We start from the raw sequence: 137,775 nt of genomic DNA on the forward strand, positions 1-137,775 counted from the left end.
TTTTCTTTAGCGTGCTACATTAATGGGGTCACAGTTTCACCAAAAACCCGATGTCTGATTCACTCGAAACAGTGCCAAACACATGCAATTTGCCCTCTGCAACGTTGGGTGGTGCAAACCCCATGTTTCACAATAGCACACGTGCAGTGCAAGTCCCACACCTTTTAGTGCCTGAAAATCATAAATTGCACTCTGTCTTGGGGAAAGCAAAATAAGGGAAATTTACTCCACTCCAAAGAAACCATCCTTTTGTTTCTGTGAGCTTTCTCCTTGCAGCTCTTGAGTTGGGGCATTACATCTGCACTGTAGTGTAATACGTAGTTTTCTATTTCCCCAGAGTTCTTTCTTGTGAAGTTAGTGACCAGTAGATGGCACAATTTTTCCATAAAAAGCTGGGAATCCAAACCGCTGACTAGTTTGAAGGATTCAGCCAACTTGTATGTGATGGTCAGTTTTTCAGGCCACTGTATACAGGATAGCTATTCCAGTAGCTTTCTTAGAATAATTGCTGTGTGCTGCCATTACCCTGGACAAGTAAGAGGGTTGTGTTTGTGGCAGGAGGAGAAAACAAGATTGCTGCTGTTGATTTTTTAATTATTATTCTCTTTCACAGCACCACAGCTGGAGCTAGTGAATTACCTTTTTCTGGAGTTTGGACCACGGTGCCTGTTAACAAAACTTGGACGTATATCAAGCAGTGCTGTGCTCACTAAAGTGACTTAGTCTGTAAAAATGCTTAGCTGCCAAGGGTAGCAGGAGGGGACATCTCACAGTGTAGAACCTGATCTGGTCCCACAGCCACTGCTTCCCTTCTGCCGCCACGAAAAGATGGAGAAGGAGGTCTTGCTGGCATCATTCTGTCACCTGCAAGAGAAAAATGGTAAGCAGGACGCCAGGAGTGCCTGCTTTTCTCGCAGATGAAACAGGGCATCTCTATCTACAGATTGGCTTTTGAGAAAGTCTTACCTGCTGAGTGCATTTGGATGTTGGCCTCTCTCTGGTATCCAATGGAGCCCGAGGTCCACACTACTTATATATCTTCAATGATGATGTCATCTGGATGGAAGAGAATGAGAAGAGAATGAAAATGAGATTTTGCCACAGGCCTTTAGTCAAAGGGCGCTGTCTCCAAGATGTGGGGCTTACCTTCTTTCGGCTTCAGGCGGAAGCAAGCCAGGTCCGGCCAAACTACTATCATCTGCAGAGGAAAGAAAAATTGGGGTCAGATGGCAGCAAGAGAGCACAGAAGCAGCGCCAAATCAGGAAGGATGGGTCTCCCTCTGTCTTGGGCCCAATGCCTTGTTCCAGAGGACCTCCCTGGGCCCTGCAGCCTCCTGGGCAGAGGTGGAAGGGCAGCAGCAGCAAAGGGGGAAGGAAAAGCATCTGGCCTCATCCTGACCCCCAGAGACACACCCCGCATCATCTGCGCTAAAGATCACTTGGGGATGTGATCTTGGGGGCATGGAAGTAACCAAAGAAATGAATAGAAGAAGGCAAGGTACTTACTCTGAGGTTGGGGTATTTCCGGGCAATAGCCAGCAGCAAGGAAATGCTGCTGGCCGCTAGTTCTTGAGCCTCCCCACTTTCCCCCAGGGCGTATCCTCAGAGGTCCTGCAGGAGGAAAGAGCGTCTGAGAGTCAGGGGCCAGTCTGGGTCAAAGCGGCCCCCACTGCCCGCACCACGGAGTCCTTGGTACTTCTGGACCATGAGGGTTTGCCAGCTTTGGTCTTGGACCAAATTGGGGGACAAACAGTTTCTGTGCCCCAGAAATGGTGCAGTCCATTGGGTAAGGGGGACAACCCTAAAACCACCCCTGATGCCATCGGGACACTTACACTGAGAAGGTGGAGGAGAGTGCCAGGGTTGGGGGCTTCCATAAGGAGACTCCCGAGCAGGAGCCGGAAGTGCCTCTTCAGTTCCTGCGGGAAAAGAGAGAAGAGAGTTTGAATGCTGGGTTGGATTCAGCAAGTGTGTGACAAAGAAAAAGCAGTGAAGGGAAGTCAAAACAAAGGGCATACTTCTCTCTCCTCCTCCTCGGCCCCTTTTAGCATGGCCTCCAATGTCCTGTGCAGGATCGCACTGATCCTATCACAGCTGAATTTGGGCCTCATGGTGCTGCAGAGATGAGAGGGTTAGATTCTCCCTTGCCCCCTTCTCCCTCCCTCCTGCTCTTTCCCCGTGGAGTTCTACCCCCTACCCACAACCCCATCCACGCCAAAGATCCCACTCACCTTAACTGGAGGAGGGCCTCCAAGGCAAGGGTCAGGGGGCGATCCCTGAAGTGCTCCAAGGGCCCCAAGATGTCCTGGAAGAGAACAGAGGAGGAAAATCAGCTCCAATCCCAAACACCAGGCTTGGCTTTGCAGGGGAATGGCAACCCCATGCCCTAAGCCAGCAGGGTCCTCTCCGCAGATGCACAACCCCTTCCCCCCACACCACCCATCACTCACCAGAATTGCTTGGGCCGTCTCCTGCTTGGAGCACTTCAGGGATCGGAGCCCCCTGAGCTCAACTGTCTGGCAGCTCTGGATGACCCCCAGGACGTAGATCTGTTCATCCTCCAGCAGCTGAAATGCAAAAGTCAGGCTATCAGTTCCTCGTGAGGGGAGGGCTTCTCCGCATCTGAGAGTGCAGAGTGGGGGGCAAAGAGCGCGGGGGTGGGGAGGGCAGGTCTGAGGGATCATAGAATCCAGTCCCTGCTCTTGTTTTCTCCAATACTCACCCCTGGGGCTGGGATGCGGAACTGCAGCAAAACTGTAAACAGAAGGACATGGGAACAGGCGAGTCCTCTTTTGCATCCTTGGACTGGTTGCCCCCCATGCCCATTCCTGCCCTCCTCTGTCCAAAAAAGGAGGGCCACTTGCTCACCTGGCGCCACGGGCTGTTCTGGGTCTTGCTGGGGGGCCACCCTCTGGCAGTGCCTGATCAAGCGCCTTAAGCACCTGATCCTAGAAGAGATGAGCGGAAAGAGCGACTCAGACACCAGCAGCCCCAATTCTTGTGTGTGAGGAGCGGCGTCTGAAGAAAACAGTGAACCACTGCCAAATTGGCAGAACAGAAATACGTATGTAGAGCCTAATCGATCCTTGCTGGCCCATCATGACCAATTCCTTCCATCTCTCTGCAGTTCAGTGACCTGAAGGGTCATCATCAGAGCCTGAAAGAGGCAGCCCAGAGCATGAAGGGCTGGCAGAGAGAGAAAGGCGGTCCCAAGTGCTCTGGGTTCAAGAGCTACGGCCATGCCAGGACCCAGAGAGCCTGGTCCCCTCATTTGTTCAGTCAAGCAGTATATAAATTTCATGAAGCAAATGAAATGAATAGGGAGAGGGGAAAGCTTTGGGTCATCCATCAACATTGTTACCGGAAGTTTTGGAAAGGTTGGCGGGGGGTTTCCCCCTCCAGCAGGCACCATACCCCCCTCTGACTGTACCCGAAATCAACACCTTCACTTCTGCAGATGTCCCCACAAAACATATCCTGACACAGTCCTTTCCTTTTTCTATTCCAAAGGCTCCCATAAATAAGGGTAGAACATTTGCCCTAATGAAGCAAGAGATATCACAAAGGAAGACGGGTCCTTGTGGGATGTGAAACACAAGAGCAGTCAAGTACAACATTCCTAGAGTGAACATGTTTACACAAGGGGAGGAATGTTTGTCCAGCCAGCAGAATGTCCTGTTTCCTTCTGGGCTGGGACAGACTTTCTCTGCATGTGACTAGAGGTGGGTGTGGCCTCACCTGTGCAGATAATCACAAAAGCACAAGGCAGGGCAGCCATCTCTCTTTCACTACATGCATTGAAGAAGCAATATCTGCTTAGCCAAAGATGCCCTCTTGGCTCCAGCCAAGAGAAGACAAAGGGACTGTCTTCTTATGGAATAGTTTCCAAGTGTATGTTACTTTTCTAAGCTAAGTCTGCCTTCTGGGATCCGATTGTGAACAGAATGATATGTGAGTAAACCTTTTATGAGGGACATGGGTGGCGCTGTGGGTTAAACCACAGAGCCTAGGGCTTGCCAATCAGAAGGTTGGCGGTTCGAATCCCCACGACGGAGTGAGCTCCCGTTGCTTGGTCCCAGCCAACCTAGCAGGTCGAAAGCACGTCAAAGTGCAAGTAGATAAATAGGTACCACTCTGGCGGGAAGGTAAACGGCGTTTCCGTGCACTGCTCTGGTTCTTCAGAAGCAGCTTAGTCATGCTGGCCACATGACCTGGAAGCTGTATGCCGGCTCCCTCGGCCAATAAAGTGAGATGAGTGCCACAACCCCAGAGTCGGCCACAACTGGACCTAATGGTCAGGAGTCCCTTTACCAGAACAGTTATTATAGAGGCCTTAGCGAGCCTGAGCAAACACATCCACTGCAAGTTTAAAAGGGGGAATGTTACTCTGCTAAAATTGTAAACTTGTTAACACAAGTTGGAAAGGGTATTATCAGACAATATATCCTCCCCTGCATCCCTGAACATTCCCACACTTGTCACTGTGGCAAGCCCCCCCCCCCCCCGGACCTGGCCCCTCCTGAGTGGTGATGCTCTGTCAGAACTCAGAGGCACCTGCTGTTCCGCCTGCAGCTGGGCTGCATCTTCATTTCACATCCTTCCTGCAGCCCCATTCCCAAAGGCAGACCAGCCCCACGCCCTTCCAGGCAGGCTAGGCATCTCCATAGCGCAGGATTGGACCATCTTCTTGGCATGCAGGTCTTTCGTCCCGGGCGGCATCTCCGGGGGGGGGGGCTGGGAGATTGGGAATCTCCCCCCCTCTAAACCCTGGAGAGCTGCTGCCAGTCAGTGCAGTCAAGTTGAAGAAAGATAGTGAGCAGATGAGAGTGACCAGGATGATGAAGGGTCTGGAAACCAAGCCTTATGAGGAACGGTTGAGGCAGTTAGAAAACAAGCCTGATGCATATTATAGATATGGAAGTTAACATCAAACAGAACTGTGCATGTAAAAAAAGGAAAAGGAGGGAAACTCTTATTTTGCAAAAGGTTGACGATGGAGTCTTAGAGCTGACTCTTCCCCATCCTTTATTATTTATGGAGTGAATCTTGCAGTTGTTGTATAAGGGATTATTTTTTTGACTGGAATGTAATTGAAATTTGTAAGATTTTGGAACGCAGAAATAAAATAACCATCAATTCTAGCAAATGGGAGGCCGCCTAAATTATATAATTTTGTATTTGAACAATAGGTGTTTGTATTATAGTTTGGTATCGTTATAATGAGGCTATTATTGGACTGAAATTGAAAATTAATATAAAAATTATTATCGAGTATGTTAGTCCCTTTTATTGCTTTGCCAGTGCTCGCCATTTGCTAATCTGCATGCAAATCATATCCAATTGCTAATCATTCAATCAGTCATATTTTACTGGATTTTGTGTGAATTGCCATATATTCAATTTTCTATTTCCCCTTTTCTGTATACATTCTGTATTGTTTGTAATTCCATTTCATATCATCTCCATTTATCATTTCTATTAAGCTTTGTATAACAACAGAGCCCAGAGATTTGTTTCTCTGCAACCCCGCCCCCCTTTGGAGGCTGTAGGGGGGAGGGGCATCAAATTCCCCACAGATTGATGGGGGGGAACCCTGTGGATTTGTGCTTTTTATCAGATATGCAGAATGCTTTAATCCCAAACACTCTAGCCCAGGCATCCCCAAACTTGACCCTCCAGTTGTTTTGGGACTACAATTCCCATCATCCCTGACCACTGGTCCTGTTAGCTGGGGATGATGGGAGTTGTAGTCCCAAAACAGCTGGCGGGCCAAGTTTAGAGATGCCTGCTCTAGCCCTATGACTGGCTCTGCCACAATAAATCTATTTGTTTCTAAGGTGCCTGGTGGTTCTCTTTTTCTACGTTTGCTGCAGGGGGCTTAATAATATCACTACCCTTCTGCACTGTGTGAATTAAGCAGGGGCATGGATTTGCAAGCATTTGTAACTTCTGCCATGAGGATCCATGCTTCAGAACCACGTTTTTGGGCCACGGTATGTTCAGGAAGCCGTGGATCCGTGATTTTTGTGGTGCAGGCTGTGCCCCTGGCTATGATGTGTGATTTGATGGTGACTTTGGGCTGATCTATTGCAAAAATAATGAGGATCCGTGTTTTTTAACTATGTTTTTGCGCCATTGCAGTACCACAAAACAGTGGATGCATAGTTTTTTTTTGTTCTGCCTACAGAAAAATACGTGGTGCAGAGTATCATGGTGTTTTATTTTGTCACAATATAAAAATCATATGAATTCATGAGGATCCATGTTTTTGTGGTGCTGCAGCGCGGCTAAGTGTTGGATCCACGTTTTTCTTTTTCTTTTTTTAATATATTTTTTATGAACAAACCAATCAAATCATATTAATTCCAAATTACAAAGCCAAATTTTTAAATTTTTGTTGGGGGTACCCATGCTTCGAGCTCAGAAAGGGATCCAAACATCTCTCTTGCTGCTTTAATGTTAAGTTCTGTCCAAATAGTGTTCACAGTTCTATCCAAACTTCTCTTTATTGTTTTCCTCATCTTCTTGTTGTTGTCATATATTCCTTTCTTTGTGACCTCAGATAGTCTCCCCAAGCGGGTTGAAAACAAACGTTGTTATATCCTGTGTGGATTTTCCATTCCTCCAAGAGCCATATTCAAACAGACAGACGCCATTTCCACATGTCCATACAAAACATTCTTAAAGTCTGCCCGTATTCTTCGCAGGCCTGTCAGTCTCTCCTCAATCTTCTTAGGGGGTTCTGCCAGGTCAAACTCACATTTCAATATAATAACAAAACCATGGTGTTCTCCCCCTCGATCATAAATCCAGTAGCCAGGCCTGCTTACTAACAAGTCTCTTTTTATAACTGCGTCATTCCAAAGGTTCATTCCTTTCCAGATATTTCACAAGCCATGTCTTTGATTAGTAATTCATTTCCACCCAGTTCTTAATCAACCCGCTTGTAATCAATAATTGCAACGATTCTTCTTGTGGGGAGGGTTGTTAGGTAATCCCTGTTACGGAAAAATCTGGGTGCGAGGCTCCTCTGCCACCCAGCTCGTCGGACTCAGTCCGCAGGTCCCTGTGGAGGAAAATGAGCTCAGCCGGAGACAGGAGCAAGCTGCAGAAGATCCAAGTTTATTGTGCAACAGGTTCAAGGCGAGATTGAACAGCGAGAAAGGGGACATGAGTTTTTGAAACTTCCCTCCATGTCCCAGAATACAGTGCAAAATACATCATAGTTACATCATGAATACATTAAAGAGAGGTTGGGTTACACAGATTACATCATGAATATATTAAAGAGAGGTTGGGTTACACAGATTAACATATGGAGGAGGGAGGGGGGAATATGCAGAGCTGGAGATATGCGCAGATAAACGCTTCCTGAGTACTGTTGATGAGAGCACAATAGTCCAAGCTTGCAAAGTCTGCCACCTGGCATTGCCCGGAGGAAAGGTTGGGCAGAGTGATTTGACCGGATTAGGGTTTTCCTGAGTATGTGACACCTCGCTCGAGGGATTATGGAGGCAGAGCAGGTGTCATGGAGTCCTGAAGAAACTGAATCGATCAACACCAAAAGCAAGAAAATTTGAGCTGCGGTTGATTTTATATGAATTTTAGGGATCTTAGTCCGTTCCAGTCCATTTTTATATTGATAATTGAAGTCGGAAACAAAATAGATACATTGTTACAAGATTTGACACTTTTACGAGTTCACGAGTTTCGGTTCCATTGTTCTCCCAGCGGGGAGCTGTCAGCAGCTTGTCAAGAGGTTAAATGAGGCTTGCAGGAGCTCGCTGAGCTAGCTCTGCAAGGCGAATGCATGGTTCTGATTGGGTAGAACAGAGCCATTGTAGCGAATGGAGGATACAGTTTGATACGGTCTACCCACAGTAAAGATGGAGCGAGAAGGAGGCTTAAGAAAAGAGGCTTAAGAGTTTGGGCTTATTTCGCCCGTATAGAGAAAGGGGAAAGGCACTTTATTTATGGGGCTTGGGGTAGAGTGTGGTGCTTGTGTAACGGTGTGGGGGCTGAGGGGTCAAGGTAGGACTGGGTGCCCTTGAGGTCATCGCCTCGGACCCTCTGGTGACCGCCGGAAGGGTAAAGGAAGATATCCCCCCCTTCCGTATCATCACATAAGAGAAAAAAGAAAAGCCCCCCCCCATTCTGTCCCATTCCGACATACCGACCCTTTGATGTATCTTCTTCTTGATATATTTTCCTGTTAAATCCAACCGATTGCTCCACTTCACAGAGGTCACTTCAATTAGCAGTCTTAACTTTACAGTAGCAAAATGGAGGCAACTTAAGTTACAAAGGTACAAAATGTAAGTTTAAAAATGGTGCTTGAGCTCAGACGCACACATGTGGTCAGCTTGCAAGCCTGATGAGGAAAGACTGCCCAGGTAAGCAGGAAGTCGGTAGCATTCCAGCTTCCTGCCCAGGCAGACAAAAGAAGTGATCTCACAGAGTTCCCTCTAGCACATTCTACAAGAAAGCTCTATGGGTCTTGGTCTCTTCACATGCCCATCTGCCCAAGGAGGAATTGTTGGTTTGACTGCAGTGATGTCCTACAATTCCCCTGACTTACCAGTTTGCCACACAGTGGATTGGTAATGCTCCGTTAAATGAGGGGCTTGTGAGCCCATTGTCACAGACAGATCACTGAGGTTCAGACTCAACACAGCTACTTTATGCTGTAGGAATGGAGGACCTAGTTGGCTGAGGTGGCCTGTAATATTGAAAGCGATTGCTTACCTCTAACAATGGTACTAATAGGCCCAGTATTTAACCATTCTTCCCCCAAGACTCAATTTATCTCTAATGGAAACTTAGGTGTGACTGCAGGCAATAGAACTAAGTAATTTTGCTCCCGCCTCCAGGGCTATTTCCAAAATGTTGTGGGAAGGCACTGTTTTCAGCACCATGGGAGATTTCCTGCCTTGACCCTCATGGTTCCATCTTGTCTCCCAAGCTATTTAAAAGCTATATTAAGTGGCTGAGAGCTGTCATCAGCAGTTTGCGAATGGAGTAGCCTTTGACACCAGATACATGTGTTTTAAGGACCCATCCTATTCCCGTGACTATTTTGTTTCAATTATTTTTAATTCTGAATTTTAATTTTAAATTAGCACAGGTCACAAGAAATCTAGACACGCATGGACGGGAAGGATTGGGATGAAGGATACATCAGTTTAATTATTTTTTATATACCCTGTTCTCTTGAAAATCAATGCAAAAATATGTTTTTTTTTCTTATTAAAAAACCCCAACAACCACTGCTAACAGATAACAGAACTGCCTAGTTCAGTATGACTAAAGAGGCTGCTAATTTGTTATCTGTGCCTTCCAAGGTTGGTGGTAAAGCAGTTGGCACCAGCAGCTCTCCAAAGGGACTTTAGCATGTTGTGTTTTCCGCAAGTGAATTTGCAAGGATTAAAGGTTATTCTCTTCCTGATTGCAGTCAATTTAATCCCATTTTTGCTTTTGTTTTAAGAAACAGGAGCTTCTAGAAACAGGAACGTAAATCTTCCATTTATTCATAGGATTTGTAGCCTATTTTAGACCTCGGCCTTCCAGAATGGTTTACTTAAAATTAGGTTGAAAATACTAATAAAATAACAACAATCATACAAATAAGTGAAACAACCAGATAAAAAATGGAGTGGCAGAAAAGCCCAGTCATTGATAGATAACTAAATCTGAACAGCATGGGAGAATAAAAAGGTCTTCACTGGATGTCTGTGTCAAGCAAGCCTTCGAGTGCAAGGATGCTCCAGAGTTGGCGTGCAACCACCAAAAAGTTCCTGTCTGCATTTAGCACCTGCCGTATCTCTAAGGATGGAGGGGCCCTCAGAATGGCTCCTGAGGCAGAACTTAATATCCAGGTGAGTTCTTGTGAGAGAAGGCGGTCCTTAAGGCATTGTGATCTCAAGCCATGTAGGCTGGAATCCTATGCACACCAGGAAATAAGGTTTACATGTGAGCAGAAACCAGTTCTGCTTGTACTTTAAAAGTTCAGACCAGCATGCCATGAACTGGTATCTTTTAAGAGCAGGTTGCACAGCCCTCTGACTCCAGTAGGCAGGGCTTTGCGTATCAGACTTGTCCCCACAATGTGTTAGGAAGAAGCCTCTTCCCATTTCAGTTCTGGCTTGCTCTAAAGAACAGGAGTTTTAACGGAGCTCTGTCATTTTTTGACCAAATTTCCTTTCCCATCTCTCCTGGATGAGTCCGACAGGGCAAGAATAGAGTACTGTCTTCTCCCAACTGACCAGCACATCAAATGACACTGTACTGTTCTTTTGCAAATAACATCCGGAGGACCACTGCTTCCCCATCCCTGTGCTAGATAAAGGGATCAGAGAAGAGTTTGGTCAGATGGTGCTCTCGTCCATCTGGAGGAACCTGCCTTGCTGTTTCCCAGAAAAAGATACTTATCAGCAGGAAGTAATGAGGCTGAAAATAAACAATCCCTACGTGAGTGAAGAGGAGCAGGAGTTTGCTGTGATAGGAGATCTGCCTCCAGTTCTTTGGACTGTTCTGTTAATTGATAACTTTCCATTGCCTAGCCTGAGGCATGAGTGGATCTGACCAAGAAGGAGTTCCCTACGTCTCATGAGGAGCAGGACAGAGTTCGATATTGCTGTGAGTTATTTGCCAGCCACTCAGGATGAGATCACTAGGGTGGGCAGCATTTATTTTGAGGGAAGAGAGCATTTAATTTGGGAGAAGTCGAACAATCGAGCGATTGGGAGGGGGCATTTCTATACCTGGTTCAGGAGACCAGAGAGACAAAAACAATGGCCATCTCTGGTGCATTCGTATCATTTGCTTTCAAAGCATTTCTATGCAAAGAAAGGAACATGCAGCCCTGTGTGTGCATTGTCAAGGTGGAGAATCTCTTTTCTTTGAGGGTGATGTTTTGACTTTTTCAAGGGCCCCAACAGACTGCACCTTTACTCACCATGTTAAAAGAGGATCAAGCAAATTCATGGAGGAGTGACTAGCTACAATGGCTATAATCTACCTCCATAGGCAGAGGCAACAATGCTTCTGAATACCAGTGGCTGAAATCCTCAGAAGAGGAGAGTGAGCTTGTCCTCAGGTTCTGCTTTGTGGGCTTCCCATAGGTATCTGGTGGGCCACTGTGAAAACAGGATGTTGGACTAGATCGGCCTGATCCAGCAGGACTCTTTGTGTTGTTATGTTCCTACTCCTGGGCAGCGCAAGATATCGGCTTATGATTTTATTAGTGGGCCAATTCTTTTCCCAGCTCGGACCTTTTGCAGCCCATTCATGTCTGCACTCCAATTTATAATGAGTACAAGACCAGACAGAAGGATTGCTATGATCCTGAGACAGGAGGGTGCCGAGGGCTCCTTTGCTTCCAGACTGACTATGCATTGTCTTTGCCAGCAGTTCAACTTCAGGTAGCTGCAGAGTGCCGGAGAGATGGGAGAAGTCAGGATTTCACTTGGAGCTGGCGACAGAGGTTTGGAGAATCCAGCGTTAGAGCTCACGGTAACACCGCCACTGCTTGTTAGCTCTGCCCTTTGCACTTTCTCAAAAGAGGACCATGTTGTAGCTGTCATTGTTTATTAATTTATATGGCGCTTAATGCTAAAAAAGGCTTCTAAGCAGTAGAAAAACTGTACCTTTGTATGCCTAGACCAGAGAGAGCAAAGGCCACCTCTGGTGCATTAATATCAACTGCTGCTTTAAAAGCATTTATGAACAGGAAATATTTCCCTGTGCCCTTTGGCAGGAAGCAGACAGAAACCCGCAGGTGGCAGAGAACCCTTGGCCTTCTGAGATCAAGGAGGGCAATGATGCGCATGATACTTCTTTCCAGAGGTATGGAAACTATATCCTTTAATGACTCATTCTGCATACATAAACAGTTGTTAGACACTTTTATTTACATTGTGCAAATAAAAATAAAGCCACAACGAAGCTGAAAAATCCAGCCCAGCTTTAACCCCCAAATGTAAGAAGTGATCACAATAAAAGACCATATAAATCGTAGGATTTGAAAACAACCAGCAAATGCAGGATACCTTAAGGTTTGGACAGGTACTTACAGGAGGAGGTATCCCTTCTAGACTCCCCTAACAGCCTCAGAATTGGAGGGAAGGTGGTTATCCCAAGTCATACTGCTGCATCCCTGGTCCCTGCAGCAGTGACTTGAAGGGGCGTCAGGTAAGCATCCTCATCTGCCACTCCCCCTCACCTTTTAACAAGAATGAAGGGAGCCACACAGGTGCAGAAGCTCCTCCAGCCTCTTGCAGGACACCTGGGACTGCTGGAGCTACAAATGGCAGCCCCGTTCCCCCTCTTTCAGACATGTATCCAGGCTTATTCTCTTGGTGTGATTCTCTTCAGGATCCAGAATGCAGCAGCTGAGCCTTTCTCTAAAGCAAGGTGCTTTTGCAAGGCTCACGCCAAGATACTACGGAAGATCTTCTTGGGCATCCTGTGTGCAGGTGAGGCTATTATGCATACACACATCCTTGACACTTTTGTGGCACTGGAAGGAGTGGGGCGATACACCTAATAATTTGGTTTTTCTTCCCTTTTGGTAAACCTCTAGGCCACATGAGCCGATCATATATGACCCCTCTAAACGTCTCCACACCAATTGTGGATGGTGACATTGGGGGAGAGCATTCTGCTGAATAGTCTTGGGTGGGGGGGTGGGAAGAGGTGAGATTCTCTAATGGCTTTCCCCCCTTGGAATTATAGAGTTTGAAGGGACCCGAAGGGTTGTCTAATCCAACCCCCTGCAGTACAGGAACGGCAGCATTCTGAGCAATTTCAGCTCGTGTCATGCTGAATGCAACGTGATTGTTAAGTTCAAGCCGGTGTACGAAGGAAGCAACAGGTTAAGACAGGAAGGTGTAGGAAGTAAGCCCATTGCTTTCTTCACCAATATGAAAACAATGTTCCCTGGGGAAGACCAAAATTCCCCCGGTGTTTCAGGAGGAGCTTTTAAAAAAATCCAAATAAATTTTGGCTCAGATGGAACATTGGGAGGGATCTTTGATTGAGAGCAAAGTGATGAGCACTTGTAGGATATAGCTCCCCTACGAAGCCCTCTAAAAGAATTGTGCCTGGTGCCCATTGGGACTGGTAGGGCAGAAGACAGGGAGCCGAACAGTAGGTGGTGCAAGAGCCATTTCCCTCAAGACTTAATTCTGCATTTGTAACCATCTACCTTCCTGCTAGGGACTCAGGTGGCTCTGTGGTTTAGACCATTAGGGCTTGCTGATCGGAAGGTTGGCGGTTTGAATCCCCACGATGTGGTGAGCTCCGTTGCTCGGTCCCAGCTCCTGCCCACCTAGCAGTTTGAAAGCACGTCAAGTGCAAGTAGATGAATAGGTACCACTCTGGTGGGAAGGTAAACGGTGTTTCTGTGCACTGCTCTGGTTCACCAGAAGTGGCTTAGTCATGCTGGCCACATGACCCGGAAGCTGTCTGCGGACAAACGCCGGCTCCCTCAGCCAGTAAAGCGAGATGAGCTCCGCAACCCCAGAGTCGTCCGCGACTGGACATCAGGGGTACCTTTACCTTTTTTACCTTCCTGCTGAGTCCTACAAATGCAACACCAAGACTAGGAGGCTGGTTGTTAAGTAGGGAGGCAGGGGTTGGCAAAGGGCAGGCTGAGATTGATGGAGCCATGCCCACTTTGTCCTAATGGACCAAAGTCCACTGTCCAGAATTGCCCACAGCTGTTTGCTATTGAATGCGGCCTAAATACCGAATGAGGTGGGGCAACTTGCTAGATTTCAACATTGCAGTATCTTACCTCAGTGCAACAGCCTAGAGAGAATAATATCTTGACAACAACAGGGAGAAAGCGGAGCCCAGCCCTGCACTGTTGGCAAAGGATTTGACCCACAGGTGCATTTCCTGACCTTTTCATCTCTTCTCTCTAGGCTATGTGGCCTACTTCATTGCAGCCTGTTGGCTGGACTTTGACCGAGCCTTGGCTTTGGTCATTTTGACTGCCCTGGTGGTTTGTTTCATGATCTATAGCATGGTCAAGAAATTCTGGGGTTCCAAGATTTTCCAGATGTTCAGCCCTTTCCGAAAATGCTGCCGGAGCATCTGGCCATGGCTGAAATGGTGAGTTCGGGGCTTGCTGCGCAGATCTGAATAGGAGCGATTTAATCATTTAATGATTAAATAAATTAAAATTTTAAAAAATAGGAGCAATCTCCGCCCCATCCATCATGAAGACTGCAAGGGAAACTTTTGCATATATGCTCAGGATGGTGCACTTCTCAACATACTTAATCTGGCAGCAAACCCCACTGAACGAAATGGGACTTACCGTATTTTTCACCCTATAGGACACACTTTGTCCCCTCCAAAAATGAAGAGGAAATCTGTGTGTATCCTATGGGGCGAATACAGGCTTTCGCTGAAGCTTGGAGAGCGAGAGGGGTTGGTGCGCTTCAGGAGGCTATCTGCAGCGTGGGGAGCCCTGCGGGAGTTCCCTGAAGCAGAGTGCCCCTCGTGCCGGGCAGACATCCGCAGTGTGGGGAGCATTACGGGAGTTCCCGCAGGGCTCCCCATGCTGCAGATAGCAGCCTGCCGCCCGGCACGCAGGGCGCCCTGAAGCAGAGCGCCCCTCACGCCGGGCAGACATCCGCAGCGTGGGGAGCATTACGGGAGTTCCCGCAGGGCTCCCCACGCTGTGGATAGCAGCCTGCTGCCCGGCGCAAGGGGCGCTCTGCTTCAGGGCGCCCCGCGCACCGGGCAGACATCCCCACGCTGCAGATAGCCTGCCACCCAGCGTGCGGGGTGCCCTGAAGCAGAGCGCCCAGCGCGCTGGGCAGACATCGGCCAGCCCCACAAGCTCAGGGGACAGTGGGGAGGCGGAGCGCCGCCATACCACTGTTCTCCGACCTGCTTTTGGGGGGGGGAAATAAAGGGGGGGGGAAATTCCTTTATTTCCTCCCAAAAAAACTAGGCGCGTCCTATGGGACGGAGCACCCTATGGGACGAAAAATACGGTACCTCAAAGTAAACCTGTATAGAGTTGCGCTCTGTAAATGTACCGTATTTTTCGCTCTATAACACGCACCTGACCATAACACGCACGTAGTTTTTAGAGGAGAAAAATTTGTAGGCATGCCACCCGTAGGCATTTCCTCCATAACACGCACAGACATTTCCCCGTGCTTTCTAGGAGGAAAAAAGTGAGTGTTATGGTGCAAAAAATACGGTATCTTGCTGTAGACGGACAGCTCTGCCGTGATTTATTCCACACTGAAAATTATCATTTTTCTTAAAGGTACAGCTCATTTTTTCAGTCTTAAATACAGTTTTACACATTTTGCAGCATTTCTTTCTTTCTTTCTTTTGGTGGGGGGTAAACACTCATGAAAATTAATCAGCATTTTAGTGCAAATATCTTATAATGAACACATTTGTATGGGCAATGCTGACTAATGTACACATTTTTGCAAGCAATTTTGTCCAATATAATGCATTTTTGCATGTTGTTTTTTACAAATAGCTTCATTTTTATGCACACTTCCCCCTAAAATATATATTTCTGTGAACACCATTTGTTTGGAGAACTGCATTGCAAAATTCCAGTTAAGAGTAAATTTCAAAGGATGGTTGCGTTTTCGTTCATAGATTGTATGGGAAAGTACAAATTTGAAAGATTCAGCATCAGTTGCTTACTGAATCAAATCTATCCCCCATCCCTAAATTCAATGTTATACAATAAAATGGCAAAAAACCCAAACCCAATAGAAATGGCAGAGAACTTCAACCAAGTTCTGTTGGCAAGTGATGTGCCAGAAGAAAGAGCTCAAAAGACAACAGTTCAGTTCTATAACCCTTCAGTCCAGCAGGCCACGTGCTTGCTAGAATAAAACTATCTTAGCTAGACAGTGGAAGGGATTGAGGATGGGGGTGAATCCCATAATCATGTATGGACACAGTCTTGCATCCCAACCATCAGGATGTGAAGAACAGCCTCCCCAACAAATCTCATTTATTTAGCAAAGCCTGTCTGGGTGTATCTCTGCAATGGTGGTGATCTGCTTCCCTCCTAGGGTGCTGTGTGCAATCATTTTGATCGGCCTGGTAGTGTGGCTGGTTCTTGACATGTCCCAGAGGCGAGAGCAGTTGGTGTCCCTGGGTGGCTTCGCTGCGCTGGTGCTGGTGCTCTTTGTCTGCTCCAAACACCACGGAGCCGTAAGTAGCTGCATTTTCTTTGGCCTGGGGTCCTTAGATGATGTGATACACCTGCAACCCATAATTTCCCGCAGATGATTTGATACATCTGCAACCCACAATTTCCTGCCACCTTCCCAGTCTATAAAACCCACAATCCTATGTACCGTATTTTTCGCTCTATAAGACGCACCGGACCACAAGACGCACCTAGTTTTTGGAGGAGGAAAACAAGAAAAAAAATATTCTGAATCTCAGAAGCCAGAACAGCAAGAGGGATCGCTGCACAGTGAAAGCAGCAATCCCTCTTGCTGTTCTGGCTTCTGGGATAGCTGTGCAGCCTGCATTCGCTCCATAAGACGCACACACATTTCCCCTTACTTTTTAGGAGGGAAAAAGTGAGTCTTACAGAGCAAAAAATACGGTATCTATCCCTGGGAGTAATCTTCTCAGAGTTCAGTGGGGCTTAACTTGAGAATTAGCAGTCATAGAATTGGGCTGAGATTCTGCTAGAGCTCAGGTGCCAGATTTTAAATAAAACCTGCAGAGTGGTTGGGCAAGATAGAACTTCATAACGATAAAACAGTTACAGTGGGTTGTAGGCCTTGCTTGATGCCAGAAGTCCAGAACTGGAGCGTTCCAACAAATGGCAGTCCAGCATCTGTTTCTGAAGACACAGAATGAAGGACAGTTTATTTATGCCCTACCTTTCCAGGCAGCCTATGAGGCATCCCCTTCCCCATTTTAATCCGTGTGAGGTGGGACTGCCTGAGAGGTCATTCAGCAACCTTTATGGCTGAGTCAGAGTTTGGACATAGACCTCCCCAGTGTTAGCCTGACGCTCTAACCACTAGGCCACACTGGGTTACTCCATCTGCTCTGCTTTTTCCCTTTGGGGGCAACAGCTGACAAGTTCAAATGGCTCCCATTCAGTTGTTTTGCTCACTTAAGACCCTCTCTCACAGAATCCAATTGAAATATGCAGAATTTGAGCTGATTTTTTGGACTTTCCATAGCAACCACCCTATTCATGCTGGGGATCATTGTTGCCTCCTTCTCCAGTGAATTCAAGAAATCAATGTGCTTTGTTAATCCTGAGGCTAGCACTTCTGCAACCTGGGGCTATCATTGATTCTCACTGACATGTCCCTTGGTTTCTTTATTCACAAGATTCCCTCTTGTGCTGTGTTGCAGGTGTCATGGAGAGCTGTGTTCTGGGGGCTTGGCCTGCAGTTTATCCTTGGAGTGTTCATCATCCGGACAGAACCTGGATTTCAGGCCTTCCAGTGGCTTGGTACTCAGATTCAGGTGCAGAGCAGTGTTGTTGGAAATGACTACATCTAAGTGCATTCTTTGCACTCCCCGGCTCCCACATTCAGCCCCAATTGCAGATCCAGTAGCATCCTCTACCCCAGATCTTGGAGAGCAGCTGCTAGATGGAATAAACAGGACTGGTTTGGTTCAAGTTCAACCAATGTTCAGACTCAGTATTAGGTAGAGGTAGCCAATGTAGAGCCCCGTGAATATTGTTAGACTCTAAACTCCCATCCAGCTCAGCCAGCAAGGCCAATTGTCATGAACAATGGGACTTGCAGCCCAAGAACATTTAGAGGGCACCACATTGGCTACCCCTGGTGCAAGGCAGCTTCATGTGCCAAACATCCTAACACAGGAGAAAGACAGCAGCCCTTCCTGAGACAGGCGGGAGTGGCAGGTGTCTTGAAAATGTGAAATAAAGACCCAAGCAAATGGAAAAGGCAATGCAGGGTGTTCACGGTATATAAGAATGCATTCCATTAGGGGTATATCAAGCTGCTCCAACACCACCCTGGTCCACAGATAGTGAGCTAGCATGGCGGTTTGATTTCCCTCAATGGGGTTGAACAGAACTGGTTCAGATGGCGGGGAGCCACCTAACTTTGGTGGTGGCATCAGTGGCAGTGCAATGTCAATACAGCTCTCCTTCTCTTAATGCCACCACCTGTGAAGGGACTTCCTCTTCCCTTTCTCCCGCCACTGTCACCATAGATGGCCAAAGTAGCCAGAAGTCTTGCTCTCTGACTGTTGCCATCTTTCCTTGCTCCCAGCATGCCGGTTAGCCATAGTCTTGTATGCAGAAGGCCCCCAACATCTCCAGGTAGGACCAGGGAAGATCCAGTCTGAAACCCTGGATAGCTGTTGCCAACTCTCAACTAGATAATCTAATATAAGGGAGCTTCCTAATGGTGGTGGCAAGGGCTCTTTATGGGGGAAGTGGTGGGCTTGTTAAAAAAAGAGAGAGTCTCTGAGCAGCAGTGGGGGAAAGCTATCTATTGTGTGGTGACCAGGGTCATGAGCCCTGAATAAGACTTGCACGAGTAGCACCTCTGGCTTCACAACGATGCTTGAACTGTCCACTGTAACATCATATGTACATTTCAGGAAAGATGTTCCAAAATAAGCACTTAGGTCTCCGCCTTATCCAATGCAACTGAGTAAAGTCCTATGCATACTCATTCTCCTCAACATTCCCTCCGTTCCCTTATAGACATTCCTGAACTACACCACAGCTGGTTCCAGCTTCGTCTTTGGAGACAAATTGATCCAAGAGGCGTTTGCTTTTCAGGTTAGCTTAAGGGGCATGTTTGACCCTAATCTCTCTCTCTCTTTCTCTCTTTCGCCTTATCCTTCTCTGAGTCATCTTTACTATTGAGTCCTTGACACAAGAGGCTGGCTTTTCACTGCGTGGTTGGACTGGGATAAGACCCTTCTGAGCTGTGGGCTACAGTCTGGGCAATAGGCCTAGTGTCGTTATCTGCCATAGTGGCACAAAAAATGCCAGGGTCCATGGAGCCCATCTGTGGTTGACATCAGCATTCTTAATTTTGATTTCTTTTAAGAGCTATGTCCTTTGGAAAATTCATGCCAGGCCAGGTAGTTTTAGCTGCTGCCATCTTCCCTGTCTCCAATGCTTCTGGGTTCTGTTCTGATGTGCACTGCGCATGTTGGAGACATTGGGGAAAGTGAAGAGGGCAGCTAAAGCAGCTTCACTGAGTGCTACTCTTTTCAGCACCAGGGTGAGGAAATCCTGGGAGATGAGAGCTACTGTGCTTTCCCCACCAACACCTGTCCCTACTACTTTCTACCTCCTCTTACCCCGATAAGCTTGCAGGTGGCAGACACAGAAGCAACACTTAGGAGGCATCAGAGGGCACCTTGCCCATAACCTCCACAAAGCTGCTGCTGTCTTCCTGGAATTTGCACTCACAAATGCTCCCAAACAAGCCAAGTGGTGAGTTTCTGGCCATTGTGTTAACTCCACAGATGTCCAACCATGTTAAGTCTACTTCGCTTTGCCAGTGTGGGCCATTGGACTAGCTCACTGTGCCCAGGATTTCTATAACATTCTGCACCTTACAAGCTGCTCAGACCTTCTGTGCTGAACTTTATAATCAACCCCTATATATGCTGTGTTGTAGGTTGTCTAGAACTCCCTAAAGCCTGATGTTCACTGTTTGCTTTCTGCCTCCAGTCATTGCCCATCATTGTCTTCTTCAGCTGTGTGATGTCCATTCTCTACTACCTGGGAGTCATGCAGTTCATAATCCTGAAGGTAATGCTGAGCACAAGGCTCTGGGCAGTGGAGAGATGCTTTTGAGCCCCCACTGTGTAGCTGAGGAGGGTCAACCATTTCTCTCTACCATGCAACTTACGGTATTCTAAAAGATCATGAAAGATCTCCGAGCTCTGGAGAAAAACTCCCAAGATAAGTGTGTGTGAAGATTTTGGACGATGTGGGAAACCTAGGTAAGGCACTGCTGCCTGCTAGTGGGGAGGGAGGTCATGCCACAAGGATGGAGAAGCAGTTGCTCTTGCAGGGAAGATGAGGCAACCAACATGGCTGTGGTAGAGAGAAGGGGGCAGGAAGAGTGGTTGCTGTCACAAAGGGGAGGGTTTGTTGATGGAAAGTCAGTACTAGGACATGTGTGATGGAGGGGACGAGAAGCAGAGACCAACTATGCTATCTGCAAAAAAGGAAGGAATACAGGAAGCCTTATTATACTGAGTCAAATCCTTGGTCTACACAGCTCCATCTTGTCTACTGGCAGCAGCTCTCTGACATTTCAAGAGAGGGGTCTTTGGGCCCTATCTGGAGACACCAAAGGCTGAACCCAATAAGTTCTGCATTCGCTCATTGCTAAGCTTCATAGCTAAGGAATGGGTATGGGGAATGGCTGTGCTTGCAAGGTGAGCCAAACAAAAGCAAGAAGAAAATTCATAGCTACTGAAGATCTTCGTTGTCAAGTCTTGGGGCTCAGGTGGCCTCAGTGGCACAGAGTGCCTTCCATCAACTTTGGCTGCTGACCCAGCTACCCCTTATCTGGACAGGGATAGCCTAATTACCATTGTCTATGCTCTGGTAACCTCAAGGTTAGATTACTGCAATGCGTTATATGTAGGGTGGCCTCTGAAGACGGTTCGGAAACTTCAGTTAGTACAGAATTCAGCAGCCGGGTTTCTCACTGGGGCAAGACTTTGAGCATGTTACACCGATCCTGGTCCGACTGCATTGGCTACCAATTAGTTTCTGGGGCCCATTCAAAGTGCTGGTTTTAACCTATAAAGCCTTAAACAGCTCAGGACTGCAATACCTCAAAGACCGCCTCTTTCCATATGAACCCACCCGGACCCTGAGATCAACTTCTGAGGCCCTTCTTCATGTGCCTCCTCCATGAGAGGTCTGGAGGATGGCAACACGAGAACAGGCCTTTTCTGCAATGATTCCCCTTTTGGGGAATGCTCTCCCCAGAGAGGTTCAGCTGGCGCCTTCATTAGACACCTTTAGGAGCCAGGCAAAAATGTTCTGCTTTAACTAGATTGATCGACATCCAATGCCCTTTCAAAATGTGTTGGGGACGTGGTGGGTTATGGGGTTGTTCTTGTTTTGATTATGTATTCTGTATTTTTCTATCGTGATTTTATCCTGTGAATGGCCCTGAGACCTGCGGGTGTAGGGCAGCATACAAATTTAATAAATGACAATTAATAATAATAATACTAAGTCTCGCAGGCTGTGTGACAGGGCAGTAATGCCCTCTGACCGTCTCCTACTCCTTCCTGCAGTTGTCCTGGCTCCTGCAGATCACCATGGGCACAGCAGCCACGGAATCTCTGAGTGTGGTGGGGAACGTGTTTGTGGGAATGGTAAGCAGGGTTTCTCGTTTTTACCCCTGCCCCAGGCAAACCTTCATTATACACCTTTAGGAGCCAGGCAGTGGCGTAGCGTGGGGGGTGCATGGGGGGCTGGCCGCACCGGGCGCAACATCTGTGGGTTAGGGTTAGGGGGCGCAAATCCACGGGTTAGGGGGCGCAAATTACTTGCCTTGCCCCGGGTGCTGACAACCCACGCTACACCACTGGAGCCAGGGAAAAAACATTCCTCTCCAACCAGGATGATTAATGTCCTGTACCCTTTTAAATGTGTTTGTGGGAGGGGGTAGTGGGCAGGGGTTATTGGTTAGTGTGTCTGTTGCTCTTGTTTTTCTTATGCATTTTGTGTTTTCATCTTGTATTTTTATGTTGTGAATTTCCCTGAGATCAACTGATGAAAGGCACTATACATCATCGTCTCAAAATGCCCAAATTTGAGCACAATCAGATCAGGAGCGTTTTACTTCAAGACTGTGATTTGTTCTGTTTGGTTACATTTGCTCTGGAAGCAAAAATCTCTCTAAATTCACTACTTCTGTGAGTGCTGTTCCTAGGGCTGCAAACTAGGGGGCAAAAACTCTGCAACATGTGCCTCTCCCCTTTTTTCCCCTTCTGCCCTCCAGACAGAAGCCCCACTGCTCATCCGTCCCTACCTGCTGGACATGACGCGGTCAGAGGTTCATGCTGTGATGACTGGAGGCTTTGCCACCATTGCCGGCAGTGTGATGGGAGCTTACATTTCGTTTGGGGTGAGTCAGCAATGCAGAGAGCTACCCAAGTGCAAGGGGATTCTTCTAGACTGCGGATGGGGAACCTTTGGCTTTGTCAATGTCCCTGAACTCCCATCAGCCCCAGAAATTATGGCCTCTGGCCAGGGGTGCTGGGAGTTGCAGTTCTGCAACATCTGGAGGGCCAGAGTTTCTGCACTTCTGTCCTAAAGAGTTGTGTTTGGCCTGCAGTTCCTTATTTGCAGCACACTTTGCAGATTAAATTGCTCACATCCAATCTAACCAGGATGTTACATTGGCTATTAGTTTTGTACCAAAACACCACTCAGCCCCTGCCAATTGCAGGCCTTTGGATGTATTTCGGGTAATGAAGTGCGCCAACAAGATTCTTGGAGAAGTCCATTCCACCACATGACCTTTCCAGCCTTGCCCATCCTGGATGGGGACCGCTGAAGAAGTCTGGCTGGCTTGCTCAGCTTGGTGGTAAATTTTTCATTGTTGTAGGGGCATGTACCTGATTCCTTCAACGGAGAGTTCTTCAGCTCCTCCTGGAAAAAAATCTAGCTCCATTATTGGTTGCACTGACTATCAGGCAGACAGGGGTCTTTCATCCCTACCTGGAGATACCACGGTTTGAACCTGAGATGAACTTCATACAAACAGTGCCAAGGTGGAGGGCCATAGCTGCCGAAAGCATGTTTTGCATGCAAAAGGTCCCAGGTTGACTCCCTAGCATTTCCAGGTAGGTCTGGAAATGTGCACTGCCTGAAACCCTGGAGAGCCTCTGCCAACCAGTGTAAACAGTTCTAAGCAAGGTGGACCAAGGTCCTGGTTGTAGAAGGCAAGTTCCCATTTTACCATGTGCCCTTTCTGGAGGGCACAGTACTTGAGAGAGTAATGGCTGGACAACTCCAAGGGCTCTTGCATTTAGCTTATTGGTCTGTAATCCATATAAATATGGTTTCACGCTGAAGTTCATGACAGAAACTGCCACCACCAAACAGGCCCCGTCTCTCATTGTCCACCACATGTCAAAGAGCAAAGTGGCTTTCAGGGTTTAATATGTAACATTTTTTAGTTCTTTGGGGACACCAAATATGCCTGCCATCCCATCATTCTACTGTATTGTGGTGCTACTGAGATATGCATCCAAGATCACAATCCTGCATTTACATCCTGCTACAGATTGATGCCTCATCCTTGATTGCTGCTTCAGTAATGGCAGCACCTTGTGCTTTGGCTATGGCTAAGCTCGTCTACCCAGAAGTGGAAGAATCTAAGTTCCGGAGCCAGGAGGGCGTGAAAATTGCTTGTGGGTGAGTGTAGTCAGAGCACATGAGGATCACGAGGCTGTCCAAAGGATCCTGGAAGGGTGCAGGATTAAGTGGGAAGAGGGGTGCAGAACTAGGGGAGTCAACATCTGAGAGACACAGGAGCATCTTTGCACAACTTCTCCATAGCAAAGAGAAACAGAGAAAGCTTGGAAAAGAAGCCAATGTGAAGTAGGGAGAACTATTGCAGTATAGGACTCAGTTGATGAATCTTTGGCTCTCCAGATGTTGTTGCATTCCATCTCCCATCACTCTGAGCCAGCAATGGCCAATGAGAGCTATACTTCAACATCTGGAGGTTCTACCCACCCCAGGCGTAGTGAGCAGCATGTTAGCCAGAGACTGCATGCACACCCTGCCAGTAATTATTTGGCATGAGTACTTAACTGCCCCAGTGGAATCAACAATTTAGACCATTTACTGCTATAAATAGAACGACTAGAGTTGCTCCTCATATACAAATCAAAATATGCGCAGGTCTAAGTCAAATGGGATTAATATGCGCAGGTCTAAGTCAAGTGGATTAACAGCTAAATAATGCTCAAATGTGGACAAGCCCTCAGATAGTAGGATGCAGAATTGTCTGCTGAGCTCTACGTGGTGGAGCTTTGTATGTCATTGCTGCTTTGCCAGAGGCGGCAATTTTTGGGCCTGTTTTCTTCTCACTTGGTGTATTGTTGGTGCAGGGAGGAGAAAAATGTCCTGGAAGCTGCCAGCAATGGAGCAGCTGTCTCTGTGGGGCTGGTAGCCAACATCGCAGCCAACCTGATAGCATTCCTGGCTGTACTGGAGTTCATCAATGCTGCTCTCGCTTGGCTGGGAGGCATGGTCAATCTGCCAGAACTCTCCTTCCAGGTACCATCCACAAGGCAGCCACCCTGTGAGTACACCAGGGTGGTCAACGGATGCTAAGAGGGAATGATATGTGTATTGTCACTTATTGGCTCTCTTGCCCTCTCACTCAATGGGTTGCCAGGGCAAGGACAGGTCAGACATCTGAACCGACTGGTGCAGAGGGCTTCCCCCCACTGCTTCCATCTGTCAGAATGCTGTCAGCGGCTCCCGGCTGGTTGCCCAGGAAAGTATAAAGACAAGAAAAAGTTTCTTGCCGTCCTTTATTTCAATTTTTACAGAGAGAGGCTATAGAACCCAGCCTTTTGGATAATGGCGTTGTCCCGAGTGAATCGCCACCCCGTCTCTCCCACTTCCTCATTTGTCTGTCTCATCATCTCCTCTATGGGTGTTGCTACATGCCCTTTTGTCTTTGAGCTCTTTGCTCTCCTACTTTTAAGGCTCGCCGGGTTCTGGGAGATGGAGGGTCTGGAATGCTTTCTAATGACAACGTGTCAACTGGGTGTTATTCTGGCTCTCCCATGATTCCCCAGCTTTCCCTCTCATCTGCCTCTGAGCTGTGACCTCCCTCAAACCCATTGCAAATCTGTACTGTCTTCATCTTCCTCCTCCCTGGAAGGGTTAGGATAGGGAGGCGGCCTCTACCATTCCTCCTCTGCCCAGTCCCTTACACCATCACTCTGCCCATTTCAACTTCCTGTCCCCATTTTTTCCCATTTCACTCTCCAGGCTCCCCCTACCCACATGAAATTAGGTTGAGGGCCACAGGTTGCCCATCCCTAATCTAGCCCTCTCCTATAATCTTAGTGTGGAGGATTTACTGTGGATTCATGACAGATGGGGGGTAGCTGGGCAGGAGTAGAGATGGGAAGTGAGTTTGTGTCATGGATAGTATGGGTGCCAGTGAGAATGGGTGGGGAAGGTGGCCTGGGATGGCAGAAGTCATGTGGTTAACTGACCATTGATTTTATTTCTAAACCTTTCTTTTCCCTCTGGTTTCCAGTTGATCTGTTCCTATGTCCTGGTGCCTGTAGCATTCTTGTTGGGAGCAAGTTGGGAGGATGCCCCGGTGGTAGCTGAGCTTCTAGGAATCAAGATATTCTTAAATGAGTTTGTGGCTTATCAACAGCTCTCGGGCTACAAAGAGAAACGATTGAAAGGACTACCCGAGTGGGACGGGACACACAAGCAGTGGATTTCGGCAAGTGCGCCAATCATATGGTGGAGGGGAAATGTCAGTTCAATGGTCTCACACACCAACACCTGTTGTGTACAACTGTCCCCCAGACCCAACCATTGCAACAATACCTGACCATTGTGCAGTTGGGTTTGAGGCTAGGGACACAGCACAGCAGAAAGTGGTTGTACACTGGACTGAAAGAGAAATTGGATTCAGTTCACTTTTAAAGGCAAACCTGCCCACTTCTCATTTTCCAAAGCAATACTGAAACACAGTAAATCCTTTGAAATTTGCACTTCTCTGAATTTTGTACTGTAGTTCTCCTGTCAAGTGATGTGTGCAAAAATGCATGTACAGTACCTTGATTTTCAAACAGCTTAGTTTTTGAATGTTTGGCTCCCAAACGTCACAAACCCAAAAGTGACTGTTCCAGTTTGTGAACTATTTTGGAAGCTGAATGTCCAACGGAGCTTCTGCAGCTTCTGATTGGCTGCAGGAGCTTCCTGCAGTAGCCAAGAAATCACTAACTGCAGTAGCAATGTGTAGTAACAAACTGAACTAAAGACTAGGCAAATGAGAAATGGAGAGTAATTAAAATGAGAAAGTCACCTATTCCGGTTGCACATCAGCAACCTTGTGTGCGCAACAGCCCCAAGGTTTTATAGTAATATATGCAGCCTTGGTAGCTGTGTACAGGAAAGCGATGAAGCCCTGGCACAGGAAACCAACATGAAAACCCTGCACATCCTGAAGCTCATTGCTGCCTTCTGTGTTGGCAATGGAACTCCTGATTTACCCAAATCCAACAAGCCATTTTTCTTTTGTTCCTTGCTTGTTTTATCTTGGGTACCCAGGAAGTTTCCCTATATCAAGTCATCCAGCCCAGTATTGCCTGTTGACACTGGCAGCAGGAGCAATTCAGGGTTTCCCACTTTTAAACTGAAAATGCCAGGAACTGAACCTGGCATTTCTGCCATGGAAAACAGGGGTGGGAGACCTTTTAGGTTTTCATGGGCCAAAGCTGACAGGTGTGTGGGGTTGCCCACACATCAATTGCCTCTAGTCGAAGACATCAAGTAATCTGGCACTTTGAAGTCCTGAAGTTGAGACTTCAAAGACCCCATGCCGTCCCAGCATTGGGTGTATGAGGGTGTTCCCCAAGGGAACACTAGAGCCAGCAGGCTTTGACTCTACCACCTAACTGCAAATGAATACCGTTTGCCTTAGAAGAGCCAAAGCCCACTTTCCCTTGCCAGTGCACAACAGAGAGTGCACTTAAAGGCTGTCAGTTGTGACCTGGTAGTTGCATCTCTACCTGCTCCATCCTCGATCATATAGGACACCAAGCACCAGGCATGTAGGTATAGTTTGGGGAAAACAGCCTCATGGGCCAAATATGAATTCCTGGCAGGCCTGAGGCTCCCTGGAGCATTTGCTCTGCTCCTGAGCTAGTGTCCTCCTCCAGAATCACAAGGAGCCGTGCTGCTTCTCAACTCTAACGCTCATCTGGGCACTGACTGAAGCCCAGCTCTGGTCCCAACGGCCATTGCTGAGGTGCTCCATCATCAGGCTGTTTGGGTTCTTGGCTCCATTTACTCCACCCAGGCAACAGACTTGGAGTAGGTGAAGTCTTCTCCATTCAGCACCCCTATTCCCCCATATTTGATCTTGAGTCCAATATTTATATAGTAAAACAAACACAACATTTATTCAGGAAAGTAATGAAGTTACATAGGTTGGGTTAGGTTTGAGAGAAACTAGGAGGGCTGTTCACAAACAGTCAACAATTAAAATGCACTTTCCATTATAGCACTTAGACGGCTGCCTTAAATTTGCACACGAAATAACTTTCAACCCGTTTGAAGGAAACCAATATTCCTCATTTGCCATATTTGTTTCGATTCCTTGTCCACAGTCCTCCCATTAAGGGATACTGTTTTGGACTCACATGCAATACAAAGGCATGGGTTTTGGTGCAAACAGCAAAGTAGGAGCCTCAGAGTGAACCTAATGCTCACCCAGCCCTTGGATTTCCATCAGAAAAATGTGCCTTCATATTTCCCGAGGAATCACAGGGCTGGCCCCTCCCTCCCAAAAAAAGAAAATACATGAAGGATTCTGACAATGCATCCTGGGTAATCCATGTTTAGGAGGTAGGTAAGCTGTCCAAGTGAGGCAATGAAGGGACAGAGTTTGCTAGACTTGAAAGAAGCATATTCTGTTGTGTACGCTACTAGCCAGACTAGAGTGAGCCTTGCAGCTCCCAAACTCCTGGTGAGCAAAGCAAGATGGAAAAATATGATTTCTTGCAAAGGTCTGGGCTTCTACACTCCAGCTTGCCGTGCATCTTGGTGTAGAGGCGGTCAATGTGGTGCCCTACAAATGTTGGACTACAGCTACCATCATCCCTCACCACTGGCCACACTGGCTGGGGCTGATGAGTTGGGAGTCCAACAAGGTCTAGACGTCACCCCTGATCGGTTGATCCAGAACTCAGAAACAAGGAGCAACCCCTCAACTAGCTAGCACTGAGTTACTGTACGCTCTTGATTGCATTGGGGATGCTGATGCTGCTTCCCACAGAGCATCCCTGCGACAGGGCAAAGAGAGGGGCCGGTATTCAGTATGGCAGGAGTGACTGGCATGGGGCCACTTGTGCTGTTACAGCAGAACTGATCACATTGTCTCTCTTGTTCCCCAGGAGAGAGCGGAAATCATAACAACCTTTGCTCTTTGTGGATTTGCCAATCTGAGCTCCATTGGGATCATGCTAGGAGGCTTGAGTAAGTTGGCCATCCGGTGAGGAACATGTAGGCTCTGAGATCAGGAGGAGAAACTGTCCAGCCCATAGCTATGTCTCCAACTGCTGTGGCTTCCTGGAACTGCCTGCCCCGGCTAGCACACTGGAGACACTTGGGGGGTTTCGACCTGGTGTGAACAAATCAGGAGGAAACCCCATATATAGTCACTTAATCCAGTTCATCCTGCTCATCCTGCTATTTTTTTCTGTGTGTTAAGCGTCCATGGCACCGCAACGCAAGGGTGAATTTTCCAGCATCGTTCCCCGGGCTTTGTTCACTGGAGCCTGTGTGTCCCTGATCAACGCATGCCTTGCAGGTAACATATGGGTGTTTGGTGGCAGAAAGGGGCCCAAGGATTCAAGGAATGGGAGCCTATAACTCTCTGGGTGTTATTGAACTCCCAGCTAGCTCAACCAATGGTTAGGGATGATGGGAATTGTTCCAGCATCTGGGAGGCCACAGATCCCCATGCCTGGATTAGAGGAAAGGGTCAGTTTGCCCTTGTCACATTCAAAATCAGGAGCAATAAGGATCCTGGGAGAACAAAAAGAGGGGGAAAGGAGAAACTAACTGTTGGAAATGGGAACATGTAGGAAGCTGCCTTAATCCGAGTCAGACCATTGGTCCATCTAGCTCAATGCTGTCTACTCTGACTGGCAGTGGCTCTCCAGGGTTTCAAGCAGGGGACATTCCCAGCCCCATCAGAAGATGCCGGGGTTTAAACCTGAGATTGATTTCTGCACACAAAGCAAATAGATGCTCTGCCACTAAGCTACCTCCATTCTGGAGATTATTTGAGAAGGGAGAGGTCAAACTAGATGCAAGGGCTAGGATTTATGATAGCCATACATGGAGAAAAGGGGTGCACTCAGTCAACCCCAAAGAACCTTGCTTGTCCCATCAATATGCTATGCAAACAATGCCATGCAAAAGGCTGGTGGACAAAGTCACTCCTTTAGTGACAGTATGGCTCCCAAACACTGAGTACCAGCCCAAAGACATGCAGATCTCCTGGGTACGTGCCACCAATCGTATATAACTCTCACCCACTTCCCAGCCTTCTCTCATGGACTCTGCAACCCATAACAGGTATCCTTTATGTGCCAAGAGGAGGGGTGACTGACTGCCTAGACTTCTTCAGCAAAACCAACCTAAACTCTACCAGCTACCCAGTCTATATTTGCTGCCAAGACTTGTTCACCTGGTGAGTGCATTCCTCTTACCCATTCCCCTTGCAGTGCTGATGTTTGCAAAAGCTACATGGCCACCTCCAGCCAGCAGGGGAAGTGGGAGCAGTAAGTTATAGGGAAGCCAGGAGATGCCCAGATGCCCATGCAAGTGTGTGCAATATCGCCTGGTTGTGCCAGCACCAACGGAAGGCATAGCCAGGCACCTGCCAAGGGCCCACAGTCTAGCAGGGGTTCCGCCAATCAGAGCTCCCTGGAGCTGCTATTTCTCTTCAGCACTGCAGGCCCCCTGTTTACCCACTTCTGACTCAGATCCAAGGGGAGTAATGATGCAAACAGGGAGCAAGAACAGAAGCAGGAACAGCTGCCAGCTTGCTCACTAGTTCTCAGCCTAACAAGCAAGCAGGCATTAGCAATGGCGCAGAAGAAAGCAGCTGCCTCTGGTGACAATGGTGGTCGTAGGGGAGCAGCACCACAGAGAGGGAGCCCATTGAAGATATCTCGCCTAAGAGCCTCCCTGAAACAGGTAACTTGGCACTGCCTGGCTCTGTGCATTTCTGTGCTGGAGGCAAATATGTGGCGATGCTCTCATTCTGTGCTGTCATCTCATTTGCCTCCTGGCCAGTCTTAAACCATCCTCTCAGAATGTTTTTTTTTAAATGCACATATATTTAAATGAATTAGATGTGCTCACATCTTTTTTGCTTCTACTTTTGGGGCAAGCCAGTTATGGTAGCTGCCTATTCTTTTGGTTGGGAGTGTGAAATCTGAAAGCACAGGAGATGTCCCTGGAAAAGGCAGAGAGGTAAACCTCTGGAAGCCAATTCAATGACACACCGCTGTTTGCCTTGGTCTCCCAGTCATCTCTTTGATGTGTTTAAAGGATCTTAAGAGAGCAGGTTTCCTGGAAGGAATCTGTTTCCAGACAAAGAGCTTTTAGCTGTCAAATATTTGGTACATAGCTCTCTGGTTCAATGAAGGTTTTTGGCAGGCCTAGCTACTGCCGAATCTCTATCTTTACAACTTAAAAGACCTGCTGTGTCAGAGCAAAGGTCCAACTAGCCCAATATTCAACAAGGTGGCAAACTACTAGATGACTCTAGGAAGCCCACTGGCAGGATGCAAGGAAAAGAGCCCCCCCACCCATGTTTCCAGCAACTCTTATCCAGAGACACCCTGCCTCTGATATGGGAGGTAGTGTACATTCATTGTGATTAGTTTCCCCCAAAGCCTTATCCTCCATGAACCCATCTAATCCCTTTTTAACACCGTTCAAGTTGCCAACCATCGCTACATCTCAAAGCTTAAAATGCGGTGGCAGCAGCTGAGTTCTGGAACGCAAGAGCCCCAGAGTGCCTGATCTTCTGGATTTTACAGACAGAATCTCAGCTCGGCAATGAAGCCAGTGGAATTACGTTCCAACTCTACACAGAGCTGGTCATGTAACAGAGTGACTCTCAGCAGGAAAGTGAAGCTTTTGTCCTTATCTCTTAGAGAAGCTGAGCAGAGGGGTTTGCAGTGTTCTAGAGTGGAAGATGATTCTGCACTAACACCATTTCTGGGAGCCCTACGGCTTCTTGTCACCCATTGACCCCCCAATGAAGTGGAGATATATTTTTCTCCAAAGAGCAATCTGAAGGGGGAAAGCATTGACTCTTATGCCATTGCCTGCCTTGTGCACTGCTTGCTATCTTGAAGATTGAACCAATTCTTTTATTAGGGAAAAGAGAGTCTATGGCACCTTCCTGTCCATGGACGACTCCCTGTGAGAATGGCTGTTCAGGGAAGGCGATTTGATGGTGGACTGGTGCCTGCACACAAGAGACTGAAAGCCCTTAAAAACATGCAGCGAGGCAACATGCTGAAGAAAAGCACCCACTATTAGATGTAGGGGAGACAGCATGAAAGAGTAGTGCCTGGTATCAGAGCAGTGCTTCTAGGAATGCTACAGGCTCAGTCCCTTCAATGCTATGTGTGGAAGTCAAAGGAAACCCATTAGAGACAGGTCAAAAGATGACCTGGAGGGACGAGACACAGACATCAGACAGCACTGGTGACATTACGGCTGTCCTCAATCCACAAAAATAGATTGAGGTTCAAACTGTTGGGTCACAGGCAGAGAAGCATCACAGCAGCTGCAATGCTACAAGTGGGGCTTCCTGCAATTCAAACTGAATCCCACACGTATCAAACAGAGTAGACGCACAAAGATTATGTACAATGACAACACAATGCAGCCAAGGGGGAAATGCAACTGTTGTGGGAAACCAGAAAGACCTGTTGTGTAGAGTTCTGCAATGGAGGCCACGGGCATGATCCAAGGCCTAGCATCAGAATTTTCTTTCCTCCGTTCAGAAAAAGAAGAGTGCTTCTTCCATGTGCAATGGAGATTTTACAAACATACTAGGATATTGTCATTAGTGAAGCATGCCTGAATGGTGAGCTGCAACCTGAGGTACACTCAGCAGCAAGAGTAGTTTACATGCCACAAAGACTCCTCCTGCTGCATCATATAATCCAGCAAGAGAGCAACTTGAAATGCTCCACAGCAGTGATATCTCAGCATCAGCAGAAGCCACTGTTTCCTGTGTATACACCACCTTAGTGGGAAAGAAGTGATCAGGCAAGGTGCACTGACTAACAAAGGCCTAAACTCGAACACTGGAGAAATGCCACGATCCAGTACATAAAACACTGCCAGAATTTCCTATCAAGAACTGCTGTGGCTTGAACTAGAAACCTTCCTGTCTGTGTAGAGCTGGCCCATGTGCCAAGCCGCAGAACTGCAGATAGGAGCATCTGCCTAGCAATTGAGCATTTGTAGGCCTGACTCTGCCCATCCATACTGGCCATTGGACCCTCCTGGTCATGAAGGGCTATAAAGAGCTTTCTGCTTTGGTTAGACCTTTGCCTGAGCAACAAGGCCTATCAAGCTCTGATATGTTTTTCACCTTTGGTCCTGACTTTTGGCTTGCTTTTCAATTCCGGCTTTGCTCTTCAGACCTGCCTTCTGGCTATGCCCTTTGGCCTCCTGGATTGCTCCTTCCTGCTGGCTCTGGCCTCAGCTCCAACATCTAGATAGCCCTTTGGTTGTGATTTCTGCTTGATTTAACTCTGCCTCCCCAGATTACTTCTTGGTTTCAGCCTCATAGCTCAACTGCTAGCTCCTGGTTCCCTGTCTCTGGTTCCTCTGACTTTCAAAAGCTAGAATCTTCTATGCTCTTCTCTGCGATACAAAGAATAGATTTTTGGCACACGTTACTAAATAAGGATTCCAGCATGCTTGCAATCTCTGCAACTCCATCTAGTCACTTTGGGTGGCTTCATATGCCAGTGGGGATCTGTCCAGCATTACAGAGGTCTTTCAGAGCAGACCTAGAAGGGTGGAGGGAAAATAAAAGAAGAGAATATCCCCATAGTAGATGAAGGCTGTGCAGGATCATGGCAGGAAATCGAACGCCTTTCCACAGCGATGCAAAGACAAAGACATTAAACGGAATGCAGAAAAAAATGCAGGTGAGAAAGATAAAGTTAACATATGATGGACAGGTATGGAGGCTCAAAAGACCCTCGCACACTTGATGCAACCTGAGCCATGCCAGCTCCAGAAGTGCAATACATTATTGGAATGTTTTGTCGCCCAAGTTCTGTCTTCATTTGGCCACAATTGTGAAGCCAATGTGACAACTTACCAGAAGGAAGTTCAGTAGGAATGGAGAGGTCCACAATACCACACATTCATTTCAGAGAAAGAAACGATTGCTAATGCCCCAGCCTTGCAGGACTGTCAGACAGAACAACAAACAGACACTCCAATGTAATGCATCTGAGAAAGGCATTTGAGAGCACACCCTACTGGAGACTGGACAGAGTTATACCCAGACACAGAATTCCTTGCAATGATTTTTTGGAGTTTAGCAATTCCAGCAACAACCTATGGTCATGCAGTCAATGCTATCACTTTAGACAATAACAACAAAGCCACCTCCTGAGTGCTCAAAGAGATTACTGTGCAATACTATGATGCCCACACTGATGACAGGTAGTTAGGAGACATTCTTAGCAAAGCATATACAGCCAATGGCAAAAAAAATCTACAGAAAGGGGCAAAGACATTGAAGGGATCAATACACTGCACTGTCTCCCAATATCAGCAACCAATATCCATGAAATTGAGGAGGCTACTGAAGAATACATCTAGGTGCACTGTTAAGCAATAGTAAAAGGATGAACTGAAGACAAGAATCAGCTACCATCAGGAGCAGAACAATATTTCCTAATCAAAGATGAGCTCACTGTGGAAGAAGGAATCTTTCATTTCAAAGCAGAGAACAGTTGTTCCAGCCTTCTTGCAAGAGAAAGTTGAGAACACTTGGGCAGAGTGTTTACTGGCCAGGAATGAACACACATCAGGACTTAATTCTTGATAGGAGGATGTGACTCCTGTTGATCATGCATAAATCAACATAGATTCTTCCACTGCATGTGCTACCCGTAAAATCATGGGGAAATGTTGGAGTTATGTTGGTCACCTTCAGGAAGCAGGAGTTATCTGGTCACATTGGATTACTACTCCCAATTTCTGGGAGATTGAAGGCAATTCAGATGCTAGAAATAAGTCAGTCATCAGTAAACTGAAGGCTCATTTTGCAAGATTTGGTGTCCCCAACACAGTGTGTTCAGATAATGGGACTCAGTTTGCATCTGAGAATTTCAATTCATTTGTAAAGAAATGGGAGTTCTCTAGCATACTCACAATGTAATGGCAACACAAACTGCTATGTAAACAGCTAAAACAATTTTCTAGACAAGGCAATGTTATGAGACTCTGACTCCTTCTTAATCTTCCTGGCACAGACCCAAATGGTGTTGCCTATGACAGGAGACATTCTGCAACTAACAAGAGGAGGGTAATGCAGAAAAGAAATGGCCAGGTTACAGACACTTCAGGTTACAGACTCCGCTAACCCAGAAATAGTACCTCGAGTTAAGAACTTTGCTTCAGGATGAGAACAGAAATCGTGCTCCGGCGGCGCGGCAGCAGCAGAAGGCCCCATTAGCTAAAGTGGTGCTTCAGGTTAAGAACAGTTTCAGGTTAAGAACAGACCCCCAGAACGAATTAAGTTCTTAACCTGAGGTACCACTGTACCTGGTCAGAGGATGGTGTCTCACATGGTCAAGTTGGCTACATTGTCCATTTGAACCAGTACTGGCTACACTAACTGATAGCAGCTCTCAGGAGTCTCAGGCAGAGCAAGGTCGTCTCACATATCCTGCTCCCTGGACCTTTTAGCTGAAGATGCCAGGGACTGAACCTGAGTTCTTCTGCATGCAGCGCATGTGTTTTGCCACTGCGCTATAGGCCTTCCAGATTAGATCAGACTAATTCAACTGCGTTGCCACCACTGGGAACTGCAAGTGTCATGGAGGCAGGGGAGCAAGTCTGCTTGCCTGCATCCACCCAGCCAAAGGTCAAGGCAGCACACTTTTTAAAAATATAATTTTAAATGCGGGAGGGCCCATGAATGCATGCTGGTGAAGCCTTTCTTCATGGCCACCTGTGCATACATTTGCAACGATCTGTGCATTATATTCCGTTTTGACCCCATATGCTGCTTGTGGCGTAACTGTGGCCATTTCTGTGTCCCTGGAGGTCTTTCTTGTGAAGATGAGCATGACCAGCAGATGGCACCCATTTTCCTTTGAAAAACATTTATTGCTGGCTGGTTTGGAAGATTCAGCAAACCTGTAATAGTCAAGCAACATGAGGACCACAAGTTCCCTACTTCTAATCCAAGAGTCTTTCTCAGCCCTACCTGCAGATGCCAGAAGCTGAACGTGGGATATTTTTCATACAAAGCATGTGCTCTGTCACTCAACAATGGGGCTTTCTCCAAATGGCCACTGGCATGAGAAAAGGAGCAGACTTTACAACCTGTGGCCACCAGAAGTGCCACCTGCTTTCTGAGTCAATGTCACAACCAATTAAAATGTTCACATCTGCCTGTACCTTCAGATGCATTCAAGACTTTCTTAACCGTGAGGTTGAGAAAATGAAAGTTGAAAGTTTTTGGATTATAAAAAAAATGACATGTCGGCTGCAGTCCTACCCACACTTGCCTAAAAGTAAGCCCCATTAAAGTAAGTGGCATTTATTTCCAAGGAGACATGAACAGGGTTAAGCGGCACAACTACCAGAATTTGCAGTGAAGTCAGACACTGCACAACAGCATAATGACAATGTAGGTTACTTCCTCCAACACCATTTTTACTTCATCATCTTTATTCCAGTATTTCTTAATCAGAGCAACATGGTGGACTTTCCAGTTTCAGAAGATGCACAACTTTACCCTGACTTTTGATACTTGAGATGTATATGTTTAGGACCCACTTGATTTCTGTAATTTTAATTTCTACTGGACTTTATTTTGTGCTTTAATTGTTGCCACCTGCCCTGAGAACACAGGATGAAGAGTGGGTAAATAAATAAAATAATAATAATAGCTGTTATTATTCTTATTCTTATTGGGCAATGGTGTTTTTTATTAAAGCACCTAAGCTAATGCATGTGTGCAGGAAAACCATTAGATGTGCCTCTTTGATTGGATATGAATCGATGGGCCAAGGTTGCAAAGCAGCCATGCTCTCACCAGGTCCCTTTTATCAAAATAAATGAAGGATATTCTGGTGCCAGGAGACAGCAATTCTGATGCTGTTACTTTCTCATATCTTTTTCTTTCTTTCATAGCACCTCAACTGCAACAAATGGTTCCCTTTCTTTCTCTGGCATCTGGGAAAGCTTGGATGTTGGGACTTCGGCGATGTATCTGCAACAGTGCTGTGCTCACTATAATGCCACAGCCTGTCCCAAGCCATAACGGCTCCGGAACACAGCGCAAAAGTGGGTTTTCCTTGGACAACAAAGATGCAATAAAGTATTTATGGGAAGTGTACTGGTCTGATTGTGTGTGTCAAACTGCAATGCAGATCTGGGCTAGCAAGGGCAAAAATATCAGCGTCAAATGTAAGAGCAATAGGGGAAGGTGTCGGCCCTTCTCTAAAGATTCATTGAAAAATCCCAGTGAATTTTCAGGTCACATTGCCCACAGTCACGTTCAATGGAAGCAAGAGGCTATTTTCTGCCATGTCCAGTGCAAGAGCTGCTGCCTGCTTCTCTGTTTTGTGATGTAAGAAAAGCTGGACAGGCAGGAAGAGTTGGGTGGCGAGACATTCACAAGATTTCCCAGCAATTTTGGACAGACTGTTCAGCCAAGAAGTATGCGCTGCTCTTCAGTCAAGCAGAAAGAGGATGTCATTATTTTCATGGCTTTTTGTGCTTTGGCTTCTACGAACTTGAGTCTCCCCTTCCCTTAGTGACTTATAGTGTCGTCCTAAGCGTCTCTTCTCAGAAGCAGGTTCCCTTGAATTCAAAAGAGCTTGTTCTCAGGTTAAATGGGTAGAGGAATTGCAGCAATCCTATGAACACTCCCCAGCAGTAAACACCACCAAATTCAGTGGGAATAACTTCTAAGTAAACAGGCATCAGCCGCCAGTTAGACCTTTAAAAATAAACTAGCATGCCTCCCATGTTTTTGTAGGGAAGATAGATGCCCTCAGGTTTAGTTTCCATAGTTTTACAAAAAGCTTGGAAAAGGACGTACATGTGCATACCCAGAAATTCAACAGACAGCTCTCAGTTGCTTTCATGAGTGAAGTACTTTCCTGCTCTCTTTATATTCAATCAGCAATTATTGGGCCACAAACCTAGAACTTCCCATCCAGTCCATCTCTCCAGAGAATCAACTTTAAGCCGGGTCAGGGCAAGAAGTCTTACAAGGTCGTTCCTGCAAAAGAGGCCGCTTTGTAGCCAGGATTTGGCCCGTTGCTGCCAAGATCCCAGCTTCAACAGACACTTTGATGAGCTGCAAAACAAAATTCTACACTCTTGCTGCATGACCCAACAGGCTGGAGTCTTCTCCACAGCTTGAACTAACGCTGTTCTTTCGCTTCTACAACCAACAAGCATTATTGACACTTACTTATTACGCAAAATCCTTAGCAAAATTCTGGAAACGCACCATGCGCCGACCTGCAAAGGAAACCCTCCTTGCCAGAACCACCACCAACTCTTTTGTATCACCCTGCAGAATCTTCCTTGCCCCTAAAGTAGGTCTCAGTCTAGGCTTATTCCTAGGAAGGGTAAGGAAAGGTATCATTTAGTAGCAGGAATAAAGAGACCCGCATCAGACGTCAATGCATCAGAGTCAATGGTGAGAGGTTAGTCTGTGGCATCTATGTTCTGAATGTCTTCCTAAATGTTTTCGGTTTACTGCTCCAAGGTGTCCTCTCTGAATTGCCCCTCCACCAACATCTCACTTGTTGGATTTGGAGGAAGCTCAGAAAAAACAGTTGCACAGTATGAGAGGAAAAGGAGAAGCAGAAGTGCCATCGAATATTTCAACAGAAAGCGGGTTCCTTGTTAAGGAAGAGCCATTTCTATCTGACTAGGCCAGAGATAGAAAACTAGTGACCTCCTGATGTTACTGGACTCCAACTCTCATCAGCCCCAGGCAGCAAGGGGAGTTGTACCCCAACATCTCAAGGGGGCAAAGTTCCCTGCACCTAGATTAGAAGGTCACACTTCTTCCATCTTAGAACATAACAACATGGTCAGTGATCAGGGATGATGGCAGATGAAACCCAACTACATTGTCAGGAGTAGCCAGACAGCAGAATGCAGCACAATGACGGGGAGGGGGGGTGTTGCTATTTGAGGACAGTAGCAGCTTACAGACATTTGAAATGGCATCATCCATGGAGCCCAGCACTGTGATTGGCAGCAGTTTCAAGAGGATCAGATCTGCTGAACCTGGAGACCACGGGGAAAGAACCTGGGACCTTCTGCGCACAATGTACATGCTGCACAATGAGGCACTAATGGAAAGAAAGCAGCAAGGAGAGTCAAATCTGGGGGCTGAGAGTCTGTGGCCTTCCAGGTGTTGTCAGACTCCAATTCCCATCAGCTCCGACTGACAGGGCCAGTGGTCAGGAATGAAGAGAGCTGGCTGCCTCAGACCTGATCTAAACCTCAGTGAAGCCTAAGAAACCCCCCTTGTCTCTTCTAAACACATGAAACCACTTGACATTTTTATTGCCCTAAGTGCAGATCCAGGAAGACAGAACCATACCCCCCTCGGACACAGCCCCGTCAAGAAAGCTGATTCTTCCACCCACGGGGAAAGAAAAGAATCCATCCTCTCTTTTCCGCCACATGGGAGATCTGTAGGGTGGGCAGACTGGCCAGACTGCGTGTCAAAGGGCTCGCTGTGGTGATGGGCCCAGACAATCAGTGGGAAAGCAGCAAGCGACGGGTCTTCTGTGGGGAAGTGCTGGTGTTGGGAGTCAAATCAGCAGGGCCCTCCCTGGAGCCAACAGAACACAGGGCCCAGCCGCCATTCCTGCCAGGGCTCCACGCCCGAGGAGTTTTGCCCCTGCTTTTGGCTGCATCCTTATGGGAACCAGAGGAGCAGCCCATGTCCACAGGACATCTAGCGCACACAGCTGAGATGCCACAAATGCACACAAGGGGTGAGTGGGGCTCCGAGTCCCACACAGCGCTGGTGGCATTGTGCATCCACACAGTCCGTCCTTTCCCCGATCCCTTCCCAAGCCCCCACCCCCGAGGGCGGTGTGTGGGCAGGGCCCTCTCTCTGAGGCGCATCAGCGTGGCTCCCTCCCTCACACACCATAAGCCGCACACACTGGAGGGGAGGAGCCACGCAGGCGGGTACGGCGGGGGCAGCAGCAGCAGCACCCCTTCCCCCAGGCACACACAGCGCACTTCTGCAGAGGGCCCCGCGCCTGTTCACTGCAGCCAGCTGGCCTTGCCACTGTCCCCTCCTTTGGGCTTTGCTACCGACTGCAACTCTCCCGCGTTTTCAGGGCATTTCCGGGCGCTCTTGGGGCTCACAGAACCTTTCCTGGAGGCCTGGGGGCTAGCCAGGCCTTTCTTCTGCAGCTGGGGGCTGGACTGGGCTGACGGGGTCTTCCTGCCCATTATGGGGCTCCGAGAGCCCTTGCCTTTAGGTGGAGGCTGGGGGATTTCAATGCTCTTCAGGCCCAGGAGATGGCAGAAGTGGTTACACTGGTGAGACGCCTCAAAGTGGTCGATCAGGCTGGGGGAGCAGCTCTCCTTGAGGCCTTGGTACCTGGCAATAAAGAGAGGATTACACACCAGGGCAAGCTCCCTCCCAGCCCTCCCCACCCAGCTCACACGGGTCGGTGTGGAATGTCGAGAGAGTGCCGTGCGCACCAGCCGCAAAATGGCCGCCATGGGTTACGTGGCATAACACAAAATGGCTCACAAGAAACTGAGCAGGAAGAGCAAACACTCTCGTGTACTGTGTGGATTGTTGAGGGGATATTTATTGAGACCTTTAGCAGGTGCCATAAGAGGTTCTAAGTATCAGGGAACTTGCCTCCCGATTAAGGAAACGATTCTTAATTCACAAATTCATATATAATATGAACCAAATATGCACACTAAATGAAAATGCCCAATAATGGTCCACGTATATGCCAGTAATACTCTTAATGCTTACTGTTTGCAAAACATTGTAAGCAAAACATTGTAAACAATGTTCTTTTAGAGGTTGAACGTTGCTTTTTAAAAAAATCTATATGCATTTTCAGTTCTGCTGATTCTGTAAGAATATGTATTTCCATACCACAGATTTTCATGTTGTTTTGTAAATGGATATAGATCTCCGTTTTACTACTGAAAAGACCTGTATGGGTTGAAACATGTTGAGTATTTTATTATCAGATGTGTTATTGTCATGTACTACTTGGACAGTTACAATGATAATGGGCAATATCAAATGTTAGCCTGTCATACTCAGAGTAGACGCACTAGAATGAATGGACTTAAGTCACCTAAGTTCAGTTAGTCTGCTCTAAGTATGACTAACATTGAATATCTCCTTTAGTCTCTATATTTTGCCAACTTAAAAGATGAGCTTGTGAACTAAGAATTGCTTTCTTAAATTGTATGTAGGGACTGCGGTGCTTCTGTTAAGGATATTCCCTTTTGAATCTCTGTGCACCTAAGTGCATGAATCAGTTCTCCCCCCTGAGCCCCCCAAGCCTGGATCATATAGCAGGCCACCAGGAAGCCGGGTTGTCCCTCTCCTTTGCTGAGCAATTGTGATCAAAAGCTTTATCTGGTCTCAATTCTAGGTCCGCTGCATTCTAGGTTCCAACCACGCCCAAACCTTCTGCAGTGGTGATGGGCCAGCTGTGGCTTTCCAGATGTTGTTGGACCACAGCTCTCATTGTCCGTAGCCATTGGCCATGCCGACTGGGGCTAATGAGAGTTGGGGAGTCCAGCAACCTCCAGAGTTGCCGCAGCTTCCCCCACCCCTGGTTTACAGCAGTCTGCAGACTCCAAAGATGGAGATGGAAGCCATAGCTGTTCAGGGTAGTGCCATGGGACACTCTGGGAGCCCCATAGCAGGCATAGGCCTGTCAATTTGGGCAGGGGTGGGAAGCAGCCATTGATGCCAATGACAGCTTCGTTTTCGTTAGGGCTGTGGCACAAGGGAAAGGGAGAAGCCCCCTTTCCCCTGCACACCCCCGTTCCAATCTCGATGGCCTGCAAGCACACATGCCCCGCTTGCAGAATTTCCCAAGACATCTGGTTGGGAGCAAGGTGATGGACTAGATGAGCCTTTGGCAACAGGGCTCAGGTGTCCCGATTCAGCCCTCTGCCCCGCGGCATCAGGGTCGAGACAGATGCCCCCGACACGCTGCGTTGTTAGGTGCTCACTTACCCCTTTGTTTTGGTAGCAATCTTGACATTGGTGACCTTCCACTCAACACCTGTAAGAGACACCCAACCTCAAGGTCACGGAGCAGATCGGCAAAGACGTAAGCAGCCCCTACCTTTTGCGGAGCTAATGGGACCTGGCAAGTCTGGACTCCATGCTCCTAGCCCAGGCTTCCTCAACAGCCCTCCAGATGTTTCTGGCCTACAACTCCCATGATCCCTAGCTAGCAGGCCCAGTCGTCAGGGATGATGGGGATTGTAGTCTCAAAACATCTGGAGTGCCAAGGTTAAGAAAGCCTGTCCTAGCCCAACCCAAATCAATTCTGCTGCAGCACTTACTGGGGGCCTAGAAGATGTAAACCCTAACCCTAAACTCAACCCTAAGCCTACTCATAGTTCAACTGACATACAGAACAACAATGTTGAGCAGGGAATGGGACTGACTGCATCTGCTGGTCCTTCCTGTGCCCCCGTAAGGGACTGGGAGGAGGAGGAATGGTTGCGACCGCCTCCCCATCCTGACTCTTCCAAGGAAGAAGAAGAGGAAGACAGTACAGATTTACAACAGGGGTTTGAAGAAGGTCGCAGCTCAGAGGCAGATGAGGGGGGAAAGTTGGGAAATAATGGGAGAGGAGAGGGCAGAGACAGAGCAGCAACTGGCTGACACGTTGTCATTAGAAAGCATTCCAGACCCTCCATCTCCCAGAACCCGGCGAGCCTTAAAAGTAGGAGAGCAAAGAGCTCAAAGACAGAGGACATGTAGCTGCACATTTAGAGGAGATGAATGAGGAAGTGGGAAAGACAGGGGTGGAGATTCACTCGGGACAACACCATTATTCAAGAGGGTGGGTTCTATAGCCTCTCTCTGTAAAGATTGAAATAAAAAAGGAGGCGATAAACTTTCCCGTCTTTATACTTTCCTGGGCAACCAGCCGGGAGCTGCTGACAGCATCCTGACAGCCCCTTGCAGATTGACTACTGCCAGGGTTCCTGATCACAAGCAGAGTTCCTATGCATGAACTGCTGCATGCACATAAAGCCTCTTATCACCTTGGACCCAATGCACAGAAATTGGGGGTGGAGGGGCGGGCGGGCAAGACCATCCAGACCACCCCCGACGCGCTGTAGATGGAAGGCTGAACTGCTCTGTAATGCCCTGATGCAAATCTGTGGTGCAACTAACATTTGGAAGGTTGCATATATCTGTAGGTCACGGCAGGGTGTAACACTGCAGAGATGGAGATGGTGTAGAAGTGGGCAACCCAATGAACACCCGCCCCCTCTGGATACACTCCTAAAAATATGGCACCCAGAACTGGACTCCACACCCCTTGACAATTAACAGGGCATCACCCTCCGCCCCCACTGCCCCGAAGCCATTCCCAGAGAGTGAGGGGACAGGGACGTGAGCCTCACCTTCCAAGTCTGTCACCAGGATGTTGCCATTTGTCCACTGGTACAGCCAGTGCTGGAAGGCGCAACACTTTTGCCCAACCTCGGAGAGGCTGGCTGGAGCCAGGCCGCCATTTCTTCGCCCACAGTAGCACTCGAACTGGCCGGGCAGATCCTCCTCCATGGTGGCATAGGGAATATTGTTTGCCGGGCGGTAGATCAGGTAAAGAGGGATGATTCTGTCAAAAGCAGATTCCCACTTTGGTTGGTGCGGCTGCTCAGAGCATTGCAACCAGGTCAAGCGCTCCCACACCTGGACAGAGCTGGCATCAGGGAGGCAACTCTGCCAGGACACCCACTAATTCCCAGCAAAGGAGCCACTGTGACCTCCAGAGCCTCCTGGTCCTGGTGTCAGCTGCTGCTGCTGCCTAGACATCAGACACTTGAGCAGGGACAAGAGCAAGGAGCCACAGCCTCTACTGACATTGCCCCCTGGTCCTTGGCAGCACTGCCAATTGGATGCAGAAGGAGAGGAGGCAGCCATCATTTCTGACCATGCTGTCTGGGGCTGATGGGAGTTGTGGTCCACTAATTTCTGGGGGGCCACAGGTCCTCGCTCCTGCTCCAAAGAGAGACCGGCTCCTTTCTGCCTACCTGCCCATTGTTCCTATCAGGGTATCAGGATTGCAGGGTTGGATTCAAAAACTCCGAGATAGCATAATTGGTAGAGCATGAGACTCTTAATCTCAGGGTCATGGGTTTGAGCCCCACATTGGCCAAAGGATTTCTGCATTGCAAGGGGTTATACTAGATGGTGCTGGTGGTCGCTTCCAACTCCACAATTCTATGGTTCTATGAACCCTTTTCAGTGGGACTTGCTGACTGGGCTGCAGAGATACAACTTACTCAGGCACCGGACCAAAGGCAGGGATGGCTTTGGCCTCGGCGGCAAAGATCTTGCAGTATTCCCGACTCGAATTCTGGATCTTGCATTCCTACGGAAAGCAAACAAACAACCCTCCATGAGACTTTGGGACTTTGCAGGCAGAATGGAGGGGTGATACATTCGTGGACACAAAATGGGTAGGCCAGATCGGCAGGCAGAGAGGATGCTTAAGCAAAGCGACCAAAAACAGGCAGTGGTCTAAACACTTGCACAGCTTCTCCTGATTCAGATGGGATGGAGAGACAGATCTGGGTGGCATCTGCACACTGGTGACAATCGTCTCTGGGTGACTCCCCGTAGCAGTTGCATGTAGGTATTAAGCAACAATGTGCCAGGGACCGTGCTGAGGAGGGCTGCACTGAGGAGCAATGTTGGGAGCTTCCCCCTGCTCCTGCTCCAGATCCCGAATCTTCTCAGGAGCAGGGGGACAATATAGATTTGGAACAGTGGTTTGCAGAGGGATATAGTTCAGAAGGCAGAAGCTGGGAAATACTGGATAGGGAACAGCTAGGAGAAGAAACAGTGGAAGGGAGAGGGGTAACAGATTCATAGTCTCTAGACAGCCTTCCTCCACCGCCCTCCCCAAAGTCGAGAAGAGCTCAGAAAGTGGCAGAACAGAAAGCAGAGAGGGGACAAGCTCAGATTGCGAGATGTAGAAGTGATGTAGAAGGGGGTGGAACCCTTAATTGGGAGCACCGTCATTACTTGGAGATGTGTTCTTCATTCTCTTGCTGTGATTATTAAAGTTTCTAACTGGTAAGAAGACTCCTTTTCCTTTGTTCTGATTTATCTACGGCCACAGGGAAGGAAGGCGATTCCCTGAAGCCTGACACAATGGGAACAGAATGAAAACTTCAGTGAACCCAGAAGCCATTAAGCTATGCAGATGCACCCCCAACGCTTTTTACCTGGTAACAACCCTACAGGAAAGAGTGGGGTGACTGCAAACACCCAGAGCCATTCCAGGAGGATACCTTGGCCAGGATCAAACCTGGGACCTTCTGCATGCTAAGCGAGGGCTCCAACTCTGAGCCAGCCAAGGCCATTTGGCAAGCAACAGAGCACCGAGTCTCCCTCTACCCACCTGGATGGTGATGTCATAGTTCCTCTCCACCAGCGTGTTCTCGCTGCGCCCACCAAAAGCGATGAGGTTGCGGACCTTGATGATGCCTGTGTGCCCAGACTCAAACACCGGCTCGAGGCCGTAGATGGCACGGGCGCGACATGCCTTGCGCAGGTAACCTTGGCCCACCTCCAGGTCCTCCATCATGATCCGGCCAAAGAGCTTGTCCCCCCAGAAGCCAGAGTCAGCCAGGCCTTTGGCAAACACCATGGGCGTCATCTCGATCTCCTCGCCAACTGCAAGAGAGGGAGAAGGTGTGGGGCTCAAAGAGTGGGGGAAGGAGATGATGCCCAACCTGACAGCACTCGGTTCTCGTGGTGGAGACAGGGATGGGGGGAAAGGTCCACTGAATGATCTAGGGGGTGTGACTTGTTCTTCAGCAACAGGTGGAAGGGACTCTCTCCTTGGCACACCAACCAGTGAACTTGTCCCTTGATGCTCAGATGCAGCTGTTGGGTGATAATATGAGCCAATGGAGAACAAGGCAAGGGACAAGGAGAGGCAAAAGGCCCAAGGGACCCAAAGCCAGCCAGGTGAGTGGATGAGCAGGATGTCCTCCATCAAGATCACGGAACAACACGGAGAGAAGAGGGTGGGGAAGACAGAGAGCCCGGCAAGGTATGTCTGGGTATTGTGACTGTGGGGTCCATGGGGATGGAGGTCTTGCAAGGACCAGGCAGGATGACTGAAGATGTGTCACTTGGAGAAATAAGGAAGCCGAGAGGCTCACCTCAAAACAGCACCCTCTCTCTGCCTTTCGCCCCAAAGAGGAGACCATCTCACTGATCTCTCCTATTCCTTTAATGCTAAACTTTGCATGTGACACAGCTGGAGCATGTGGGGCGGGGGTCCTGTTACCTGGAGGGGCACAAGACTCACCATGCCATCTGTGGCGTACAATTTACCTTCTATTTCTTCCTTGGAGATAAATCCCGATAGCACTGGGAAGAAAGATAGAAAAATACACATTTATCACAGTTACGGACCCCCACATACATTCACACCATACATTGAAAGCACACCTTTTTCATAAAGGATTCGGGAAATGTAGTTTACCCCTCACAAAGCTACCATTCCTCACACCCTTAGCAAACAACAGTTCCCAGGATTCTTTGGGGAAGGTGCTGGGTGTATTAGAAGACAGCTGAAAAAAGGGAGGAGGAATCTTTCAGCCCATTTAATCCAAATTTTAATGGTGGTCCAGCTCCCTTTTCTTGCTGGAAGGTCTGCGTAAGTCTAGCTTCTCTTTGCCCTATTTCCCCAAACATTATCTGCCGCCATCCTCAAAAGCACATTATCGCCATTCTCGCAGCTGCAGGTGGGGCTGCTTTGCACCCTGAGATTTTGTATGCTGAACGGCTTTCCTATATTCATGCATGATAACAATTTGTCTGCATCTTTTTCGAGGCTCCTGGCTGTGTGGCTGATTAGGTTGTTGTTGTTTAGTCGTTTAGTCGTGTCCGACTCTTCGTGACCCCATGGACCAGAGCACGCCAGGCACTTCTGTCTTCCACTGCCTCCCACAGTTTGGTCAGACTCATGTTTGTAGCTTCGAAGACACTATCCAACCATCTCGTCCTCTGTCGTCCCCTTCTCCTTGTGCCCTCCATCTTTCCCAACATCAGGGTCTTTTCCAGGGAGTCTTCTCTTCTCATGAGGTGGCCAAAGTATTGGAGCCTCAGTTTCAGGATCTGTCCTTCCAGAGAGCACAAAGGGCTGATTTCCTTAAGAATGAATACGTCTTGCAGTCCATGGGACTCTCAAGAGTCTCCTCCAGCATCATAATTCAAAAGCATCAATTCTTCGGCGATCTGCCTTCTTTATGGTCCAGCTCTCACTTCCATACATCACTACTGGGAAAACCATAGCTTTTACTATACGGACCTTTGTTGGCAAGGTGATGTCTCTACTTTTTAAGATGCTGTCTAGGTTTCTCATTGCTTTCCTTGCAAGAAGCAGGCGTCTCTTAATTTCGTGGCAGATTAGGATGCACTCCTTATTCTTACTATTGCTTCATTTGTTTATATCCCACCTTCCCCCCATCCCCGAACCAGGACTCAAGGTGACTCACAAAAATTAAAACAAACATGGATAAAACACAGAAAGCTAAAAATAATAATGATAAGATGTGCCATTAATGTAAGGCAAGGAATATGCAGGAGAAATGATTTTGAGGAGATATGGAGGGTGTTTGTAGAACTTATACTGTTAAAATGGAAAGGGGTCAAGCCATCACAAGAGGTGTTGAAATTTTGGGAAGTTGGAAAGCTACAATGGAATGGTCTCAGGGGTGGGGGACACTTTTATTCTTATTTATTTATTATTATTACTTTGTCAAAAGAAAAAAGAAAAATGTAAAAAAGAAACAAGTATAAATGGCAGCTCTAATAAATAGTAAAGAAAGAAAAGAAAAAAGCTAAAAAAAACCCAGATAATGGTTTAATTACTTTTTATCTATTAAGGTTTGCATGTTCTTAGCTTTCTGTGTTTTATCCAGGAATAGAATAGAATCCAAACAATGTAACAGAATCAATACAATTCTAATTATAGAATCCTATAATTAAAATGATATGAAATCAAATCTAGAAGATCTAGCAAACCAGTCTAGTAGAAACAGCTCAGCACTGCTAAAAGCCCTTTCCTTAAAAGCAGCCAGCTGCCAAAAGCCTGCCAGAACAAAACAGTCTTCACCTGCTTGGTGGAAGGACAACAAGGAGGGAGCCTGTCTAGTCTCCCTAGCAAGGGAGTTCCAAAGTTTGGGAGCAGCCACTGAGAAGGCCCTCTCCTGTGTCCCCACCAGGTGTGGACTAAGAGCAAGGCGTCCCCTGAAGATGTTAGAGCTTGGGCCGGTTCGTATGAGAAAATGCGGCTGTACAGATAGCCTAAGCTGTTAAGGCTTTATAGGTCCTAAGGTAAAGGGACTCCTGACCATTAGGTCCAGTCGTGGACGACTCTGGGGTTGCGGCGCTCATCTTGCTTTACTGGCTGAGGGAGCCGGCGTCCAGCTTCCGGGTCATGTGGCCAGCATGACTAAGCCGCTTCTGGCGAACCAGAGCACTGCATGGAAACGCTGTTTACCTTCCCGCCGGAGTGGTACCTATTTATCTACTTGCACTTTGACGTGCTTTCAAACTTCTAGATTGGCAGGAGCAGGGACCGAGCAACGGGAGCTCACCCCGTCGTGGGGATTCGAAGTGCCGACCTTCTGATCACCAAATCCTAGGCTCTGTGGTTTAGCCCACGGTGCCACCTGTGCCCCTATAGAGCACTTTTTCCACATGCATGCGCATGCACTTAACATGCACCCCAGGCTGCACATTGCACTGTGTGCATGCGCAGCAAGCTCCCCATGAGAAGCCTTTGTGCTTCCAAGCAGGTGCATCAGCAAAAAGCGACCCAGAGGACCAACGCCGTGATGTGCAATGGGGTGAAGCCAAGCGCCTGCGGAGCTCAAGCACCCTGTCCACAGCCCCGGGTGTTCTCCTCTGCTGCGCACATCTTGCAAGGTGAGCACCGCCTCCAAGGAGCAGCCAGGCCTGGCAGCAAGGGACAGACTCACCTTCAGCGCTCAGGAGGAAGTCTGTGGAGTCAGTGCCGTACTCGTTCTGGATGGTGCACTGGTAGACCCCGCAGTCCTTGAGGGAGACCTGCACGATGGCCAGGGCTGCTTGCCCTTCGTCTCCAGAGCTGGAAGAGAGCCCACCGAGAGATGAGAGCAGGGCACGCTGCAAGGAAAATGGGGGCATGTGGCCTTCAAGTGGTCACGAGACAGAAAGAGGGAAGGGGGACTGCTGCAGATCTTGGCAAGATCCTTGTCAGGCTTCGGGGTATCAGCTGCCTCGGCGCCCACCACCATGGCAGTAGATAAAAAGATCAAAGAAAGGCATGTCTTACCAGTTAGAAACTTTAATAGTCACAGAGAGAGAGAACACATCTCCTAGAAAAGGCGGTGCTCCCAATTAAGGATTACACCCCAATATATATATTGAGGAGGGACCCCAGCCAACAGGGCTGGTCCTTCTATTAGCCGGAATGAGGCAGCCATCTCAGGGAGCAGGTGAAAGTGGGAATAGGGCAGGGGCCGGAGAGGACTGTGCTGTTGCCCTGAGGCAAGGGAGAAGATGCTCTCCATCATCAGTGTGGAAGTCAGATTCAACAAACAGTAAAAGGTAAAGGTAAAGGGACCCCTGACCGTTAGGTCCAGTCACAGACGACTCTGGGGTTGTGGCACTCATCTCACTTTACTGGCCAAGGGAGCCGGCGTACAGCTTCCGGGTCATGTGGCCAGCATGACTAAGCCGCTTCTGGCAAACCAGAGCAGCACACAGAAACACCGTTTACCTTCCCACCAGAGAGGTACCTATTTACCTACTTGCACTTTGACATGCTTTCGAACTGCTAGGTTGGCAGGAGCAGGGACCGAGCAACGGAAGCTCACCCCATCGCAGGGATTCGAACTGCCGACCTTCTGATCAGCAAGCCCTAGGCTCTGTGGTTTAACCCACAGCATCACCCGCATCAATTTCAGTTTCTCTCAGCTTTTCATTTTTTCCAAATTTTAAGTTTAATTCTCAGCATTAGTTTGCATTTTTATAAAAAAGCCCTCAAGAATACATCAGCATTGTGCTGTGAATTTCTTTAAAAGACTGATACTGTTGAATTGGAAAAATTAAAATGCAGTTCCCTTCTACGACTGGTTTGAAGACTTGTACAAACTCGCGACATATGAACAACTTGCATATAAACGCAGACTTGCCATGGACAAATCCAGTGATATTTGGAATCCAATCTTACAAATACTGTAATAGGTTAAGATCTGGTGAAGTACAAGAACAACTTTGTAAAGTATACAGTCGTACCTTGGGAGTCAAATGTTTTGGCTCCCGAGCGCCGCAAACCCAGAAGTGAGTGTTCTGGTTTGTGAACATTCTTTGGAACCCGAACGTCAGACCTGGCTTCTGATTGGCTGGAGGAGCTTCCTGTAACCACTCAGAAGCCGCACCTTGGTTTCCAAACATTTTGGAAGTCGGACGGACTTCTGGAACGGATTCCGTTTGACTTCCGAGGTACGACTGTACAGTTTTGGGTTTTTTCCCCTCCCTCCTTTATTTTCCCTTCTGCACGGCTGCTGCTTCTCTTTTTCTTTCTCTCTCTCTCTCTCTCTATTTATGTCTCATCATGTTTAGTGCAAATATAATTATGTACTTTTTCAAATTTCAATAAAGATGTCTGGAAAAAATATATATTCACGTTTATATGTAATTTTGGCAGCTATATTTGTGCACAGACATTTTCTCTAATAAAATCCATTTCTGCGTGTTATTTTCATTCATCTATGCGTTCTTATGCCCAATTCACCCTTCTGCGTGCATTTCGGTGCACATTACTTGGCTTAAGTTTGGGCTGCATTGCAAAATTCAGTGACCTGCAAATCTTGAAAGACAGCTGTGTTGTGGCACATGTGGCACTTCAGAAAAGTGTGGATTTGGCAGGCCCTCCTTTAAACACAAACTGAATTGAATTTCTCCGCCACCCGAATAAGCACCCCTCACCTCCTTTTGGCATCCGTCACAGGAACCTCATCCTTATACCAGGTCAGCTTTGAGTCACCCAAAATGTTGAAGAACTGGCACCAGAGCTTCAGATTTCCAGAGGCATCCGAGAACTGCTCAGCTCGAATTTTGCGAATCACCTGGGGAGCTGCAAAGAGACAGTGGCTGATTTATCAGTTAAGAAGAAGAAGAAGAAGAAATTTATTACTTATACCCCACCCATCTGGCTAGGTTTCCCCAGCCCCTCTCGTCGGCTTGCAACAGATTAAAAATACACTAAAAATACATTTCCAGTTGACTGGAAAATGTGCGTCCTGGTAGAAGAATAAATGAGCAAATTAAGTTAATTTGGATATGCAGAAATTTTTAAAGAGAAATTTAAGGAACTGCAGAAAGAGGGGGAAGGAAGTTGAGTTTTGAAATGTTAAAATGATTGCAAAATTATTGAAACGCATAAAACTGAAAATCATGAATGAATGAATGAAAATGTGCATCCTGGCAGTTGCATGGGTTGGAGATGGGCCTGCCCCTGCGATGGGTTCCAACATCAGTCCTAAACTGGGAGGGGAGATTGTGGTTTGCTGTTCTGCACCAGGCAACAAGAAAACTAGCATAAATTTGGAAGGGTAGCTGCTTTTCAGGGCCTGTATTGTTTTGGAAAGTGCAAATGGTGCAAGGCCACGTTTCTCCTTCCCTCATCCTCTTTCTACCAACAGTACCTCTGCCAGGGACCATCTCCTGCACCTCAGGGGACTCCAATGCCCACCCTCTCCTGGCTACGACTGTGGAAGCCTGAGGGGGCACGGAGAAAGCGTTGGTTCTTCTAACTGAAAGCATTGTTGGGAGAACCTTGGGCAAGACCTCTTCCAGCCCTCAGCGAGTCTCTCTCCTCCCTGCCATTCTCACCAGCTGCTGTCCGCCATCTTTGCCACCCCCTGCTTCCATCCCTCGCCAGGCAGCCAAGGAACAAGCAGGCAGGGGCAGCAACTGCTCTTCGTCTCCTCGCCACCAGCTCCCTTGTGTGAGCCAGAGCAAAGGTTTTGGGCAGGTTGCCGTGGCGAAGAGGAATCATAGAATCATAGAGTTGGAAGAGACCCCAAGGGCCATTGAGTCCAACCCCCTGCCAAGCAGGAAACACCATCAGAGCACTCCTGACATATGGTTGTCAAGCCTCTGCTTAAAGACCTCCAAAGAAGGAGACTCCACCACACTCCTTGGCAGCAAATTCCACTGTCGAACAGCTCTTACTGTCAGGAAGTTCTTCCTAATGTTTAGGAAGAAGCAGGACCAGAGAGAGCTCTTCCCAGGGACCCCCCTGCTGGGTTGATCCTTGGTGCCAGTCCTTCCTCTTGGCCAGAGGGGTGTGTTGGTTCACGTCTCCACTAAGCCATGAAACTTACCGAGTGACCAGTGGCCACCTGTCTTTTTTTTAATTAAGTTTTTATTAAACATTTCAACATAACAGTTTGTCAAAAGACATCTCATACTCATTTCCCCCCCCCCCAAATTTCCCTCCTCCCTCCCTAAGAAAATCCCGCCCTCCCAGACTTCCCTCAGCTCCTCTCTCTGGTTTTTGAGCACAAGTTATTCTCTGCATGTTATACAACTGTAATAATCCTTAATTAATCTGTCTATGTGTTACCAATAATAAATTTGTGTTTCTTTATTCAAAACCTGCCAAGGAGATCAGTTCATTTTGTTGTTTCTTTAAACCAGTGGCCATCAGTCTAAAGTACCTCACAAGGCGAGGACTCAGGCAAGAAGGTGGTCCCTGCAGGAAAGGGCGAAGGTTCTCTCAGGGTGGGAGACTGGGAGAAGAAGTAGGCTCCCAGGTGGGTCTACTTTTCTGCGTGTGGATAAATATGACATATATTATATGAATGTGATAAAAGGACCCCTATAGTTATTGTTCAGCCCGGACACTGAGGTTCAGCACCGAGGGCCTTCTGGCGGTTCCCTCACTGCGAGAGGTGAGGTTACAGGGAACCAGGCAGAGGGCCTTCTCGGTAGTGGCGCCCGCCCTGTGCAACACCCTCCCATCAGATGTGAAGGAAATAAACAACTAACTGACTTTTAGAAGACATCTGAAAGCATGCCTGTTAGGGAAGTTTTTAATGTTTGATATTTTATCGTGGTCTTAATATTCTGTTGGGAGTCTCCCAGAGTGGCTGGGGAAACCCAGCCAAATGGGAGGAGTATAAATTTACTATTATTATTATTACTATTATTATTATTATTACTATTACTACTACTATTTCCTTTCTTTCTCTCTTTTTCTTTCCCCCCTTTCTTGGTTTCTTATTATTTTTGTTATTTAGATTAGTTTGATTTATATTTTATGTCAAAAACTTTCAATAAAAGCACTTACTAAAAATAATAACAAACTACCTCACAGGGCTGTTGTGAGGATAAAATGGAGGGGGGGTCATTTACACCTCCTTAAGCTCCTTGGAGGAAAATAAACCTCAAAATGAATTACCATATTTTTTGCTCTATTAGACTCACTTTTTCCATCCTAAAAAGTAAGGGGAAATGTGTGTGCATCTTATGGAGCAAATGCAGGCTGTGCAGCTATCCCAGAAGCCAGAACAGCAAGAGGCATTGCTGCTTTCATTGCGCAGCGATCCCTCTTCTCTTGCTGTTCTGGCTTCTGAGATTCAGAATATTTTTTTTTCTTGTTTTCCTCCTCCAAAACTAGCTGCGTCTTGTGGTCCGGTGCGTCTTATAGAGCAGTGTTTCCCAACCTTGGGCCTCCAGCTGTTTTTGAACTACAACTCCCATCATCCCTGACTAGCAAGACCAGTGGCAAGGGATGATGGGAATTGTAGTCCAAAAACAGCTGGAGGCCCAAGGTTGGGAAACACTGTTATAGAGCAAAAAATACGGTAATTACTAGCTCGGGGGGGGGGGGCGTGGATATCATCTGGGAACTCTTCTTCCCCTAGACGTGACTTTCCCTCTCAACCTGCAAGAAGAAACTTTTCTCAGGGTGGGGCTAGATGCCCTCCCAGGAAGGCTGAAAAGCAACACCCCTCCTGACCTTTAAATGGGTCGTTTGCTTTCCGGGATTCGCCCGCTTGTACTTCGGCCGTAGTCTCTTCCAACTTCTCTGGAGCTCGCAGGGAGCTGCCTTCCACATTCTTGTTTTCTTCTGCTATTTCTTCATAGATCTTGGGCACTTCTAAGGTTGCCATCTTCCTGGCCGTGGTAGGAGAGCGCTTCTCCACGGGAGGAGAAGCCGGGGCGGGGCTTTGCAAAAGTGCTGTGTTCTTGCGGCCCTGCTGTGGGGACACGGTGGGGCTGCCCCTTTTTGCTCGTGGCTGCCCATCTGGGGCCGCCCCTTCCATCTCGTCGGCCTGTTTGGCTTTGGTGAGGTATATTTTGCGACGGGCCCCGGAGGCCAGTTCCTGAGGCGTGGCGCTCGGCAGTGCCGATGGTGCCTCACCGGAAACCTCCGGAGACGTATCTGGGGGCCCTGCTGGCTCGCTGGAGACGCTCCCCACCACAATCGAGGGCACGCAGGGCAATGGGGCAGCCTCCGGTTCAGCCACCAAGCTCTCTTTGCAAGCAAGCAGCTCTTGGTTGATCATCCCTGTGATCCTCCGGGAAGTCTTGGGAGTCAACTGCAGATTCTCTGCGCTTTGGAAGAGCTGGTTGGTTTCTACCCGCTCAAAGATCTTCCTTGATGTCCTGGGAGTCAAGCCAGCTATGCCCACATCCGGCAAGTGCTTGGGAATAGCAGTCGGTGGGGTCCTTTCCTGCGCAGCCTTGACATCTTGCTTCTTGTTGCCCTTGCTTTTGTCGGCCTCCGTGGTCATCTTTAAGAGCAGAAGCAAGTAATTTTTCAGGGAAGACACTAGGTTTGTGTTCTGTGCCTTTGTGGTTTGATCCTCCTCCATCGCAGTCTCTGTTTGGCCTGAGTCCTGTATTGCAGGTGCCTCAGAGACTGTTCTCTCCCTTTCCTTAGTTCTGATGTCCATCTTCCTGCCCAGGCCAAACGACTCCTTCTCATTTTCCTCACTCCTCAGTGGAGTTGGGGGCTCTTCCTGGACGCGGACCTCCGTGTTGTCAACCTGCCGTTGCTCCGATTCTGAAGCTGCCACCTTTGATGGCTGCCAGGTTTCTATTTCTCTCTTCACATCCCTCAGCAAATGGGCCACGGACTGCTGCTTCTCAGCTGAACCTTCTTCATCTGGAGAAAGTGGAGCAGATTCTTGGAATGCCAGAGGCATTGCTACTGTAGGAACCAGATGAGGTTCCTCTGAAATACTTTGATGGGAAACCCGGGCTTCTACAGCAACTTCTGGGACCAATAATGGCCTTGCTGTCACTGCAGGAGGCCTCTCGCCCTGAAGCCCTAAATCCCTGTTTAGCCTAGACCTCTTGTCTCCCTGGACCTCTAAGGCTTCTTCTTGCTTTTCTTTGCTCACCGTGTCAATCTGAGGGGCATATCGCTCCAAGATGACTGTAGGTCTAGACTCAAGACTGGATTCCTCAACCAATGACCCAGGAGCAGCCAGATCCTTACTCTCATGACTCGGAGCTGGTTTGGCTTGGGTTCTGTCACTTCCAAAACGCGGGGAACGCCTTTTCACATCTTCTCTCAAAACCCGCTGTTCCTTCCCAATGAGCTGTGTGGTGCCAAGAGAGAGAACTGGGGGATTCTGGGAAGTCACTGAGAAGTGTTGGCTGCCATCCTGGCTCAGCACCATCATGCTTGGCCCTTGGGCCTCTCGGCTAGGATCATCTTGCTCCTCAGCCTGTTTGGTCTCTGGCTCTCTTGGGGCGCCTTCCCTTATTGCAAAATGGCGGGCATCCTGGCTTGTTTCTTCTCCAAGACCCACATCTGGAGTTTGCAGGTTGCGGGCAGTGGGCAAGGCTGGCTTTAAGGTTTGCGGAGCCTAGGAACAAAGAGCACAGAGTTTATTAGTAGCAATGGGCACATTCCCCCCTCATCTCAACTTCACACTAGCTTGGTATATTTGATTATTTTCATCTCAACTTCATACTAGCTTGGTATATTTGATTATTTTCAGAGAACACTTTGAAGGGAAAGCTCATCTTTTCCCTGGGAGTTCTCTCACAGCTTGGAAGGTTGGCACTCTTTTTAGCTCTGCTTTATTTAAAAAAAAAAAGCACTTCTGTTTTTCAACTGTGACTCAAAATTCCATCCAAACCCTTGACACTAATTACAGCTCAGGCAAAGCTTGTGTTCGGGGAAAAAGCTCATTACTTGATGCATTAATTTGTGTTCCAAACCCAAAACAGCAAAAGGTCAAGGATTTCCTCTTTCTTGCAAAGTGTTTCTGAGAGTTCTTCCCTACAGAGGAGAGAGGACTTAGAGGATGGACAGGATTTCATGATGGCTTAGGCCTCTTTGAGAATTCAGTGCTAACTGGAACCATGACCTGGGTAAGATGAAACTTGCTATGTTACTTTTTCAACTAGTTTTGGTTTTGTTGAGAAACAATTCAATTGGCTGCACATTTCCAGTTCCCTTACTAAAACCACTTAAAAACAAACAAGCAGCACCACAACAGCCTATGCAGAAGGGATTTTATGCTCTGTAGCTCAGCCCAATCACCCTCACATTATCAAAAAAATTCCAAACCAGGAAATGAACTTTGAAAAGATAATTAGTCTCCTTGTGTGAGCTTAAAGCAGGCGCAGCCTGGGTGTTGCTGGACTACAATTCCCATCATCTTTGACCACTGACCAGGCTTTCTGGCGCTGATGGGAGTTGGAGCCCAGCAACATTGAGACGCTGCCACATTGGCTTCCTTGGCTTAGAGAGAAAACATCACTGTAGTCCAGGGGTCATATTAACACCTTCAAGTAGCTGCTAGGATACCAGGATGCCAGGACCTAGGTGGGCTCATCCACCCCATCCCCCCATCTTGTCCAGCATTCTGAGCAGCACTGGGTGAATGGGTCACACACAGCCCCAGTATACCTGAAGGAGTGTCTCCACCAGTGGCGTAGCGTGGGTTGTCAGCACCCGGGGCAAGGCAAGTAATTTGCGGCCCCTAACCCGTGGATTTGCGCCCCCTAACCCTAACCCCCAGATGTTGCGCCCAGTGCGGCCAGCCCCCCCTGCACCCCCCACGCTACGCCACTGGTCTCCACCTCCATCGTTCAGCCCGGACACTGAGGTCCAACTCTGAGGGCCTTCTGGCACTTCCCTCACTGCAAGAAGCAAAGCAGGGAACCAGGCAGAGGGCCTTCTTGGTAGTGGCGCCCGCCCTGTGAAACGCCCTCCCATCAGATGTCAAAGAGAAAAACAACTACCTGACATTTAGAAGACATCTGAAGACAGCCCTGTTCAGGGAAGCTTTTAATGTGTGACATTTTAATGTATTTTTAATCTTTGTTGGAAGCCGCCCAGAGTGGCTGGGGAAACCCAGTCAGATGGGCATGGTAGAAATAAATTAATTATTATTATTATTATTATTTCCCACAATGCCGCAGAAGTAGCATCACTCCAAGGTACTGTTGGGAATCAAAATGGTGGCTACACCCACCCAGGTTGTAGCGATGCTGCCAGGTGAGCCTAAAGGATGCTACTGGCAAAGGCTGGGGGCTACCAGGGCCAGCTCAAAGCTGGAGCTGGTCCTGAGATGGACGTCTCCATTCTGCAGAGGACCCTTGCTTGGAATAGAAACAAGCTCTTAGGGCAGGAGTCAGGAACCGGTGGTCCTCCATATATCCTAGGACTCCAACTCCCAGCAGCCCCAGAAATGTGGCTAATAGTGATGGATGCAGGTTTTCCACTGCTGTCTCGGAGCCAGTATGTGAATGAATCACACATGTATCAACTCCACTAGTGGGAGTTTAGTGTCAGAATCCATCACTGGCATCAAATCCGGATCAGTGTTTTGCCCTGGACCACAAAGCTCCAAGGCAAACGATGCTTAATCAGCCACCTGGTAGACAGCCCTAAATATACAAATCCCCAGCTGAGATAGTGATGATGATTGCCCTCAACTCTCCAGAGATCTTGGACTTCGCTGAACCTGCGTTTTTTGATTCGGTTGCGAGCTGCGATGTCTATTGATGGCACTGTTACCCATAAAGCCATCAGAGCAGCTTCCCTTCCACCAGGAACTGTCTGTGTGGTCGAAGGAAAGGGAGCTGTGCTCTAGGTGTGTATGTTGAGGTCTGTGGCGTCTCAGGGGTCAATTTGAAGAGAAAGAAAGAGAGAGCCGCTTCCAGGGTTCAAATCTTGCTCCAAGTCACACATCAATCTGGAAAGGGTTCCCTGGAGCTTGCAAAGTGAAATTTGAAGATGAACCATTGCAAGTAAAGGCCCAGAGACTTAAAAAGAAACACAAAGAACAACTTTTTGCTGTTGGTCAAGGAGCAGGTGGCTAACAAGTTTTGGATGGTTTGATGTGGCAGCTCACCTGACTTCCAGACAGCTGCTTACCAGAAGGACGAGGGGCTGGGTGGAGGCAGCACGGATGTGGTGTAAAAGCACAGGCGGGCGCAGCAGATGGGCTCTGCTGGTGCGTTCGCACTGCACTGATCTCCTCACTGCCTCGGCCCTCCAAGCATCCTTCCCAGTCAGCAGCAGAGACTCAGCTGTCTGGTCAGGTGAGTGCTTTCTCCCCGTCACAACATCCACTACTAACCCCATCCCTCCCAACATCTCTCAATCCTCAGAGCGGTTCTGCTGCAATCACAGTTCCTTCAAAGCCATCTTCACCAACCTGGTGCCCTCCATCAGTTTTGAACTACAGTTCCCATCATGCCTGACCACTGGCTATGCCAGATGGGGATGATAGGACTTGTAGTCCAAAATATCTATATACAGAAGGTGCTGAGTTGGTGCGGGCTGCTTTAATGAGATCCTGAAACCTAGCCAAAGAAGATTGGCAACTAAAGTTGACAGACTATGCACAACTAGAAAACTTAACATGTAGAATAAGAGCACAAGAAGATTGGAAAATGTTTATTGAATATATGGGAAATAATTGTGCACAGCTGAAAACATTGGCAGCATTAAGATAAATTCAACAGTGTAAATAAGTTTTGATGGATGTAATAATGGAATACTAAATTGTTTAGTTTGTGTAAAATATACAGGGATATAAGATATGTAAAATGAACCATAGAAAGGAAAGAAGAGCAGTCATCAATATCTTAAGTATGTAAAATGTTTATCTGGAATTGTAAAACAGAAAATGTAATAAAAATCATTTTAGTGTGATCCTGAAACCTCACCTCCTTTGAATATCCCCAAAGCCTCCAATTGCACTGGGAATAAATTATCTAACTCTGGCTCAGGATTAATTCCTGGTTGTCGAATCAATACCTTTTTTTATTTAAACAAATAAACAAAAAACCTGGGGCCAGAGTATTGCCAGATCTCCATAGGAAATCCAAGGCTGCCATTCGGCAACAAGCGAAATGACCTGCGAGGGTCCATCTGTCAACTTTGAAGGCTGGTGCAACAGCACCAGGAATAGCTGCCCAGAGGATGGGCAACATCCAAGCCACACCGACCGACTGAACAGGAGCGTCGAGATCGGGTGGCTGGAAGGACTGACGTCTGGAAGAGATTAAAAGAGCTATATCTGTCCAGCCTGACTGAGCAAGGGCAGAAAGGAATTGGGGGGGGGGGCTGCAGACTTATGGATATGTGTCAAAAATACAGTCATCAAAGCAGAGCCAAGTAATCTGTGAGGCTGGAGGGGAGGAGGAATAAAAACAGAATGGGGGTTTAAAAAGACAGACGGAAGGAAGGAGGAATCAGCAGCTTTCCCATCAATGTCTATTGGAACATGATAGCTGTATGGTCCCTCCATGTTCAGATGCACCTTGGCCGCTGAATGCTAGTTGCTGGAGAACTTTGGCCTTCCTAGAATCATAGAATTGCAGAGTTGGAAGGGAAGCCAAGGTTCAATGCAGGAATCTCTCTCTTTTTTAAAAATAATATTTTATTAGGTTTTAGGAATAACAACAAACAGAAAAAAGAAAAAACACATACACAAAAATATAAAGTTACAAAGTACAAAAAATACAAACATTTAACTTATAGAAAAAGAAGCAAAAAACAAAACACACTAAAAACAAAAAACAAAAATCCCTCTTTTTAACTTCTCATCTTTGATTCACTTATTTTCCTGACTTCCTCACATCTCCCTTTTTTGTATCCCTTTTAAAAATTAGTTCAGCAAATTCATATCCAATTAATTTATCTATTATCAATCCAATCTTATTTTTAACCTTGTTGCTAGAACCCCTTCGGTTCATTTCAATGTCATCAACATTCAAAAATTTTACAATGTTTCTGTAAATAAGTTTTCAATTTCCTCCAATCTTCTTCCACCGACTCTTCTCCCTGGTCTCGGATTCTGCCAGTCATTTCCGCCATTTCCATGTAGTCCATTACTTGCATCTGCCATTCTTCCAGAGTGGGTAGGTCTTGTGTCTTCCAATGCTTTGCAATAAGTATTCTCGCTGCTGCTGTCAATGCAGGAATCTCAACAAGTGGTCACCGTCTCCAATCTCAAACCTCACCGGACGTTGCTTCGCTTTGCAAATGCGCCAGCATGGATGTCCAGCTTGGGGTTCCCAGAGGATATTATCAGGGACGTCTTTACTATTGGGAGTAGTGGTGCAGTGAGCCAGGGCACCAAGTAGTGGAGGGCGCCAGGCGGAGAGTCCGGGGAGGGGAGAGCAGGGAGGTAAGCGAGGCGGAGCAGGGGCTTGAGGCGGAGCAGGGGCTTGGTGCCTGCACGTCTCCAGCGCCCTTCGGAGCTACTAGGACCCTGTTCTGCTCTGCAGCGCCAGGGTCATCCCTCATCCCGTGCTGTGTTTCCTCATTTAGCACCTGATTGATCTCCCGCTGCGAGAATAATGGACAGAATCAACCAAAACCTCATTATCTTGTTAACTCTATCGTAAAGGTAAAAGGACCCCTGGCCATTAGGTCCAGTCGTGGCCGAATCTGGGGTTGCAGCGTTCATCTGCTTCTGGCAAACCAGTGCAGCGCACAGAGCGCACAGAAACGCCATTTACCTTCCCGCTGGAGTGGTACCTATTTATCTACTTGCACTTTGATGTGCTTTCGAATTGCTAGGTTGGCAGGAGAACTCTATCATAACCTAAATGAAATGTAGCAAGTCAATGTCAGAGTACAGTGGCACCTCGGGTTACAGACGCTTCAGGTTACATACGCTTAAGGTTACAGATTTAGCTAACCCAGAAATATTACCTCGGGTTAAGAACTTTGCTTCAGGATGAGAACAGAAATCGTGCAGCAGTGGCACAGTGGCACCAGGAGGCCTCATTAGCTAAAGTGGTCTTCAGGTTAAGAATATACCTCCAGAACAAATTAAGTTCTTAACCCGAGGTACCACTGTATTTCTGAAACCTGTCGACTTTAGGAAAAAGCCTCAAAACTTTGGAAATTCATATAAAATCACTAGTTCCACTGATTTGCTTCATTCCAACGCCATTTAATACCTTTGGCCAAGGACTTCAAACCCTATCAGTTCCTGCCATGATCCCTCAGGCGTGCAGTCACATACTCAAGCTATCCTGGGCAGCCCTGTGGCCACTGCAGAGCGCTCCTTCGGCTCACCGGGTCTCACGTGGTGAATGGGGCTTGGGCTACAGGGATGGCTGCCCCTGGAGCCCTTTCCAGAGACTGCCACAGAGAAGCCCGTTTGTTTGTTTGTTGGAGTATTCTAGGAGTCTTGGTTGACCACAAACTTGACATGAGCCAACAGTGTGATGCGGCAGCTAAAAAAGCCAATGCAATTCTGGGCTGCATCAATAGGAGTATAGCATCTAGATCAAGGGAAGTAATAGTGCCACTGTATTCTGCTCTGGTCAGACCTCACCTGGAGTACTGTGTCCAGTTCTGGGGACCACAGTTCAAGAAGGACACTGACAAACTGGAACGTGTCCAGAGGAGGGCAACCAAAATGGTCAAAGGCCTGGAAACGATCCTTATGAGGGAACTGGGCATGTTTAGCCTGGAGAAGAGGAGGTTAAGGGGTGATATGATAGCCATGTTCAAATATATAAAAGGATGTCACATAGAGGAGGGAGAAAGGTTGTTTTCTGCTGCTCCAGAGAAGCGGACACGGAGCAATGGTTCCAAACTACAAGAAAGAAGATTCCACCTAAACATTAGGAAGAACTTCCTGACAGTAAGAGCTGTTTGACAGTGGAATTTGCTGCCAAGGAGTGTGATGGAGTCTCCTTCTTTGGAGGTCTTTAAGCAGAGGCTTGACAACCATATGTCAGGAGTGCTCTGATGGTGTTTCCTGCTTGGCAGGGGGTTGGACTCGATGGCCCTTGTGGTCTCTTCCAACTCTATGATTCTATGATTCTAACCCCCTCCAGCGCAGGAATCACAGCACAAGCATCTCTCACAAAACAAATTTGCTCCATCTTCCCTGTGAGCAGCCCTTCATATACAACAGAATAACAGAACCATTCACAGAGTTGGAAGGGAACCACCAGGGTCATCTAGTCCAACCCCCTGCAATGCAGGAATCTTTTGCCCAAGATAGGGCTTGAAACCACAACCCTGAGATTAAGAGTCTCATGCTTGACTGACTGAGGTATATCCAAGTTCAGCATTTCTTTCTCATTTTGGTGCCAGGTTAAGCAATGCCATTTTGTTTGGACAATTTAAGAGCAGGGGTGACTTGGCAGATTTTGGCAGCCCACCTGCATCTGAGACTATATAAGTGTGTACAGTGGTACCCCGCAATACGAACGCCTCGGAAGACGAAAAACTCGCTAGACGAAGGAGTTTTTCGTTTTCTTAGCCGCTTCGCAAGACACATTTCCCTATGGGCTTGCTTCGCAAAACGAAGCTTGCCCTGCAAGCTCCAGGGATAGCGGGGAAGTGCAGCGCGTCTTCCCCGCTGTCCCCGGACCCCTTTTGAACCAAGGGGCGGCAACAGGGAGAAGCGATTCTCCCCGCTGCCCCTTCCCTTGCTTTAAAACAGGTCCGTCTCCGGAGATTGCGGGGCAGGCAACGGGGAGAAGCAATCTTCTCCCCACTGCCCCTTGCTTTAAAACAGGTCCGGGGACAGAGGGGAAGGCGCGCGGCGCTTCCCCTCTGTCCCCGGACGGTCTCCATAGGAACGCATTGATTGATTTTCAATGCATTCCTATGGGAAACCGTGCTTCGCAAGACGAAAAACTCGCAAGAAGAAAAAACTTGCGGAACGAGTTAATTTCGTCTTGCGAGGCACCACTGTATACAGGTGCGTTGTTAATAAATGAGCAACTAAAAAAAGTTTATGCTTCCTGTTTTCTTTTCTCAAGCAGAGATAATGTGTAAGTGTGCTGTGTCAGCTCCCTAAAAAAGGTCAACATCTCTGGGGAAACTTTTCTAAAAAAGGTCAACAACTTTAGCCCCCTGGGAAATGGGGGGGTTGTACTAGAGGGATATGGATCTTCCCCACCACAAAATGACAATTGTGTTTGTGTGTGTGTGTTAGGGAGGGAGGAGAGACACCACTTGGCAACGCTGCTCTGCAAACTCAGGCAGCTTCACTTGCAAACAGAACACCCCCCCACCCTACTTCCTGGTCAATGGGAACAGAAGAGAGCTTACATTGCTTGGCAGTGGAGGCAATGCTAAATCTCAAGACAAGAGGCTGGAAGATGAGCCTCAGGGGATCTGTGGGGCAGAAATGACCGTTGCGCACACTTGTGAGCCTCTCCATTCTGGCACTGCTCTTCAGTGGGGAGAGATGGGGCAAAGGAAGCTATAAAATGAGCTCTGTATTATGATGCCGTGATGTAGTTAGCACTGCTTTGTGTAGTCTTGTCCTTAAGTACTTAATTCGTTCCGGAGGTCCGTTCTTAACCTGAAATTGTTCTTAACCTGAAGCACCACTTTAGCTAATGGGGCCTCCCACTGCCACTGTGCTGCTGGAGCACAATTTCTGTTCTCATCCTGAAGCAAAGTTCTTAACCCGAGGTAATATTTCTGGGTTAGCAGAGTGTAACCTGAAGCGTCTGTAACCCGAGGTACCACTGTGTATGTGTCTTAAATAAATAAATAAATAAATAAACAAACACAGCCACAGTATCCAAAATAGGTGTTGACAGAGCAGTCAGTTTCTGCTCCTTGGACAATTTTATTCATAGGAAAATTTGTGGCTGAATATGTATTTTATCACAAAATGCAAATTTATAAAGGTATTTTATATCAATGCCTTAAAAAAACCCTATATTTATTCTAAAATATAGTTTTTTTAACGCATTAGGATACTTTTAAAAATGTTTCAAGCTAAGGTCCATTTCACAAAATTCAGAGCAGTGTGAAATCCAAAGGATAATGAAGTTTCTATCTAAACATCTAGTACAGGACAGGCAATTCATGAGGGTTGAATAGGTGACTAAAGACTAAAGAGTCCTGAGGGGCTGAGAGAAGAAAGAAAGAAGAAAGAAAGATCTACTACACTGTCTGAAAAGTTGGGGTTGTACAGAGGTGATACATTTTAGCTTTCCTCTTCCCTGCGCTTCCGTTTTTCCTTTTGTGTCATGTATGCAAGCCTCTCTGGGAGCCTTTTGTCTGAAGTGCAGGGTCAAAGTTGCTTCATATATTTAAATAAATGCACAAGGAGCATGGGTTCCCCACATCATGTATGTTTTGACCGAGGCATAAGTACACTCGGCCCTCCAGATGTTTTGGGACTACAATTCCCATCATCCCTGACCACTGGTCCTGTTAGCTAGGGATGATGGGAGTTGTAGTCCCAAAACATCTGGAGGGCCGAGTTTGCTTATGCCTGTAATTTGACCCATGGCCATTTATTTATTTTTAATTTTAAAAACCCCAGAATGTGGAATTAGAATCATAGAGTTGGAAGAGACCACAAGGGCCATCGAGTCCAACCCCCTGCCAAGCAGGAAACACCATCAGAGCACTCCTGACATATGGTTGTCAAGCCTCTGCTCAAAGACCTCCAAAGAAGGAGACTCCACCACACTCCTTGGCAGCAAATTCCACTGTCGGACAGCTCTTACTGTCAGGAAGTTCTTCCTAATGTTTAGGTGGAATCTTCTTTCTTGTAGTTTGGATCCATTGCTCCGTGTCCACTTCTCTGGAGCAGCAGAAAACAACCTTTCTCCCTCCTCTATGTGACATCCTTTTATATATTTGAACATGGCTATCATATCACCCCTTAACCACCTCTTCTCCAGGCTAAACATGCCCAGCTCCCTTAGCCGTTCCTCATAAGGCATCGTTTCCAGGCCTTTGACCATTTTGGTTGCCCTCCTCTGGACACGTTCCAGTTTGTCAGTGACCTTCTTGAACTGTGGTGCCCAGAACTGGACACAGTACTCCAGGTGAGGTCTGACCAGAGCAGAATACAGTGGCACTATTACTTCCCTTGATCTAGATGCTATACTCCTATTGATGCAGCCCAGAATTGCATTGGCTTTTTTAGCTGCCGCGTCACACTGTTGGCTCGTGTCAAGTTTGTGGTCAACCAAGACTCCTAGATCCTTTTCATATGTACTGCTCTCAAGCAAGGTGTCACCCATCTTGTATTTGTGCCTCTCTTTTTTTTTTTTTGCCCAAGTGCAATACTTTACATTTCTCCCTGTTAAAATTCATCTTGTTTGTTTTGGCCCAGTTCTCTAATCTGTCAAGGTCGTTTTGAAGTGTGATCCTGTCCTCTGGGGTGTTAGCCACCCCTCCCAGTTTGGTGTCATCTGCAAATTTGATCAGGATGCCCTTGAGTCCATCATCCAATTCATTGATAAAGATGTTGAATAAGACCGGGCCCAAGACAGAACCCTGTGGCACCCCACTAGTCACTCTTCTCCAGGATGAAGAGAAACCATTGATTGAATTAGCTCCCACACCAGGGCTTCAACAGGCATGCCAGGCCCTGTTCCCATTATTAGCTAAGAGGGTCTCTTCCTTGTCAAAGGCAAGAGATTATTTCGCATCTCCTAAAATGGAAACACATCAAGCAAATTCCAGCAGGAGTGTGCTGCCATGGCTAGCACCCGCCCAAGTGCTGAAAGCAACTCCAAGAGGCTGATAAGAGAGGGGGAAGTCAAGCAGCAAGTCCTGAAATATTCTGAGACAAAGGCTTCCTTCCTTGCCTCTGTCTGCTCTCTGCAACATGGACACACAGCAAAAGTACGTGCAAAGCAAATACACCAAGGTGGACAGTTGTCATAAAAGGGACAGCAGAAATTATATGCAATTGTTTTCTACAAATGCAAATATTTTCACTATGTCCTTATGGCACTGTGAAATCAGAGATACTACATAGGAAGTGATTCATAAATGGAATTAAGGATGTTGCAGGAAGCTGAGAGTTAGAGCAGCTACCGTATTTTTCACTCTATAGGACGCACCCGACCATAGGACGCACCTTGTTTTAGAGGGGGAGAACAAGAAAAAAAATTCTCCCCCTCTCTGCTCAGCACCCCTTCAGCGAAGCGGCAGGAGAAACGGAGCCACTTCCATTTCTCCTCCCGCTTCGCTGAAGGGGCGCTGTGCAGCTCTCCCTCTCTGCTGAAGCCAGGGGAGTCTTGCTCTCCTGGCTTCAGAAAAAAGGAACCCGAAGCCTTCAGAGCACAGCGTGAGTTCCCGCTGCGCTCCAAAGGCTTCAGGCGGCTATCCCCCTGAAGCCTGGAGAGCAAGAGGGGTCGGTGCACACTGGCCCCTCTCGCTCTCCAGGCTTCAGCGAAAGCAATGCATAGCCTCCAGAACACGGAGGGAGCACTCCCTCTGTGCTTTGGAGGCTTCGCGTTGCTTTCACTGAAGCCAAGGAGCCTGCATTCACTCCATAGGACGCACAAACATTTTCCCTTAATTTTTGGAGGGGGGGGGTGCATCCTATAGAGCGAAAAATATGGTACATTGCAGAGCAGAACAGATACATCTGGCCTTTCTGCTATGGAAGAAAGAGGCATGCATTAGAGTTTTGCTCTCTTTTTTTAACACAGGCCTAACAATGCATTTTTTTAAAAAGCTGCTTCTATAGGATGACCCTTCAGTGCTGTGGAAGCATCACTTTTCTGCAGTACCCGTGACCAAGACCCTTCTACGACATTTATTCAGAACTGAGGTCTCCTGCAACTTTAGTTGAAAACTTCCTCCTTGTTGCTTCTGCTCCTTTTATTGCTTCTTGTTCAAGGGAAATGTGGCATGAGTCAGTTGCCTCTAAATGGCTCTTAAAGTGTTAGTTCTCTGTGGGAAGGAGCTTCAGTTACTGGTTTCCACAGAATTATTTTCTGTTGCAAAACAGCACTTTTTCGCAATTTAAAATAGTTAATGGAAGCAAACCAGTAACATAACCTCCCTGCCCCTTTTTTTGCAAGTAAAAGAAACGGAAGAATTCTGGGGCAATTCGGTAATGTCTACTTCTCACCTCTGGAAATTGGAAAGCGGGGGCAGGACCAGCCAACGCAGCCCCAGTCCTGCTCGTCAGGAATAATTATAAAAGGGACTGGAGATAAAATTGCTGATATGGTAATGCTTTGATGCAAATCTGTGGTTCAATTAACCTTTGGAACACTTCTGAAAGAAGCAATGACAAGAGCAGAATCAATAAAGAGGAAGTTTCTAATTAAAGACACATTTGCCCCGAAAAGCTTTGATAGTGCTTTGCCTGTACATACAGTGGTACCTCGGGTTAAGTACTTAATTTCTTCCAGAGGTCCGTTCTTAACCTGAAACTGTTCTTAACCTGAAGCACCACTTTAGCTAATGGGGTCTCCTGCTGCTGCTGTGCCGCCGGAGCACGATTTCTGTTCTCATCCTGAAGCAAAGTTCTTAACCTGAAGCACTATTTCTGGGTTAGCAGAGTCTGTAATCTGAAGAGTATGTACAGTGGTGCCCCGCAAGACGAACACCTCGCAAGACGGAAAACCCGCTAGACGAAAGGATTTCCGTTTTGGAGGCGCTTCGCAAAACGTATTTCCCTATGGGGTTGCTTCGCAAGACGAAAAAATCTTGCGAGTCCCAGCGTTGTTGTTTTTTGCTTTTCCCCCCTTTTCCTAAGCCGCTAAGCCGCTTAACAGCTGATCCGCTGATAAGCCGCTTAACAGCTGATTGCTAGAAGCCGCTAGACCACTGTAGCGCTAATCCGCTAAGCTGTCAATGGGCTTGCTTCGCAAGACGAAAAAACCGCTAGACGAAGAGAATCGTGGAACGGATTCATTTCGTCTTGCGAGGCACCACTGTAACCTGAAGCATATGTAACTCGAGGTACCACTGTACTGAAATTATGTTTTGGAGTGGAGAGAAATGCCACAAATCAGAGCTGAGGGAAATGGGAGGATAACCCCAAAAGGTTATGCACAAATTTATAGAAATGAACAGGACCCTGGAGTCCATCTGGACTTGCAATGCAAGGTGCAATTACAGCACTGCTAACAAGACGGCGTTTAGCCTCAGCAAAGGAGAGCTCACCACCTCCCAAGGTGGCCTGTTTCACTGTCAAAGCCGTTCGATGGTTAAGAAGCCTCCCCTAAGATGTTGAGCCAAACTCTGCATCCTTACATTTCCCACCCACTGCTGGACCAAGAGTGGACAGAAAGTCAGTTGGGAGCCCCAGGTGCTTTGCAGCAGAGCTAGCTCAGGTCTCTGACTCTCAACGGTTTAAGGAGAGCAACAACAAAACCATTCCCCATTCTACCACCCCGCTCTGAATTAGACAGCTGAGAAGGTCCATCGAGTCCAACCCCCTGCCAAGCAGGAAACACCATCAGAGCACTCCTGACATATGGTTGTCAAGCCTCTGCTTAAAGACCTCCAAAGAAGGAGACTCCACCACACTCCTTGGCAGCAAATTCCACTGTCAAACAGCTCTTACTGTCAGGAAGTTCTTCCTAATGTTTAGGTGGGATCTTCTTTCTTGTAGTTTGGATCCTTGACCAAAGGTGTCATAGACTTTGAAGGCACTCCAACTCAGGACGCAAGGAAGAAACGTGCTAGGAGGAAGGCATGCTTGGCAAATCCACACTGTGATCAACTCCCGCCCGGAAACCAATGTCCCCACTGTGGTCTCTTCCAACTCTATGATTCTATGATTCTATGAAATGAAGGAAGCTTGGAAGGAAAACCAGGAGTGGATTTGTGTGTGAAAGGACTGTGCAGTCGGTTTTGGTACTAAACAAAAACCTGGATGAAGCGTGGGCTTCTTGGCACCCGGCTCCTTAATTCCGTGGTCTATCCTCCAGAACCCCTATTTCGTACCTGGATCTGCTGGGGGGCAGCTTTTTAGGTGTTTAAATACAGTGGTACCTCGGGTTAAGTACTTAATTCGTTCCGGAGGTCCGTTCTTAACCTGAAACTGTTCTTAACCTGAAGCATCACTTTAGCAAATGGGGCCTCCTGCTGTCGCCATGCGGCTAGAGCACGATTTCTGTTCTCATCCTGAAGCAAAGTTCTTAACCTGAAGCACTATTTCTGGGTTAGTGGAGTCTGTAACCTGAAGCGTATGTAACCTGAGGTACCACTTTAACATACAAACCACCCCACACATTGGATCACAAAAACATGAAGTCCAGTGGTACCTTGGGTTACAGATGCTTCAGGTTACAGACGCTTCAGGTTACAGACTCTGCTAACCCAGAAATAGTACCTTGGGTTAAGAAGTTTGCTTCAGGATGAGAACAGAAATCACGCAGCAGCAGCGGGAGGCCCCATTAGCTAAAGTGGTACCTCAGGTTAAGAATGGTTTCAGGTTAAGAATGGACCTCCGAACGAATTAAGTTCTTAACCCAAGGTACCACTGTAGATGATATTGGCCTGGAAGGGTCTGACTCGGCAGCTCCAGTTTTCCACATTCCCAAGGGATTGGCTATGTTCCCTCTGCCTCCACTGTCAGAGGCATTATGCCTCTGAATGCCAACTGTTGGGAACCACAAGTCAACAGAGTGCTGTTGTGCTCCGGTCCTGCTTGCAGGCTTCCCATAATGGACATCTGAGTATCCAGTGCAAGGACAGGATGCTCAACTAGATGGGCCACTGGCCTGATTCAACAGGCTTTTTTTACGCTCTTAGATTTGGCTGCCCACCGAGCCCTGGAGTTCCCAGGCAGGGCAGGCTGACATCCCCTGGAAACATGAGCCAGAGTCTGTTTGCGGTTGCTGGGGCCTTGCAGCTCGTTGGACCACGCTGAAGTCCTGCACCCGCAGACCCAGATCCTCTCTGCGCACCCACGCAGACCACTCCTCAGCAGGGATCCTTCAAATGCCAAACCCGTGAGGAGCAGCACGAAATCCTCCACGCACTGAATTAGGAAATCCCCTGTTAACAAGGCACACACTTGTTCTTTCCTAATGAAGAATTACATGGAAAATGCTTCAGAATAAGCAGCAAAAAATAGACCCCGGCCAAACCAAGATGTTGAGTGTCAGGGACAGCTGCAGCCAAGACCGCAGGCCGGCAATGCAGTGACGCCGGTCGGGAGGGCCAGTACATGAGGCTGGGTCCCAACTCAACACCAGCCCGTAAATAAACCCAAGTGCTCGCTGGCCACAGATCACCCAATGCATCTGGCTCATTTCTGACCAGCTGCAGAAATAATAATATTAAAAATTGGCCAATGCAACATTTTACAGTCAGGGGTCAGAGCTAGACTGGAGAGAGAGAGACCACCCTGCTTATTGCTAGTCATGTACATCCCCGCATTCTCAGCTATAAATAGCAGGCAGGGCTCTGGCAGTTGCTGCTTAACAGATTTGGGAAACATTTTGCATGAGGTCAGTCATAGCAAAAAAAAAAAATTACAGTACCTCACAAGGCCCTTGGCCGGGCAGCTGCTCTCCTAAGGAGGCCTCCTTCAAGTCTCTCGCCGCTTCCTGAAAGCGCACAGACGAATCCAGCCCTATGGTCTTCTGGGGCTGTGGGGATGGCTCTGCTTCAGGGCAGAATGAGTCCAGCAAGTCCGTTTCGCGAAGGTCGGCAACCATATCCTTCGAAAGAGGAGCCCACACCCCAAGGCCAGTCTCTGAAGCCTGGCTAGGATGCTGAAAATCTGTTTCAGGAATGTCTGCCCCATTTCCCCTCCGAAGGGAGCCATGCACCTCTTGCACGGCCTCTGCGGTCCAATTGGGATACTGGGATAAGTTTGCGTTGACATCCTCGCAAGCATCCGTGGCCGCCATTGTTTGGACCTCCTTTGTTTCCACAGCCTCCTTTTCCTCTGTTTTTTGCTCTTCGCGTGGCTCTATTTGCCCTTCCTCTGGTTTTGACCTTTTCAAAGCCATAGGGGCTGCTGGGAGCATCTCTCCCAGGACGGAAGCATCCTCACCTGGCTGGTTCCGATCAGCCTCGCCTTCCTTGGCTTCTGGCGTCTTCTGCTCAGCCTCAGCTTTCACCCCCATGTCAAAATACATATCTTTCAGAGAAAAGTACACATCTGCTTTAGGGGGCATTGAATAGGGTCGGGCAATGGGCTTTTCTGCCACCTGCCTAGGAGGCACTCTGGGCTCTGTGCCCACCAGCCCATTTGCTGCAAAAGGTGATGTGCTGTAGGCCAAGGTGTTGGGCGTGGCATCTTCATGCGCAGAGCTAATACTCCTCTGTTGTGTCCCATCTTTTTCTGGGGAAACATCCTGGCTTGCATTTGGCAGAGCAGTGGTGACCTCCTCTTTCTTCTTCTTCTTTGCGGAAAACTCTTTGGCCGCCGTAGGCTTCGCTTTGATGATCTCCACCGTCTCATAGATATAGTTAAGAAAGCCATTGGCATTTTCATCTCCGTTTTCCTCCCCGCTCTCCAGAGAAGAGTCCCCATTGGTGGTCACCTCTGCTTCCAGACGCCCTGTTATGAAGTTGTTTGGGAACAGGGTCTTGGCGTTCACGGAAGTCTCTTTGCTCTTCTCGTCCTCTCCAAATCGTGGTTTCCCATCTGGGATGCGCACCTTGGCCACCTCCTCCTTGTCCCAGAGGGTGGTGCCCGATCGCATGCCCACTTCGCCGGTCAAGCGGCGTTTCCGCTGGAACCTGTCTGGGCTCACCCTCCTCAGCTGCTCCAGTTCCACGTTCTCCTTCCCTCGCTTCCTGCTCTGCTCGATCTCGCGCAGCTTGGCTTCGGCGTTCCGCTTGAGCTTGGCAAACCATCGCTGGTGGATTTTGTACTCTGTCATGGTTCCCACCTCCAAGACCCCCGAGCAGGACACAATGCCCTTGTTGTTTCTGGCCGAGGCTTGGTAAATGGCTGCATCTTCCTCTCTGCACCTGGAGGCAAAGAGCAACAGCGCCATGAGAAAAAAACCCACATGATTCAGGGAGCACATTGTTGTGAGCATTAGTGCACACAGGTGCAAAGTTTAAGGCTGTGTACATGCCATACATTTGAAGCACACACACACCCCACCCCAAATAAACATGGGAACTGTAGTTAGTTTCCAGGCCCAATTCAAAGTGCTGGATTTGGCTTATAAAGACTTAAATGGCTCAGGACTGCAATACCTCAAGGACCGCCTCTTTCCATATCAACCTACCTGAACCCAGAGATTATCCTCTGAGGCCCTCCTCTGTGTGCCTCCTCGAGAGATCCAGAGGGTGGCAATACGAGAATGGGGCCTTCTCTGTGGTGGCTCCCCATCTGTGGAATGCTCTCCCCAGGGAAGATCGCCTGGTGCCTTCATTATACAACTTTAGGTGCCAGGCAAAAATGTTCCTCTTTAACCAGACGTTTGGCTGATCTGATTTACATCCTATGCCCTTTTAAAATGTGGGTTTTTGGCGGGGGTATTGGGGTGCTGTTTTTATTTTTATTAGGTATTTTGTGGTTTTAGATCTTGATTTTATTCTGTGAACCGCCCTGAGACCCCTGGGTATAGGGCAGTATATAAATTCAATAATAAATTCAATAATAATAATAATAATAATAGTTTACTCCACACAGAGCATCCAACACTCTTACGAAACTACAGTTCCCAGGATTTAGAGGTGGAGACAAATGTGCTTTTAATGTGCCTTAAATAGGTAGTCTCTGTCATTTTCCCAGTTGCTCATCCATGAGCAGCTCCTATGTGTTTGGTAGAACGCTAGAAATGAGCCAGCCATATGAGTAGAGAGCAATCTTGTGTGTTTCTCCATTACATTTGCCTCTGCTCCGGACTGCCATCTTCGTGAGACAGACTCATGTGACTGAGCCGAACAGGACCATTCAGCTGACATCTGCGCACACATGACGGGGTCATTTTGACTGCTCAGGATTGCACAAAGGGGCATTCTCCTGACCCCCCATTATCACAGGAAAGGACAGTCACAGCACCCAAGCTGTGAATAGCAAAACTACAGAAAAACTGTGGAAATCTACCCTGTACACCATTTCTTAAAGCCAAACTAGTCATTAAGGCATTCACATAATTGGCAATTGTGTCCAGAGCATCTGAGCTCATCCACCCAGGTCTGAGTGTTTTCCTCCTTGTTCCATGCTTTCCAGGCACAACTCTGAGTGGTTTTGCTTTGGCCCCACTGCTTTCCCCTGGAAAACCCGCTCTTCCGTGTTCAATCGGAGCAGATGTCCATCTGGAGAAAACCCAGTTGCTGTTTGCTCCAATTCAGCAGTAAAGATCAGGTTTTCCCAGGGGAAAGCAGTGGGGCAAGTCTGGAGGAGCCCTCGCAGAAGCAAGCAGGGGGCAGGGGGCGGGAACGTAACCCAAAGTGGGACCGTGGCAGTAAGATCATTTTAATGCCACCCTGCTGTAACCCCAATTTGGGTTTTAAAAGCCATTTACACCATTGCCAGATGCAGGGAAAGTGCTGTGCCCAGTTTAGAAAAAGATTGTCTATATGGGAACTGAAAAGAACTAGTCTCTGTACAAAATGTGGACCTCCAAATTATAGAATTCTGACCATAGTTGCTAAGAATAATACTCACTATTTTTTTAAATAAAGAAAGAGGTATCAGCACTTGTATCTTGAAAAGGCACCTTGGGCCAAGGCCGGATTTAGGTTTGATGAGGCCCTAAGCTACAGAAGGTAATGGGGCCCTTTATATGTCCAGCTGTCCTTTGTCAACAAAAAATTGTCACTGTTTTTTATGTTGAATATATGCTATATGGTAATTGATGGACCTAATAGGTATCTAAAGCCATTTGCACATAACAAAATATGTATTTTATCAAAGTAATTGTTGAACTGAAATACAATTAAGAAGAAGTATATTAATAGTGGTAGTGATATTTTAGGGAGCAGGCTGGCAGGCGGGGCCCATTACTTACATCATAGGAGCCTGCACAACACAAAACACTGTTGCTCTATGTAGGTTTTATTTTATTTGTTTTTTATCTTGTATTTTGGAAATCCAGTTTTTCCCCTCTTTAAATTAAGCTATAGTTTGTTTATACGTAAATCTGGCACTGAGTGTGTCGGTACTCTGTACTGATGAGTACTGTCACAAAAAAAGCACCGATAATACTCATATCCCTTCCTTTCCACCGGGCATGGGAAGCCTGTGGTCCAGGTGCCTGAGGGGGGGCGTGTTTAGCAGCCTTTTTGCTGCGGCGCCAGCCTCTGCCCGGCCTCATTCTTCGTCCTCTCACCGCGAGTCACCCACCCTCCACTCCCTTTGAGTTAGGGCTTAGGTCATTGGCCTTGCTATGGACCTTAGGTTGGTCACCCTGGTTGTCCAGGGGGCCTGGTAGGAGTTTTTCCATTTGGCATTAGGCTTTTTGGTTTTTTCGCCTACCTCGTAGCAATCGTCACAACTTTTGTGGTATTGGTGGGTAGGTTAGGCATTGGAATAATGTGTTATGCTGTGTCGAAGAGCTAGGTGTGGCCATCGCCTATGCCTTCAATTTTTGGGTATTCCGTTAAAGGAATCTGGCGGTCGTGTATTCTGTCCGATGCCTGCTTGGCGGGAGGCCATGGCACGACCCTCGGTGACATCAGGGGGATTAGCATCAACAGGCTCCACCTTCTGGTGAATAAACCCACTTGTTTGAGAAATCCAATGCCTAAGCCAATACCTTTTCACTGCTGTAATCAATAAAGTTGTGGCCTTTCCTTGCCCATTAACCTTATATCACGTGTCCTTGTGTATTCTTTCCACATTGCAGGGGTCGGGTCCTCGAACCACAAATGTTGTTGGACTACAACTACCAACACTCATGGGTCATGCTGGTTGGGGCTGATGGGAGTTGGAGTCCAGCAATATTTGGAGGACCACAGGTTCCCCAAGTCTGATGTAGACTAAGGTTCAGAAACTGGGGAGCCTTGACCCAGATCCAGCCCTGGCCCCACCAAACACACCCATTGCCAATCTAGGGACAGAAGAGGGATCTCAGTGAAGCGGTATTTGTGTGGCAATAGTAGGAAGCCACTAGGAACTCTGTGGGACTTACTTCTGAGGACACATGGCTATGATTGTGCTCCTCCTGTAGCTTCATTCCAAGAAGCCAAGAGACATATCGAAATCCGTAATATACAGCACAGTCCTGCACATGTTTACTCAGAAGTCCCACGGAGTTCAGTGTGACTTACTGGAGAAGTACGCACAGAACTTCAGCACACAGGGACATCTGTCGTCGCACCTAAGTACAATATCAATATGCTAATACTTAGCATTCACGCAGTACTACCAAGGGTTCAAATTGCTTTGCATGCCTTCCCGAGTTCTAATCCTCACAAGTACCCAGTTATTAGCAGAAATGGAGGACCAAGAAGATCAATTAAAAGAGGTGCGGGAAAAGGAGACAACAGATCAGATAAATAGTCAAAGCTGGGGAAGAATATGGGAGAAACAGTTTGAAAATGTTGTCTAAGGATAAAAGAAAATTATTATTAGTTTGGAGATGGTATTTAACACCAGTCAGATTAAATCAAATAAACAAGGACTATTTGGTGTTATGTTGGAGGGGATGCCAGGAAACCGGCACTTATGTTCACGTGTGATGTACAATTTTTTGGGTAAAGGGTGTTTAAGGAGATAACAGAAATCACTGGGTTAAAGCTGATCGAAAGTCCAGAGGTAGCATTGTTATCAATTCACGATGGGGTGGAAGGTTTGCAAGCTATGAAGGACTTGCTCACAAATTTATTGACAGCTGCACGAGTTATTATAGCTAGGAAGTCGAGGGGGCAGGCAGAATATAAAATGGAAGAATGGTTTAAAGAGGTGTGGCATATAGCTAAAAATGATAAATTAACATGTGCTATTAAGGTAAGATGGGGAATATGCAGGGGAAATGATTTTGAGGAGATATGGAAGGTGTTTGTGGAATTTGTATTGTTAAAATGGAAAGGGGTCAAACCATCGCAGGAGATGCTGAAATTTTGGGCTGTCGAATAGTTACAATGGAATGGTCTTGGGGGTGGGGTGCACATTTTTTTTCTTATTTATTTATTATTGTTACTTTGTAAAAAAACAAAAAAACAAAACAAGTACCCAGTAAGGCAAGCCAATATTATTTCCTCCCTGCCAAACTGCAGACAGAGGAAAAAGTTTCTCCTTTTCCCAGTCTTAAATTCAGTTCTCCACAGTTGTGAATTATTATTTTCAAACAATGCTCATGAACATTTGTTGGCATTTCTGTGCTAATTCCCCCCCTATGAATGCATTTTTGTTTTTACTTTTGACTAAAAAAAACACGTTGCTAGCAATTCCCTCAAATATAATGAAATTAATGCATGTTCTATGCACACTTTCCCCACAAAATTCGAGGAACTGCAAATTTTGAGGGTAGCTGCATTTTGGTTCCCATAAGGTTTCATAAGAACATAAGAAAATCCTGCAGAATCAGGTTTGGGGTGTTCATCTAGTCCAGGACTCAAACACAAGAGCATTTGCCCCTTCAAATATCTCAAGGGCTTGTCACGTGATTCCGGATATTGACTACTGTTTCGCAGAATTCTTTGTCAGCGTGGTGGGAGGATATAGAATTGCTTCATAAACTCATCTTATTTCAAATGAATGTATGTGAATGAAAATATGAAATGCTGTGGAACAGCGCTCATGTAATAATCGAAACAGTAGTCAATATTCGGAATCACTGTTCAGTGTTGGACATCATATTTGATTAATACACAAAGCTTCACAGCTCGTCTTTCATCGCACCAAGTCTGGTACCTCCCTTCATTTATAGATTTTCAGAGACTCTGAGACTAAAGATTTCATTTTGGACTTGTTATGGTTTGACGGAATTCTATAAAAGATTGTCTATTGTGTATGAACAGGGTCATCGTGTTGCCTAGACATTGCTGACGGCAAGAACTGTTTGGCAGAGGAATGGACTTCCTTGGAAGGTGGTGGACTCTTCTTCCTTGGAGATTTTTAAGCAGAGGTTAGATGGTCACCTGTCATGGATGCTTTAGCCGAGATTCCCGCATTGGAGGGGGTTGGAAAGGATCCCTTCCAACTCTGCAATTTTATGATTCTATCATTCTGCAGTTTCCAGCAACTGGCATTCAGAAGCATACTGCCTCCAAAGTGTAGGAGTGCAGTTTCTCCTTAAAATGTCAACATAATCAAATTTCTCCCCATCCTAACTTTTAGTGCAATTCCATACGCATCTGTTAATAAACAAGGCAAGTGTAATGGAATGTGCTCCCAGGTAAGTAGGAACAGGATTGTAGTCTTGGCTGCTATGCTACTTACTGTAGTCAGAATTACATAAATGCTATGCCAGAATTACATGAACAGATTTACTTTTCAATTTGAGGAAGAGTGGGAGAGATGCTTAGTGTCTTACTCTTTTAAAAATGGAAAACAGCGCCACACATGTCACATGTTGAACTGATGCACTAATGCATTTGAATGGGCACTTGCTAGATTACCTCAGGAAAGCTAATAAACTGCAGCTGAGCTGTAGATAAGCCCTGAAGCCCCTCCTTCGTACAGGCTGTCCTCTTTGCACATTCTTGGACAGCAATGAGCATGTGCCCTGGATTGTGAGTGTGGATGTAGGGATTAAACCAATACAGAAGGAGCCAAGAGACATTTCCTTCTCAGTCAGCCCAGTTTAGGAGAATGACCATACATAGATCTGTAGTAGACAGGGGGGTAGGCAAATCTGTCCATTTTTGTTCTCTCAGTCTCTCGGTTTTTAAATCTCAAAATCCAGTTCTCCACATTTTTGCAGGATTTTTTTTTTTTAATCCTCATGATATTTCATCAGCATTTTAGTGGAAAGTTCTCCTAGAATATACATTTTTAAAAATACGGTTTTGACTAATAAATGCATTTTTGCAAGCTGTTTCCCCCTGTGATGTATTTGGGCAGCCTGTTATCACTTAATGGCCCCTGTATCGGGAAGTTTTTAATGTCAGATGTTTTCTTGTGTTTTAAATATTTTGTTGAAAGCCGCCCAGAGTGGGTGGGGAAACCCAGTGTTATGTACTGAGTTGAATAGGATCCAAATTACAGCAGTCTGATTGGTCCTAGAACAATAGGATTCAGAATGCAACAGTCTGATTGGTCCTAGAACAATAGGATCCAGAATGCAGCAGTCTGATTGGTCCTAGAACAATAGGATTCAGAATGCAGCAGTCTGATTGGTCCTAAAACAACAGGATCCAGAATGCAGTAGTCTGATTGGTCCTAGAACAATAGGATTCAGAATACAGCAGTCTGATTGGTCCTAGAACAAGAGGATTCAGAATGCAGCAGTCTGATTGATCCACAGGAGCCACCCTATCCAACTCTAGGTGGAAGTGAAGCTGCAACCTGGTTGGCCTACAGGAGAATCCCGGAATTAGCCAATCACGTGGCGCCCATTGTGTAAATAATGTATATAAAGCAGATAATTCGGGGAAACTTGCATTCCTCACTACTATGAGCTGAATAAAGAGAATGAATTCCACACTCGACTCCAAGTATATTTCACCCAGCAGGATGGGTGGGGTATAAATAAATTATTATTATTATTATCATCATCATCATCATCACCACCACCACCACCACTACTACTACTATTTAGAGGGCTGTTACCAGGAAACTAGTCTAGCTATTCCAGGAATTGAATCCATGCTGTATCTAGGAACTAGAAGGGGCTCAGGCATGCAGCCGACCCCCTCACCCAAACTCATAACAATATGTGGAATGCCAGCATGCAACATCTTGCATCTCTAACACAGACTGCTCGCCTTTTTATATATACGGTTGAGACAACTTGGTGTTAAACACCATTCAAAAATCATTTTATACAAACTTTGCTTGAGCCTTACATCAACAGTCCCATTTAGCACTTACGTCCGAAGTATTGAGTCTGAGTGGGGAAGTACCGTCAGAGGGAAATCAGGAGCGCTATGCAACTGGCAGTACAGAGTTTGCCGCACATGACACTCACAGTGCTGGCTCCCACACCATCACTAACATCATCTCAAATGACAGGACCGCTTCAGTGTACAAACATGCTGCCCACATTTTCCAAGTTACAAGAAAGGAGATCCCGACTAAACATCAGAAAGAACTTCCTGACAGTATGTGCTGTTTTACAGTGGAACGGTCTCCTTTGGGAGATTGTGGACTCTCCTTCCTTTGAGGTTTTAAAGCAGATATTAATCTGTCATTAATGCTATAAATAAGATTCCTGCATTGCAAGGGGTTGGACTTGATAACCCTTGGGGTCATCTTCCAACTTTTCAATTCTATCATCCTAGCAACAGAAAACAGACGCTTTAGTACTGCAAGGGGGGGGATATAGTTTTTGTGCAAGGGACCATCCTTAATGAGGAAAAGGTATAATTCATTATAAGCATTTCTACAGCATCCTTCGAAGGGACGCTGGTGGCGCTATGGGTTAAACCACAGAGCCTAGGACTTGCTGATCAGAAGGTCGGCAGTTCAAATCACCATAACAGAGTGAGCTCCCGTTGCTCGGTCCCTGCTCCTGCCAACCTCGCAGTTCAAAACCACATCAAAGTGCAAGTAGATAAATAGGTACCGCTCTGGCGGGAAGGTAAACGGCATTTCCTTGCACTGTTCTGGTTCACCAGAAGCGGCTTAGTCATGCTGGCCACATGACCCGGAAGCTGTACACCGGCTCCCTCGGCCAATAAAGTGAAATGAGCGCTACAACCCCAGAGTCATCCGCGACTGGACCTAATGGTCAGGGGTCCCTTTACCTTTACGGCATCCTTCAACAGGAAACCCCCAGGGCCACTGACATAAAAGAAGAATTACAAAACAAATCAGAACACTAGAACATTTGGGAGACACAGATAAAGCAATCCGAACCATCCTAAAGCAAAGGAAGTGAGCTGGGAAAAGAGAAAAGTGGCTGAAGTAATAGTCTTAGTTTTATTTAATTTATGAATCACTTGCTACCTGCATCTCAAGGTGGTTTACAAACACATCATTTAAAAAAACACCTTAAAATAGTTTTCAAAACAGTGCAAACAGAATGAAGGTATACATATGGGAAGGCTTCACCGATCAAACGCCCATCTCAAAAAGAGCATTTTAGAACCAAAAAGGGCGCAGAAAGGGGCAATCCTAATGATTGGGGGTTCCTCCCATAGAGGGAAAAGGCTGCAGCATAGAAACACAGGAGTGGCTCTCCTGGATCAGTCCAAAGACCCATCTAGGCCCGGAACCCTTGCTCACAATGGCCAACAGGTGCCCATGGAAAGCTCAGGAGAAGGAACACAACGGCACTCTCCCCACAGATGGTTTTCAGCGGCTGATATTCAGAGGGACCCTGCCTCCAGTTGTGGAGGGAGAACTTCGCCATCCTGCCCAGGATACATGGACAGCCTTATCCTCCAGAGATTGCCTCACCCTCTTCTAAGCCACCCAAGGTGGTGACCATCACAAAAAACTGGAGGGTGGTTTTAGTTTAGAGAAAAGGTGCCTTAAGGGTGATGGGGGAGACATGACAGAAGCTTATATAATTGTCCTCTAAAAACACTAGAATAGAAATCAGAGTCATCCGAGGAAACTGACCGGCAGAAGATTCGGCAGAGACAAAAGCGGGCACTTCTTCACAGGGCAGGCCGTGAATTTATAGAATTGGCTGCAATAAGAGACAGTGACAGCTGACAGCTCAGATCAGGAGGGGAGAACCTGTGGCCCTCCAAAGGTCGCTGAGTTGCAACTCCCACCCGTCGCTGACCACTGGTCGTGCTGGCTGGGGCGGCTGGGAGCTGGAATCCAGCAACAACTGGAAGGCCATATGTTCCCTACCCCTGGCTCAGATGTCTTCAAAAGGAGACGAGGCAAAATCATGCAGGGGACATCTGCCAATGGCCACTAGCCACCATATCTTCAATGCAGGGCTTGGAAAGGGGGAGCCTGCACTCAATACAATTTTCTGGGGAGCAATGGTGGGCCGTCACACGCTTCACCCCGTTTGTGAGCTTCCCAGAGGTATCTGGTGGGGCGTTGTGGAAAGCACAACTCTCTGCGACAGTGCACTTATTTCACACATTTACTGATATGTGAATGGGAAAGTCACATGGCAATTACAGTGGTACCTCAGGTTAAGAACTTAATTCGTTCTGGAGGTCCGTTCTTAACCTGAAACTGTTCTTAACCAGAGGTACCACTTTAATTAATGGGGTCTCCCACTGCCACCACACCGCCACTGCACAATTTCTGTTCTCATCCTGAAGCAAAATTCTTAGCCCAAGTTACAGGGAACCAGGCAGAGGGCCTTCTCGGTAGTGGCACCCGCCCTTTGGAGCGCCCTCCCACCAGATGTCAAAGAGGAGAACAACTACCAGACTTTTAGAAGACATCTGAAGGCAGCCGTGTTTAGGAAAGCCAGTGTGGTGTAGTGGTTAAGAGCGGTAGTCTTGCAATCTGGTGAACTGGGTTCGCTTCCCCGCTCCTCCACATGCAGCTGCTGGGTGACCTTAAACCAGTCACACTTCTCTGAAGTCTCTCAGCCCCACTCACCTCACAGAGTGTTTGTTGTGGGGGAGGAAGGGAAAGGAGAATGTTAGCCGCTTTGATACTCCTTAGGGTAGTGATAAAGCGGGATATCAAATCCAAACTCTTCTTCTTTTAATGTTTAATAGGTTATTGTATTTTAATATTCTGTTGGAAGCTGCCCAGAGTGGCTGGGGAAACCCAGCCAGATGGGCGGGGGGTATAAATAATAAAAAATTATTATTATTATTATTATTATTATTAACCTGAGGTACTATTTCTGGGTTAGCGGAGTCTGTAACCTGAAGCGTCTGTAACCCGAGGTACCACTGTATCTGGTTTGCTCCTCTGGGCCACCAACCAAACCTGGCTGAGAATCAGGGAGGAGAGGACTATTGATGGCTACTAGTCGTAACGGCTAGGCTCTGTCTCCATAGCTGGAAGCAGCTGTGCTTCTGGACACCAGTTGCTGGAAACCACAGGAGGGGAGAGGGCTCTTGCACTCAAATCCTGCTTGCAGGTTTCCCGCACACAGGCATCTGGTTGGCCACTGTGAGAACAGGATGCTGGACTAGGTGGGCCACTGGGCTGATCCACCAGGCTCAACTTAGGTTCTTATGTCTTCTGGTGGAACGCTCTGTCACAAGAGACTAGGGCCCTGTGGGACCTGACATCTTTCCGCAGGGCCTGTAAGACAGAGCTGTTCCACCAGGCCTTTGGTCAGGGTGTAGCCTGACCCCCTCCTCTTGCAATCTGCACAGAATTTTGCTTAATGGTTGCCATCAATTTGATTTTAATTAATTTTTACAATGAAAGGTTTTTAGAATGTTTTTAGAATGCTTCGACTGGGGAGGGCGGGGTATAAATAATAATAATTATTATTATATTATTATTATTCTGTGAGAAAGAAAAGGGAGTGTGCAAAACTGACCGGAAAAGTAAGAAATCAAGATAACAAACTTTTTCATGAAAGAATGGAAATGGTTTATGGAATATTTACAAATAAACTTTAAACAAGTAAGAACATTGGTAGGATTCTTGTGGTAACTTGCAGTTTTATAAGAGTGGGTATTTAAAGCAGAAAAATAAATGAGCAAATTAATTTAATTTCGGGTTTGCAGAAAGTATTAAAAATAAATTTAAGGAACAACAGAAAGAGGGGGAAGGAAGTCGAGTTATGAAATGTTAAAATGATTGTGAAATTATTGAAATGTATAAAACTGAAAATCATCATCAAAAGGAGTGCCTGGACCTCTGAAGCATGGTTTTCATTCTGTTAACTGCCCTGAGACCCCTGGGTATAGGGTATAGGGCAGTATATAAATTCAAATAAAAATAATAAGAATAATAAGAATAATGGCAGTTCCATGATCTGGGAATTTGTATCTCCTCATGCATTTGGCCTTGAGTCCAGGAAGTGATAGAGGCCTGAACAGATTGTATATTTCAGAAGGCCAATGTTCCTCAATATTCAAACCAGCCACAGCTAGCTAACAGGTATCCCCAACACACACAGAGACACATACACACACACTTTCCTTACTTGTACAACTGCAGCGTGTGTCGGTTCCCATGACGAAAGATCTCGTACTTTGGCAAGCCACAGTATCGGTCCATCTCTTCATCATCTTTGTACCAGGTCACTTCCGGTTGTGGGTAACCTGATTAGGACATGACAAATTAGCAGGAATTGGGGCACGGGAGTCAAGGAGCGCATAACCCCAAGATGAACATCATTCCAAGGTGCATGCGGGAAAGCCCCACATTCTGCCACATACAGGTTGATACCAGAAACTGCTCTGTTCTGCATGGCTCTCCTGGTTGCAAAAGAGAGATTGATTCGAGCTGCAGAAGTTTGGGAACGTGGTCCAGTGTTTATAGGGCTGGGGCAAAGGGAGGCTGAGGCAAAGAAGCAGCAACAAGGGCTGCAACTGAGCACGACTAAAGGAAAAGTCCGGGATCCCCCACTGTTGCTTGAGGCTCAAGTGGCCCCAGAGGAACTGAGGGCCTTCCGTCAGCTCTGGAAACTTTAGGTTAAATTACTGTACTTTGTTATTTGTGGGCTGCCTTTGAAGGTGGTTCAGGAACTGCAACTGGCCCAGAATTTGGCAACCAGGTTGTTCAACGGGGCAAGAAGGTCTGAGAACATTAACACAGATCCTGGCCAAGAACCGGCTGCCAATTAGTTTCTGGGCCCAATTCCAAGTGTTGGTTTTGACCTACGAGGTCTTATGTAGTAGTAGTATTATTAGTAGTAGTAGTAGTAATAGTAATAATAATAATAATAATAATAATAATAATAATAATAATAATAATAATAATAATAATAATAATAATAATTTATTTGTACCCCGCCCATCTGGCTGGGTCTCCCCAGCCACTCTGAGTGGCCTCCAACAAATATTAAAAATACATTAAAATGTTACACATTAAAAACTTCCCTGAACAGGGCTGCTTTCAGATGTCTTCTAAATGCCAAGTAGTTGTTTTTCTCTTTGACATCTGATGGGAGGGTGTTCCACAGGGTGGGCACCCCTACCGCCACTACTGCCTGGTTCCCTGTAACTTGGCTTCTCGCAGTGAGGGAACTGCCAGAAGGCCCTCAGCACTGGACCTCAGTGTCCAGGCAGAATGATGGGGGTGGAGACGCTTCTTCAGGTATATGGGGCTGAGGCCGTTGAGGGCTTTAAAGGTCAACACCAACACTTTGAATTGTGCTTGGAAACGTACTGTGGCTCAGGACGCTAATACCTCAAGGACCACTTTTCCCATATGAACTGACCTGGACCCCGCAACTGCTGTCCGAGGTCTTGCATCATGTGCCTCCTCCATGGGAGTTGCAGAGGGCAGCAACATAAAAATGTGTATTTTCTGCGGTGGCTCCCCACTTGTGGAATGCTCCCCCTAGAGAGGCTTGCATTACTGATCTTTAGGCACCAGACTAAAACTTTTCTTTTCCGCAAAGCCTTTGGCTTCTAATTATCTGTAGTCTTTTTCAGTGAGTGGATATTTTAATCCTGCCTTTGCTGCTAAATATGCCAGTTTTTAAAAAAAATGTTTTATTTTATGCTGGTTTTAATGAATGATTTATTTATTGTTGTAAGTCCCTTTGATTTATTCTGTAAAATTGTGCAACTAATAAGCTAAATAAACAAACAGCAACAATAATAAAAAGATAATGGTGCCTGTCCTCCCCCCGCCCCCAAAGTTACAATTCTCAGAGCGGTTTAATAATCAATAGCTTTTCCCACGGAACTCTGGAAACTGTAGCTCTCTGGGAATAGGGGTCTCAGAACAATCAGTATCCTTAGCAAACTACAGTTCCCATAATGCTTTGGGGGAAGCCATGGCTGTTTAAAGTGGCACGATATTGCTTTGCATGCATCACGCAGATGAGGCCCCAACTCCAGAGATTTGGGGGAGACAACAGAGGAAGGGGAAGGATATAAAGGCAGAAGTAAAACAAGGAAATAATATTCCTGACCGTCCAGATTGCAAAAGGAGGGTAGGTTGACCCAGACTTACAAACGTTGCGTCAAATGTCCAGATTGCAACTGAACCACATGGAAAATATCTCCCAAAAGCAGGTTAAATTGGGACATGGCAAGTTGCGATCTAGACGTATCAAAAAAAACAAAATACCCTCTGAAACCTGATTCATCGGGATTCCAACATGGCCTGCCAAAGTCAACCTGTGCTTAAATTAATTGCATGTTAAAGTGAAGAGGAAACCCCTTTGCTGCTAAATCATATGGGAAGTTTTTCACCATATGGCAGTTCTTCACCCGTCGGAACAAACAACCGTTCGTAAGCATGACTTGGGAAGAGTGTAGTGCAGATCAGGTGATCTTTTCTTGTCCCATCTGACATAAATGGGCGATGAGAACATCCCCGCTGTTCTAGGAAGTGAGCCTGCTTTGGGGGGGGGGTGGAAACCTAAGGTTAAAAAACAGACACTTAGCAGTGGAGCAGAAGCTCCATGGAGAACCAAGCATCACAGTCTGTAAACTGAACCCAAAGTTTCCATTGGACAGAAGCAACAGCGGTTACATCACAGCCTGCTTGTGCCCTCCAAATGCCATTGGATGACAGATGCCATCTGCCTTTTTAGTACAATGACATCATGATAACATGTGTGACTGGCTGCTTCTGAGCCAAAGAGGCTATATTCTTGCTAGGATCAGCTATGGGCATACGGAACTAAGATGGGCCAGAGGGGAGGGGAAGGAATTGCTTGTCTCTAAACTTGCCTACCCCTCCAAGGAGAGTTAAAGTTGCCCACTTGCCTTACGAAACAGCTTCCTCTGGGTCCAATCCTCCCTGCACCGACAGGTAGAGAGGGCACAGAGAGACGGCTCCTGCAGTGTAGCTTTTGCACCCGTAGCCCCTCATGGAGCAGGGACTGGAGAACCTGTGGCTTCCTGGACAGTGGAGGCTGATCCATGAGGACAAATGGGGCAGTGCCCCACCAACCTCAGCCTGTCCTCACAGGTCTACCTCCATATTTGCATCCAGGGGCTGGCATTGCCTGCCAGCTTCTTCCTGCTTTGGCACTAGATGGGCCAACCACCAACTGCTCACCACCACCCATTGATTGAACCCTCTTCAACTCATCCGTGGCTGGCCCTCACCTAAATTCCTGGGACACACAGCTACTAGAAGATCTTACCCTTTGTGTTCTCAGCATGGAACTCACTAGGGGCAAAACTAGAACAGATTGGCTTTGTTTGTCCTTGGCTCTGAGCTCCAGCTACTGCCAGGCCCTCTGTCGTCTGTCTCACTAGTCCCAATGGGCACCATCCACCCCAGATTCTAGGCACTTTTGGGATTCCAATACCCATCAGAACCCAGCATGGCCAATGGTCAGAGGTGATGGAGCTGTATCCTAGCAACACAGGTTCCCCCACTCCTTCCTTACAGCCTAAATGTCCCCGGGGGAACTGAGAGGACATTTGGGATCAGTGTGTGGTACACAATGCTAGATATGCCTTTGACTCAGAGGAGTCAAGGCTCATATTTCCCAACTTGCAAGCATAAGACTCAGGAGCCGATGATGCTTGTCTCAAATGCGCAACGAGCATCACACTCCTGAATTCTGATTCCCCATGGAGCCCCCACCCCACAAAAAACAACCTCATCTTGCCAGCCAGCCATATTTGCCCACCTCCGCCCCCCCGGGCCAATCCTAGCGCCCTAACAAACAGGAGGGAGGGAAATACAGCAAATAATCCCTGGGAAATATCGTTTCCCCAAGGACTACAGCAATTTAAGGGACCGAGCAAGTGAATGTTGGCTTCGGAAATCAGTTTGGCTTGCCTCAGAAATCATTCAAGCTATTTCGTGATGTTTAGGAAAGAGTTTAGCTTATCCTGAGCCGAGCCAAAGTGAGCAAAGAGGGGAGCTTGACCCTAGCTAATTCTCAAGAGGCAGTGTTTCTCCAGCAAGCAATTTGCAGGCAACTGCTGCCTTCTCCTGCCTCTGGATTCGAGAAAAGCTCAGGCTGCATGAATCCACCCAAGGAAAGCAGCTCAATCCCAGACAGTTTCATCCTTAAGTGGCTCTTGAATAGTACCCATTCTGGGAACCGTGCATAAGCTTGGATCATATTCTTGCAAAGCGCATTCAGCATCCCCTCTAAGCTTCAGGGATGTTTGCACAGTGATAATTACAGCTTTAAACCCGAGGCATTAACATAAGACTCGTTTCCTAAACCCATTCCTATTGATTTACACACTGTTTGCACTGTGGGAGGAAAGCATCCAGGGAGCAGCTTGGTTTTCCGCTGTGCTTCCCTGGTTATCTCTGGTCCACAAGAGGGAGGATTAAGCTCCTGCCAGAACGCGAACACACACACACACACACACACACACACAGCTGCTGAAATAGGAGTCAAACTTACAAGATACTGAATGGCTATAGGAAACCAATTTGGAACAGTTCTGCAGTGACATGTCCAGAAGACTTGGATTTTTGGATTTGATATCCCGCTTTATCACTACCCGAAGGAGTCTCAAAGCGGCTCACAATCTCCTTTCCTTTCCTCCCCCACAACAAACACTCTGTGAGGTGAGTGGGGCTGAGAGACTTCAGAGAAGTGTGACTGGCCCAAGGTCACCCAGCAGCTACATGTGGAGGAGCGGAGGCACGAACCCGGTTCCCCAGATTACGAGTCCACTGCTCTTAACCACTACACCACACTGGCTCTCCAGAGGGTCTTAAGGTGGTAATCAAGCAGACTAAGGGTCTCCAAGGTCACTCACTGGCTCTAAACTCTGACTTAGGGACTGTGGAAAAATAAGAGGACCAGAACCTCTGGTTGCCTCTTGCTCCACGCAGGTGCACTTTGGGAATATAAGAGGTCAGCTTTGTAAATAGGAATGCAGCTCTGAGGACCTACACACACTATGCAAATATGCAGATGTATCTGACTGCCGTTATTTATTTCACACGGCCTTTCTCGTAACCACAGAATCGCAGAGCATGGATTTGGAGGCAACCAAAGAGCCAACAATGGCTCCCAAACCAGAGTTTTCGCAGGAGATAGGGAGGCCAGATGCCAATGAAAACAAGGCTCCTGCACCCTTTCAAAGCCGTGCAAAAGAATTTCAGGGGTGCAGATTTACCTGCTGAAATTCCCTCATCTCTACAGCTATTTAGAAAGGGGCACATGCCCCTGTCCTCTTCCACCTGTGGTTATGCAGTTGTTGGGACATGGACTGGAAAGATGCAAGTCCAAGTCTCCCTTCAGCCATAAACCACACTGGGTGATCTTGAGCCGCCATTGCTTCTCAACCTAGCCTACCTCGCAGGATTGTTGTGAGGATAAAATGAGGACACCCACCCCAACGTGCATAGGCAGGACAGGATAAAAACAAGTGCACACATGTGCAAACAGGGGACGATCGAAACCTTGCCTGTTTTTCCTCTCCGGAGGTGCCTGCCTCTCTCCTCCCAGTTTCCAAAACCAGCTTCTCTCTCTCTCTCTCGCAACTGTCCTTCCAATTTGCCACAACCAAGGTGACCTCCAGTGTCTCTCATTCCATCCTCTCCCTTCCCCTGCTTAGGTCTCGGCACTTGGGCGAAGTTCAAAAAGTTATCTCAGCTCACAGGCACACATCGCCTTGCAGAGAGGCCAGGGCAGGGCTGCCTGGGGGGCCGAAGTCCCCTCACACAGAGAGGAATGCGCAAGAGAGCCCCACAAAGAGAGCAGGGCTCTCTAACCAGATCTGGAGCCATCCTCTGCACTGCAATGAGTCCTAGGCAAAGCGTGCAACCAGCCAGGAAGCAGTTCTGTTGCAGAAATGGCTTTTAAAAGATGCAATAGAAGCTCTTTCCCTAACTTTAATCCCCTCCTTTCGAGGCTTCAGAGCAAAATCCTTCGCCAAGCTTTCCTGGAGTTGCCAGGGATTGAATCTGGAACCTTCTTTCCTTTGGGGAGTTCTAGGGACAGAACTATCCAAACTGTATAGAAATTTATTATGCGGCTACAGCAGAAAAATGTTACTTGCCCAAAAATAGAAAGAAGTCGTCGTCCCAGCGAAAGAAGAATGGATACAAAAAACATATGGAATATGCAGAAATGGCGAAACTTACCGGAAAAATAAGAAATCAAGATGACAAACTTATTATAAAAGAATAGAAATGGTTTATGGAATAACCTGCAGTTTTATAAAAGCATGTATTTAAAGTGGATGAATAAATGAGTGAATTAAGTTAATTTGGATATTTAGCAACTAAAAATAAATTTAAGGAACCACAGAAAGAGGGGGGAGGAAGTCAAATTTTGAAATGTTAAAATGATTATAAAATGGTTGAAATGTATAAAATTGAAAATCATTAATCAATCAATCATCTGGGACCTTCTGCCCACCAAGCAGATGCTCTACCCTTCTCCAATTAAATGAGAAATAGATATTTGCCAACGACTCTAACTGGGGTAGTAACGGGTCCATTTCCACGTCAAATTGCCCATTAAAACCATCCTTTCAGAGGGGCTTGCCTTGCCCCTACCAAGATCTCCGACTGGTCCACATGGACGCGGTGGCTACAGAATCCAGTAAAGAGGCCAAAGTGAAGCGAAGGGCTGGCCGGCTTGCCATCCCTGCCCCTTCAGCAGTTCTTCTGACCAAGAATCACAGGAGTGACGTGGTCAGAGAGAGCCGTAATAGGAGCTGCCTCTCTCTCTTTCCCCCCGCCCCCGCCAGCATGTTGAAGACCTGCCCAAGAACTTGGTTAGACCGTTTCCCTCCAGGGACTCTGATTACATCTCTCAGACACATCGCCAGTAGTCACAGGTGCTGCTGCTGGGTGCATTCTCTATAACTGAGGATATCATGCGCAGATGAGGCTGCCAGGTTTGGCGTGGGGAGAAGGGAGAAACCATGCGCACACTTTGCATATACCATGGAGGGATTCCCACTGTACACAACATGTACACACCGTGCATTTAAAGAACATTTAAAGTCCTCTCCTGCCCAGGAATCCTGGGAACTGTAAGTTGCAAAGGGCACGGGGAATTGCAGCTCTGTGAAAGGTAAACTACAGCTCCCAGAACTCTTAGGGGCATGTTTTAAATCTGTGGCCCCCCTCCACAGGTCCTTGTGCATGCATGATTATTTGTGTTCACGATGGTGCTGGGAGGGGCGTTATACGTAACCCCTCTTTCAACACTGTTCACGACTGCAAAAGCTTTGGGGCAGACGTATCGCTTTGTTTCCCATCAGTGCAGACAGTCCAGTAGAAATCTACCCACAAGTACTATTGTTGCACTCTGAATAAACCAACCACCTAGAGGAGCCCATAAACCTGAGAAACTCATCTCCCCCCTGAGCCTTAAACTGCTCAGGACCGCATTACCTCAAGGACCACCACTCTCCATATGAACCTACCCAGACCCTGAGACCATCTTCTGAGGCTCTTCTTCGTGTGCCTTCTCCTCGAGAGGTCCAGAGCATGGGTAGGCAATCTAAGGCCCAGGGGCCGGATCCAGCCCAATCGCCTTCTCAATCCAGCCCACAGACGGTCCGGGAACCAGCGTGTTTTTACATGAGTAGAATGTGTCCTTTCATTTAAAATGCATCTCTGGGTTGTTTGTGGGGCGTAGGAATTCGTTCATTCCCCCCCCAAAAAAAATATATACTCTGCCCCCCCCCCAAGGTCTGTGGGACAGTGGACTGGGCCCCTGCTGAGAAACTTTGGTGACCCCTGGTCTAGAGGGTGGCAACACAAGAAAGGGCCTTCTCTGTAGTGGCTCCCCGTCTGTGGAATGCTCTCCCCAGGGAAGTTTGCCTGGCGCCTTCATTACAGACCTTTAGGTGCCAGGCAAAACATTCCTTTTTAACCAGGCCTTTGGTTGATCTGTTTGACATCCTATACCCTTTTAAAATGTGGCTCTTTTCAGGGGGGGGGTATTGGGTTATTCTTTTTATTCAGGTATGTTGTGATCTTTTCTGTGAACAGAAATCGTGCAGTGGCAGTGCAGCGGCAGCGGGAGGCCCCATTAGCTAAAGTGGTACTTCAGGTTAAGAACAGTTTCAGGTTAAGTACAGACCTCCGGAACAAATTAAGTACTTAACCCGAGGTACCACTGGATTATTATTATTATTATTAGTCGGTCTCTAAGGTGCTACTGGAAGGAATTTTTTTATTTTGTTTCGACTGAGAATCTATGGCCTTTTCCAGGAGGGAAGCAAAACTGTTGCTTTTAAAGTAAATTGTTAGCCATCACAGCTGCAGGAAAGAGCCTGGAAACACGCCAGCCATTTCTGCTTGGAGAACAGAGGACATCCAGCTTGAAGACTCCGTGGCCCCAAGAGTATTCACCCCCTCTCTCAGCCCAGGAACCCACACAGTCCAAGCAGGATAGCCAAGGTGAGGTCCTCCAGAGATTGCTCGACTCCAACTCCCATCAGCACAGCCAGCGGTCAGTGATGGTCAGCCTGCCCCCGGCTCTTCTGCGAGGAAGGTTGGGATGTTAATTTAATAAACTCAAAATTAATTAATCTCAGGAGTGCCAGTCCAACAACATCTGGAGGAGACCATGCCCATGAGATGCAGATGTTTCGTAATTTTTATCTGGCTGTTATGGGGAGAAAAAGCCAGGTTCCTTGCATAGAGGAAAGTGCCCTTTTTCATACAGGACAAAACCTGCAAATGACATGCAATCTCATCTCACTCGAGAAGTTTATCACACTTCACGAAAATAAATTATGGTGGGGGAGTTGGACTGGAATTTAATTTTGTCTGCTTCTTCTTTGCAAATTGAGGCTAGGGAGGTGTGATTTGCAGCAAAAAGCAAAAAAAAACCTGTCAAGAGAGGAGCAGGAGGCCACTTAACTCTTTCCTAGATGGCTAATTCCCCCCTCAAATCCCCCACCCTCCTGAATACATATTCAGTTTGAGAGGGTCTGGGTCCATGTTTACTTGCAGACATAGGCTCAGAGCCCAGTGAGGGAGACAATTCTCCACTTATATTTAATTACAAATTTCTATCTCACCATGAACAGCCCTCACAACAAATGAAAAACATGATGATTATAAAAACCAAAAGTCCAAGCCATGCATTAAAAGGACTTGAGAAAATTCATCAACATTTTACTGCAAATGTGTGCTAAAATGCACACATTTGTGTGTGCAATTTTGTCTGTTATACATACATTGCAAAGCAATTTCCTCTAATACACTCCAGGGCTGGGCGATATATCGATATATTGTCCAAAACAGGTTTGAAAACCATATTTTGATATTGGTTTCATAATTTTTGACCTGGCGATATATTGCAAATGTGTGTGTGTATATGTGTGTGTGCGCGCGCGCGCGCTGTGCAAGGATCACAATGTGGGGAAAACCATGAAACTCCATCCTTATTTCAGACGTTGTGATATATCAGTATATAAAAATATTTAGCTGGTGATATATTGTGATGTTGAAAGTTAGATATGCCCAGTCCTAATACACTCCTTTCACAAATAATAAATTTATGCTGCTGCTTCTTTTGCACATTTTACCCTAATATACACTTTTTTGTACACATTACTCCAGTGGAGAACTGTACTGCGAAAAATGTGGAGAAGCACAAATTATAGAAGATGGCTGCGTTTCAGTTCCTGTGCTGTTTCAGAAAGTGCAAACTAGGGAGGTTTGCCTTTAAATTCAAACAACTGGATCTCTCTCCATCCTAACTCTGGGCTGAGGAATATGATTCCAGGTGAGTTTGAGGTGTGTCAGCTGTTTGGTCCCACTCACACAGCCACAAGCGGCTGATTCCGTGGAAGGTGCAAAGGGTGAAATGAGAATCAGCAATTTCATATCCCTTGGGAAGCCTCTCCTATGACAGTGACTGCTGAAAGATGGTGGCAATTCTCTGTAATCCCACAACATGCCAAGTGTTCCTGAACCCTCCAACATACATTGGGTACCATTTATTGAAGGCATTTGTTTGCTGCTAAATGATGCACACCCAGCCCTAAAATGCAAAACAAGGCAACTGGGAGGAAGGATAGCAGAACTGTATGAAATCGTTTTGCTCAACAAGATGCTTTACTATGTTTTTATATGTGCAGTAAGTGGCCCAGAGTGGCTGGGGAAACCCAGCCAGATGGGTGGGGTATGATATAATAACAACAACAACAACAACAACAACAACAACAACATGGAGCTTAACCCACCACCCTGAAATTAAGCATGTCATGCTCTACTGTTTGAGAAAGGAGAAATATTATACCAGCCTTGCCCAACCTGGTGCACTCCATAAGTTGTGGGACTCCAGCTCCCATCAGCCCCAGCCAGCATGGCCAATGGTCAGGGACAATGAGTCAGATCCCAACAACATCTGGAGGTCACAAGATTGGGGATGAGTGGATTATTCACTTGTCGGTTTTGCATTTGTCTGCATAAACCTCAGCAGGCTTGCCTGTCTTCCCACCCCTCTTTGGCTGTGTGGAGGAAGGCGATTCACTCTCCTTTGTCTGTGGTTTTAATGCAGAGGCTGAACAGTCACTTATTAGAGATGCTGTAGCAGCAGATCTGCCTCGACATGGGTGGACGAGTTGCCCTTTGAAGTCCCTGAAAGCTCCAGGATCTTACACAAAAGATGCTAGTCATCGCAGATACAATTGTGCCCTTGCCTAACCTCCCTCTCGCTGAGCAGAGATAATTTATTCCAGTCGTTTCAGAGGAAGATGCAGGCTGTCACTGAACTCTTAGGAGCAGTGACCAAGCATGCTAGCCAAGCCCCAGCCTACCCAAAAGGAAGGAAATGCTTTTTAAAAACGGAAGGGGTGGGGATACTGTAAATTGTCTGAATATATGGGGAAAGCCAGACATGCATCGGGGAGGTGCTATTTTTACTTTGCTTTGAGGACAGCAGAGAGATCGAGACAGCAGCCATTGGTCAAGGAATGAAAGCAACAGAGAGAGAGACAGAATCTTGGAGCAGAAAGGGCATTTGAAGCCCACCAGGAGGCCAAGGGGAGAGAGGCGAAGATGAGATCACCCTGGGTGCAAAGGGTACACCAGAGGAGCATTCAAGTCCACAGCTGGTGTGCAGTAAAATCAAATTATAGACTGGCCCAAATAAAATGCAACTAAGTGTTAAGGAAATCTGGGTGCGGAGTAAGCTGTGCAAATCTATTTCACTATTTGGGGGAAATTTATACCATTTGCAAAAGTGTGATTTTAAAAGGGTTTGGCATTGTTTTTTGAAACTAGAGAGGTTCCTCTCAAAGATTACCCTTCCTTACAATCCCTATTTTTGGCTGAGACACAGTCACAACCTGGCAAATTCAGGTTGATCGGAAGGAATGCTCATTAAATAGCCAAGTCAATCTCCCTGCAAACCAATCAGGATTTATGCCCAATAAACAGCTCATCTGGAAGTGCCCTAAGACGAAAAAATGGCTGGAGGGTAAGAATGGTGCTGCGCTAGTTGCAGGGTGTCTAAGTAGCAAAAAAGTGTGGTTCAAATGCAAGTAGCAGGAGGCATCAACTCTCTGCTCCAACTACCAGGTTTAGGAATTCAGCCACTTGGAAGGGGATTATAAAACCAAAAACACCCTTGCGCATTATTCCAAGCCATGAAAGAAACTGTCACAAGCGCACAGATCCGGCCTGTTATCAGAAGAAGGGCTCCAGCCTGCAACCATTTATCTTGGTCTCTCAAGAGAAAACTGAAGCGCCTCTAAGAGATTCCGTCACAGTGTTTGGGAGACAGAAGCAAACATTTGAGATTGAGAGAACTGGCTGTGAGGTGTTCTTGCACCCAGAGCTAGGAAACTGACTGGAACTGGATAGTACCACAAGACTTTTAAGAGTACAGATCCTGGCAACGGACAAAAAACTCTCAGGGCTGAACTGGGAGAGCCTCCAGACATTATTTTTATCATGCTTCAGGATGATTTCGGCTCATGATGGTACCAGGGCAGTTCTATGTGAACTGTTTGTTCACATAGAACAATACAAACAATACTGTTCGTGCTTACAAAAGTTTTAAGGTGGTCATACCGCTTTGTTTCCAATTGGTGCATGCCCCATAATTTCCTGCTAAACCCTTGTAACTTTTTATGCTGCAAATGTTCTTTTTTATTCAGTGCTAATTTTAGATCTGACATCATGCGCAAATGCGGCAGACACACGAACACGTCTGTCACTATCATGTCTAGTAGGACCTTGAGAAAGAGAGAGAAAAAGAGTGCTGAATTTGGCAGCCAGGTTGTTCCCCAGGGCAAGAAGGTTTGAGCAAATAATGCCAATCCTGGCCCAACTGCAGGGTATGCCAATAAGTTTCCAGGCCCAGTTCAAAGTACTGGTCTTGACCTATAAAACCTTAAAGGGCTCAGGACTGCCATGCAGCAAGGACTGTCTCCCTCCATATGAACCTATCCAGACCCTGAGATCATCCTCTGAGGCTCGCCATTTGTGGAATGCTCTCCCTAGGGAGACTCACCTGGCACCTTCATTGTACACCTTTAGGCGCCAGGTGAAAACATTCCTCTACAACCAGGCCTTTGGCTGATTGACATCTGATGCCCTTTTAAAAAATGTGTTATGGGAACGGATATTATTCGTTTGATCTTGTTAATATTTTTACTACGTATTTTGTGGTTTTGATATTGTCATTTTATGTTGTGGACCGCTCTGAGGTCTATGGCTGAAGGGTGGTATACAAATTTAATTAAACAACAACAACCATTGCACTTTATCTGAATGCCTGCATCTTGCTGCTGTGCTAACTGTGCTAACGTACCTGTCACGATGCAGGTGAACTTGGCATCTGCATCCTCAGAGACGGCGTAGGACTTGAGAGTGGTTTCAAAAAGGGGCTGGGTTTCCTCAGTCAGCTGAGCAATAATTGCACAGAAGGTGCTCCTAGAAGCAATTGAAGGAACAATATTAGAACATGGTCGAGGTACGTGGCGAAGAATTGAGAAGGCATTCTGTGCCCTTGTACCCCCCCCCACCGCCCGCCCTCCCTGTTCACAAGGATCTATCTTACAAAGCAGCCTCACATCCCAGCTGGACTCCCACTGAGAAACTGCTGGCTGAATTAAAAGAGACATGGCTCTGGGAAAACTGATCATGAAACTGCTCCCGTTATCAAACAATGATTGGGTCGCATCAGACTAAGGTTACACGCCATACATTTAAAGCACATTTAAAGCACATCTCCCTGCCCCCCCCCCCCCAAGAAGCAGCCTGGGTACTAGTTTATCACACACAGAGCTACAATTCCAAGAACCCTGAACTAAAGTTCCAAGGATTCTTGGGAAGGTATGTGTGCTTTGAATATATGTTCCACATGCTGCCCAAGTCCAACCATTGGTCCACCTAGGCTGTGTAAATACCATACACTGGAAGCACATCATCCGCCTTGCAAAGAATCCTGGGAACTGTAGCCCTGTGAGAGGCAAACTACCATTCCCATGATTCCATGGGAGAACTGGTGTGCTTCGAATATACAGTGTGCATGGGACAACGCACTTTTAGTTTTAGTCGAAAGGTCTTAGTCATGTCCATCCATTTAATTGGGTCTATTCTGATGAGGCGTAACCCTAACCCATTGAAATTATAGCATGGGGACTCATCCATGTTATCAACATGGGCCAGAGTTCTGCTGCTGCCTCTCTTTGCAACATCCATCTCTGGAGGGAAAGGTTGGAGGGCTAGAATGAACCACAGTGTTTTATATTCAGACATGCGCTGACAGTCACCTGATCAAAAATGGGCACATATATCCTAACTACACCCATGCCTCTGTGATTTTACACCCAAAATACTTTTGATCCTGGACCTCTTCATGGGTCTTGGAGGATCAAGAGGACGTGCGACTGTTTCTGCACCAACATATTAGACAACACATGTCATGTGGACGTGTCCCTGAATTAACTCAGAGGTATGTCCACATATTCGACAAAGATCTGTGGATGCACTTCAAGCCATCAAACCAGGTCCCGTCTGTGAATTCTTCTTCTGTCTATTGAAAAGAGGCATGCAGTGATGCAATGCTAGACATATTGATTCAGAGAAGTCAATCTAATGCAGTGCTTCTCAAACTTGGGTCCCCCACTATTGGACTACAGATCCCAACATCTCTGACCACTGGTCCTGCTACCTAGGGATGATGGGACTTGTAGTCCAACCACAGCTGGGGATCCAAGTTTGAGGAAGAGTGGTCTAAGGGATTTCAGCAGACCTGACTCCAACTGGTAAGTGTACAGTGAATTGGGGGCAGGGTCCTCCCCCAAAGCAAATACCGGAATTAGGGGTGGGGTTTTCCTTGGGTCCATGCATAGAAGGGAAAGGGTTAACCCTCTCCCCAGCCCCATCGCTACAATATGCCTCCCGCTGATCTGGTATTTGCATTGAAAAAATAATTAAGTGAAAAGCGAATGCCAGGTCTACTTTTGGCCCCCAGTTAGAAAGACTTAATTGCATCTAAAGAGTAAAAGGTAAAGGTAAAGGACCCCCGACAGTTAAGTCCAGTCTCAAATGACTCTGGGGTTGTGGCGCTCATCTCGCTTTACTGGCCGAGGGAGCCAATGTTTGTCCGCAGACAACTTCTGGATCATGTGGCCAGCATGACTAAGCCACTTCTGGCGAAACCAGAGCAGTGCACAGAAACGCCGTTTACCTTCCCGCTGGAGCGGTACCTATTTATCTACTTGCACTTTGACATGCTTTCAAACTGCTAGGTTGGCAGGAGCTGGGACCGAGCAACGGGAGCTCACCCCGCCATGGGGATTCGAACCGCCAACCTTCAGATCAGCAAGCCCTAGGCTCTGTGGTTCAGACCACAGCACCACCTGTGTCCCTTCTAAAGAGGTACGGTAAAGGTAAAGGGACCCCTGATCATTAGGTCCAGTCATCACCGACTCTGGGGTTGGGGGGCTCATTTCACTTTATTGCTGTACTGTTTTTAACATTTGATTGGGAGCCGCCCAGAGTGGCTGGGGAGACTCAGCCAGATGGGCAGGGTATAAATAAATTATTATTATTATTATTATTATTATTATTATTATTATTATTAGCCGAGGTACATGTTAATATTATCTCCTCCCCATTCACTGCTTCAGTCACCTGTGCTGCTGAGAAAAGTATCACACTGGTTCGTAAGTTGCTCCCCAGGGGACTGGGGGGGACGACACCTATTTCTCCCCGTGGCTATTATGGAACTATGAAACAGCTGCAGTTCAAGCAGCCGTGGCATCTAATGCACCATCTGCACCATACACTTAAAGCAGTATTATACCACTTTAAACCGTCACAGCTTCCCCCAAAGAATCTTTGGGACTGTGATTTGTTAAGGGTGCAGAGAGTTCTTGGGAGACCCTTTGCAGAGCTATGATTCCCGGAGTTTCCTGGAAAGAGAGACTGACTGTTGAGAATGCAGGTCACAAACAGCTAAGCCAGAAAAGCTGGAAAGAAAGAAAAAAATCCAAGCCCCCTAGAAATCTGATGCCGGTGGCCAAGAATTCAAAATATTTTTCAAGCCCCCACAACAAGCTTGAGGGCTAAATATTTGCTTTGAGGAGGAAAAGATAAGCCACACAGCTTCTCGGGGATCCACATTCTTCATCCAGTATCAGATTCCCATGCAATTTGTTATGCGCAAAACTACGGAGACCAATGGAGAATGCTCTTGGGGTGCAGCCACACCACACACTTCATCACTGTTTTGTGTGCATGTGTTTCCCATCCCCACTTCCTTCCTTGGTTCCAGCCCAGGACATTTCCCCAGGACATTTCCATTGCAAATTGCAGCCTGGAGCTTTGCTGAATTGCATGACTGCTCTACAGAGTCCAATCAGTTTGCTGGAAGGAGAGGTAGAAGGAAGCAAGGGAGATTTGGGAGGGGGTGTGTGATGAGGCTCACCTTGTGTTTAAAGAAAATCAGCAGAAAGTCTAGATAAATTGGTGCATGGATGGGTTGGTGCAAATTTACCGTTGTAGGCAGGATGGACAACAAGGAATGGCTTCGATCCAGCTCCATGGTACAAAAATGTCTCTTACCTTAATAAGGTTCAAGATTTTGTGCAAAGACACACACACATAAACACATCCAGTGCAAACCGTGGCAGATCAGGAAGTGTGTGGACTGCTGAAGTTTTCCTTAAATGCATTTAAATCATGAAACCTCCCTGTCTTTAACACAGCATAAGAGCCAAATTTTAATATACGCCGTCAGAGAGCTGCTTCTCCCTTGTAAAGCCCCTTTTAGGAGACTGCCCACAGCTTGGTGGCAGAGCGCATGCTTGCATGCAGAAGATCCCAGGGTCAATCCCTAGCATCTCTGAGTAAAGGGATCAGATGGCAGGAAAGGGGCAAAACCTCCACCCGAGACCCTGCAAGAACTGCTGCCAGTTGTAGTGCAGGTCACTAAGTTAGATGAACAGATATTCTAATCTGTTGGAGGACAGCTTCCTATTTTTCTAGAAAGGCATAGGCAAACTCGGCCCTCCAGATGTTTTGGGACTACAACTCCCATCATCCCTGACTACTGGTCCTGTTACCTAGGGATGATGGGAGTTGTAGTCCCAAAACATCTGGAGGGCCACGTTTGCCTGTGCCTGGCTTAATACTTTCCCTTCCAGCCCTTTTCCGCCATGGATCTCTGTCTCTACACACTCCCCAACCTTGTTGCATGTCTCCAAGCTCATTTTTATCCTTCAGGAACCCCACAGTAGAGAGAGTTTCAGGAGGAAAGAGGTCTGGCAGGAAAAGGGTTCAGCATCCCCTCCCCACTCCAAATTGCCCCTTCCTCAAGGTGCTTTGTAAAAGAGAAGCAGTCCTCAGACTCAGGCACATCTCATCTAGCTTGGAATTTACTCATCTCTCCTGCTCCTGTTGGGACAGTAAACAATCTGAAGAAGATGGGTCATTTTATTCACAAAGAGAAGTTTCTCCCTTCCCTGTAAAATCAAACTCTCTGCTATTCTAGCAGGCCCCTCGTCCAACACAGAAGCATTGCCAATAGCCATATTCAGGAAATTTGGTGCCTGCTCCTCAGCAACTGGTGACAAATCTGGAAAAGCCAGGTAGCCTTCCATAACCTTTGTCAAGCCATTTCACATAGCAAACACAACTTATTAAAGCCAGCCTCTCCCAACCTGGTTCCCTCTAAATGTTGCGGACAATGACTGCCAGCAGCGCTGCTGCGTCTCGTAGTTCCAAACATCTGGAATAATGTTGGGTGGTCCCATTTGGACCGGTAGGGTGGAAGGGAGGGAGACCAACAGTAGGCACAGCCACCGCCTGATTGGCTGTAAGAAAGAAGACAGGCAGGTGGGGGCTGGCTGAGGGCAGACTGTGGTTGGTGGGGCAGTGCTAAGGGTCCCGCCTCCAGTGAGAAGGCACCAGGTTCGAGGGAGCTGACTTGAACCAAAGCATCCCAGAGTGGGGGGACAGCATCCTCCTTCTTTAAAAGTATCCTGTTGTGTATTCCACACACCTTTACGGAGTTTCTTCAGTACAAGCAAGCTTAAGCATGCAGGATCGAGGCAGCATTGTCAGTGCGGTTAGTACCCCTGAACTCAGTGGGTGAGTTGCACAGAAAGTCTTCTTGACCCCGGAAGTGTGCAGTCAGACAAGACTAATACAATATCATTTACCTTCCAAAGCTGGAGGGAGATAACCGGCTGGTTGATAAGCTAAGCAGAGACAGCAAACAAAATAATTAGAATTTAAGAGTAATAAGTAATAAGAAGAAAGCATAAAAGGGAGCTCAAAACAACAGTTATTGGGATGTATTAAATGAGTCCTCGCAACACGAGTCAAGAGACTATTAATAAAATTCAGCTGCCTCCCACCGCCTGCCAGTATAAACACACGGCGCTGTAAATTGCAACCAAAGGCTATGAATGAAAAGGGTCGTTAACAGCAGGGGAGAAAGGCAAGGGCAGTTCTGTATATCCCCAAAATGCCACTTGGAAATGTTAGGCAGGCATCGCACGGTTGTGGGCACAAAGCAGCGAGGGCTGGCACAGTTGTCAGAACGAGATTCGGGGCAGCGGATTGGCAGCCCACCTTCTCCAGGCCCCATTTCCTTGGCACTGCAAGAGAGTAAATGGTGCTGGATTCACCCAGGAGAGAGGGCCACCAGGGACTGCACACCGGCAGGGCTGGGTGACCTCTGCACAACTTGACCCCAAGGTGTCGACATACCTCTCGGGGAAACCAGAGACCTGTTTGAGCAGGATCTGGTAGTAGCTCAGCTGGAGCACGAAAGCATTCCAGAAAGCAGCTATATATAAATAGCCCAGCTCTTTCTTAGTCAGCTGTTCACCTCCCTAACAGCCCTGCTTGCGAGCCATTCCAGACAATAACGTCTCCTTGCAATAGAGCCCTTGTTATTAGCTCATTTATTAAAGTAGTTCCAGAAGTCCATCCCCTGGAGAAGAGCCACCATGGCACATGGGACACTGCGTGAGTTGAAGGAATCAGGTGACACAAGGGGCTAATTGGGTTTCATTTGGTGATATAAAGTTTCCAGGGTTGACCTGCTTCTTCAGTTAGCGTCGTTCGTTGTTCAGGTGCAGAAGAGACCAGGGAACCTCTTTTGCCTCCAGATTGTTGGTGAACATCAACTCACACCAGTTCTAGCCTTCATGGCCAATAGTCCAGTGTGATGGCAGTTGGATTCTCACATCTAGGAAGGGGGTATCACATGTTCCCCATCTCTGAGCTGCTCTCGAATGACCATCCCACCTTACCTTAGCTACTTACTTGACCAGTCCCAGCCTGCCTCCAGACTGTCAGCTCTATAGGATGAGCAAGTAAAATCCTCATTGATACACTGGGCAATAGATATTGGTCGTAATATAGATATGAAAGCATGGGAACAATTGTGGAATATGGATATAACATTTACAGCATGTTACAGTCTAAGAGAAAATTATTTGAAAATGATATATTGATGGTACCTAATACCAAGTAAATTGGCAAAAATGTACAAATCAAATAAATGTTGGAAATGTAAAGAGAAAGAATGTTTTTTTTTAAATCATATGTGGTGGTCTTGTAGTAAGGTTAAAGCTTACTGGGAAATGGTAAAGAATGAATTGGAAAAGATGTTTAAAATAAAGTTTGGGGGGGGGGACCAGAAGCCTTCCTTTTGGGAATTATAGGAACAGAACTATCCAAACTATTTAGAAATATTTATGTATGTGACTACAGTGGCAAGAATGTTACCTGCCCCAAAATGAAAAGAAGTCCCAGAGAAAGAAGAACGGATATAAAAACTTATGGAATATGCAGAAATGGCTACACTTACCAGAAAAATAAGATATCAAGATGACAAACTTTTTTATAAAGGAATGGAAATGGTTTATGGAATACTTACAAACTTCAAACATATAAGAACATTGACAGGATTATTGTAATAAACGGCAGTTTTATAGGAGTATATATTTAAAGTAGATGAATAAATGAACAAATTAAGTTATCTTGAATATGCAGAAAATATTAAAAATAAATTTAAGGAAGCACAGAAAGAGGGGGAAAGAAGTCGGGTTTTGAAATATTGAAATGATTATAAAATTATTGAAATGAATAAAATTGAAAATAAAATAATAATAATCATCTGACTGTCACCTCTACCAGAAAGTCTGATACAAATCTGAAGAAGATGGGTCACAAATGCTTCCAGTCACTGTCCTCTCCTCTATTAAGAGCCAGTGTGGTGTCATGGACTAGGACTGAGGAAACTCATGTTCAAAATCCTCCTTCTGCCATGAAGGTCAGAGTGTGACCACGGGCTAGGGACTTATCTCTCCTCATTGACCAAGCAAGGGATGATGGGGGCTGGAAGCCCAACCACATCTGGAGGGTACAAATTCCCCATCCCGGCTGTCAATAAATACATACCTATTGCCAATCTCCACCACTCCAGCTGTGTTTTCCCTGTCTGGGCTCAGAGACCCAGTGTAAACCTGGCTCAAAGGTACACACAGCTGGGCAGAAGTGGTTGCAAGAGCAAAACCACTAAGCAGGGGAGTTCAGCCCCTCTGCTCTGCCCATCCCTTCCCTGCTTTGAATCACCCACTGTTGCAGCGTGACTGTCCCCATTTCGAAAGGCCAAAGTAGACATGACATTTGCCATGTGGTCTGGCACTGCATATTTCATTTTTCTTCAACCAAGAGCTGGCACAGGAAGCAGGCGCTGAGCTTGATCAGGGCTGTGGCATGGAGGAGGGAGGTTGTAAGCCTTTCCCCACTGAGATTTCGACTTAAATTGGGGGGGGGGTGGGGCAGGCTGGGGGTAAAGCCCTCAGTGGTGTTGATAGGAGCTTTCCCCCCATTGCAAATGTGGGAGGGGGTTCTACTCAGGCCTGCATTGGGCCCAAAGGGTTAAAGCCCCGCTTTCCCAAGCCACAGTCCCAACCCAGCTCGCCCCTCTTTCCCAAAGGAAAATGGAACTCAGTGCTTGGAAAGTTTATTTTTAAAAGCATTTTTTTTCCAGGTCAAGTTCAAAAAGGAAAGAGTCCCATTTCAGTTCAATTCACAGTTCTGTCATGTGGTCTTCCACGGTTTTATTCTGCCTTCAGAAATGTACCAGCTGCTTTGCTAAAGTGCAAAATATACTTAAGAAGACTAAGAAAGCATCACAGAATGCAAACGGGTACATATTGTGGACAACTGTTCTGTTTCATGTCCCCAGCCATTATGATATTCAAGCCAAAACAGCAGAGCCACTTTTCAGACAGCTAAAAATTGTAATTGCAATGGCCACAATCATACACAGCAAAGTGTGATGAAATCCCTATCTACCAACTATTTATCTGTGCATCTATCTAGTATTCAATTAAAATTAAAATTGGATTGGATTAAATATCGCCCAAAGTGCCACAGCAAATGGAACTTAATTCATGTTCAGTTCACCTGGGAATTATAGGAACTCATTTCAGGTATATCGTAATTTTGAGATTTTCGAATTAATTCATCAAATTGGTTAAACTGAATTAGATCATTGCAAGCACTGGTGGAACATCACAACGCCAAACGTCATGTCCAACATAATGTCTCATTTGGCCCCATGACACAATTCACGCTATTTCAGCTAGCTAAGGCTTTGGGGAAACAAGCCTGTCCCTTTAGTCCTTTGAAACAAGACCATGGGGACAACCCATGACATTCCCAGTTCCCAACATGGAAAGTGCAAGTGGAGGAGCCAGAGAGAGCGACTCAAAGGACAGCCTCGCAGGGGGCTGAGAGCCAGGGTGCTGACGCAAGAGACATTCTACACAACAACCCTGGAGCATCACCACTGCACAGGGCAAAGCTTAAAGACCTACACTGGCTCCCAGTACGTTTCCAAGCATAATTCAAAGTGTTGGTGTTGACCTTTAAAGCCCTAATAGAAGAAGAAGAGGAGTTTGGATTTGATATCCCGCTTTATCACTACCCGAAGGAGTCTCAAAGCGGCTAACATTCTCCTTTCCCTTCCTCCCCCACAACAAACACTCTGTGAGGTGAGTGGGGCTGAGAGACTTCAGAGAAGTGTGACTGGCCCAAGGTCACCCAGCAGCTGCAGGTGGAGGAGCGGCGACGCAAACCCGGTTCCCCAGATTACAAGACTACCGCTCTTAACCACTACACCACACTGGCTCTCTCTAAATGGCCTCAGTCCAGTATACCTGAAGGAGCGTCTCCACCTCCATCATTCTGCCCGGACACTGAGGCCCAGCTCCAAGGGCCTTCTGGCAGTTCCCTCGCTGCGAGAAGCCAAGTTACAGGGAACCAGGCAGAGGGCCTTCTCGGTAGTGGCACCTGCCTTGTGGAACACCCTCCCACCAGATGTCAAAGAGAAAAATAACTACCAAACTTTTAGAAGACATCTGAAGGCAGCCCTGTTTAGGGAAGTTTTTAATGTTTAATAGGTTATTGTATTTTAGTGTTTTGTTGGAAGCCACCCAGAGTGGCTGGGGAAACCCAGCCAGAAGGGCAGGGTATAAATAATAAATTATTATTATTAAAGTGGGTCTGGGACAATCTCTTTGCAATGCAAATGTCTTTTTAAAAAAGCCAAAATGCTCATCTCCATTACAGATATTTCTCTTCCACACCAAAAAGTAATCCTCAGCCTGAGAGAAGCTCAAAAGGGATGCCTATAAATGTTCTTGGATAGTAAAGGTAAAGGGACCCCTGGCAATTAAGTCCAGTCGCGAACGACTCTGGGGTTGCAGCGCTCATCTCGCTTTACAGGCTGAGGGAGCTGCCGTTTGTCCGCTTCTGCAGACAGTTTTTCCGGGCTGCTTCTGGTGAAACCAGAGCAGCGCACAGAAACACCGTTTACCTTCCTACCAGAGCGGTACCTATTTATCTACTTGTTGCTGTGTGCTTTTGAACTGCTAGGTTGGCAGGAGCTGGGACCGAACAACGGGAGCTTACCCCATTGCGGGAATTCGAACCGCCGACCTTTCAATCAGCAAGCCCAAGAGGCTCAGTGGTTTAACCCACAGCGCCACCCGCGTCCCGTTTCTTGGGTAGTAGTGCAATTAATAATAATACAGAAGTACCTCGGGTTACAAACACTTCGGGTTACAGACTCCGCTAACCCAGAAGTAGTACCTCGGGTTAAGAATTTTGCCCCAGGATGAGAACAGAAATTGTGTGCCGGCGGTGCAGCGGCAACAGGAGGCCCCATTAGTGAAAGAACACCTCAGGTTAAGAACGGTTTCTAGTTAAGAACGGACCTCTGGAACAAATTAAGTTTGTAACCCAAGGTACCACTGTAATAACAACAATTTTATCATTCATATTATTATTTATACAATTGCTGTGGCCAGCAACATGAGTGTTCACATAGCTGCAAAGGCACTGGAGAAAAGAGAGAGTTGTGCTTTCGCAATGTGTTGACTCTTCTCTGTCAAGTTTGAAGAGCAGGATTTGAATCCTAAATAACTTTGAAGCATGCAGACCATCTGGGAAGCATGTGATTGGGGGGTACAACTGGCTGAGGCATGCCCAGGGCATGTTTTCACATATTTACAAGAAAGAAAAAGGCAATAGCATGGCTTCTAATGAATCAGAAGACTGTCCATCAAAGCCAAACAGACTGGCATCCTAGTCCTGGTAACTTGAACGGAGGAAGTTGCCTTACAACAAGTGGGACCATCTAGTTCAGTAGCATCTATACCAGAAGTAGGGAGCCTGTGGCCTTTCAGATGTTAGCACAGAGGTCCAGAATCAGAGTTGGAAGGGACCCGTGTTCAAAATTCCCCAGGCACCAGGTGTGTTTTGGGCTGGCACAGGCTCCATTGGCCACCATGGGGAGATCGCTGGATGCCAGGTTGGCAACTGGCTGGCTGACGTTGCGGTGCTGGGTGCAGTGGCAGCACCACAACAAAAGATGTGCATCAAAAGATGAGCATCTTGTGCTTCTGCTCTGCTGCACAAGTCAGCTGGCTCGCTGAAGGTTACCATTTCCCCGAGAGCTTCCTATGCAGCAAAATTCCCAACATGTTTCATGTAGGAACATTTATTGCATCGCTATCCTGCCCTTCATCCAATTAGCTCTCAGCAGCATACACACCGTCAACAACCCTGCAGGGTAAGTTAGGCTGGGGTATTTTAACTGGCCCAAGACCACACAATGAGCTGTATGGGGAGATGGGGGTCTGAATTCAGGCCTTCGCTACATCACCCTTGATTGCTACTGATGACAGTCAACAAGAGTGCTGAAAAATTATTTGTTATACTGGGGGTGCCTTTAGGGAAGAATGCCATAATATGTGAAGCAGCTCTTTATCTATAGACATCTTAGACCTAGGGGTGAATTGACAGATTCCAGAGAATGTGTGGCAGTCCATGTTTGGAATCTACAAGTTTGTCTTGCAACTTGAGCTAGTCTATGTCACGCGGCTTTGCTGGGGGGAAAGGCTCCTTAAAAAAAAAATCTGAATCTACATCAAGTAGATACAGCTATCATGCAATTTAAAGTCAAATCACCTCTGTGACTAAAACCGCATTCCCTAACCAGGTGTCCTCCAGGTGTTGTTGGACTACAACTCCCATCATTCATTCATTTTAATTCATTTATTTATATTCAAACAATTCCTTTACCACTTCATCACAGCCGTCTCTAAATGCTGCACAGACAAACCCATTACAAGAAGACCAAACACGAGTTAAAATTATAAAAATCCAGTTTTAAAGACTGCTGGGTTTATTTTTGTTTTTTTAAGTTTTCAGTTGGCGCTGGACACTCAACAGGAATGAGACTGGTCTGACCTCAACTGGAAGGGAGATCCACAAAACTGGACCCACGATGCTGAGCACACGTCTCCTTGTGAATGTGAGCCCTGCATCCAAGCCACCCATGGGAGATGGGGAGCCCTGAATCCCTGAAACAACCCATTGATCAAGGAGGGATGCACCTGGACCCAAGTTGTTAAGAGCCTTTGTATAGAAATCACACCCTCGGCCCATCTGGTGAACCACTGTCACTGCCAGCTGGCTCTTACCACAAATGATGGGCAAGTGTCAAGAGAGCACGATGCCGGTCGCATCATTGCAAGAGTCCTTTCCACAACATAGACCAATATGGATCCCATAGAGTGTGGAAAGGCACTGCATTGAACACCTCAGCTGAAAGTGCAATGAGCCTCAGAGCGCTAGGCAAATTGAATTTATCATGCTGCTGAGTGGTCCAGAGGCCCGCCCACCACTGCTGGTACCACCAGCCTCCAAAGCACCTGAAGCAGCTCTGCTGGATGGCTCTTTGAGGATGCAACAGAGGCGGCAAAATAATTATTTGTCGCCTTCTCTGCCACTTGGTAGGCAGAGGTGTGACCTATAGGGTTCGAAATTCCCCGGGCACCAGGCACATTTGCGACCAGCAAGGCTCCAACTGTGACCACGTGGAGATCTGTGGATGGCAGGTTGGCAACTGACATCTCCACCTGGCTGGCTGGCTGGCTGACTGGCTGGCTGGCACTGTGGTGCTGCGCATGGCGACAAAAGATGCACGTCTTGTGCTTCTGCGCTGCCGCGCAAGACAGCTGGCTTGACCGGCAGCAAATTTTGCTCCTGCGCTGCCACACAAACTGCAATCCTAGGCGCATTTCCTTGAGGGTCAGAAATGCAACGGGACTTATTTCCCCCAAAAAATGTGTCCAGGGACAAAGATCCTTGTGCCTACACTGCCAACCTTGCCCAGCCTGATGCACCCGTCTCTTTTCGTTGAAGCTTGAATTTGTTTTTCACCCCCTGCGTTCCAGTCGCCTGCCAGCCTACTGCATTGCCCATGGCTTTCTTCAGTAAACCAAGGAGTACTGCAAGCTCTGCAGCACTAGAGAGGAGCCTCGTGAGGGATCATGTCAACAGCTCTCCACGCCTCACCCTCCCACAGCAAGGCCATGGCTGTAACAGGATCACCCGCTCAATCCACTGGGAAATCCAGCAGAGCATTTGGGAACATATTCAGTTCCATTAGTCTCCTGGGCCAGAACATCCACATTGCCCCCCCCACCGCTGTCCTGCAGGGTGAGGCTGCTGCCAAAAGTCCAGACTTTGTTCCTGCTGCCTGGGCTGATGGGAGTCATAGTTCAACAATATGTGGAGAGTTCCAGGTTGGACTCGCCAGTTGCAGTCACCTGATTAGTCACCAAACGCCAAAGCTGCCCAGGATTTTTGTAATCCAAATGTCCCTTGACTCAGGTGATGGCCCTCCAGGCAGAGCAGGACTCACAGATCTAATCATCCTTAACCATTTGCCATTCTGCTTCCCCATCCCTGCTCAGATGTGCTCAGATGTGCTCAGTTTGTAGTCTTGCGGTCCCGAGCACAGCCTCACATGGCAAATCTTATATAGGTAAAGGGACCCCTGAGTGTTAGGTCCAGTTGTGGCTGACTCTGGGGTTGCGGCGCTCATCTCGCTATACTGGCCAAGGGAGCCAGCGTACAGCTTCCAGGTCATGTGGCCAGCATGACTAAGCCACTTCTGGCGAACCAGAGCAGCGCACAGAAACACCGTTTACCTTCCCGCCGGAGTGGTACCTATTTATCTACTTGCACTTTGACGTGCTTTCGAACTGCTAGGTTGGCAGGAGCAGGGACTGAGCAACGGGAGCTCACCCCATCGTGGGGATTTGAACCGCCGACCTTCTAATCGGCAAGTCCTAGGCTCTGTGGTTTAACCCACAGCGCCACCCGCGTCCCAATAAATCTTATATACATCTAACTCAAAAGTCAATGTGGCTTATTCCAACGTAAGTTGGTATAGGATTGCAGTCTTAAAACAGCTCTTTCAGCAACTGATCCAAGCACTAGGAAACACAGCACACCATTCCCAAGACGTTGTCAGTCCAGAAACTCTCAGAAATGTCAATAGTCGCTCACATAAGAAAAACGGTCAGCACCAATGAGAAATCAGGGCTGTGGGCTGGCATCAATTTCTGTGTTCTCTGAAGTTCAAAAACCACTGCAGGGATCTCAAAAAGTTGCTAACAGTCCACAAGGATGACTCACTCATTAGGTTGACTCACTACAAGGGAGGATGGCTAAGCTAAGACTTCTTATGCAAGCATGAACTGCAAAGTGCCACATGTTCCACACTCACAAGAAAGCAATCTTTTAGTGTGGCACTGGATTTCTCTGGAAATCCCTGTCTACGCCTTCACTGTACTGCTTTTCAATGCCTGCTAAATATATTTTCTGTTTCGGGAAGCATAAAACCCAGCCATTTAGTTCTTTTATGCATACGTGCTTTTAAAACTTGAGTTTGGTCCTTTTGTTGTGTCAATGGTTTTTAAAGTCTGTTTTTAATTGCTATCTTTTAAATGAATGGGACACAGGTGGCGCTGTGGGTTAAAGCCTCAGCGCCTAGGACTTGCCGATCGAAAGGTCGGCGGTTCGAATCCCTGCGGCGGGGTGCGCTCCCGCTGCTCAGTCCCAGCGCCTGCCAACCTAGCAGTTCGAAAGCACCTCCGGGTGCAAGTACCGGTAGATAAATAGGGACCGCTTACTAGCAGGAAGGTAAACGGCATTTCCGTGTGCGGCTCTGGCTCGCCAGAGCAGCGATGTCACGCTGGCCACGTGACCCGGAAGTGTCTCCGGACAGCGCTGGCCCCTGGCCTCTTAAGTGAGATGGGCGCACAACCCCAGAGTCTGTCAAGACTGGCCCGTACCGGCAGGGGTACCTTTACCTTTACCTTTACTAAATGAATATTTCATACTATTTAAAACAACTTTGAGATTTATTTCACTGATTAAATAGTATACAATTCTTGCTTTAAAAGAGGGGAAGATACAATATCATCATTTGAACAAAGTATTTAAGAAAGATAGGATATGAGGGTTTGGGGAACAAATATCACAACTGGAGCGAGATCTGTTGGAATGGAATGTAAAAGTGCTGCCTAAAATGTAAAAGATATTCTTGGAATGGGAGACAAAGGATGAGCAAGTAAAATCCTCAATGATACACACTGGGCAATAGATATTGGTCATAATATAGATATGGAAGCATGAGAACGATTGTGGAATACGGATATAAAATTTACAGCAGGCTACGGTCTAAGAGAAAATTATATGAAAATGATATATCGAGGGTACCTAACACCAAGTAAATTGGCAAAAATGTATAAATCCAAATCAAATAAGTGCTGGAAATATAAAGAGAAAGAAGATTCTTTTTATCATATGTGGTGGTCTTGTAGTAAGGTTATACCTTACTGGGAAATGATATATAATGAATTGAAAAAGATGTTTAAAATAAAGTTTGTAAAAAAACCCAAAAGCTTTCCTCTTGGGAATTTTAGGGACAGAACTACCCAAAGTGTATAGAAATTTATTCATGTATGCGACTACAGTGGCAGGAATGTTACTTGCCCAAAAATGGAAAGACGAAGAAGTCCCAGCGAAAAAAGAATGGTTACAAAAACTTAAGGAATATGCAGAAATGGCGGAACTTACCAGAAAAATAAGAAATCAAGATGACAAACTTTTTATAAAAGAATGGAAATGGTTTATGGAATATTTACAAATAAACTGTAAACAGATAAGAACATTGGCAGGATTATTATATTAACCTGCAGTTTTATAAGAATATATCTTTAGAGCGGATGACTAAATGAGTAAATTAATTTGGTTATGCAGAAAATATAAAAAACAAATTTCAGGAACCGCAGAAAGAGGGGTAAAGAAGTCGAGTTTTGAAATATTGAAATGATTGTAAAATTATTGAAATGCATGAAACTGAAAATCCTAGTAAATAAAAATAGAGAGTTCTCTAAATCAGCCCTTTCACTTGTATACATAGAGCTTCCATTACTGGCCCGCAGCTTAATAATAGCCATTTGGCAGCTGGTGCAGAGCCAATTCCGAATGGCCAGGCAGAAGTCGCCTCTGCAAGCCTTGGCTTGCCCGGTTGCTCTCTGTCCTCCCAGGCGATTCTCCTCTTCCTCCTCTTCTCCTGGGTATCCCTCAAGGCCAGGGAGAACGCCTGGCGCATCAAGCTCGCTGATCAGCTAGGTCCTTTGTTAGCAGCAGGGAACGAAACAGACCTCTAGGAAATCGCTGTAATAAAAGAGCTTCCTCCCTCCTCCTGGTCCATTGGCCAAGTTCACCAGGGCACCCAAAGCCCAGGAAAAATAATCTGCTTTATCCTCGAGAAGGAGGTTCATAGCCTCACAGAACTATCAACTATCCGCGAAACTGTAGATTTGTGCTTGCGTTGTTTACTTGTGGTTGCTCACGAGAGAGAGGGAAAAGTGCATTTTGCACATTCTCCAAGACACCTTTTCCTTCATTTATACTTCCAATGCGGAGAGGGGAGGGAAGCAAGGCCCAATGCTGAAATCTGCACAATGTAAATACCTCTGGCACTTTAATAAGTAAGAAGAGCCCAACTGGATCAGGTCCATCTGTAGCCAGGGCTGGGGAAGGGTGCTGGAATACCTCTCCCATTATCCCTGGGTCCACGGTCCAAGCTGGCTGGGGCTGATGGGAGTTGGAGTCCAGCATCCAGAGAACCAAAGGTCCCCCCCCCCCAGAAATCACAAACCGGACACGTGGGAAACTGCCCTCCCTGATTTCATGCCCCAGGTCGCCTGATCCTATGAGACAGGCTGCCACTGGACGTCGGGGCTCCATGGAAGGACTGCCACGGCGGTTGCCGATCCACCTCTCCTCCTTTCCAAGCCCTCTAAGCGAGCGGCCCCCGTTCCCTACATCTGGTGGCGATGAGTTCCACAGGTTCCTTCTCCCTACTTTCGACGAGCCCTTCCTCAGTCTCTCTCTCCCGAGCATCCATTCGCTTCCCAACACGAAAGAAAAGCGCTTGGTGCCCATCTGTTTCATGCCGCCTCGCCGGGAGGGATGCCCCCCGACGTAACCACAAACGCTTAGGGGGCCTCCACCTTTTCCCGACCCCCCCACCCCACCCCGCCTCCGGGCCTGGATGCCAACAGCACCCCACATCTCCCTCCAGGGCACCGATTTTTCCCCGTGCGCCCCGACGGCGCGTACCTGTTCTCTGGGCGCACGCTCAGGAAATAGCTGCGCCGCTCGGGCCGATGCTCCACTAGGGGCCCGTTGTCCTCGCCGTCGCTGCCCTGGCCGGGGCTGTACGCCGAGTAAGGGCCGTTGCCCGAGTAGGAGCGGCCCAGGGGCCTCCGCCTGGAGCCCATCTGCCCCGCAGCGAAGAGCGGCGCTCGGTCTCTCCCGGCCGGGAAAAGTGGGGAGCTGGTGGCGGCGGCAGGGCGCGCGGGGGTCCCGGGCGGCTCCCAGTCCGCTTCGACGCCGCGCAGCGCGGCAGCCGTCAATCACGCGCGGCCGCCCGCCGAACCCGCTATTTATAGTGGTCCGCACATGGGGCTGTCACTCAGGGACGGCGGGGCGGACCCGCGCCCGGCGCGCTCCCTGCCCGTCGGGGCCCCCGCGCTGCTGGCTCGCTGCGAGACGGAGCCGACGGCACGGCTGTCCTGGCGTGGTGCCGGATTTACGTATAAGCTAAACAAGCTGTAGCTCAGGGCCCCACACTCTTGGGGGGGTCCCAAAAATTTAAAGGAGGAAAAAACAGGATGTACATTTCCAAATTATAAGAAAAAAAACCCCAAATAAAATAAAACATACAGCAACAGTGTTTTGTTTCGTCTTGTGTTGTGTTGTGTAGGCTCCTATGATGTAAGTAATGGGCCCTGTTACATTGTACAGGTTATAACACTTAATTTCATATTTATAAAGCTATTTATAATTATTACTAGTTTGCAACATATATCACCTGTTATTATTTCATGTTATAGTAAGTTTCTAGAGACTAGATTATGAGTTTGTAAGTTGTGTTTCTAAAGGAACTTTTGTTATTGCCAAATACCAATGTGTTTGCATTATTAAGTTTGTTACAAATAAATCATTTTAAGTTAGAGCTTAATAATTATTTCACTATTAATATACTTCTTAATTGTATTTCACTATCGATATACTTCTTCTTAATTGTATTTCAGTTCAACAATTCCTTTGATAAAATGCATATTTTGTTATGTGCAAATGGTTTTAGATATATATTAGGTCCATAAATTACCATATAGCATATATTAAACATAAAAAAGCAACAATTTGTTGTCGACAATGGACAGCTGGACATATAAATGGTCCCATTACCTGCAGTAGCTTAGGGCCTCATCAAACCTAAATCTGGTCCTGGGGGCCGAAACCTGGACATGCTGATTTATAAGGTGGCGGTGCAAACAGGGCTGTAGCTAGGGGGTGGTGAGGTGGATCCCCACCAGAGGCGCAGGCGACGGGGGAGCAAAATTGGCTTTAAAATATGTCCATAAATATGTCTATAAATAAAAATATTGATTAGTGTGTGAGGAATTGAATGGGTGGAGTGGGATGGTGGAGGAGAGGTGGAAAGAAAAAGCTAATTGGTCTGTGACTAGGGGGTGCAATCTGGATAGCTCTGCCCGGGGCGCAAGATCACCTAGCTACGGCTCTGGGTGCAAACCGATAACACGGGGCTCTAATTTCTAGAGAAATTCAATCCCTTTCACCATAGTGGAGAAGGCTCTCACTGAGAGTTGCATGCCGATTTGCACATGCTAATTTATAGGCACAGATGCAAACTGATGAATATTTGCTATATTTTCGATAGAAATTCAATTGTATCAGGAATGGGAAACTTGTTTGGGAAATAGATATTGGTCATAATATAGATATGGAAGCATGGGAACAGTTGTGGAATATGGAGATAAAATTTACAGCATGCTATGGTCTAAGAGAAAATCATATGAAAATGATATATCGATGGTACCTAACACCGAGTATATTGGCAAAATGTATAAATCCAAATCAAATAAATGTTGGAAATGTAAAGAGAAAGAAGGTTCTTTTTATCCTATGTGATGGTCTTGTAGTATGGTTAAAGCATATAGGGAAATGATATATAATGACTTGAAAAATATGTTTAAAATAACATTTGTTTTTAAAAGCCCAGAAGCCTTCTTTAGGGAATTATAGGGACAGCACTAGGTATTATAGGGGTAAAGGTAAAGGTACCCCTGACCGTCAGGTCCAGTCGCGGATGACTCTGGGGTTGCGCGCTCATCTCGCTCTATAGGCCGAGCTGGCGTTTGTCCGCAGACAGCTTCTAGGTCATATGGCCAGCATGACTAAGCCGCTTATGGCGAACCAGAGCAGCACACGGAAATTCTGTTTATCTTCCCGCTGGAGCGGTACCTATTTATCTACTTGCACTTTGTGCTTTCGAACTGCTAGGTTGGCAGGAGCCGGGACCGAGCAACGGGAGCTCACCCATCGCGGGGATTCGAACCACTGACCTTCTGGCTGGCAAGCCCTAAGCCCAGGAGTCAGCAACCTTTTTCAGTCGTGGGCTGGTCCACCGTCCCTCAAACCATGTGGTGGGCTGGACTATATTTTGGGGGAGGGGAAACACACGAACGAATTCCTATGCCTCACCAGAAGCGGCTTAGTCATGCTGGCCACATGACCCGGAAAAACTGTCTGCGGACAAACGGCCCGTAAAGTGAGATGAGCACTACAACCCCAGAGTCGTTCGCAACTGGACTTAACTGTCAGAGGTCCTTTACCTCTACCTTTAAGCTGCCCAGAGTGGCAGGGGAAACCCAGCCAGATGGGCAGGGTATAAATAATAAAATTATTGTTGTTGTTGTTGTTGTTGTTATTATTATTATTATTATTATTATTATTATTATGAGGATCCTAAGGGAGAGGCTTGAATTTAAGGGCAATGCTAAAACCAAGATCTGGTTTTCAGCCTGAAGCATTAACAGGTGCTGACCTCAGGTGGCAGTTGTGGAAATTACAGCAGGTTTTGCAAGCTGAGTATCACTGTGGCTACTCTGCAGTTCTCTCTTTGTCTCTGCCTCTCTCTTGAATGACTATTAAAGTGGCATAATGGTGCTTTTGAAGAATTGATGCTTTTGAATTATGGTGCTGGAGGAGACTCTTGCAAGTCCCATGGACTGCAAAAAGATCAAACCTATACATTCTGAAGGAAATCTACCCTGAGTGCTCACTAGAAGGACAGACCGTGAAGCTGAGGCTCCAATACTTTGGCCACCTCATGAGAAGAGAAGACTTCCTGGAAAAGACCCTGATGTTGGGGAAGATGGAGGGCACAAGGAGAAGGGGACGGCAAAGGATGAGATGGTTGTACAGTGTTCTCGAGGCTACCAGCATGAGTTTGACCAAACTGAGGGAGGCAGTGGAAGACAGGAGTGCCTGGCGTGCTCTGGTCCATGGGGTCACGAAGAGTCAGACATGACTAAAAGACTAAACAACAACAACAACAATGGTGCTTTACCTGTATAGCGCAGGTAGGGCCACTGTTGAGGCAAAGCTAAATGCAGCTGGTCTCTCAGCAGAACTGATGTTGTAGCCCTGCTTCCCTTCCCTTCCCTATCCCTCCCTCTGCTCTGCAGCCCAAATATATGGCTGCTGTTAGAGGTCTGTGAATCCTTGCACAGGTGGTGGCAGCCCTTTTTACAAAATGTAATTTAAGAACATTGGAAGTGGCCTTAAAGCAGCTCAGACTATTGGTCTGCTGAGCCCAGTCTTGGATACACTGTCTGGTAGCAGCTCTCTAGGGTGCCAAACGGAGGTCTTCCACACAGGACTGGCCCTATATATTTTGGCACCTGGGGAGAACCACAAAATGACATTCCCTTCTGCATGAGGAAAAAAGAGGTGGAGATAATGCACTGTGCTAGAGGCCGCATGATTTTCCACTGTCTTCTGATTGCTTCTCTTATTTCTTTTATATTGTATTTTATTACATTACAATTTGAAGTCCATAGAATAAAATGTAAAGTGTCACAATAAAAAGCAATACAAGAAGCAATCAGAACACAATGGAAAATCAAGTCTTCACCTGCTGTTCATGACTGTTGCTCCCCATGTTCTTCACAGACACACTGCAGACCCCCTAAATTAAGCTTGCAAACCCCCTATAGAAGGTGCTGCACAGATTTAAGTTTGCACCTGAAGCATGAACATGAAACACAAGCAGGAATGGCTGGTGTATAACTCAGACTTGAGCTTTCCAGCTCAGCAGTGATAGCCCCACAGAAGATTACGTATTTGAGTTTCTGACCCATCTTCCCGTCTGTGCAAGCAGAATGGAGAAAGGACAGGCAATTCAGAAAACTTTATCCACTGTGCAAGCACTTGCTATATCTACACTTTCTGACGCTCGTTAATGTCCATTACATCTTTTCCAAAACTACTTGACAAGTTAGGGGGATGCTTGAAACGAGAGGCTTCGGTAGCAAAGATGCCAAGCCTGCTCTTCGAGGCCTGAGGTTCTTGGAGATAAAAGAAGTCATTAACAAGGCACAAACAAAGGACATCATCCGTGTGTCAATGCGCCCCTGGTCTGAAATGAATGAAATAACCTTTTACATAATCCCATTAGCATTTTCAGTGAAAATGATGGCATTTGAGCAGATAGTTAAAAGAATGTTTTTTTCCTTCTGCTTCAGAAAGGCCAAAAGTATTTATCTGATTTAATATTTTAAGATTGATATTAAGCAATAGAGAAAAGCATGTGGCATGCTGTGAGTCAGCTGCAGACTACCCAGCTTTTTGCAAGGTGCTCCAGCTGTAGGAGTTATAGTAGGCAACTTCCCGGCAGGAGAGAAAACAGTTCATGTCACTGGAGAACCATCTGCTGCTTCATTTGGTTCCGCCAAAATGGAACTGCATGGAGGGTTCTAAAAATGTCCCTTCTGTTCACAATATTGATTACACTTGTATACTACATATATAACTTGAGTTCTCTCAGATGCATTTTTATGAATTAGGTAAAGGTAAAGGTACCATAAAGAAGGCTGATCGCTTTTGAATTCTGGTGCTGGAGGAGACTCTTGAGAGTCCCATGGACTGCAAGAAGATCAAACCTATCCATTCTGAAGGAAATCAGCCCTGAGTGCTCACTGGAAGGACAGATCCTGAACTGAGGCTCCAATACTTTGGCCACATTATGAGAAAAGAAGACTCCCTGGAAAAGACCCTGATGTTGGGAAAGATGGAGGGCACAAGGAGAAGGGGACGGCAGAGGACGAGATGGTTGGACAGCGTTCTCGAAGCTACAAACATGAGTCTGACCAAATTGTGGGAGGCAGTGGAAGAGAGGAGTGCCTGGCGTGCTCTGGTCCATGGGGTCACGAAGAGTCGGACACGACTAAACAACAAAGGTAGCCCTGCCCGTACAGGCCAGTCGTGTCTGACTCTAGGGTTGCGTGCTCATCTCGCTCTAGAAGCCGTGAGCCGGCGCCGTCCAAAGACACTTCTGGGTCACGTGGCCAGTGAATAAAATTCATTAATTTTATGAATTAATTACTATTAATAAACAAGGTTAACCCTGGTTAACCCTTTTATGCCTGAAGGGTAAATTAGTATATTACAGCACTTACTACTTTGCCTTTTCAGGAAAAAAAAGAACCTTTTTGAGCCAAGGTGCAAGGGAATATACACATGCAAAATGGTTGTGGGATATTGTTTAAAGACTTAACTGGGATGTTACCTAATCTGGATTTTTTTGTCTGTGAAATGTTGGAGGGTATGCAATTGAGGCATCTAATCATAGCCTGCATTTTTATCCAGGCTATATATTAATCAGGATCTGTATTTTAAAATGAGCTTAAAGATTTTCAAATGTTTCATGCCAGGCAGAAGACCAGCTGCCTAAGAACCTTGGCAAGATGTTTATTCTCCTGGACAAGGGGTCCCTTGATTTATAGCAGAAAACAATTCTCAAAGTCGTAAAAAGGCAATTACTAGCTAAGAGCAAGGTTACACTGACCCTACAAATTAAGCATTGGTAAATAGTAAAATGAGCCATATCTTCTTCCTAAGGTTAAAAAGGTCAAGAGCAATGGAAAAGCATCTGGCTGGCAGAAAGGGAGGGAGTATTTTGGGAAATCTTTTTCTAAAGTTGCTTCTTTCTTAAACTGAGATCCTTTTAAGATTTCTTTTCCTTTTAAAAGGTTATTTATGTTATGTATGAAATATATTAGCTTAAATGTAATTATGCAAAGGATTTAGAAACTAAGAAATGTTAAAACCTTATGCTAGATTCTTATTTCATAGAATCATGGTTATAAGAGACCACAGGGGCCATTGAGTCCAGCCCCCTGCCAGACAGGAGACGCCATCGAGCATTCCTGATATATGGTTGTCAGGCTTTTTGTTTAAAGACCTCCAAAAGGAGATCTTTCATTGATGATGCATGAGAATGTGAACTCAAGATCCTTGACATCTGTTTAAGATAAAAATTTAAAACCATTAACCATCTGTTTTGGAGGGCAAGGAGGGCAAGAGGTGAGCTGGTAATTAAGGTTCCTTGTTGAGATAAATGTAAGATAAATGACTACTTATTTGTCATTTATAGATAGAAGAATAAATAGATAGATAGATAGATAGATAGATAGATAGATAGATAGATAGAAGAATATATAGCTTTTGTCTCCCATAAAAGGTAATATGAAATGGGTGTATCTTTTGTGATTGGTTCTAGCAAACAGCCAATGGGAATTTCAACCAGGCTGATTGGACAGAGGCAGCCAAAGGAGGAGCAAGGAGGCTGGGCTGAGGGAATATAAGTGCTGGCCATAATGGCAGGAGCCCAGGCCAGAGCTTGGTAACCATATACCACTGTGCCTCTCATTTATTTGTCTGACAAATAAATTATTATTTTAATTTCTCTATTGCTGCGGTGAATATTTCATTCCAGCTAAGCGTTAACCACAAGCAGGGTGCTACACAATCATCTTCATATGATTCTATGATTATTGAATGAAACCTAGTTGTATACCAGTGAGTAAATCACTTCCAGTTCTGCTCTGCAACATCTCTGCTTGGATTGATTGACATAACAAAGTCTTGCTTGGCCCAGCACAATAGCAGCCCTATATAAGGAAAGAAAAAATACCAAAACCCAAATATACTGAGGGTCTGATTGTCAGTTGCTTCAACTCCAAGTTCTTGTCTGTTGCTTCCCTGCTGCTTCCTTTGGACTGCGTTGTCCGGACTTTGGTTTCTTGTTGGACTTTGGGTTTAGATTATTGATTTCATCTTCTTATGAAACTTTTGGGGAACTGCCTGTTCTGTTAAATCTGACCTTTGGCTGCCTCTGCTCAGTCCCTGAACTGTCCCAGTTTATCTGAAGCATCTTTTCTTCAGACACAAATCCTACAAAGAATAGCATTGCCCCATTCCCAACAGTAAAAGGGATATTTAAAAATCACTTATCACAACTGATAACAACATAAATTTACTGGAACCTGTTGAAATTTGAACTGACAACTGGATATTTCATGGAGACCTGCAGATCAAAATGTGGAAACAAAACTGAAAGCCAGAAGTGCTTTAGTGGGCTTCACATATGAGTCAGAATTCCAAACTCCATGAACTTTGAGCACATAAAGCCATCGCTGCTTATATAATCTCCCTTCTAGATACTGACACTAAACAGATAATAATACTAATAGGGAGGCTCACCTGGCACCTTCATTATACACCTTTAGGTTCCAGGTGAAAATGTTCCTCAACCAGGCCTTGGGCTGAGTAACATCCTTTTAAATATGTTTGTGGGATGGGGTGGGAGGAGGGGTTTGTGGTTTGGTTTGGTCTTTGTTCTTGTTTTTATTATGTACTGTGTATTTTTATATAGTATTTTTATGCTGTGAACAGCCCTGAGATCTTAGATGAAGGGTGGTATACAAATTTAATAAAACAACAACACAGTCTGAACTATTCAAACATGGATTAGGAATATCAGGGTAGATTCCCCCCCCCCCCATTGGAGAGGGGTACTGTGTGGACTTTAAAAAATAATGAAATTTGTCTTGTTTTTTATTTTATTTTTATTTTTTTATTATTAATTTGCCAACCGTTGGGAAGTCACATTGTGTTCTAGTTGCAGCTTCTGAACTGTTTTCAAGGGACATCGCATAAGGCGAATCCTGAAGTAACCAGAGGCTGTGGTCAAGTTATCCCTGTCCAGACGGGGTTATAACTGAGCTGGTACTCAGCACTACCAAGGCCACCTGTGTCTCAGGGTTGGCAGTTCAAACATGGGCACAGCCAGGATTTATGTTGGGGTGGGGGCAGGCTTCATGTTGTGGGGAGAAGAACCTCAGTTAATTAAGTATTTTTATTGATTTACTTGATTCTGGGGAGCAGCTGTCCCCCTGTCTCCCTTGGCTACACCAAGGTACTCCCATTGGTGCTTAAAGGCCAAAATAATGTAGGGCCTCCTTCCCTACAGGCCCCCTTGGGTGTTAAGATGCTCTTGGTCAGGGGTAGGCAACCTAAGGCCCGGGGGCTGGATGCGGCTCAATCGCCTTCTCAATCTGGCCCGCAGACGGTCCAGGAATCAGCATGTTTTTACATGAGTAGAATGTGTCCTTTTATTTAAAATAATAATAAATAATAATAATTTTTATTTATACCCCACCCTCCCCAGCCAAGACTGGGCTCAGGGCGGCTAACACCAAATATAAAAACAATTGATTAGAATACAGCTTAAAAAACAAAATTAAAATACAACATTAAAACATTAAAATGCAGCCTCATTTCAGTGGAACTCAATCAAAAACTTTTGGGGGGATAAAAACGTCAAGTCTTCACCAAGGCTAACTACCCAGACTGGTCCTACATGGGCCAGAAAAAAAGCCAAGGAAGTCCCCTGATACAGAAGGGGGGGCATGTCTTCTTCACCTTCTTCTTCGCTACAATATATCAATTTATTTCCAATTGTCAATGTCAAAAGGGACTAAAATCTATAAAATTCATAGAAAATCAACGTGCCAATTTGCTCAATTTCTCTAGGACTCTATCACACCTCCCCTGTCCTCCATAATCCCTCAAGCAAGGTGTCAAGACCCTAATCCTGTCAAATCACTCTGCCAAGCCTTTCCTCCAGGCAATGCCAGTACATGGACCATTGTCTTCTCATCAGGATGTGCTTATCTGCGCATATCTCCAGCTCTGCATATTCCCCCTCCCTCCTCCATATGTTAATCCGCGTAACCCAACCTCTCTTTAAAATATTCATGATGTAACCTGTGTAACCCAACCTCTCTTTAATGTATTCATGATGTAACTATGATGTATTTTGCACTGTATTCTGGGACATGGAGGGAAGTTTCAAAAGTTTATGTCACCCCTTTCTTGCTGTTCAATCTCGCCTTGAACCTGTTGCGCAATAAACTTGGATCTTCTGCAGCTTGCTCCTGTCTCTGGCTGAGCTCATTTTCCTCCACAGGGACCCGCGGACTGAGTCCGACGAGCTGGGTGGCAGAGGAGCCTCGCACCCAGATTTTACCGTAACATCCCCAAATAGGAGTTCCAACACAGAAGGAGAAAAGAAAAAAGAAAGAGGCGGAGGGAATCAAATTGACTCCAAGCCAAAGGCCAGGCGGAACAACTCTGTCTTACAGGCCCTGTGGAAAGAAATCAGATCCTGCAAGGCCCTGGTCTCATGAGATAGATGCATCTCTGGGTTATTTGTGGGGCCTGCCTGGTGTTTTGACATGAGTAGAATGTGTCCTTTTATTTAAAATGCATCTCTGGGTTATTTGTGGAGCTTGCCTGGTGTTTTGACATGAGTAGAATGTGTGCTTTTATTTAAAATGCATCTCTGGGTTATTTGTGGGGCCTGCCTGGTGTTTTGACATGAGTAGAATGTGTGCTTTTATTTAAAATGCATCTCTGGGTTATTTGTGGGGCCTGCCTGGTGTTTTGACATGAGTAGAATGTGTCCTTTTATTTAAAATGCATCTCTGGGTTATTTGTGGAGCTTGCCTGGTGTTTTTACATGAGTAGAATGTGTCCTTTTATTTAAAATGCATCTCTGGGTTATTTGTGGGGCACAGGAATTCGTTCATTCCCCCCCCAAAAATATAGTCCGGCCCCCCACATGGTCTGAGGGATTGTCGACCTGCCCACGGCTGAAAAAGGTTGCTGACCCCTGCTCTTGATACTTCTCTTGCCCTCAGAAGTTCAGGAGGTGGCAGCTCAGAAGAAGACATTCTCTGCGGCAGACTCTAAATTGTGAAATTCTCTCTCTGTAAAGGTGCTTCTGGCACCATCCTTATGTAGTTTCTGTCATCTGCTGAAGGCACAGCTCTTTACCCTGGTCTTTGACATCACACACACGGGCCCTTATTCTTGGGATGGTTTTTTATATTATATTATTGATATTATATTTGATATTATATTATATTTTATTGATCCAAGAGAAACCTCTACAAACCTGCTCCTTCAGTGGGGGTGTGACCCCATGTAGTGCAGGTTGCACACCACTCAGCCAGGTAAAAGCATCACCTGCTAACAGCATCTCAGCCTTGTCTGGATTAAGCACCAGTTTATTGGCCCTCATCCAGCCCATTATTGCATCCAAGCATGCCAAATAAATCCCCCACTAGCGATCACAACAACATATCATTGCCCTTGTAGAAAATATTGCAGTTTGAATGCTGTGGAAATGCGACGTTCCTCCTGTGAAGGGGCAACATGTGCAGAAAGGGGCACTGCTGATCGTACCCCATTGTCTACATATAGGCATCATTGTTGGTGGGGACCCCATGAGAGAAGCTGCATAACTTTGGGGGCAGAGGCAATTTCAGTGGTGTAACCTTTTTTGTGAAATGATCTCTCTGGAGAGGTTTGCCTGGCAACTACCCTGTTATCTTTGTGGGGCCACCCAAAACTCTTTCCTTTTCCCCGGCCTTTCGTTATGCTTCTTATGCTGTTTTCTTTTTTAAAATCTATTTAATTTATTTTTTGGTGGAACAATTTAAAACAAAAATTCATCAGCAATAAAAAAATCTCTCACTAGAGCCCCTCACATGTTGAAATAGCAAGGCCATGGGATCCAGCTGCAATGTCAACCTCTTGCCACACACATAAGGATCCTTCACACAGCAGTGAGTGGGGCAGCTACACTCTATGGCAGCAGAGGGTATCCCTAGAGTTTTTGTTATGGAAAAATCAGGGGTTGGCTTTTGCTGCCCAACACCCCAAGGGACTCGTTCTGGCAATTCCTGCAGCAAGCTGGTGCCAAAGGCATTGATCTGCTTTCCTTGGGGCCACATCAGCAAGTCATCTGGGCAGCCTAGGACCTCCACAAACACTGCCCAGGTTTGCACTGCGGGGGGGGGGGCATCATTTTGGTGCTGGCAAAAAGCAACCCACCCACCCCCACCTCGCAGGGGTGTTATGAGGATTAATAAGCAGGACCTGAACCGCTTGGAGGAAGAAGAGATGTATGAAGTCATGGGGAGGTCACTTTGGAGCTGGCAAAAAAAACAAAACCCTACCTCGCAGGGGTGTTATGAGGATCAAAAAGCAGGACCTGAACAGCGTGGAGGAAGAAGCAAATAAATAGCATGAGGGAAATAATGAAGTGAAGAAACAACAATGAAATAAATTATGTCTACCACCCTAAACCCCTTGGAAGAAGAACACAAATAAACTTGTTCCTATAACATTTGAAAGCCACCCTGGGGAAGGCTGGTTTGTTCCCTCCTTTTAAGGTAGGTGAGAAATGCTATTATGTGCAGTCATTCATTGCTTTCGGTGCCTTTCAGGGTTTATTACTGCAAATAACAAGAAAGGGCTGAAATGGTGAGGCTGCTGAAGGTGTAAAGAGGCGGAGGGAACATTTTTTCATATGTGGTGGTAAAAGAGTAAGAGTACTGGGAAATGATCTATAATGAATTGAAAAAAAAAATGTTTAAAATTATTTTCCCAAAAAACTCAGAGTCCTTTCTGTTGGGGATAATTCAGACTGAAATTCCCCAGGTGTCAGAAAAGGTTATTTATGTAGGCAACAACTGCGGCCCGTGTCTTGTTAGCCCTGTTATGAGAAAAAAATTGTTCCTTTTCCCTTATGGGGTACCGAAGAGCCCCTATAGAGTCCTTTTGTAGGTTCTCTATTGGTAGGAGAAAATAACAGAGACCAACCAGAGAATATTGAGAAGCAAAGCAGCTAGTAAGCCTGATCTTTATTAAAGCTGTTGCAACAGGGTGCTCCCCTCACACGCAGGAAAGGAGGAGGACCTCAAACAAAGGTGTGCAAGCCCTTATATAGACATTTTAAATTGCCCACCCTGGAGTCCAAGACCACCCCCAGACACATCATACATACATCACAGACGGGCAGTGACGTAGCGTGGGTTGTCAGCACCCGGGGCAAGGCAAGTAATTTGTGCCCCCTAACCCGTGGATTTGCGCCCCCTAACCCGTGGATTTGTGCACCCTAACGCCCAGATGTTGCGCCCGATGCGGCCGCCCCCCCTGCACCCCCCACGCTATGCCACTGCAGACGGGGTGGACTACAACAGAAATCTGAGTACGTTGTTTTTTTTCTCCTGTCTGCTAGGTTACTTGATTGGAATACCTGGGCATCCTGACCACTCTTTTGTTATGATAATTACTCAACTCCTGAATCCAGGTCACAGGTTCACCCTATTCATCTCTTAAATGTGCCCCTGAGACAGGATTTGTGAGCAAAGAGACAATGGGGAGGCTCCCCATTTCCTTCGACCTTGCAGAGAAATATCTGGGGTCAATTTGGAAGAGAGAAAATAGTTTCAGGACTTTTCCGTGGGTTTCAGACATGTGGTTTACATATTTGTATGTGTTTGCTTGGTACATTTATGAACATCTATTACCGTATATAAGACTTAAAATTCTTATAACAGCCCCAAAATGGAAAATGAGCGAGGTCCCAACCAAAGAATGGCAACTTAGGTTAACATAATATACACAACTTGCAGACTTAACATATAGACTAAGAGAAGAAGAACATATGTTTAAAGAAGAGTAGGAAATGTTTATTGAATATATGGGAAATAATTGTGTACAACTTGTTATAAGTAATAAAACTGCTCCTTTCCCCTTATGGGGTACCCAAGAACCCATAGAGTCCTTTTGTAGGTTCTCTATCGGTAGGAGAAAATAACAGAGACCAACCAGAGAATATTGAGAAGCAAAGCAGCTAGTCAGCCTGATCTTTATTGAACTGTTGCAACAGGGGACTCCCCCCACACGCAGGAGAGAGAAGGAGGATCCAGAACAAAGGTGTGCCCACCCTTACATAGACATTTTAAATTGCCCACCCTGGAGCCCAAGACCACCCCCAGAAACATCATACATACATCACAGAAAAGGCGGTCTACAAGAGAAATCTGAGAGCGTTGTTTTTACCCTGTTTGCCAGGTTACCTGTTAATGGTCACTTGACTGGATTACCTGGGGAGTCTGGCCATTCTTTTGTAATGATAGTAATTCCTGAGCCATGTCACAGGCTCACCCTATTCACACCTTAAATGTGCACTTAAGGCAGGATTTGTGAGGACAGAGACAATGGGGAGGTTTTTGCATTTCCTTGGACCTTGTAGAGAAATATTTGAAGTCACTGAAAGAGTCAAAATGGCTTTAGGACTTTTCCTATGGGTTTCAGACATGTGGTTTATATTTTTATATATGTGTTTGCTTGGTACATTTATGAACATTTATTATATATTTATAAGACCTAAAAATTATTATAACACAACTGAAAACGCTGGCAGCGTTAAGATAAATTCAGCAGTGTAAATAAGTTTTGATGGGTGTACAGTTAATAATGGGAAACCGATTGGTATAGTTTTGGTAAAATAAGCAGAGATTTATGATATGTAAAATGAACCATGGTGGAAAGAGAAGAAGGGAAGTCACTGATATCTTAAGGATGTGAAATGTAAAAGGGAAAATGTAATAGAAATTATACAAGAAAAGAAACGGCGAGGCTGCTGGCGTGAAGGCGAGCGGCTCCGAAGGAGGCTGGAGGGGGCGAGCAGGGTGGCCAAGCCGGGCCGCCAAGAGCTCAGGGGGTCGGGGCGGGCCTCCACTCCCAACCCGAGAGGCGCCGCTCCGGAGACGCATCCGCCGAAGCCCGGCCGCCTCCCCGCCCGACCCGGGCGCTCTCCTCGGCCGCGTCCCGCTCACTGCGAGGCCGCCGGGCGAGTGGGCCCGTCCTCCGAGGCCCCGCCCCGCGCCCAGCCCCTCCCGCGCCCTCCGCCGCCATGTTGAGGCAGCCGCTGCCCGGCGCTGGGTGAGGCCTGTGCGGGCCCGGGCGGCGACGGAGCCCACCGCGGAGCTGACGGTCGGTAAGTGCCGGCGGGGCGAGCGGGCCGGGGCGTTCGCGGCCGGGCCTGGCGCGGGGCGCCTCCCTCGGCGCCTGGCCTAGCGCAGCCGCGGCTCCTTCGCTGGCGCAGGCCCCTCTCCTCGGAGGCTCCCCGGGACTCGGGTAGGCGCGCAGGCAGGGAGGCGAAGCGAGCGGGCGGGCGGGCAGACCGAGCCCGTGGCAGGCGCGCCAGAGCGGCGACCCCGGCTCCGCCACAACCCCATTTCGCCCCGGCGGCGGCTCCAGGCAGGGTCCGCTCACGCCATGCTCTCCGCGGGGCTGGGGGATGCCTGCCTGCACGCCGGCCTCCCCTATGGGGCAGACCCACGGGCAGCGTGCCTCTTGCCCATCGCCATCCTCAACCCGCCCCGGGACCAGCCTGCGCCAGACCCGGGCAGCCTCCGTGCGCCACCCCACCGATTTGCACGTCCAGACGAGACGTCTGCGCCTTGCTCCCCGCCGCCGCCCTCTCCCCACTTTCGCAACCCACCCCCGTTGCATTTTATTTTTTTTATTTTGGGGGGGTTCAGAATACTAATAGGGTGCCAGTGCACCTTTCTCTCTCTCTCACACAGCTGAGTGCAGCCGCGTCACTTTAGGGGCAGGGAGAAGTGGCCCTAGAGACCTCCCGGCGTGGGAGCGGGCATTGCCCTTGGCAAAATCTCTGCCTTGCTGACCTGCCCCAGAGGTCGGGCAAGGTGTCCTCTTGTGGGGATGCCCACAGGCAGGCCAAATAGACGGGCAGGGCATCCCTATGAATGGCTATTCAGGATGCTGTTAACAGAACCACAACGTACCCCCCCCCACGTACTGGGATGATTTATTTGCCCCCACCCAGTTGTAGGGGTGCCCCACACTTTGCTCCCCTTTGTACCGGTGGGGTCACTTTGCGCATTGGTTTGACGCTTGTTTTTGCTGCCGCGCAGACATTTGGACAAGAGGACACACAGCCCGTCCTGACTCCCTGATATATGCGCCTGTATAACCCATGGGTTTGCAAATAAACCTTGGTCACGCATGTGCATTTTCCATAGATGCAAAAGCATAAATTGCAAAGCGGCCTGAGCTCACACCGATTTGGCAAAGAGCTGCCTTCTCAGTCTTAAATTCTAGATTTAATTGGGGCACCCTTGCAGCGCTGCCCACTTTTGGGGTCTTTTACTCTTCTCAACCTTGACAGGTGCCTTATTTATCAGATGTTGGTTTTTCTCCTGCTCCTGTGCCCTAAGCTTCAAAATACCTAACCTGCTATCAACACCACCTCCTTCTGGGCATGTTTACTCGGTTTCTACCCCCAAGTTGCAACATTCATGAGCACTCCCCTGGGGAATTCATATGCTGAGTGCTGCCGAGCATTTCAGTTGGCCAGTGGAAAGCTCCTTGGGGATGCCAAGCTTCAGCTGATTCTCAGATTTCTTCAGAAAAATACTTGCAATCTGGTACAAAACATGCTAAGAATCAAGTCCAGTAGATGATATTGGAACTTAATTTTGAGTAAATGTGTCTAGGGTAATTAGTTTACAATGGGTTGTATTCAACGAACTTTCACAGTAGTGCATTGAAATTAATGGATATAAATTAGTCATGGCCATTGATTTTAGTGGGTCTACTCTGAGTAAAAGTTAGTTGCTTTTTTTTTAATCAAGAGCTGAATCATTCCACACGCAGGGCTGTTGTAAGGATATTTTGGATAGACAGGTACTATCACCATATTTCAGACGGGTTGATTATTTCTTTAGTTATTGGAGCAACTCAAGGCTATCCACGACTGAACTAATATTTAAACTGGGAACTCATGATTTTGACATTGAACCAACTCATAGCCTTACAGGGCAATCAGTGATGTGGATCGGAAAATTTTCCAGTGCTTTATTTTTCCATAGAAAACTTTCAGTTTTATTTGTTCAGCGCTAGCAGTGATTGGACGCCAATTACAAATACAGCATTTGGCAAGCTTGGCAGTTTCAAAATGTTTACTGTTGTTCGCTAAATGAAAGTAAAATAAGCATGCTAAATTAGATCACTCTTTAGCTCCTGCAAATTGAAAAGTATGCTTTACAAATTACCCTAATTTGCGGTGGAAATTTTTCTAGAAGACCCACATCACTGAGCACAATCCTATGCATGTTCACTCTGAAGTATCATCTTCCCCCTTCCAAAAATATATATATTCAATGAGGCTTATTTTTAGGTAAGTGTGTAGAGGATTGCACTCACTTGCTATTTATTTATTACACTTATATTCCACTGCAATTGACCATGGGGACCTAGGCAGTCTCCCACCTAAGCACTGAGCAGAAACAGGCCGACTTAGCCTTAGCAAGGTTGCTGCATCAAATGTGATCAATCCAAGTCTATCATGTGGGTCTGGAACAATAATAACAATCTAAAGCGTCATTGCCTTGAAGTAAACCCTGCTAAAACTTATGAGATCTACTGTCGTGTGATCTGTTTCGGGTCAGGCTTAAAAAAGGTTTAACTTCTCTTGCTAGAATGACATTTTTACTTAGATATTGTGAGACAATTCAACATTTTTCTTTGGGGGGGGAGTAGGGTGGGGAAATCACCTTGCAATTGAATGATTATGCCAAAATAGAAGTATCAGTATGTCAGGAGCAGAAAAATGATGCTTCAGGCAATGATAACAATAATACGAGAAAATGATTGTAAACATTGGCAAGTTTATTGTCTAGGTAAAGCAGTGTTTAGGCGATGCGGGTGGCTAGGACTTGCCGATCAGAAGGTCGGTGGTTCGAATCCCCGCGACGAGGTGAGCTCCCGTTGCTCGGTCCCTGCTCCTGCCAACCTAGCAGTTCAAAAGCACGTCAAAGTGCAAGTAGATAAATAGGCACTGCTCCAGCAGGAAGGCAAACGGCGTTTCTGTGCGCTGCTCTAGTTCACCAGAAGCAGCTTAGTCATGCTAGCCACATGACCCAGAAGCTATATGCCGGCTCCCTCTCCCTCGGCCAGTAAAAAGAGAGATGAGCGCCGCAACCCCAGAGTCGTCCGCGACTGGACCTAATGGTCCCTTTACCTTTACCTAAAGCAGTGTTTATTAAATGGAGGTGTTTGGAGGTGGGTAGTTAGGACTCCACCAAGGAATGAGTATGTGTAAACAAATTTAGGCATCTTATTGGTGATAGCAAGTACTCAGCAATTTCCAATAGACCGTATTGTGACTGTGATACGAGGAGGAGGAGCTGAGTAAAAATACCCACTATGGGTTTTCGGTTGGTGTTGATGGTCCAAATACCAAAGAGCCAGTAAGCTTAGAAATGAAGTGTGATTTTCAAAAAAAAAAAAATGAGAGGTGTTATGATTATTCACTGACAGTTTGTGTGAAGACAAGTCCTTGCCTTGAAAAACTCAACACTTAGCAATTTGACACAGGCAGGAAGGAGACAAAGGTGAAGATAATAGGAAAGAACGTTGTTTGGATTTTGTTATATGTGCTTAGGATACTAGGTTACTACTTGTGAATTTAGCTTTAAAAACAGAGCAACACTTTTTACAAGAAATGCTTGTCCAGTCTGTGACTTTATCACTGAGGCTCTTCGTTTCAAACTTGCACTTATAAATGTGTTTCCCATCAGCAAAATAAGAGCCTTTCCTTTGGTAGCATTTTTAGTCTCTTCAGTCTGCCCTCTGGGTGTTTTGCAGTGTTACACTTATTCTGTCCCTCTGGTTGACTTGACGTTCGGAAAATTTAGCAAACTGACTGATGACCATTGCTGGTGGAAAAGTTTTTGAATTGTTTCCGCGTCATCTTACACTTTGGCAATCTCTTTCCCTCTTTAATGAAGGCATTAAAATGCCTGCTTGTTTCTTAAAGCATTAAGATTTTTCAAATCAAGACAGTTTCAAAAGGACTATAACTCAGTTTGATGGGACTATAACTCATAATATTGATGATGATGATGATGATATTAGTGTGCAGTCCTTATCTCCAGTCAGCTTTTTAGTAACCTCCTAAGGTTCTTGCCATTTCCATTTGGTTGATGGGGCAATAAAACTGCACATTTTTGGAAAGGGTTAGGAGCACATATGTGAACCCAGTTGGAAAAGGGCTGTAGCTCAGTGGTGGAGTGGATGTTTTGCATGCAAATGGTGTTGGGTTTTAGTCTCAGCCATCTCATGTCAGTGCTTGGAAAGTCTCCTTTTTGAAATCTTGAGACCTGCTGCCAGCCTGTTTAAACAATACTGTAGTGAGCTAGATGAACAAAGAGTCATCTAGTGCAGTGTTTCCCAACCTTTGGTCTCCAGCTGTTTTTGGACTACAATTCCAAACATTCCTAACCTTTGGTCTTGCTAGCTAGGGATGATGGGAGTTGTAGTCCAAAAACAGCTGGAGACCAAAGGTTGGGAAACATTGATCTAGCGTATATCCCTAAAACAAGGTATAATGCAATATGTGGCATAAGCTAAGGAATGGCAAAACACAACCCTCAGGTATATGATTTAAATAAAGAATGAGGAGCCTGTAATCTTTCAGATATTGCTGGACTACAACTCCCATCATCCATGCCAGTGTCCCTGCTGGCTAGAGCTGATGGAAGTTGGAGCCCAACAACAACTGGAGGGCCTCAGGCTCCCCATCTCTGATCTAAATAGACACACAAGGAAAAGGAAGGAGTAAGTGGGTAAAGAATATCGATCCAGGATGTGTAGCGAATCCTAGAAGGCTTAACATTACCATCCCTTGGACATTTATTATGAATTGTAGGACTGCATGGAATGTTATTCTTTGCGTATTTTGCATCTGTAAGGAGGATACCAGATTATGATTGATGGATGCACACTTCTTGGCTTTCATTGATGTGACTTCCAAACTGAAGCTAGAGAGGGCAGTTCATAGAATATCTGAGAGATGACCAATGAGCCTCTTAAGACCCTAGCATTTAATGAAGGCAGTGAATATTTTCACTCCTGTATTTGGCATCACCATTTTAAGTGCACGTCATGCTATATTTGCATATTTTAAATTTTGCAGAGTATAATGGAAGTCTCAATAGAGCACTACGAGTAAAGGAGGGTGCTAGGATAACATAGGAGACTGAGCCAGACCACAGGTCAGTCGGGCCCTATATTGTTTAAAAATTCTGGTTATCCATGGCTTTCCAGGGTCTTGGGATGAGACTTCCATATCACCTGTTACCAAATCCTTTTAAGAGGAGATATAGGGGAATTGAATTTTTGTTCTTCTGCTGAACTATGGTCCCATCCCCATTTGTGATTATTCATTTATTTAAATAAATGGATAAAATATTTGCAAGTAATGGTTGTGAGTGCATTTGGAACTATAGCAACACACATAGCTCCCACTTTTTGAGCTTTTCCAGCTGTTTCATGAGGATTTGGATTGTCTACGATGGCTTTGTGATGTCTGAAATGTCTTGTTACATAGTCTGATGCATTAGGAGCTCAAATGTTTCTATTGGTAGTGGATGCTACAATTCCCAGACTTCAGCAGAGAGAAAAACTACCATCCACAGACAAGTTGCGGCTTGAGTAATCTACCCGGAAGTGTTATCTTATTGCCATAATATGAATTTTGTATCATGGACACTTTAATAAAGTTCTATACATTGTAGTTTTCCAAAGAGGTCATACACTAATACTAGAGAATATATAGAAATGGGCACCTAAAATGATGATCATCCCTGTAAAGAAAAGCTTAAATCAGTTCAGAGAAAAAGTTAGTAAGGAATGGCAGGGCAGGATACTCTTACAAATATTGTACACTAGCCATGATGGCTCTGCTCTGCTTCCACACTTTGATGTGCTTGATTAAAAGGTAAAGGACCCCTGGGTGGTGAAGTCCAGTCAAAGGTGAGCATGGGGATGCAGCACTCATTTCGATTCAGGCCAAGGGAGCCGGCGTTTGTCCACAGACATCTTTTTGGGTCATGTGCACAGCATGACTAAATTGCTTCTGGCGCAACGGAACTGTGACATCAGCCAGAGCACACGGAAACGCAGTTTACCTCCCCGCTGCAGCAGTATCTATTTATCTACTTGCACTGGCATGCTTTCAAACTGCTAGGTTGGCAGAAGCTGGGATTACCATTTGCTGGAAACTGCAGAAGGGGAGAGTGCTCCAGCTTGGGTCCTGCTTGCGGGTTTCTCATGGGCCTCTGGTTGGCCACTGTAAGAACAGGATACTGGCCTAGATCCAGCAGGGCTTCTTAAGTTTTTACCATCATTAGAGTGCATAGAGAGAAATGGCTGTCTCCCGTGTGGGAGGCATGTTCGCAACCCGCAGTGCTGCATCTGCGCACACGCGTGGCGCGATTCGGCGCTTATGCACAAAGTGCGATTTAGTGCATCTGTGCGAGCGCCAAAACCCGGAAGTAACCCGTTTCAGTACTTCCAAGTTTGGCGCATCAGTAACCCGAAAATGTGCAACCCACAGCGTTTGCAACCCGAGGTATGACTGTATAGACTTAGAGCTTGTTCTGATGCTACTGGCAGTTATTCAGGGGTAATCTTTTGTAACACCACGCTGTATGCGAGGCCAAAATATGGTGTCCCCAAACGGATCTTCTCAATTATGGATCTTCTCATTTTTGTACCCCCTCGGGTCAGCGCTCTGGGTGGGGGAACCACCTGCACCACCTTACACCTGGTGCTGAAACTAGGAAAAACTTATTGATAAGTGATTGGATGGGAGACTGCATTTAAGATGCTCTTATTTGTTATTTCATTTGTAAATAAATAGTACTTATCGCAGGATGACCAGATGAAATTCTTCATCAGAAGATAATGGCCAGCAGAGTAAGAGAGCATTAAAGAAACATTAGACAAAATCATGTTGGCTAACTTATTATTAGCCTTGGCACAGTGGACTACAGTGTCCATATTCAGAGTCAATATACGTCTCAGATACTGGGGGTGAATAACAATGGATGGCTGTAACTATTGTACTCTTTGCTTTTGAGCTCCCAAATGACAACTAGTTGACTGTTGTTGAAAATGGAACACTGAATTGAGCTTTAGTTGTAACAAGTGCAGTTTTTAAGTATAACAAATGTTTTAGAAGTGAAATTAAAACTGCACATAGCTTTACAGTCCTGGTTCAGATAACCCTGAAATCCATGTTTTGTAGACTTTGGAACAAGCTCGGCTTACACTCTCATGCGTAACTTTACAGTCTGTTTATTTTTTGTACAGCCTTTCCCAACTTGATGTCTTCTATATGTTTTGTACTCCCGTTCCCATCAGCACTAGTCAGCCTGACAATGTCCAGTGGTCAGTGATAGTGGAAGTTGTAGTCCAAAGCATCTAGAGAACATCAAGTTGGGAAAGGCTGGCTTAGCAGAAACCATTATTTTCTGTGATGTCTGAGTTAGACTTCCTGTCTAAAGCAGTGTTTCCCAACCGGTGTTCCGCGGCACACTAGTGTGCCGCGAGACGTTGCCTGGTGTGCCGTGGGAGGGAGGCGGGCGAGTCGGGCGGCGGGAGCAAGGCTTGCGGGCGGCAGCTGGCAGCGTGGAGCACGGGGCGCCCTTCGGAGGACGCCCCGTGCTCCGCGCTGGTGTTGGCCAGCCTTGCGCACCCGGGGGATCTCCCCCCGAGAGCGCAAGGCTTGCGGGCGGCAGCCGGCAGCGCGGAGCACGGGGCGCCCTTCGGAGGACGCCCCGTGCTCCGCGCTGGTGTCGGCAAGCCTTGCGCACCCGGGGGATCTCCCCCCGAGAGCACAAGGCTTGCGGGCGGAAGCCGGGAGCACGGGGCGCCCTTTGGAGGACGCCCCGTGCTCCGCGCTGCTGTTGGCCAGCCTTGCGCACCCGGGGGATCTCCCCCCGAGAGTGCAAGGCTTGCGGGCGGCAGCTGGCAGCGCGGAGCACGGGGCGCCCTTCGGAGGACGCCCCGTGCTCCGCACTCGTGTTGGCAAGCCTTGCGCACCCGGGGGGCGCGTGGGGCACCCTGAAACAGAGGGTTCCCCATGCTGCGGACTGTAGCCTGCCGCCCGACGCCCGGGGCGCCCTGAAGCAGAGCGCCCCTTGCGCCAGGCAGACATGGGCCAGCCCCACAAGCTCGGGGGACAGCGGGGAGGCGCAGCACCGCCATCCCACTGTTCCCCGACCTGGTTTGGGGGGGGGAAATAAAGGAAAATTTTTTTTCCTTTATTTCCCCCCCCCAAAAAAGTAGGTGCGTCCTATTTCATAATAAAGTAATTATAAAATACTTTCTTTGTGTTTATTTGATGCCTATTAAAGAGAGTTACTTTATATATAGTCAATATAGGCACACAGTTAATTTTTTAAACATTTTCTAATGGTGGTGTGCCTCAAGATTTTTTTCATGAAACAAGTGTGCCTTTGCCCAAAAAAGGTTGGGAAACACTGGTCTAAAGCACTGGAAACCATGGATTGCCTGAACTGCCCAGTCTTTCTTACCCTTAGTTCATAGACTGTCACTCACCGACACCTGGGATGATCTTCTGTGCTTCTTAATCTTTTCAGTCTTTGGTCTACACAAGAAAATCTGTTTTCCCACCACAAGAGATCTTTTCAGGCCCTTTCAAATACATACCTGCATTCATCCCAGTCTTGTGAAGAATCATTAATTTTGGGTAGAGCACAGTACAGTGTGGCTTAGGGTATTTGTCACACTTCAAGGCTTCCAACAGCAAAGTAAAAAAAAAAAAAAAAAAAAAAGTAAACTTGCATAGAAACCATTAACCTTTCTTTATAAATCATCTGTGGTAGGCAAGATTCCCTAATGTAGAGTTTTTGAAACTTAGGTTCACAGACCACTTGTAGCTTGTAGCTTCTGTGAGGTGGTCTGCAAAAGAATTGCAGAACAGTCAAGTACATCTATATATGGCCCCATACTTGTTTTTTCCCTTTCTCACAGTGCAGATGAAGGCTGATTTCACCAGGTTTGGCTGTATCTAACAGCTGGCAAGACTCTTGCTTAAGGCCTGTGGTTTTCATTGAATTGTAGAGTTTGAAGTCCAAAATATGAGGTGGTGCAGGGGTGGTGCCTAGCTAATTTTGAACCCTGCGCTGCATCCTGGCGTAGCGCTCATGATTTTCATAACAACGCACTTTTTAAATACTAGTTCTGCCTGAACATGGATCATCCTGGGCCCTGTTCTTGCTAGTTCATCCATTTTTACAGTGAAGCAGCATGATCTTGGACCAGTCAGTCTCTCTCAGCCTAACCTATCAGAAATGGTGGTTCTGAAGATAAAACAGGATGGTCCTTACATATGCTAATCTAAGCTCCTTGGGGGAAGGGCAGTATATAGATGAAATAATGTATCTGTTTTTGCCAGTTGGGTTTTCTGCCATATTAAAATGAAAACATTACTTGAAGATGACACTTCTCATACTGTAGCAGCTGACACACTCCTTGAAGCATTTGAACTGATGTCAAGAGAAGGGTGTCCAGCAGCCTTTGCCAACCTGGAGCCCTCCAGATGTTTTGAGTTGTATAAGATGATGCCTTATATCAAGTCAGATAATTGGTTCATCTAGCTCAGTATTGGCTACACTGATTGGCAGCAGCTCTCCAGGATTTTAGGCAGGGTTCTCTCTCAACTATACCTGGAGATCCCAAATGCCCTGGAACTCGGACGTTTTGGCTCCCGAACGCTGCAAACCCAGAAGTGATTGTTCCGGTTCTTTTGGAACCCGAACATCTTACTTGGCTTCCACTGCTTCTGATTGGCTGCTGGATCTGCAATTTGGTTTTGGAACATTTTGGAAGTGGAACGGACTTCCAGAACAGATTCTGTTTGACTTCCAAAGCACGACTACTAGGGATCAAACTTGGGCCCTTCTGCATGCAAAGCAGGGGAGCTACTGTCCTTCCCGTATCACCTGGGCAGCCAATAGGCAATGTAGACTTAGCCCCTGTTCTGGCTGGGGCTGGTGGGAATTGGAGCCCAAAACATCTGTAGGGCACCAGGTTGGCAAAGGCTGGAGTATAGGATACCGTACCTAGGCGCTCTTCTGCTATATAAAAAGGCATAAGTTTTAAGTTCCAGCTTCTGCAGTTGTATTTGGCTTCTGCAGCAGGAGAATGGGAGAGTTTCCCCTTTAACTTTCTGTGTTGTCACACTTGACAGCTCTGGAGGGCACATCGCAGAAAGTGGACTTTGCTCTTTGTATGACCTTTGTGCAGTCTGGAGCAAAATAATTATTCCCTTATATCATCACCCTGTGTGTGCAACCCAGAAAGGCATGAGGTAAAGAGGAGCCATCGCTGTGAACCTTTCTATCAGCCAGGAAGGGATTGCTCTAATGCGTATTTTGGCACTGTTTCCACTGGTGGCTGTAGACCAACTGCAAATAATCAGTTTATGCCACACTTTAGTCCCTTTCCCTCCTTGGCTGGGCTTGCTGCAAGAAACGTACCAACCATAACAACAACAAAAAGCAAGGCAGCACCTGGTAAACGACACACAAGAAGAATGATGAGAACCCCAGGGTGCCAGGAATACAAGGTTGTTTGTTTATTATATAGAGGGAACCTGCAACAAAGTGTTGCAGTGTATCCTCAGCCCTTAACAGGAATTCTCCTGTTCAGAGCTCTAGCCAGCCTGAAAAGATGCTTTGCAGTGCTGTTCAGGGCTTGTGGTATGTGGGAGAGCTTTTCTTTCCCACGCTCCTCAAACATTCCCTCGCCATACTATAAAAGAGCTATTAGCCCTGAATTTGAGCACTTTTTTGCTATGATGTGCGAAGACAGAGGGGGAGGAGATTCTGGAGAGCAGGAAAAGGAAAATATATATACTGTTTTTCTTTTCCCCTATACTGAAACCTCCCTGTATGGTGCAGGTATGAGATTTTTTTTAAATCTCATGGCATGTCTCCCACCCCCTCAGGATACAGTAAGCCACTTCCAAGTGGGGTACCTGTGTTTGCCTAAAGAGAAAGCTTCAGTGGGCTGGAGCCTATTTGCATCTCTTAATGTGGGTTCTAGTCCACGAAAGCTTATGCCGCAGTATTTTCCTTTCAGCTGATGCACTCAACTTTCAGTAACTTCTGGAATCCATTGAGCGTCGTCAAGTCCTCACACAACTGGGCTTTTTGAGGCTCTTCCCCCCTTTTAATTTACAAAAATGCATTTCTGCATACTTGGGGAGGCCCCTTGACTGTGCATGAACCTTGTCTGTGGACTGTTCAACTGATAGGCACTGGACCAAGATGTTTTGCTATTAGAAAGAGTGGCATATTTCTCACACCCCTAGGTTATCATTAGTTTTAGTATATAATATTGCATCACGATCTGTAGAAGGAAATTCATAGGCTTTGGGTTTTGAGTATCAGCAACAACAGGTAAATCCCCTTCTGAAAATTTGCAGGGTTCCCTGCCCCTTTCTTGCTGCAGATGTGTGCAATGGGGAGGAAGTTAGAAAAGGCAAAGCATGCCTCAAGGAGACTGCTTGTGGTCTGTTCATTATAAATATAACACCTTTCATTCCCATTCTAGAAAGTGTGGGTGTGTCGTCTTCTGAAAAATCAACTGAATCCCTAGAGAAGCCTTCCCTAACACAGGGCCCTTCAAGATGTTTTGGGCTACAACTCCTGTCATCCCCAGCCAGC

At 46.7% G+C, this 137,775-nt stretch overlaps 3 protein-coding genes and 1 long non-coding RNA gene across 11 annotated transcripts; 2 read left to right on the plus strand and 2 right to left on the minus strand.

Moving 5' to 3' along the window:
• Positions 1-754: 754 nt before the first annotated feature.
• LOC309356373 lies at positions 755-3,543 on the minus strand. 2 transcript variants are annotated; one of them, XR_014162731.1, is made up of 3 exons: positions 2,771-3,543; positions 967-1,669; positions 755-864 (listed from the first exon to the last, which is right to left on the minus strand). It is a non-coding gene; the product is annotated as an uncharacterized lncRNA (long non-coding RNA). The 2 variants fall into 2 exon arrangements; XR_014162732.1 differs by lacking the exon at positions 755-864 and having other exon boundaries at positions 940-1,056; positions 1,147-1,669.
• Positions 3,544-9,550: 6,007 nt separating this feature from the next.
• On the plus strand, positions 9,551-26,392 carry LOC309356300 (sodium/nucleoside cotransporter 1-like). Of its 6 annotated transcripts, none has more exons than XM_081887699.1 (14): positions 9,551-10,635; positions 11,410-11,511; positions 11,756-11,844; positions 12,373-12,473; positions 13,926-14,115; positions 16,065-16,206; positions 17,380-17,493; positions 18,713-18,790; positions 19,697-19,777; positions 21,289-21,369; positions 21,999-22,124; positions 23,289-23,419; positions 24,121-24,314; positions 24,411-25,421. In XM_081887699.1, the coding sequence occupies exons 2-14, from the start codon at positions 11,443-11,445 to the stop codon at positions 24,578-24,580; spliced, it is 1,566 nt and encodes a 521-aa protein (XP_081743825.1). In that variant the 5' UTR covers positions 9,551-10,635; positions 11,410-11,442; the 3' UTR covers positions 24,581-25,421. The 6 variants fall into 6 exon arrangements, with proteins under 6 accessions (XP_081743825.1, XP_081743827.1, XP_081743826.1 ...); XM_081887701.1 differs by having other exon boundaries at positions 9,577-10,635; positions 24,121-24,289; positions 24,411-24,537; XM_081887700.1 differs by having other exon boundaries at positions 9,579-10,635; positions 25,290-25,506.
• Positions 26,393-27,174: 782 nt separating this feature from the next.
• Positions 27,175-37,009, plus strand: LOC309356363 (sodium/nucleoside cotransporter 1-like). Its single transcript, XM_081887839.1, has 4 exons — positions 27,175-28,249; positions 28,485-28,583; positions 29,357-29,471; positions 36,203-37,009. Exons 1-4 carry the CDS (start codon positions 28,234-28,236, stop codon positions 36,330-36,332), a joined length of 360 nt encoding a protein of 119 aa, XP_081743965.1. The 5' UTR covers positions 27,175-28,233; the 3' UTR covers positions 36,333-37,009.
• Positions 37,010-37,155: 146 nt separating this feature from the next.
• ALPK3 (alpha kinase 3) lies at positions 37,156-112,323 on the minus strand. Of its 2 annotated transcripts, XM_081887570.1 has the most exons (14): positions 112,034-112,323; positions 100,177-100,215; positions 95,316-95,437; positions 82,617-82,734; positions 70,044-71,487; positions 53,335-55,195; positions 50,295-50,442; positions 48,302-48,429; positions 45,648-45,683; positions 44,704-44,978; positions 43,580-43,668; positions 42,698-42,912; positions 41,286-41,334; positions 37,156-39,662 (listed from the first exon to the last, which is right to left on the minus strand). In XM_081887570.1, the coding sequence occupies exons 1-14, from the start codon at positions 112,192-112,194 to the stop codon at positions 39,320-39,322; spliced, it is 5,028 nt and encodes a 1,675-aa protein (XP_081743696.1). In that variant the 5' UTR covers positions 112,195-112,323; the 3' UTR covers positions 37,156-39,319. The 2 variants fall into 2 exon arrangements, with proteins under 2 accessions (XP_081743696.1, XP_081743697.1); XM_081887571.1 differs by lacking the exon at positions 100,177-100,215.
• Between the last annotated feature and the right edge of the window lie 25,452 nt (positions 112,324-137,775).

The sequence above is a fragment of the Podarcis melisellensis genome, assembly GCF_964234715.1.
Source record: "Podarcis melisellensis genome assembly, chromosome: 14".
Classification (NCBI taxonomy): domain Eukaryota; kingdom Metazoa; phylum Chordata; class Lepidosauria; order Squamata; family Lacertidae; genus Podarcis; species Podarcis melisellensis.

Excerpts from the sequence above, each read along its gene's own strand:
- LOC309356300 (XM_081887697.1), top strand. The coding sequence starts at position 11,443 with ATGGGAGAAGTCAGGATTTCACTTGGAGCTGGCGACAGAGGTTTGGAG. Across the intron at positions 21,370-21,998 it reads GGAACGTGTTTGTGGGAATG|ACAGAAGCCCCACTGCTCAT; the intron begins GTAAGCAGGGTT and ends TCTGCCCTCCAG. Across the intron at positions 22,125-23,288 it reads GAGCTTACATTTCGTTTGGG|ATTGATGCCTCATCCTTGAT; the intron begins GTGAGTCAGCAA and ends ATCCTGCTACAG.
- LOC309356363 (XM_081887839.1), top strand. Across the intron at positions 28,584-29,356 it reads GATCAACGCATGCCTTGCAG|GTATCCTTTATGTGCCAAGA; the intron begins GTAACATATGGG and ends AACCCATAACAG. Across the intron at positions 29,472-36,202 it reads TGCCAAGACTTGTTCACCTG|CACCTCAACTGCAACAAATG; the intron begins GTGAGTGCATTC and ends TTTCTTTCATAG.
- ALPK3 (XM_081887570.1), bottom strand. The coding sequence starts at position 112,194 with ATGGGCTCCAGGCGGAGGCCCCTGGGCCGCTCCTACTCGGGCAACGGC. Across the intron at positions 48,430-50,294 it reads GTGACGGATGCCAAAAGGAG|CTCTGGAGACGAAGGGCAAG; the intron begins GTGAGGGGTGCT and ends GCTCTCTTCCAG. Across the intron at positions 41,335-42,697 it reads CCTGGTGACAGACTTGGAAG|GTGTTGAGTGGAAGGTCACC; the intron begins GTGAGGCTCACG and ends TGTCTCTTACAG.